This window comes from Geotrypetes seraphini, chromosome 8 (genome assembly GCF_902459505.1).
Source record: "Geotrypetes seraphini chromosome 8, aGeoSer1.1, whole genome shotgun sequence".
NCBI lineage: Eukaryota > Metazoa > Chordata > Amphibia > Gymnophiona > Dermophiidae > Geotrypetes > Geotrypetes seraphini.
Genome location: NC_047091.1, coordinates 131585299 through 131729477, shown reverse-complemented (window position 1 = coordinate 131729477; position 144179 = coordinate 131585299). Strand labels below are relative to the sequence as shown.

Here is a 144179-nt window from a genome sequence, read left to right as displayed (position 1 = left end):
TTTCTTTCTCTCTCCATGCCCCCTTTCTTTCTGTATGTCTGTCTTTCTCTCTCTCTCTCTTCGTGCCCCATTTCTTTCTTTGTTTCACCCTACCCCCTTCTTTCTTTCTCTATGTCTGTCTTTCTCTCTCACTCCGTGCCCCATTTCTTTCTTTCACCCTGCCCCCTTCTTTCTTTCTCTATCCATGCCCCCTTTCTTTCTCTATGTCTGTCTCTCTCTCTGTGCCCCATTTCTTTCTTTCTTTCACCCTGCCCCCTTCTTTCTTTCTCTCTCCATGCCCCCTTTCTTTCTCTATGTCTTTCTCTCTCTCTGTGCCCCATTTCTTTCTTTCACCCTGCCCCCTTCTTTCTCTCTCCATGTCCCCTTTCTTTCTCTCTGTCTGTCTTTCTCTCTCTCTCTCTCTGTCTTTCTCTCTCTCTCTCTCTCTCCGTGCCCCATTTTTTTTCCTTTTCTTTGTTTCACCCTGCCCCCTTTCTTTCCCGCCGCTGGGGATTAGGCTGCCACTGCCGCCATCAGGAACAGGCTGGCACCGAGTTCGCCCTGCTCCTCTTCCCTGCGGGGCCGACCAACTCTTGCCGCCCGACATCAATTCTAACGTCGGAGAGGATGTTCCGGGCCAGCCAGGCAGCGATTGGCTGGCCCAGAACGTCCTCTCCGACATCAGAATTGACGTCGGGCGGCGAGAGTTGGTCGGCCCCATAGGGAAGAAAAGAAGGGAGAACTCGGCCAGCTTGTTCCCAATGGCGGCAGTGGAAGCCTTTCCCCGGCGGCAGCCTATTCCCTTGTGGGTGGCCAGCTGTGCACCCCCTTGGGGCGTGCATCTGGGGTGGACCACCCCCCCCGTTCCCCCCCTCTTAGTACACCACTGACAAGAGGAGACTGAGAGGTTATTCATCCTCTCCAAGGTAGGGAGAATGAGAGGGCACTCTCTAAAGTTAAGCGTTTGTTCTGAACCTATCTCCCTTCAGTTTCTCCGAATGCCCCCTCGTACCTGTTGTCCCCTTCAGTCTGAAGAATCTGTCCCTATCCACCCTCTCTATGCCCCTCATGATCTTGAAGGTCTCTATCATATCTCCCCTGAGCCTCCTCTTTTCCAGAGAGAAGAGCCCCAGCCTATCCAACCTCTCGGCGTATGGGCAGTGTTCCAGCCCTTTTTACCATTTTCGTTGCTCTCCTTTGGACTCTCTCAAGTACCGCCATGTCCTTCTTGAGGTGCGGCGACCAATACTGAACGCAGTATTCCAGATGCGGACGCACCATCGCCCGATACAATGGCATGATGACTTCCCTTGTTCTGGTTGTTATGCCCTTCTTTATGATGCCAAGCATCCTGTTGGCTTTTTTCGAGGCTGCTGCGCACTGTGCAGATGGCTTCAGTGATGCATCCACCAGCACACCCAAGTCTCTCTCAAGTCTGCTGTCTCCCAACAATACCCCCCCCAATTTGTAGTTGAACAACGGGTTCTTTTTCCCTATATGCATGACCTTGCATTTGTCCACGTTAAAGCGCATTTGCCATTTGTTTGCCCAGTCTTCCAGCTTGTCCAGGTCTCTTTGTAAGTCCTCACACTCCTCCCTGGTCCTAACTCTGCCGCACAGTTTGGTATCGTCTGCAAATTTTATAACCTCGCACTTTGCCTCCTTTTCCAGGTCATTGATAAATATGTTAAAGAGTAATGGCCCCAGCACCGACCCCTGTGGTACACCACTCGTGACTCCCCGCCAGTCAGAATATTGACCTTTTACTCCGACCCTCTGCAGTCTGCCCGACAACCAGTGCTTGATCCATCTGTGCACATCCCCTCCCACCCCGTGGTTCCACAGCTTCTTAAGCAGCCTTTCATGTGGCACCTTGTCGAAAGCCTTTTGAAAATCGAGGTAAATGATGTCTATGGGTTCCCCATTGTCCACCCGACTGCTTATTCCCTCAAAGAAGTACAGAAGGTTCGTAAGGCACGACCTTCCCTTACAGAATCCGTGCTGGCTTGTTCTCAATAGGTCATTTTTCTCGATGTGCTCGCAAATGCCGTCCTTGATCATAGCTTCCACCATCTTCCCTATAATTGAAGTCAGGCTCACCGGCCTGTAGTTCCCGGGGTCACCCCTCGATCCCTTCTTGAAGATAGGTGTGACATTCGCCAATTTCCAGTCCTCTGGTACCTCACCAGTTTTCAAGGATAGGTTGCAAACATGCTGGATTGTGCCTGCTATTTCTTGTCTTAGTTCCTTCAGAACCCTTGGGTGGATCCCGTCCGGGCCCGGCGATTTGCCGCATTTTAGCCTGTCTATCTGTTTGAGGACATCCTCCTTACTTACCTCTATGTGATCCAATTTTTCAGCCTGTTCCCCACTCATGAGCTCCTCTGAGTCCGGTATATTAGATGTGTCTTCACTCGTGAAAACCGACGAGAAGAACGTGTTCAACCTCTCAGCTACCTCTTTATCCTCCTTAATCACTCCCTTCCTATCCCCATCGTCCAACGGCCCCACCTCCTCTCTCGCTGGTCGCTTTCCCTTAACGTAACTGAAGAATGCCTTGAAGTTTTTCGCCTCTCTGGCCAGCCCCTCTTCGTATTCCCCCTTTGCTTTTCTAACCTCCCGGTGGCATTCCTTTTGGCATTTCCTGTGCGTCTGGTGATTTTCCTCCGTTGGGTCCTTTTTCCATCTCCGGAAGGATACCTTTTTGTCCTTTATCGCCCTCTTTACTTCTGTTGACATCCAAACTGGGTCCTTTGATCGCTTGTTCTTGCAGCCTTTCCTGAAACTGGGGACGTACATTCTCTGTGCTTCCTGCAGGGTGTCCCTGAATAGGGTCCAGGCGCTTCCCACAGTCTCCATCCTAAAGATGTTTCTGAGCTTCCTCCCCACCATTTCCCTCATAGCAACATAGTTCCCTTTCTTGAAATTCAGTGCAGTTGTTGCGGTCCTCCTTACTATGGGTGTCTCTCTTTCTAATGTGAATCTGATCGTGTTGTGATCACTATTGCCTAGTGGTCCTCCCACTTCTATCCCTCTAGCAGGCCCCCCTAATCCGTTTAGGATGAGGTCAAGAGTAGTACCCCCTCGCGTCGGTTCTTTGACTAGTTGCTCCATGAAGCAGTCCTTCACAGTTTCTACAAATCCTGTCTCCCTAGTGCAGTTGGAGTGACCAGTACTCCAGTCTATTCCCGGGTAGTTGAAGTCCCCCATCACTGTTACACTTCCAGTCCTGCATTCCTGTCTCAATTCTGCTTCCAAGTCGTGTCCGACTCCCTCTGGCGCACCAGGTGGTCGATAGTACAACCCCAGTTTTATGCCTGCACCCTTATTTCCGGGTAATTTGATCCATAGTGATTCCAGCCCCTCTGCCTTTGTTGCCATATCTATCCCGACCGAGTGGATAGAGTCCTTTATATATAGTGCTATGCCTCCTCCCTTCTTGTGGGTCCTGTCCCTCCTGTAAAGCTTGTACCCCGGCAGCACCACGTCCCATTGATTTTCCTCTGTCCACCAGGTTTCTGCAATTCCAATTATATCCAGGTCCTCCCCCTTGGCCACGACTTCTAGTTCACCCATCTTGGCCTTGAGGCTTCTTGCGTTTGCATATAAGCACCTCAGGTTCCGTCGTTTTTCTTCCACCTTTGCATTTACCTGGGCCACTTGCTCTTGGATTTCGGGCATTTTTTCTGTTCTCTGTGCTTCTGCTTTGCCCTCAGCCTTTACCCTCTTAGCTTTCAGCTTCTCCACATCCCCGCCACCCCACTTCCCCGCTTTTCCTCTGGGTTTTCTAGCCCTACCGGCCCACTCCTGGGCTATCATCCCTTGAGCCTCTGTTTGATCCCCCTCGCCTTGTGGCACCTCTATATTGCCCTCAGCTTTTGCCCTCGTGCCACCCAGTCCCCTTGTGACTCCATGCCCCTTAGTCTCCTCCCAGCAAGCTCCCCTTACCTGGTGTTTCCCTCGCTGTCTGATCATAAGATCCACCGGTCTCTCTACTTCCTCCTTGCAGTCAGCCCGTTCAGCATCTGTTCTGGATACTGTTGTCCGAAGCGTCAACATCAGATCGGCTGTCGGCTTTCCCCCTCTCCTCAGTTTAAAGCCCTCTCGATCTCCTTCCTCACATTGGCTGCCAGTAGTCTAGTTCCCGCTGTGCTCAGGTGCAGGCCGTCCCGCCGGTAGAGCTTACTCTTTCCCCAGAAGGACGTCCAGTTCCTCACAAAGTGGAAGCCCTCCTCCTGGCACCATCTCCTCAACCATGCATTCACAGCCTGGAGGTCTGCCTGTCTCTTTGCATCTGCTCTCGGTACAGGCAGGATCTCTGAGAATGCTATCCTCCGGGTACTCCGCTTCAGCTTTCGTCCCAAGACCCTGAACTGGTCAGTCAGTGTGGCCATGCTGAAGTTCCTCCGGCTCACATCATTCGTTCCGACGTGGATTATCACCGCAGTCTCCTCTGTCTCTGCTCCGTCCAGGATCCTCTCGATCCTATCAGTGATGTCTCGTGTCTTGGCTCCTGGGAGACAAGTCACTAGCCGATCCTCCCTTCCTCCAGCTACGTGACTATCCACCTCTCTCAAGATCGAGTCTCCCACCACAATAGCAGACTTCCCTCTCCTCAGCAACCTCTTCTGTCTCAGGTCCGTGTCCTCGGTGTAGTGCAGTGTCTCTCCCTCGGGGTCCCGGTGAGTCACGGTCTCCTCCTCTTGTGTGGTTCCTCCGCTAGGTCCTTCCCCGGTGTCACCTTGTGGGTCCTGGGTCTCATCTGCCGACATCCGTCCGTGCAGCTGCTGTTCCTGTTTCTCCACCTTCCTTCTATAGGCCTCCTCAATGAATCTCTCGAGGTCCCTCACCTGATCCACAATGGGGCCTGCTCCGTCCGTGTCCTCGGCTGACCAGCTCGTCTCCTCTGTGTTGCGCAGTTCCTCCAGTCCCTCCAGTTCCTGGACCCTGACCCTCAATCTGCCGACCTCCATCCTCAGGCTTTCCAGTTCCTGACACCGACTGCATATGTACTCCCGCCTTCCCAAGGGGAGGTAGTCGTACATATTACACTCTGTGCAGTACACTGGAAAGTACCTCTGGGATCCTGGGTCCTCCATCGCTCTCTCGAAGTGCTGGTGCGCTCCTGCTGTGGGTAAGAGAAGAGAAGAGAGTAAAGAAAGTTAATTACTTGGCGTTCCTGGATCCCTCGCAAGGCTCCTACGCAAAGGCGATCTCGCTAAGGCGAGCGCCTTTGCCGCTCGCCTTCGCCGTGCGCCGAACGGCTGGGCGCCGTTGGCTCCTTTCTAATTAAAGGGAGAGCCCGGGCCCGATGCAACCTGTGACGCGGGTGGGGGGGGGCGGAGCTAACTCTCGCCGCGACCCCCGGTCCAATCAGCCTGCTCCGGCTGCTTCCTCCTGCCTTCCCTCGCTCCTGCCTGAAAGAAAAAAGAAGAAAAAAAGCACAAAAAAACGCTGCCAAGGCTTGCCTCAAGGGGATAGATTCCATACAAACGTAAGGAAGTTCTTCATCCAGAGAGTGGGGGAGAACTGGAACACTCTTCCAGAGATTGTTATAGGGGAAAACACCCTCCAGGGATTCAAGACAAAGTTAGACAAGTTCCTGCTAAACTGGAACGTACGCAGGTAGGGATGGTCTCAGTTAGGGCTCTGGTCTTTGACCTAGGGGCTGCCACGGGAGTGGACTGCTGGGCACAATGGACCACTGGTCTGACCCAGCAGCAGCAATTCATATGTTCTTAAATTCTATACAATGTAAACCGCTTTTGTATTTAAAAGCGGTATATCAAGCCTAAATAAACTTGAAACTTGATAGCATACAGTTCAAGATTCTCATCCTCCCATTGTCACTGGGCGTCATCTTGGCATGCCTGGAACATCCTACCTGTTTCTGGTGGTGTTCAAATCCAGACTTAAAATGCACTTTTTTTGAAATTGTGTTTATATCTGACCCTACCCACTTGTAAAAGCACCCATATTTGTCGTCATTTCCCCTTTACTCCCCTACTTCTAAGTCCTTTGTGCTTTCCCACCTGAGTGGCATGTATAAATCACATTTGTCCTGTATATCTGTCTTATTTAGGTTGTAAGCTCTTTGAGCAGGGACTGTCTCCTGCATGTTGGTTGTACAGCATTGTGTGCATCTAGTAGCATTTTATAAATAATAATTAGTAGTACATGTAGTAGAAGGTCTGCAGCTCTAGTGCATCCGTTCTTTCTGTGCTTGGCTTTTCTCTTGGTCTCACCCGTGTTTCTAATTTTGATCATTTTTTCAAATTATCATCCTGGACTTCTTTCTGATTTCCTTTCTCTCGTTTACCCTTTCCAAATCTTCTGTCTACCTCACCAGGAAATCTCAGTTTCCTTTTGGCCAGGTCTTGAACTAGGGATAGGTTTTTCCACCATCCAACATCTCAGTTACTTTATCCTTTGAGATTACATGTCCTTCTGAGCATATGCATAGAATCAAATACCTCTGATGTTAACAACATATTGGAATCAATGCCACTGACGTATAAGGCGGTAATATGTGGAACATTATTACATGTTAAGCCCCCTATGGATCGATATAAATGCTGTCTTTTTGTAATCATGACCCGGGATAGACTTGCAGATGATAACCTGTAATTCAAAGAATTACAATCACCTAAATTTTCCTTTCTGGTGGGCAAATCCGTGCTCCATCTATAGGTATGAAAAAATGAATGCCAATAGTTTGGGGCACAGTAATATATTTAAACTGGTTTGGGGCCCGTTGACATCTTATATTACTTCACTATAGTAGGTCTTTGTTTATGAGTCAATTTTCTTTTATTTTAGTACACATCCAGGGAAGGGTGGGGGGGGGGGCTATTACTGTCCTAATTTTGACCTTTGAGTATTTGGGTGGGTGGGAGGATACTATTGATCTGGATAGGGTAAGATTATTGGAAAAGTCTATGTTTCTGTATTTTATTGATTAAGCATTAGGTGGGTGGGGGAGGGGCATAAAATGATTGGTTCTGTACATTTATAAGTTGTGATTTTATTGACTTATTATATGTTATATATTTGTGTCTCGCATTATTGATGTTTGGAAAATCAATAAAGAATTTAAAAAAAAAAATTCCCTCTGATGTTCTTACTATATGTATCTTTACTATAAATGCATGCATCTGTTGCATATTCCATTACTGAGAAGATGGCTGCACTCAAGAACCTTTAACCAATACTAAACTCTAATGTTACTCTTTGTCATTTAGTCTAATTTTCTCCAATATGACCCTGGATTCACATGCAGGTTAACTTGAGAGGAGTCTTTAGAGCACGGTCAGTAGAAGTCTTTTTTCACCTTTAGCCAGGAGACAGGCCTCACACAGCCTCCGAGTGTTGCTCTTCCTCCTTTTGCCTATTCACTCCTTTTCTCAAAACCTAGAGGAATATGTAGCCTCTTGCTCTATTTGTTGAATTAGCCACAAGTCACAGTACCATTCTGATCTTATTCAGCAGACTTGAGCTGAATGCAGAAAACCTTAGGTACAGCATTCGAATCTTAGGAATTCTGCATTATCTGAAGTGATCTGGACACGCTGCCTTCCTCGGGATCAAGTAACATAGTAAAGGAGATCTGAAAGGTGATTCAAAGAGGGTGTCAGAAATATTAATAGGAAGTTTTATGTTTGTCAGGAAAATTAAGCTGTGCATTGGAAGAAGTTACATGAGCTTCTGGTGACTCCTTAATAAACTTGGCACATTGCTTGGAGCGGGAAATGGAGGCGACTACCTCCCACAACACACTAAGAACATTTGCTACTAAAATGTATGGTTTGTTAGATAAATTGAACACATCCCCTCCTCTGGCCTTTCTTCTACTTCCTGCCTTTGTCATTAATTTAATACAACTATCTTGTTAGCCTGTAGGACAAAGCCACAGAAAAAGATCAGCTCTCTGGCAGCTTACCCTGTAGAGAATTAGAGCCTAAGAAGTCTGGCATAAGGTTAAAGGTCACTTTTATTCCAAGAGGCATATGTAAACAAATATGGTTTTAATAGACAGAATAGCCTGGTCTCCACTTACAATGTTCACTCTTTCAGAAAAAGGTGAAGGGCTGGGAGAGCTGTGATGGAGTGGGTGTCAATTCCGAAATACAGAGGAGTACTTCAGGGTAGGACTGGGATGCATTGGCAGAGCTGTGTGTGGGGTTCTCAGTCTTGGAAAAGCATGTGGTGGTGCAGGGCAGGAGTAAGGTGTGCTAGCAAAGTTCTGCGAGGGTGGGGGCTTTGACAGTTTGAATCCTGTCAGTCTATAAAAAGAGGATTCCTTGTTTCCCAGAGGTAGGAGCTCTGGCTCCCTGATAATAAGAGTAAAAGCAATGAAATTGTAGTTTATCTTTAAATAAGCAGGAAACTACAACTCCCAAGAACCCTTGCTAAGACAAAGAGATATCAGCTTCCAGGAAAGGGAAGGACCAATGAGAAAGTTCTGGCTCCTGCCAAAAGAGAGCTGAAGTGAGGAATCTGGATTCTTATCCACCTTACCTGTACCTCTATTTTGTCTCTGAAGTGACCCTATCCAAGATTCCTCTAAAACTATGCAATATCTAGAGAATAACCTATGTATTGTTATATTGTAACACTATGAATTTAACTATACATTGTAAAACTATGATTGTAAACTGTAACCTATTCTGAGCTCTTTGGGGAGGAATAAAGTGTGAATGGAAGAAGCCTGATTTGCACATACCCTGAACTCTAGCCAAGTTCATTTGTTTCAAGTAAAGGAGCCAGGAGACTCTAGAATTTACCCACCTAATATAGGAACAATGGCTGGAATGTTACTCAAAGAATGTGCCATAAGAAAAGAGTGATCTTGGAAATTCACCCCAAGTATAAAAGTTACCATGAATTAGAATTACTGCTTGTAGACTTATTTCTGAGCTGTTTTTCTTAGAAGCCAGGACTGATATGGGCTAATCTAAGTGCAAAGTATGCAGTAGGGAGACCAAATTCCTGGATGCTGTAGGCAATTGCTTCCTAGAACAACCTGTCGAGGAAAATATGAGAGGAAATGAAATTCTGGACTTAATTCTAAATGGACTACGAGGACCAGCGCAGAAGTAATAATAATAATAATAACTTTATTTTTGTATACCGCAGTACCAGAATAGTTCAGAGCGGTTTACATGACAAAAGACTGTACATCTACAGCAAAATTTACAAATAATCAATCAATATAATTTAGTGAGTCGGTAGAGGGGATGCTGAGAACCAGTGATCCCAATATGATCCGCTTCGACCTGGATGCAGGGGCAAAACATCGATCCAGAACGATGGCCACAACACTGAACTTCCGAAAAGGGAATTACAAAGGGATGAGACTCATGGTGGGGAAGAAGATTAAGAAGAAGATAAGCAATGTTAAAACGATAGAGCAAGCATGGCCCCATTTTAAGGACATAGTCACTGAGGCGCAAAATCTATATATACCGCGTATCAACAAGGGACCCAAGAGGAAAAAGAACAAAGAACCAACGTGGCTCACTAACGGTGAAGGAAGCGATCAGAGACATCAGAATTGACGTCGGGAAGAAGGCTTTTGGGTGGCAAGAAGCAGCGGCTGCGGTGGACTCAGGGGGGTTTTGAATCGGCGCTGGAGGGAGGCAGGCTTTAGTGCGGCAGGGAGGGAGGCAGGCAGGCTTTGGCACAGCAGGAAGGGAAAGAGATAAGCAGGCAGGTAGGCTTAGGGGGAGGGGTGGGACAAAGGCTGGAAGGCAGTGAGGGGGACATAGGAAGAAGGCACTGAGGGCACTAAGGACATGGGAAGGGGCACTAAGGACATAGGAAAGAGGCACTGGGGACACTAAGGACATAGGAAGGAAGGAGGGAGGGAATAGAAAGAGACAATTGTTGGGCCTGAGTGCACAAAGAAAGAAATGAAAGAAAGGATACACAGTCAGAAGGAAATGCAACCAGAGACTCATGAAATCACCAGACAGCAAAGGTAGGAAAAATGATTTTATTTTCAATTTAGTGATCAAAATGTGTCAGTTTTGAGAATTTATGGGTTCCTTGTACAAAGCTGCGCTAGGGCCTTAACGTGTGGAATAGTGCACGCTAAATTGCCATGTGAGCTAGCCGCTACCGCCTCCTTTTGAGCAGGCGGTAGATTTTCAGCTAGCACGCACTATAGCGCATTCTAATCCGGTGAGTGCGCTAAAACTGCTAGCGCGGCTTCATAAAAGGAGCCCTTTATCTTCTGTCTATATTTTGCACTATATTTGTCTATTTTTCTATAGCTACTGAGGTGACATTGCATATTTTAAAGTCATCTGCCTTGACATCTTTGAAACCCTCCCAAATATAAATGATAATTAACATTTTCTCTGTGTATAGTGTGCTTTGTGGATTTTTTTTAATTTTATGGTTACCATTATGAATTAATAAGATATTATGTGTACATGAAAAATGAATGGAAGAAACTTGGGGCGGGGCTAAGGCGGGATTAGGGTGGAGCTAGGGTGGGATTGGGGCAGGGCTAGAGTGGGATTGAAGGCGGGACTGACAATTAATAGAGGTCCTGTTTTTGATGAAAAAAATAAATGGTCACATTAGGTATAGTATTAGTAAGGCCTATTTTTAATAGTAACTCTCAAGCAACCAGAAACTACATTTATCCGGCATCTAGTAATGTCCATGGGTGCCAGTTAACTGAGAGTCCACTGAACTTCAAGTGCTGTCCCATGTAGGAACCTAACCCTATTTTCCCAATAGGATCCACTGTTTACTTTCCATGGTTTTGAGGCACAACGTGCACTGCTGGAACCTAACCTCTATTTTCCCATAGACTCAACATTTTGTGATTCATGATTTTGCAGTTCACAAACATTTTTGGGAACCGTACTACCGTGAATAATGAGAATGGACTATCCCCCTCTTCTAGTAAACTGTGCTAGCAGTTTTTAGCGCAGAGAGCCGCGCTGAATGGCCCGTGCTGCTCCCGACACTCATAGGAACTCTATGAGCGTCGGGAGCAGGGTGGGCCATTCAGCGCGGCTCCCCGCGCTAGAAACTGCTAGCACAGTTTAATAGAAGAGGCCCTATATGTAAAATTCTCAATAAAATTGCAAACATTATGGTCCATATTAATCTTTCTGTTAATGTAAAATATACAAAAACCATCTGTACAACTCTCTTTTTGATGAAGAGATCCCATCCCCTTCGTTACAGATTGCAAGGGATTTATTAGTCTGGCCAAGTGGCCAAGTACATTATCTTTGGCAACATTTTTAAAGCAGAAGATATAGTCACAGTTAGATTTCTCTAAAGCATCTTGGCTGTAGACTGCAGCTGGAATTTCTAGCATGCAAAGCTAGAGGACATATCAGTGTATGATATGGCCCTCGATATCTTCCGGTTTGGCTCTGCTCTTGTTAACTCTCTCCAGGCACAGCATAAAAACACCACTGTGTTTTCACCACCAACATAGGAGAAAAAATACCAAAGAACAACCCCAAAAATTAAGAAAGTAAGAGGAAAAGGCAAACAGTACTAAAATCTGCACCAGCTCAAATGAATAGACTTCCACCTGGACTTCATGATTGGAGGAATATGCACTTAAAAATTTTAAAAAGGCATTTAGAGAAACAGAGTAATATTTTATCATACGAAGAGTGGCTTATATAATTGCCCTAGCATATACACCCATAAAAGACCCAATACTGCTGCATAAATATATATAGTATACGAGGTGGTACCGAAAGGTTCAGGGAATTCAATTGTAAAAAAAATATAAATTGCGTACCGAAACTCCTAGTTTCCACCGTCTCCTTCGAAGTAGTCCCCTTGAGAATGTATACAGTGATCCCAGCATTTTTCCCATGAGTCCATGCATCTATGGAAGTCATCTTGGGTGAGCGCCTTGAGGACCTCCTGCGATTCTGCCTGGATCTCTTCAATTGTAATTTCATTTTGGGAAATAGGAAAAAAATCACAGGGAGCTGCAAGGTCAGGCGAATAGAGAGAGTGCATAATCACTGTAATGTTACTGGACAGACAGAATCGCGAAGGGCTTTCTGTTCACCGGTTAGCAGTCTTGGCACAAATTTCGCAGAAATACGTCTCATGTTCAATTCGTCCAACAAAATTAATTGAACTGTCCTATCTGACTGTCCTACTATCTCACAAACATCGTGGATATTTTGCCTACAATCTGCAAGGATAGTCTCACAAACTTTTGCTATGGTTTCTGGTGTTGTGCTTGGCCGTCATATCAAAATCTGCTGAGTCAATAAAACTCAGCCTTACAAAATCGCACAGAACAAAACAACGCAACCACTCAGCTGATTCACAAAGCATACTGCTAGACACCTCTAGCGGCGGAAGGGCATACTATATCCAGTTTGCGTGCGCTGTTCACATTCCCCAAACTTTTGGGTAGCACCTCGTAAGTATATATATATATATATATATATATATATATATATATATATATATATATATATATATATATATATATATATAAAGGTGTTTCTAGGTGTTCCAAGTTTGTATGGTCTGCTATTCTATAAATGGGTGCATAAGTGTGTTTTTGTGTGTGGTGAAAGCTGATGCACAATGTTACACCTGCTAGAGAGAGACAAGCCCAAAGACTTTGAGTGAGAAATGTAATGGGAAGGCAGGATAAAAAGATGCAGGTGGTCCATACTGGCTATAAAAGCCAAATCCCTGATCTCTACATCCTGGATGCCCTCTCTAACGTATTCAATCTAAATAGAGCAGGAACAAGCCTGGCATCATTTTGAAATATGGCCTCAATGTGGCAGCAGCAATTGGGTATCTCTCTTGCCCATTTGAATGAGATAAGCTGGAGATGGGGTAGCCAAGCCAAAGGGCAGGGCATTTTTGAATTCTATTTCATTTCATCATTTGATGGAAGAACCAGACTGAGAAAAATAAAAAGAGATAAATAGACACTACCAATTAGTGCTGCCCAATTCACAATTTGAATCGGTTCACCGATTCAAATCAGGTGAATTGATTCGAATTGATTTGGAAAAAACCGGACTCACCGATTCAGCCCCGATTAAAGTTCATTCATTTTTCACCGCCAGCCCCCGGACTCGTTCCCATCTAATGTAACTTCCGGTTTTGCGAAACCGGAAGTTACATCAGAAGAAACGAAAGGACGTGGGAGTGTCGAGGGGGGAGCGAGCAGACCTCATGCAGCAGACCTCGGAAGCAAAGGGTATTTTTTGACTCTGTCTCCGCATTTCTCCTCTCTTCCCCGCGATTCCACATCCAGTCGAGTAAGTAACTGAATCGGCAGGGGGGGGCTGAGAATCGGCAGGGGGGCTGGTGAGTCTTGGGGGTTGGGGATGGAAGCTGGGAATCAGCAGGGAGGCTGGTGAGTCTTGGGGGCTGGGGATGGAAGCTGAGAATCAGGCGGGGGGTCTGGGGAAGCTGAGAATCAAGCAGGGGGGCTGGGGAAGCTGAGAATCGGACAGGGGGGCTGGGGAAGCTGAGAATCGGGCTGCCTGATTCACGATTCGAATCGATTTACCACGACAAAAAATCGGCCTCCCGATTCGTTGACTGACCCTCCCCCCTCGCCCCTAAAGCAGGAGCGGCAGTGCTGCCTCTTGCTGGCTTGCCACTCCTGCTTTAGAGGGCGAGTGGGGAGGGTCAGTTGGGAAGTGGCTTCCCCACTGGTGTCCAGCTTCCCCGCATCAATTTACCTAATTTGAGCAGCCTGCCCTGCAGAAGATCGCTGGCTCTAGCGATCTTTGCAAGCTGCCATACGTCGTCCGAGTTGTCTCCTGTCTGCCGCGGTCCCGCCCCTTCTCTGACATCAGAGACATCGCCTGAGCTACTGGGAGTAGCAGCTAGACAAGGAGATAGCATTTACTTCCGTACCATGTCAGCATACCAATATGCACAGCTAAGAAGAATCATAAAGAACGGATTGAGTATGACAAGTACAGTACTGACACATTTCAGGAAAATGAAACAAAAAGGCCCCCTGCCCTTTCCTTTTGCAAAACTATAGTGGTGTGCAAAATCTGGAACCACTTGTGAATTTTGCATTCTTTCAACTTTCTAATCTTGTATCTTAATTTCTTTGTTGACTCAATAGATTTGTCTGTGTACCACATTATAAGGAATACATTTGGCTATTAGAATTGAATTTTTAAGATCATTTGTTTCTAATTTTACAATTTTGTTGATCCTGAAACATAGCGGACGGCTTGGAATCACTATGGGTTAAGCTACCAGGAGGATCTGGAGCAGACATCAAATTGGGTCTATACTATCGTCCGCCTGGTCAATCGGAAGAAATTGACCGGGACCTGGAGACTGAACTGCGGCAGGTATGCAAAAATGGAAGTGTGGTGATGATGGGGGACTTCAACTACCCTGGGATAGACTGGAGTATCGGGCACTCAAGTTGCGAGAGAGAGACCAAATTCCTGGAAGCCACGAGGGACTGTTTCCTGGAGCAGCTGGTCACAAAACCTACACGAGGAGAAGCTACTCTTGATCTAATCTTCAGTGGACTGGGGGGACCTGCAAAGGAAGTAATAGTATTAGACCCACTGGGGAACAGCGATCACAACATGATCCAGTGCCGACTAGAACTGGGATCATCCAGGGTGAAAAGAACCACAACAACAGCGCTCAACTTCAGAAAAGGGAATTATGATGCAATGAGGAAAATGGTGGGGAAGAAACTCAACGGCAGCACAAGAAAGATAGAGTCCGTAGAAAGCGCCTGGACCCTGCTCAAGCGTACGGTGCAAGAAGCACAGAACCTGTACGTCCCCAGGTTCAGAAAAGAGTGCAAGAAAAATCGAATAAAGAACCCAGCATGGATAACGGCTGCTGTAAAAAAGGCGATCAGTGACAAGAAAGCATCGTTCAAAAAATGGAAACAGGATCAAACACAGGCCAGCCTGAAGGACCACAAGGAAAAACAGAAGGAGTGCCACCGAGTGGTTAGGAGAGCAAAGAGGGAATATGAAGAGAGACTAGCGAGAGAGGCAAAAAATTTCAAATCATTCTTCAGGTACGTAAAGGGAAAGCAACCAGCGAGGGAGGAAGTGGGGCCCTTGGATGATGGGGATAGAAAGGGAGTAGTGAGGGAGGAAAAAGAAATAGCTGACAAGTTAAACGACTTCTTTACATCAGTCTTCACGAGGGAGGACACATCCAACATTCCGGAACCAGAGGAAATAGAAAATGGAGATCAAGATAGCAAGCTGATCCAACTAGAGGTGAGCCAGGAGGATGTCCTCAGGCAGATAGACAAGCTAAAGAGCGGCAAGTCGCCAGGTCCAGACAGCATCCACCCAAGGGTGCTCAAGGAATTGAGGAATGAAATAGCAGAGACACTTCAGCAAATATGCAACCTATCCCTAAAAACTGGAGAGATCCCGGAGGACTGGAAAATAGCTAATGTCACGCCCATCTTCAAGAAGGGTTCAAGGGGCGACCCGGGAAACTACAGGCCAGTGAGCCTCACATCGGTCCCGGGAAAGATGATGGAGGCACTGATTAAGGACGGCATCTGTGATCATATCGAAAAAAATGGACAGCTAAGGTCGAGCCAGCATGGGTTCTGCAAGGGTAGGTCGTGCCTCACAAACTTGTTATACTTCTTTGAGAGGGTAAATAGCCAGGTGGACAAAGGTGAACCCATAGACATAATCTACCTAGACTTCCAGAAAGCCTTCGATAAGGTACCACATGAGCGATTGCTCAGGAAACTATGGAATCATGGGGTGCGAGGGGAGGTCCACCGATGGATCAAAAACTGGCTGTCAGACAGGAAGCAGAGGGTTGGTGTAAAGGGCCACTACTCGGACTGGCAAGGAGTCACGAGCGGGGTTCCTCAAGGGTCAGTGCTGGGACCGCTCCTGTTTAACATATTCATCGACGACCTGGAGGCGGGAACAAAATGTGAGGTCATCAAATTCGCAGATGATACCAAACTATTCAGCAGGGTTGAAACCACGGTAGATTGCGAGGATCTCCAAAGGGATCTTACGACACTGGAAGAATGGGCGAAAAAGTGGCAAATGAGCTTCAACGTGGGGAAATGCAAGGTCATGCATATAGGGAGAAGGAACCCGATGTTCACTTACAAAATGGGGGGAACAATGCTAGGGGTCAGTAAGCTGGAAAGAGACCTGGGAGTGATGGTAGACACGACATTGAAGGCGTCAGCACAGTGCTCCACAGCCTCGAGGAAAGCAAACCAAATGCTAGGTATCATTAAGAAGGGTATCTCGACCAGAATGAAGGAAGTCATCCTGCCACTGTACCGGGCTATGGTGCGCCCCCATCTGGAATACTGTGTACAGTACTGGTCACCGTACCTCAAAAAGGACATGGCAATGCTTGAGGGAGTCCAGAGAAGAGCAACTAAACTGATTAAGGGTATGGAAAACCTTACATACACTGACAGACTGAAAAGGCTGGGGCTGTTCTCCCTGGAGAAGCGGAGACTCAGAGGAGATATGATAGAGACCTTCAAGATCCTGAAGGGCATCGAAAAGGTTGACAAGGACAGATTTTTCAATTTGAAAGAAACCACAAGAACTAGGGGACACTCGATGAAATTGAAGGGGGACAGGTTTAGAACAAACGCACGGAAATTTTTTTTCACACAGAGGGTGGTGGACACATGGAACACCCTTCCGGAAGCCGTGATAGGAAATAACACAATACAGAGTTTCAAGGAAGACCTGGATAGGTTCCTGGAGGACAAAGGGATTGAGGGGTACAGATAAGAGCAGTGGAAGGTTTAGAGATAAGTGTAGAGGTAGGTATAAAATTAGTCAGGGACTGCTGCTCAGGCAATATGCCTGATGGGCCGCCGCGTGAGCGGACCGCTGGGCAGGATGGACCTCTGGTCTGCCCCGGCGGAGGCGACTACTTATGTTCTTATGTTCTAACTTTTACAGATCATGCTTCAAAACTGGATTGAGACTGGTCAGAAATAACGCGTGCTGATTGGACAATCAGGAAGCTGCTTTCGTCAATCAATCACGGTCCAGACATCTAGATAACATGAGAGCTATAAAAGGAAGAGGCTTTTTGGGTTTCATACACTTTCTGCATTAGTCATAAACAAGACTCGAAACCTGATGTTGGAGGAGCATGTTCGTATGTCAGTGATGAGCAAGGAAGGATTTTCATGCTGCCAGATCGTCAGCAAAGTTGGCTGTAGTCACAGCACTGTAGTAAAGATTGTACAAAAGAAGAAAGCGATGGGTTCAGTGGTAGACAAGTCTCAGACTGGTCGTTCACATGCGTCAACATCGTGCCAAGACTGTGCACTTTGATGCATTTCATTGACTAATCGCAAGTTGACCTCACCTCAGCTACTACGTGAGTGGTCAGATGAGTGTCATGTCAGTGTCAGCTCATCAACAGTTCATCACTGGTGCCTGCAGTTTGGTCTGCGGGCCTGTAAAGCACGCAATAAGCCACTGATGACTGACGTCCAAAGGCGCAACCGGATGAGTGGGCACAGAAGCACTCAAGCTGGATATGTGAAATGTGAGAAAAGCTGCTTTTCAGTGATGAAAACACTGCTTGTTTGGTAACCAGGTCCAAACCTAAGTAATGAGGTTTCCTAGAGAGGAATTCAAGTCTCAACCTCACCGTGAAGCATTCTTTGAAGGTCATGGCCTGGAGCTGCATGGCTGCCATAGGCGTCGGACATCTGCACATCATCGATGGAATGATCAACATGACCAAATACAACACAATACTGCAAAAGTACGTGGTGCCATCAGCTGTATCCAGGCCAGTTCCTGTTCCAAGATGACAATGCACCCTGCCATCGCTCCAAACAGGTAATTGACTGGAAGCATCAGAACAAGATCAAGTCAATTGACTGGCCTGCCCAACCTCTGGATCTGAATCCGATCAAGAACTTGTGGCACAAGGTGGCCTGGGAAATATCCAAAATACATCCAACATAAAAACATGAGTTGATTGGGCCACTCATTGCAGCCTGGAACCGAGTTGTCACCCATGATCACCTCATCAAACTGGTTCACTCAATGCCGACACAGTGCAGACAGGTGATCAAGAACCACGAGATCCCTGAGGAGAGGCGCTGGCTCTGGCTGACTGCTTACAGGATGTGCCTCTCACGGCAAGAGGCATGTCCTATAGGAAGTTAGTCAGTGCTGGTGCCTCTTCCCCTCTCCGCACCTCTCCCTCTCCAACACCAACACCCCCAGGCAGTAATAGGAGGCTTAGGGCCCTGGCTAGAGGACATCCATGCATGCATGGACGTTGATGAGATGACATCACATATGCGCATGATGTCATCGCATCAACAACCACACACTTCTGAATGCCCTCCAGCCGCAGCCCAGCATTTAGTGAGCTGTGGCTTAAAAATGTTTGCGGCACACTGCCTTATAATGTGCTATACAGACAAATCTATTGGGTCAATAAATTAATATAAAAGCTGAAAGAATGCAAAATTCACAAGTGGTTCCAGAATTTTGCCTATCACTAACTTAACAATGAGAATTGTTTGTCTTCTTTGAGTAGTCTTAGCTGTGTGAGGAAATGCTATCACTTTCAAGTCCAAAAATTGAGCCTCCCAGTGCTTAAAAAAAACAGCTGGACAAGTCATTCATGTCTGATTCCAAAACAAAGCTAACAGTCATGGTAGATGGAGTGTATCTCCCTTCTTATTTTACAAAAGCTGAGCTAAATGAAACAATACTCTCTTTTTCTTAAGAAAGAGAGAACAATAAGATCTGGAGGCAAGAGGGAAAAAGTACTCTGGGATTTAAAGTATGTCAAAATGTATATCTCTGCAACATGCCTAAGGGTGTAACAGAGGCTAATCTGATGGTTAGAGCAGTGGGTGAAGAGCCAGGGAAGCTTGGTTCAAATCCTACTCTAGTTCCTTGTGATCTAGGGCTATCCCAGAGATTCAAAGGTTACCCAGTTCCAGGCTAAAGATTTTGAGACAGTCCTGGTTTGAACTTACAGCCCAAAGTACTATGGGAGTTGTAGTGCCTGAATCTGCCCATTGAAATCAGTGCTGCTTGTCCCATAATGCACCAGAATCCAGTGGTCAGAAACCCAGGATTCTCCCCAAATCTCCAGCCTGGAATTGGGGAACTTAGCTTTTCTGCAAGTCACTAAGAGGCCCGTTTTATTAAAGACTTTTTTTTTTTTTTTTTTTTTAATTTATTTATTATTTTCAACTTAAATTTCAAGTATTACACTTGTACAGAAAGCAAGAATAGGATAGATATCAAATACAAAGCAATATAAATCTTAAATTAAACAAATATACTATTTATGCTCAAGTCCACAATTAGGATCCAAGAATTATTGAAAATTGGCGAAATTATCTAAAAAGAAAATTGTAAAAGAAGCTGAGAACTATAGCACTGAGATGAGGTCACAATATCCTAAATATAGGGCTCAAAGATTGTTAACATTCAGGCGAGACATAGCCACAAAGTTTGTCAATTGTGATGGTTCAAAAAACACATATTTAAGAGTACGGTGATATACAATACATTTACACTGATGTCTCAAATAAAAGGTTGCTCCCAAAGATAAAACCCCAGGTTTCAAAAGAAGAAATTTACGGCGACGCCTTTGCGTCTCCCGTGCCAAATCTGGGAACATTTGTATTTTATAACCAAGAAAGCTTTTTTGTCTATTTTTAAAGAAAAGTTTTAACAACCATGTTTTATCAATTGGCAAAGCTAAATGTAATGTAATGTAATTTATTTCTTATATACCGCTACATCCGTTAGGTTCTAAGCGGTTTACAGAAAATATACATTAAGATTAGAAATAAGAAAGGTACTTGAAAAATTCCCTTACTGTCCCGAAGGCTCACAATTTAACTAAAGTACCTGGAGGGTAATAGAGAAGTGAAAAGTAGAGTTAGAGGAAAAATAAAAATAAAATAAACATTTTAACAAGACAGCATTGATCTAAATACTTTGGAAGGTAGAAGAGATGAGAGAAAGGAATAGAAGCAGAAGGGGGAGCCGTTGAACAGTAGAATTCTGGAGAAATTTAAATGATAGAAATAGAACAAAACAAAGACAAAAGGCAAAACAATAGATAAGATTAAAGATAAATCATAAGCTGGAAAGAAAAATAAAATAAAACTTTGTCTTCAATCCACGGTTTCAGCGTCAGTGATGAAGTGGAGCAAGTAAGTTTAGGAGGAGCGATTGACGTTTCCAGAAAGGGCTTCTTCAGGGAAGAGACTTGGCAGACAGTCCCAGGATGCCTATGTCTCCTCCCCTGCGATGTTCTCCCATCCATGCATTCCCTCCCAGACACACTGCCCGTGCCCCAGCCGCTCCAAGGAGGCTGCCCCAGATGAGGCCTACGGTGAATGCAGGATTCTCTCCTCTGCGGGAAAGCCGCCCGGAGCCGACAGTCGATCTTCTTAGCGGATTGCATGGGGGGAAGAGTTCACACTCTTGGTAGGATCGGGTCTGTGTGCTCTCGGTGGTTGTGGCTGGTCTCGTTGCTGCTTAGGTGTAAAAGCAGTTGATCTCCACTGCTGCTGATATTTAAAAGCAGGCAGATTGATCTCTCCAATGGACTGCAGGGGGAGGAGTTCACACTCCTGGCAGGATCGGGTCTGTGGGCTCTTGGTGGTTGCGGTAGGTCTCGCTGCTGCTTGTATGTAAAAGCAGTTGTTTTTCTACTGCTGCTGATATTTAAAGCAGGTAGATTGATCTCTTAAACGGGATATAGGGGGAGGAGCTCACATGCCTGGTTGGATCGGGGCAAGGGCTCCTATTATAGGCTGCTTAGGTGTAAAAGCAGTTGATCTCCTACTTCTGATAATATTTAAAAGCAAGCATATTGATTTTTTCCAACAGAATGCTGGGGGAAGAGCTTACTTGTTTGGCTGGATCAGGGCAAAGGGCTCTCGGTAGTGGTGGCTGGTCCTGTTGCTGCTTAGGTGTAAAAAACAGTTGATCTTCCTAGTGGACTGCAGGGGGAGGTGGAGCTCACACTCTTGGTTGGATCGGGTCTGTGTGCTCTTGGTAGTTGCGGATAGTTCCGCTGCTGCTGATGTGTAAAAGCAGTTGATTTCCCACTGTTGCTGATATTTAAAAGCAGGTAGATTGATCTCTCCAATGGACTGCAGAGGGAGGAGCTCACATGCCTGGCTGGATTGGGGCAAAGGGCTCTTGGTAGTGGTGGCTGGTCCTGCTGCTGCTTAGGTGTAAAAGCAGTTGATTTTCCTAGCGAACTGCAGGGAGGGTGGAGCTCATATTTTTGCAGGACCGGGACTGTGGGTTTTTGGTGGGTTGGTCCCGTTGCTGCTTAGGTGTAAAAGCAATTGATCTCCCACTGCTGCTGATATTTAAAAGCAGGCAGATTGTCCAGGGAGAGGAGCTCTGCACTCAAACTGCCATCCTCCTCGCCTCCAAGTTCCGGAATAGAGAGGGCATGTATGTCTGGGGACAGATAATGGGCATTCCAGCATGCCATGCACTTAAATGATTAACACAGGATTACCACATGAACTCTATAAACGGCCCCTGACCACGGTTGTCAATCAAAAGTAATAATCATGGTGGCTGGTGATGCTAGATCCTTCTCAGATGTTTCTAAGATCTGTGATATATTTGGAAGTTCTTGATCTGAAGGTTTTTCTTTTAGTTGTTGATTTTGTTCTTTATCAGGCAAATAATAAACCCGTGAAAATGGTGGTAATGAATCTTCAGGTATCTCTAAGTTCTCTACTAGATATCTCTTAAGCATTTCTCTAGGTGTTACTAACTCAAGTCTTGGAAAGTTAATTAACCTTAAGTTATTACTGCGTGAATTGTTCTCAAGCATTTCAGTCTTCTTCCTTAGGTTAATATTATCTTTAACTAAGGCCTCTTGAACTTGTTTCAATGATACAATTTCTTTTTCCATTTTTTAGAACAGATAAATTAGAAATATTCGTTTCTTTTCTTAAATCCTTCAATTCTTTATCAGGTTTTGTCTAAGTGTTAATCAGGATATGCCTAAAAGCATGTACCTTTGTCTCAACCAATCATTAGAGATGTACCTAGATGAGTTACTATGATGTCATTAGCCTAGAAGCATAATAAAAGGGTCTAGGAGCTAGCTACTGGCAACGCCTCCTTCCCGACTCGTATCCTGTGTGTGTGTGTTTGCATCCCTACAGAGAATGACATGGGGAAGGGTACCCACGGTTAATTTTCCCTTCAATTTGTTGAAGTGTAGGTGTAATTTTTTTAACAAAACCAGCCAATAAGTCCCAGATAGAGTCTAAAGTCACTTCTGCAGGTTTAATCAATTCAATTGAGGTTTGTGTAGGTGTAGAGTGCTCACCGTTCTGAAGTCCTTCGGGGGGTGTCTTCAGCCCTTCCCCCTCATGTTGAGATGATATTCCCCCAGGTAGCTCCATAGGGGCCCTAGAAAAGTGGGCCCCAGTCTCCAAACTCTCCAGTAAATCTTCCCTTGCCTCTGGAGAGGAGAAAACCAGTGAATCCGGGGTTTCCCCGCCCCTGGGAGAGCTGGTCGTCTGGGGTTGCGGGGGCGGTGCCCTAACGTCGGGGCTCAGTGTAGTGTCGGGCCCAGGGACATCCACGTTGGTTTCGCCTACCTGTGTTGTCAGCGGGCCGCCATCCGACGTCACTGCAACCTCCTGCATGCGCCGCAGTAAATCCTGAATATTCCCGAGACCCGGGGCTCCAGGACGCCGCGAGGCAGAAGCGGCACTCCGGCCCCGTCTCTTCGGCATCGCGGTAAGTAATTACCGTTAAGGAAATTAAGAGAAGCACAGTCCTGGGACACGCAGCTCAGCGCGTCCTGTCTCAGATCGCCATCTTGGATCCTGTAAACCCGTTTTACTAAAGACTAGTATGCACTTAGTACCATGTGGCCCATAGGCATTAAATAGGATGTGCAGCATTCAGCATGTGCTAAGTTTTAGGCAAAGGGCTCTTTAACCCTCGATTGCCTCAGGTGTAGAGAATGACATAGCGACAGTCTGTCCCTGACCCCGCCCTGTCCACAAGAGCTCTGTCCCTGTCCACAAGAGCTCTGTCCCTGTCCCTACCCCATCCTAGCAGGCTCTGACCCCATCTGCACAAACCTTGATCAATTACGTAGTATACCAGAGATAAAGAAAGAGATGCATTTACTCCTGTACTGTGCAAAATATAAAGATTCAGTCAAAAATAAAGAAAAGGGCAAATAACTCAACCCAAGTACTAATGTTGAGTGACTAAAAGAGGATATGGCAACTGTTATGAATAGTCACTCTATGTACCTTTACAGAAAAATTCCAACAGAACTTAATCAACTATTATTGAAACTTATGCTCAAAGACATGAAGGCGAATGTACTGCCTCACCACCCAATCATCGCATTGTTCAATACAGTGTCAGAATGATAGCAATAGTCACTATTGAATTTATAGAAGCCAAACAGGCTATAAGCTTAACATCTTATATTGATGACTTTAAGATGGAAAAACTTAGCTGGCAAGGTACATGCTCTGATGCTCATGGAATTCCTATGAGCGATGAAGCATTTACCTCACCAGCCCGAGGTAGAAAACTCTACTGCGGCTTTGTAGAAGAAACCCATTGTCTTTTGTAGACCACCTTCTTCAGTTCCCCTTATTTCAAATGTTTCTCCTAAAATATCGAGATGTTCGGTAGGCCCTTCCACAGCCTCTTCTGAGTAAGTAAATATATACTGTTAAACATTGTAGTAGAGTAGATACTGTATATTTTGCATTTGAAAATCTAAGGTCTTTTATAGCCTAGCAACGATGCCTCACAAGGAGTTCTTTCACTAAGGCACTACCATAGGGTATGCTTAGGCGTCCCACAGTGGTTTTGTGTTCAGCACATGCTACCCATGTGCTAAAAAACAGAAAATATTTTTTAGCATTGGGGCTGGGTCTTGGGGGCAGAGAGAAGGTGTGCCCAGTGCTAATTGGTTAGTGTAGCTACATCACCTCACGCTAACTGATTAGTGCATGGTTAGTGCGGGTGCCCTTACTGGCCAGAAAATGATGTTGGTAAGGACCCAAGCGCTAATAGCTGCCATCATTAGCACATGAGCTTTAAATAAAATTACTGCAGGAGCACATACCATCACCTATTTGTAGGCAGTAAGGGCCTGATTCTATAAATGACATCTAGGTTATGGGCCTCTAGGTGCCCTAATCATAGACACCTAGCGAAGCCTAACTTACCCCCCCCCCTTTTTATAAAAGCGCGGAACAGGTTTTTAGCACTGGCCGGTGCACTGAATGCTCTGTGCTGCTCTGACGATCATAGAGTTCCTATGAGCGTTGGAGCAGCGCAGAGCATTCAGTGCGCCAGCCGGTGCTAAAAACCTCTTTCATACTTATGTAAAAGGGGGGTAATACCACACCATTAAAAAAACTAATTAAAAATCCCCATTATTTTAATTATCAATTAAGGTTGCACATGGATATCCATGTGGCCCTAGCAATGCTTGTCGAGGTGCTCTCCAATGCCTAACGATGCCTACCTGAAAGTAGGCATAGTTGGTGCAGAGAATAGGCAAGGTTGATGTTAGGCGTCGCCAGGCATTGTAGTTAGGCGCTGGTAAATTAGGCCAGGAAAACCCTGGCCTAATATACTGGCACCAATCACAAGGATGCCTAGTAACGCTTAAGCATGCCTAGGTGCTGCTAGGCATGATTCTATAAAGAACACCTTGTAGTTGATTGACAACCGTGGTCAGGGGCCGTTTATAGAGTTCATGTGGTAATCCTGTGTTAATCATTTAAGTGCATGGCATGCTGGAATGCCCATTATCTGTCCCCAGACATACATGCCCTCTCTATTCAGTGCATAGTAAGGGGAGGCAGGGAGGCAGACCACCCCAGGCTCCATCATGATGGAGGCGCCGGCATCTCTTCACCCCCCATGCCATGCTCACACCCCCACTTCTCTTTCCCCGTACCTCTTTAAATCTTCGCCAGTATGAGCAACTTCTCTGGCCTGGCTCCCCTCTAAAATCACTTCCAGGTCGTGGGGCCAGGAAGTGATGTCAGAGGGAAAGCCAACACCGGTGTGAGCAGCAGGCCAGAGAAACTGCTCATGCTGGCGAATGTTTAAAGAGGTACAGGGGGGAAGGGAGGGTGCAAGTGTAGCATGAGGGCGAGGAAGGAGAGGGGGCAGAAGGAGTGGAGTGGAGGGCCCCGGGTGCCTCCTGCCCTCACTATTCCATTGTCTCTATGCAAAAATTAAAATTATTCTTTAGCACATAGGCAGCACATGCTAACTAGGAACATACCACAGGACTCCTGAGCAATTTGTGGTGAGGAGTGGCCTAGTGGTAGAATTGCTGCCTCAACACCCTGAGATTGTGAGATTGAATCCCAGCACTGCTCCTTGTGACCCTGGGCATGTCACTTAAGCCTCCATTGCCCTAGGTACAACAATAGTACTGTACCTGTATATGTGTAAATTGCTTTGAATGCATAACCACAAAAAAGCAATATAGAAGGCCCATTCCCCCTACCCTTTAATCCATAGTACTGATGTGTTAATGCTTACCACAGAGTTAATTTATGAGGACGGTGGGAATAGAGAATGACACAGGGACAAAATTTGTTTCCATCTCCGCAGGCTTCATCCCTACCCTGTTTTTAGATCATCTGGGAAGGTTATTGGATTGTATTTCAGATGTGGGTGCAGAAGAGAACCTAAACTGTGTAGTAGGTGAACAGGAAGTAGTAGTAGGTGAACAGGAAAATAAGTGTCTATTAAATGCTGGAAGTGTTTCTTGATGCTAGCAATGATGGGTGAATCTGTTGCAGTAACAGTAAGATGCTTGAGCAGCTGGACACATGATGGAAGGACGTTGCAGGTGGTAGGAGTCTGATCAGCAGACAGGACTCTTGTTGCCACATCAAAGGCAGACAAGACACAAATGATGTCATTTACAGCACGTAGTCCATTTAAATCCAAAAGCAGCCTCTGCAGTTAAAAAAAAAAATCATTGAATTCAGTTGCCGATGTAAGTTTCTACATATTGATACTACAGTAGTCTCAAGTCTTTAGAGCAGGGGTGCCCAAATGGTCGATCGCGATCGACCAGTAGATCACAAAGGCAACGTGAGCGATCGCGTTGCTTTTGCGATCTTGTTCTTCCTGCCTCTCCGAGCCAGGCTAGATGCGTACAAGCGCCGGACCCACAAGCTTTCACCTCCAACGTCAATTCTGACATCGGAGAGGAAGTTCTGGGCCAGCCAATCACTGCCTGGCAGGCCTGGAACTTCCTCTCCGATGTCAGAATTGATGTCAAGAGGGAAGGCTTGTGGGCCCGGCACTTGTACATGCACTTGTACATGTGGGCTCGGGGAAGCAGGGAGAAATCGGCTTGGTAGCTGGGAGGGGGGCAGGGAGAGAGAAAGAATTGGGGTAGTGGAGAAATTGGCATGATGGCTTGGGGGGGGGCAGGGGGAGAGAGAAAGAAAGACAGGCAGGCAGGGGGAGAGAGAAAGAAAGACAGAAAAAAAGAGGGGTGCAGGGGGGAGAGATAAATAAAGAGAGAAAGAAAAGGGGAGGGGCAGAAATAAATAAATAATGGATTTACAGAAGGATGTGCAACCAGAGACTCATGAAATCACCAGACAAAAAGGTAGGAAAAATGATTTTATTTTCAATTTAGTGATCAAAATGTGTCCGTTTTGAGAATTTATATCTGCTGTCTACATTTTGCACTATGGCCCCCTTTTACTAAACCACAATAGTGGTTTTTAGCGCAGCTCTCTGCACTAAAAACCACTATTGTGGTTTAGTAAATGGGGAGGGGGTATATTTGTCTATTTTTGTATAGTTGTTACTGAGGTGACATTGCATATTTTAAAGTCATCTGCCTTGACCTCTGAAACCCCCCCCAAATACAAATGATAATTAACATTTTCTCTGCGTACAGTGTGCTTTGTGTTTTTAAAATTTTATTATTGTTAGATCATTGTGACTTGGTCATTTTAAAAGTAGCTCACAAGCTCAAAAAGTGTGGGCACCCCCGCTTTAGAGAATGATATAGGGACAAAGTTTGTTCCTGTTTCTGTGAGCTCTGTCTCTGTCCCCATCCCCATGGGCTCTGTCTCCATCCCCACCCCGCGGTTAACCGTGGGTACCCTTCCCCATGTCATTCTCTGTAGGGATGCAAACACACACACACAGGATACGAGTCGGGAAGGAGGCGTTGCCAGTAGCTAGCTCCTAGGCCCTTTTATTATGCTTCTAGGCTAATGACATCATAGTAACTCATCTAGGTACATCTCTAATGATTGGTTGAGACAAAGGTACATGCTTTTAGGCATATCCTGATTAACACTTAGACAAAACCTGATTCACTGCACCTATGCAATGCCTGTCTGATGTCCTTTCCAACTAAGGACTAATCAAATTAAGATAAGGGTTAATTTGTGCCAGGTAAGGGGGAGAGAGGGAAGGAGTCTGCATTCTTTCACAGGGCCTCAGGAAATCAGTGTGCCGATCTTGCCCTGTTTTAGAATGGCATCCCTTCAATTCTCTAGGTGGGAATTCATTTGTTAATTGCAAAAAAACACACACTAAATCAAAAGAAAAGTGTGGTTTTATTGGAAGCATCTGAATCTTAGTTATGTTTTAGATAGGATGCTGTTTTCATGCTGTTGGGTTAGTTAATGTTTATGTCTGTCTGTGTATTTTATGGGTTTTTTAACAGCCTTCTTGCTACAAAAACCTTTGGCTTGGATGATGTGGATCGTAAATGTATTTGAATAAATAAATAAAAATCAAAAGAACGAGATTTCATTTGTTGTTTTGTGTTGTTTCATTTCTGATATCACTATTTCTCACGTTGTTTGAAAGATGCCATTTTGAGAATTGTGAACCATTATGAATACCGCATTTCCACAAGAAGAACGATGATATGGAGGCAGTTTAAAAAAAGGTCACTAAAATAGTGCCCAGAGCTGAGCCCTTGTGTATGTCTGAAGCTTTACTTCATCTTATACATGACATTTCTTTACAAACTGTTGATATGACTCTCAGAATAACATATGCCTTGGCTTACAAGCAAGCAGCTTCTTGGACTTGGAAGACACTGTAGTGTAAACTCTAATATGGCCACAGTTCAACAGTAATGTCGATCCTGGCAACTTACTCCGGGTTTCAGTAAAATAGTCTCTTCGTTGTTCCATCTCCACCGTGTCAAATAGAGCAAAAGAACTTGAGCAAAAACTATGCCATGAAACAAATCCAGGATCACTTCAAACTGCGAGCTCATTTTTAAACTATACTTATTGAAGTTAGCAGTAAACCTAAAGTTATGTCAAAGGTACCTGCTGTCAAGAAATCCAATCTGGGTTCACCTTCTAGATCCTGACCCGACTGTAGAAAATCTGCAACGCAAGAGATGGTGAGCCACAAACACAGGCAGCTCTGGATTTGTTCAAGATCCGGTGAGTCATGATCGTCTAAATTTCCCGTTCTGGTGGGCTAATCTGTGCTCCAGCTATAGATATGAAAAAAATGAATGCAGATAGTTTGGGGCACAGTAATTTTTTTAAATTGATTTGGGGTCCATTGGCATCTTCACTATAGCAGGTCTTTGATTATAACTCAGTTTTGTTTAGTTTCATACACATCCAAGGAAGGGTGGGGAGGATATTTCTATTAGAGAATGACACGGTGACAAAATTCATCATCGTTCCCGTCCCCGCGGATAACCGCGGGAAACCATCTTCATGTCATTCTTTAAGGAGAGAGGAAAGAATCAGAATATAATTGGGCACAACCACTGACCCACAAGCTTTGCTGTGAAGAATGCTGGTGTAGAAGGACTGAGGTTGAAACAAACACTACAGAATGACAGTCTCTGGTATCCAGAGCAGATATTGTGATGTCATAATGCCTCATTCCACTAAAACCTAAGAACCAATCACATCAGTGATGTCACAATGGCTTCATTATCCTTGGCTCACATAAGCACAGCCACTGACCCGCAAGCTTTGCTTTGAAGAATGCTGGTGTAGAAGGATTGAAGTTGAGATAGACACTACAGAATGACAGTCTCTGGTATCCAGAGCAGATATTGTGATGTCATAATGCCTCATTCCACTAGTGCCTAAGAGCCAATCACATCAGTGATGTCACAATGGCTTCATTATCCTTGGCTCACATAAGAATGAGAGTATGAATGGCCACAACCACTGACCCACAAGCTTTGCTTTGAAGAATGCTGGTGTAGAAGGACTGAGGTTGAAATAGATACTAGAAAATGACATGGGATTATTTCCCGCAGTTATCCGCGGGGACAGGAACGGTGATGAATTTTGTCACCGTGTCATTCTCTAATTTCTATCCTAATTTGCCCTTAGAGTATTTACACTTGGTGGGGGGGGGGAGAAAATGATTGGTTATATATAATTATAAGTTGAATGTGCTTATATTGGTGTATTACTGTATATGTTATATATTCATGTACTGCACTATTGAAGTATGGAAAATCAATAAAGAATTACAAAAAAAAAAAGATCCAGTGAGTCAATAATCTTAATTTTTTTCTTACACATTGACTGTGGTCATGGTTAAACTTATTTCAGTCATGTTGTGGCCAGAGAGCCTTGAGGAATGGCATTGGGTATGGAACAAATTGTCAACACACATCCACCCAGGTCTTGAGGCTTTGCACACCTCATCTGACTCCGTTATTGATTGGCTTAGTCCAGTGACAAGCACATGCTAAGGAGATGGAGCCCTTATGATGATGCTATGAAAATTTTATGCGGGTTTGGTTTCATAGCTTTTCTATGTGTGTGTGTGTGGGGGGGCATTCTTTGCTCTCGATACCCCCCTTTTATGGGTCCCTTTTGCTCAATATTGAGGACTGTGTAAGACATGATTAGATTCTTATTTTGTATTCTTATTTTCTGTTTTTGTTTATCACGTTCACTTATTTCAAGTGTATCTTGATATTGATGCTAAGAAAATTTCTTGAATAAAGAGAGTTATACAAACATTTTATGTATCATGCTAGACACATGAGTGGATAACATTAAAGGGCTGATGGGTTTCATGCATGATTTAACTGCTAGCTTTTTTTTTTTTTTTTCTCAGGCAGCCACTTCCATAAAAATACTCACTGCAGTTCACCAAGAAAGTGAAGACCATCACTCACAAATAGAATAAAATAAATACTACTACTGTTTAGCATTTCTATAGCGCTGCCAGATGCATGCTGCACTGTACATTAAACATGCAAGAGATGGTCCCTGCTCGAAAGAGCTTACAATCTAAGTTATGACAAACACAAAGGACATAGGGTGGATCAATATAATGTAGCAATTATAGTCTGTCTGTTCCATGAAGAGAAAGGAACAGTTCCTACAAAAATTATGTATTGCATTTATTGGTAAACATTTATAAATCACCCATCCTATATGGGTCTTGGCAGTATACAACATACTATAAGTCATAGTGTCATGAATATATTAGATACATGTATAGAGACCTCTGTAAATAACCAAATCTTTGCATCAGTTTTTGCTAAAAAAAAAAAAAAATCAACTCAGCTTACCAATCTAGCATCATATTTCACACAGCAGCACCAGCTAGTTCCAAATGCCTGTGCAAAAAATAATGCTTTCAACTGTGTAGTCTCTGCTAATTGCAAAGCTAGTGGACGTGAGTTCCATTGCATCACTCTAGCCCACAACCCAATCAAGCAGCATTCTCGAAAAAGCATCCATTGAGAATCCCAATGGGAGAGTCTATATCAGATCCTTTTCAAACATTCTAAGGCCACGACCCCATTATTCTTGCCATAGAAAGTCCTGAAGTGTGGGCTTATGATGTCTCTGCAGAGCACCTGCCTAGGTTGGAACCCCAAACACAGGTTTTATGTACCCATTTGGGATCATGACTCACAATTTGGGATGCTCTGGTGTAGGATCTGAATACAAATGTTGTGGTGTAGTATCTCAAATCTAAGGCTAATTTATAGATGGGCCATTTGGCCTTAACATATAGATCTGGAATAGCCAAGTTGTCGTCCCCTCACACCCCTTCTAACCCATCACCCTCCCCATGATTACAAAAAAAAACCCTCGCTATACTCACACAATTATATCCTCAGCAATGCTGTTATCGATAAATAAAACACACTTTATTGATGGTAATAATCAGGCCGCAGCTTTGTTTATTGGGACTACCAATAAGCAATGAACAATTGCTTCACCCCGAGCTACAAGACATTGCAATTTTACAGAATTCACAATTGTATTCCCCTGACCCTGCCATTTTCAGCAAGAGCCTAGGGGGTGGCATGGATCTCCATGCCCCTCTTCTGTGCCACGGGCCTCAAGACATATTCGCTCACTTGAGCTCCCTTCCCCTTAACCGCTCATCCCTAGATGAGCCTAGGAGTGTAGGCATGGACCGCCATGCCCCTCCCCTTACAGGGTCACCTGACCCACGGCCTCACCACTCATCTGAGCTGACTGCCAAATACCCACTCATCTTCTGATGAGCGAAGACCTTGTAGCTTGGGTTACCGCCGCTGCGACAACCCTAAACCCCCCAAATCACCTGAGCGAACCCTATAGCCTAAGGGGAAGGTGAGCAGGAAAGTTGCCTCCAAGGGACAGGGATGCACGCTGCTCCCCGGAGGAATGCTAACCCCTAACCCCCCTCCCATCATAGAAACATAGAAACATAGAAAGATGACGGCAGAAAAGGGCTACAGCCCATCAAGTCTGCCCACTCTTCTGACCCACCCCATCAAGTCTGAGTGCTAATGACCCAGATCCTTAGCTCGACCCCCATAGGGATCCCACGTGGATGTCCCATTTATTCTTAAAGTCTAGCACGCTGGTGGCCTTGACCACCTGCACCGGAAGTTTGTTCCAGTGATCTACAACCCTTTCTGTGAAGAAATACTTCCTGGTGTCCAGTGTTCCCTCTAAGGATTGATGAGGTGTGTGCAAAAAAAAATATGCATGAGCGACAAATTACATACTCCACAAATTTATGAGCAGGCGCAGAGGACGCATTTTTAAACAAATGTAGTTTATCCTTGTACTCCTTATGTAATTTTAATCATCTATGGATATGTTTGTATGTTTATTGTTCAAATGGTTTTATTTATTTCCCAAAATTTATTTTTGTTATACACATTGAAAATATTTGATATTGCTTTTAAATCAAAATCTCAATAAACTTGAAACTTGAAACGAGTGCCCATGAGATTGTGGGAGGGTTAAATACTCAAAACTTAGAAGAATAACAATTTACTTAAAGTTTTTGCTTCGCCAGCTTTCTGGTATCTTTACATAATGCAGTGGTGTACCTAGCATATGTAACACCCGGGGCCCATCATTTTTTGGCACCCCCCCCCCCCATCTGTACGAAAAACGTGATTTTTAGTAACAAGCCACACGTCACACATGAGTACCTAGGAAAAGGCAGCATCTTACATATTGCAGTGAACAGTACATCAATACACCCATTGTAAAACTAAACAAGCCAGACCAGCACAGATCAATCCTACACCGTCAATCCTAACAGAAAACCATGTCTTTCGAACACACAGAACACAGAAAACACCTTCGCCTAGTAAGGAATATGTAATCACAAACTAACCCCTCCCTCTTTTACAAAACTGTAGTGTGGATTTTAGCTACGGAGGTAACAGCTCTGATGCTCATAAAATTCTGAGCATCAGAGCTGCTACCACCAAGGCTGGTGCTAAAAACGCTTCACAGTTTTGTAAAAGGGGGGATAAAATAAAAATACATAGACAAAGGTTAAATTGAACCAGCAAGAAGCTGGACTCTGCATACAATGCTTCACAGAAACAGTGACACATGTCTCCTAAAGCAATAAATAAATAGAAATTTTTTTCTACCTTTGTCTTCTGTGGTTTCTCCTTTCCTCATCTTCTTGTAACTCTCTTCCTTCCATCCACTGTCTGCCGTCTCTCTTCCCCTATATGGCATCTTCTCTCCTTCTATGCCCCTTCCAGAAACTGTATGCCTCCCCCTTCCATCTCTCCTTTCACCCCATTGGTCTGGCATCTCTCTCCTCGCCTTCCCTCTCCCACACCTCTCCTCATAGTCTGGTATCTCCCCTTCCCTGATTCTCTGGCATCTCTCTCCTTTCCTTTTCTTCCATCTTTCGCTCCCCCTCCATGCTCTCACATCTCCCCCTTCCTTTTCCCTTAGACTGGCATACCTTCCTCCTACGCTCCAAGCCCTGGCATCTCCTTTAATTCCCTCCCTCATCTTCCTTCTCCCTCCAGCTGGGTACCGCAACACTCTTCCCTGCAGCTCTGCACTTCCCCACAATTGCCATGCTTCGGTTCCTCTTCTTCCTTCCTTCCTCCCCCCCCCCCCCCCGCGGGACCCTGCGGCACCATCAACTCTTACTCCCTCTAATGTCGGCCCTGCAGCTCCAGACTTCCTCGCACCTTCTCCCCTCCCCCTTTGGATCGCTATTATTTTAAATGTTATAGCCGCGGAGCTGTATCCATCAGTGGAGATGTCTAACCTCGGCCTGCCCCGGAACTCTTACTGCAGCAGCCGCCCGTCTAGGCAGGAACAGGAAGTCACTGTTGCAGTAAGAGTTCCGGGGCAGGCCGAGGTTAGACATCTCCACTGATGGATACAGCTCCGCGGCTATAACATTTAAAATAATAGCGATCCAAAGGGGGAGGGGAGAAGGTGCGAGGAAGTCTGGAGCTGCAGGGCCGACATTAGAGGGAGTAAGAGTTGATGGTGCCGCAGGGTCCCGCGGGGGGGGGGGGAGGAAGGAAGGAAGAAAGAAGAGGAACCGAAGCATGGCAATTGTGGGGAAGTGCAATCCCCCCAATGCGTCCCCTTACCTTACCTCCCCTTACCTTTGCGACGCGTGTGTGCGCTGTGAAGAGAAACTTGTGCGCTGCGATGTAATATTTTGTGCGCCAGCGCAGGCCAGCGCAGCTTAGCGGGAACAGTCACCATTAAATTTCCCTCCTCTGAGTTTGAGCGGGTGCCCCCTTGTGACCGAGGGTCCCCTGGGGAAGAATATATCGCTTTCCGCCTCGACACGACCTGTGATGTACTTAAATGTCTCAATCATGTCTCCCCTTTCTCTACGCTCCTCAAGAGTGTATAGCTGTAGTTTGCCCAGTCTTTCTTCGTATGAGAGACTCTTGAGTCCGGAGACCATTCTAGTGGCCATTCGCTGGACAGATTCAGCTCGAAGCACATCTTTTTGGTAGTGTGGTCTCCAAAATTGCACACAGTATTCCAGGTGAGGTCTCACCATGGCTCTGTAAAGCGGCATTATGACTTCAGGTTTGCGGCTGATGAAGCCTCTATTGATACATCCCAACATCTGCCTTGCCTTGGATGAGGCCTGCTCCACCTGTTTGGCAGCCTTCATATCTGCACTGACGATTACTCCCAAGTCCCGTTCTTCTGAAGTCCTAGCTAGTGTTTCCCCATTTAAGGTGTAAGTTTTGCATGGATTTCCGCAGCCGAGATGCATGACCTTACATTTCTTAGCGTTGAAGCCCAGCTGCCATGTCGAGGACCAGTTTTCCAACGTGATCAAATCCTGCGTCATATTATCCTTGAGATTGCTTTCACTTACTATATTACACAGTTTGGCGTCGTCGGCGAACAATGTTACTTTACTCTGAAGCCCTTGGGTCAAGTCCCTTATGAATATGTTGAAAAGGGATGGTCCCAGGACCGAGCCCTGCGGCACTCCGCTAGTCACTTCCGATGTCTCAGAGAGGGTGCCGTTGACCACCACCCTCTGAAGTCTTCCACTCAGCCAATCGTTGACCCATGCAGTTAGTTTCTCACCTAACCCCATCGACTTCATCTTGTGCAATAGTCTGCGGTGTGGGACACTGTCAAAAGCTTTACTGAAATCCAAGTACACTATGTCCAGAGACTCTCCCGAGTCTAACTTTCCCGTCACCCAATCAAAGAAGCTGATTAGATTGGATTGGCATGACCTACCCCTAGTGAATCCATGTTGACAGGGATCCCTTAGGTTCCCCTCGTCCAAAATCGTGTCTAGTTTACCTTTAAGTAAAGTTTCCATGAGTTTACATACTACTGATGTGAGACTTACTGGTCTGTAATTTGCAGCCTCTGCTCTGCAACCTTTTTTGTGCAGAGGAATGACGTTGGCTGTTTTCCAGTCCAGGGGGACTCTCCCCGTACTTAGGGAGAGATTGAAGAGTACTGCTAACGGTTTTGCCAAAACATCGCTTAGCTCTCTGAGCACTCTTGGGTGCAAATTGTCCGGTCCCATGGCTTTGTTCACCTTAAGTCTTGACAGTTCACTGTAGACATCAGCAGGTGTGAACTCAAAATTCTGAAATGGATCTTCCATGCTTTGCTTCATTTCCAGCCTTGGCCCGTGCCCTGGTGCCTCGCAGGTAAAGACCGAGCAGAAGTAATCATTCAGCAGTTTGGCTTTATCAGAATCTGTTTCCACATAATTCCCGTCTGGCGTTCTAAGGCGTACTATCCCATTTGTGTTCTTCTTCCTGTCACTAATGTACCTGAAGAAGGATTTGTCCCCTTTCTTAATGTTCTTCGCTAGAGTTTCTTCCATTCGAAGTTTGGCCTCCCTGACTGCTGTTTTGACCGCTGCAGACTTTGTCTTGTATTCAATGTTTGCTTCCTTCTCCCCGGTGCGTTTGTATAAGAGAAATGCTCTTTTCTTCTCCTTGACGCGGTTCGAGACCTCATCAGTGAACCATTTGGGTCTCTTGTTTCTTTGTTGTTTATTTACCGATTTAATGTAGCGGATAGATGCCTCATGAAGGGTCGACTTCAAGGTTGACCACATAGCTTCCACATTATTAGTTACTTCTTGAACCTGTAGTGTCTGATGAACGAAATCTCCCATGCGTGCGAAGTCAGTGCCCCGGAAATTGAGTACCCTTGTTCTTGTTTGAGATCTAGGGAAGCCTTTCCTAAGGTTAAACCATACCATGTTATGGTCACTGGTGGCTAGCGTTTCTCCCACCGAGACCTCCGAGACGCTTTCCCCGTTCGTAAGTACCAGGTCCAGGATGGCCTGGGCCCTAGTAGGCTCTAGCACCATTTGTTTGAGCTGTACTCCCTTCATGGACGCTAATATCCTCCTGCTATCACAAGTTGTCGCTGAGAGTGTGTTCCAGTCTACATCAGGCATATTGAAGTCTCCTGATAGAACAACATCCCCCCGCAAGGTGATATTCTCAATGTCTTCGATTAATTCTGCGTCTTTGTCCTCCGATTGTCTAGGAGGTCTGTATACCACACCAAGGTATAGGCATTTTTCTCCGCCTCTGGCCAGGTTTACCCAGATAGATTCCCCAGTATACTTGACATCCGTGATCCTGGTTGTCTTAATGTTCTCTTTGATGTAAAGTGCTACCCCTCCTCCTAACTTACACTCTCTGTCTTGGCGAAGCAAGTTGTATCCTGGTATAGTCATATCCCACCCATGAGAGTCCGTGAACCATGTTTCGGACACAGCCACCACGTCTAAGTCTGCATTAACCATTTCTGTTTCCAGTTCTAGAAGTTTATTCCCCAGGCTGTGTGCGTTAACATACATAGCTCTCCACTCTTGGTGTTTACTAAGCTCCTTATGAGTTAAGGTGTCTCCTAGCGAATCTGTTGCAGTAAGGGTATTTACCTCGGACTTAGAAGCGGAGTTTTTGTTCGCCACCTCAGGATTGTTACTTACTGCTCCGGTGTAAAAGTGGGTACCCACCCCCGACTTACCTAGTTTAAAGCCCTTCGAAGTAGGCGGGCTACTTCCCGTTGCTCCACCCATCCCTTCCAGGTGGGAAACCAAGTCCCTCCCTCCTACCTCCCCTCATGCCCTTGCAGTTGTCTCCACATGGGCGACTACTTGGGCCATCCAGCCCATTGTTATAGTTGCCCATCGAGACAAGCTCTTGGACTCTTTTTTATCTGCCATCATGTTTCTATGTCTGAATTCAAGAAGGTGTGGGATCTCTTAGGAAGAGATAATGGTTACTGCAGATGGGCAAACTAGATGGGCTATTTGGCCTTTATCTGCCATCATGTTTCTATATTTCTAATATAACACCCCCACCCCCACCTGTTCATAATTCACGAGACATAATATTCCACAAAAAGCCAAGCTTTCAATCGCCGACCAAAAATCAATCAGACAAACCTTTCAACTCTACAGGCAACTTAGGCCAAAAGACTGGTATGGCACCCAAAAAACACTTGATGACATGGAATGCTGCTACTATTTGGGTTTTTATCTTTATTAAAAAAAGGTGGTTTTCTTGGATAATAAAAAATATATACCGGTATATTGCTCTGAACATTTACTACAAACCAATGTGACTAATTCATACGCACATCATCACAAATGTAAATAACATCCTGCTGTGTGAACAGGTTGAGCAGGATGTTGTTTACATTTGTGATGATGTACGTATGAATCAGTCACATTGGTTTGCATTAAATCTTCAAAGCAATATATATATTTTTTAACCTAAGAACATAAGAATTGCCGCTGCTGGGTCAGACCAATGGTCCATTGTGCCCAGCAGTCCACTCACGGTGGCCCCCAGGTCAAAGACCAGTGCTCTAAATGAGTCCAGCCTCACCTGCGTACGTTCAAGTTTAGCAGGAACTTGTCCAACTTTGTCTTGAATCCCTAGAGGGTGTTTTCCCTTACAACAGACTCCGGAAGAGCGTTCCAGCTCTCCACCACTCTCTGGGTGAAGAAGAACCTCCTTACGTTTGTACGGAATCTATCCCTTTTCAACTTTATTGAGTGCCCTCTCATTCTCCCTACCTTGGAGAGTGTAAACAGTTTGTATTTATCTACTAAGTCTATTTCCTTCAGTATTTTCAATGTTTCGATCATATCTCCTCTTTTCAAGGGAGAAGAGGCCCAGTTTCTCCAATCTCTCACTGTACTATCCAAGAAAACTCCCTTTTTTCTATAAAGGTATCATAGTGTGCGTTGGATATAGTTAGAAGAGATCCGTTCTTGTTTTTTCTGGTCAACTATTTGGATTTTTGCCAGGTACTTTTGACTTGGATTGCCCTCCATGAAGATGGGATACTGAGCTAGATGGCCATTGGTTTGATCCAGTAAGGCAATTCTTACGTTCTTATGTAGACGATGGATTATTTTTCCATGTGGAAAGCGGTGTTCATGATTTTAATAAAGACACCTCATATGACTCACATCATTTTCTGACACCTCATATGACTAATAAATTATCGTTTCATGAGCAGAAGTACAGTCATTCCCTTTTCCAAAGCCTTTAGTCTGGTACAATGTTTTGGGTGATGCTGTCTCAGCGCAGCGCTGAAGAAGATGGATAGAACAGACACTTAGCAAGAGAGAAAAGCTGGAAGGCTTGGAAGATTTCTGTAACATATGTCTGCGAGTTACTCATACACTGCATAAGATTCCCCTGTACTGTTGCTACGGCTTTCTATTTTCAAAGGAAAATGTACAGTATCTCTCTGCATCAATCTGAAGTTTTTTTCAGTTAATATGATGAAGCTGTGGAGAAACTGAGGTGTGGGCGAGCTTCATGGTTTTATTATTTCACTTTCTATACTGTCTTTTGTGCAGTGCATGCATCCCGCTTTGTGCCCCAACAAGTCTCATTTCCTATAACAGTTCCAGCAGATCGCTTAGCTGTGTTGAGATGTTGCCAGTGGATTTGGGATCATGTCCAAGCAGTAAATTAATATTATTGTGCCTTATGTGATTTTAATGCATATTAAATCACAGACTCTGGAGTAACTTTAGAAAATACTTCATAGAAAGAATGGGCAATTTGTAGAATGCCTTCATAGTGGAGAAGAAGACTGAATCCAAGAACGCTTGGGACAACTACATAGGATCTCTAAGGGAGAGGAAGAGATAGTAGATGGCATGCATGGATAGGCAGTGCAAACAAAAGAATCGTAAGGCAACCAAAACAGTCTATTGATGACAGCAAATGTAGGTGCCAAAGCAATTGATAGCAGCCAACAGAAAACCCAACGGATCCATAGTTAAAGTGGCTAGACCAAGCACCAACAAAAAGGGGAGACTGCGGACGTAATGTACGTTAAACAGGCTTTTATTCAGTTTTTTTAACAAGATAAAGAACATAAGAATTGCTGCTGCTGGGTCAAACCAGTGGTCCATCGTGCCCAGCAGTCCGCTCACACGGCGGCCCTTAGATCAAAGACCAGTGCCCTAATTGAGACTAGCCTTACCTGCATACGTTCTGGTTCAGCAGGAACTTGTCTAACTTTGTCTTGAATCCCTGGAGGGTGTTTTCTCCTATAACAGCCTCCGGAAGAGCGTTCCAAATTTTTACCACTCTCAGGGTGAAGAAGAACTTCCTTATGTTTGTATGGAATCTGTCCCCTTTTAACTTTAGAGAGTGCCCTCTCGTTCTCTCTACATTGGAGAGGGTGAACAACCTGTCTTTATCTACTAAGTCTATTCCCTTCATTATCTTGAATGTTTCGATCATGTCACCTCTCAGTCTCCTTGTTTCAAGGGAGAAGAGGCCCAATTTCTCTAATCTCTCACCGTACGGCAACTCCTCCAACCCCTTAACCATTTTAGTCACTCTTCTCTGGACCCTTTCAAGTAGTACTGTGTCCTTCTTCATGTACAGCAACCCATGCTGGACACAGTATTCCAGGTGAGGGCTTACCATGGCCCGGTACAGCGGCATGATAACCTTCTCTGATCTATTCGTGATCCCCTTCTTAATCATTCCCAGTATTCTGTTTGCCCTTTTCACCGCCACCACACAGTATTCCCAAGTCTCTTTCCTGGGGGGTCTCTCCAAGTACTGCACCAGACATCCTGTAGTCGGGTATAGGATTTTTGTTACCGACATGCATCACCTTACACTTATCCATGTTAAAACTCATTTGCCATGTCATGGTCCATTTCTCGAGCGTGTTTATGTCACGTTGCAGGTCTTTTCAATCCTCCTGCATCTTCACTACAATGAATAACTTCGTATCATCTGCAAATTTAATCACCTCACTCGTTGTACCAATTTCAAGGTCATTTATAAATATGTTGAAGAGCATGGGTCCAAGCACCGAACCCTGCAGCACTCCACCTGTGACGTTTTTCCAGTCCGAGTATTGTCCATTTACCCCCACTCTCTGTTTCCTATCTGCCAGCCAGTTTTTAATCCATGTGAGTATTTCACCCTCAATTCCATGGCTCACAAGTTTTCGCAGTAGTCGTTCATGCGGAACCTTATTGAATGCCTTCTGAAAATCCAGATATACAATGTTGACTGGGTCATCCTTGTCCATCTGCCTGTTTACTCCCTCGAAGAAGTGCAGCAAGTTCGTCAAGCAAGATATAGAAGCTTCCAATAAGCATAAAGTGGCTTACACCAATAAATAATCCACACAACTCCTAATGGATGTGGACCCAACATGGTCCATAGGTAAATATTGATGTTTCGATGCACTAAATCCAAAAATCCACAAGTCAGCAACATTGAGGGTTAGCCCATTTCTCAATATGACCGTCCAATTACCCATCTAAATAAGGAGGGCGAACCAACACTTAGATATCTAACTTATATACCTAAGCAATATTATTCAGCCACCAAACATACAAATTAGACATCCAGGTGGCTTGAATAGATATCAGATATTGCTTGAAATATTGAAATTACAGTGTCTAATATGGATATTCAGCTATACTACCTAAGTGGGCAGCATTGCTGAATATATAAACCAGTTGTAAAAATGGCTTTTTGGTATTTCTTGTATCAATGATTCATGCGCTAAGATTGCTGTTAGCGTTCGGCCATTGTGAAAAATGACTTTATGTGCATTTTCCATTACACATTTTGCAGGTGGTAAGACTCACATGCTATCCACACACTAACCAGTTAGTGTGTGGTAACATAGCTGTGCCCACTCTCCGCCCCCGCAGTTAGTGCATACACATTTGGCAGTTACTGCAGGATGCCTGAGTACATGGAGCTCATGCAAACTGCTCTGAATTGATTCGTCAGTCATTAGTAGCGGTATAGAAGCTTCCAATAAACATAAACATTTGTTACCACCTAACCCATCTTAATTAAAAGGTCCCTCTATTAGACAGTTTAAATTATACATTGACCATGTCATTGAATATCTAATTTTTCCCCATTTAAAATTCCTTCATTTATTTAGCAGCTATAAAATATTAAGTGAATCGTGTGGTCAAAACAAACCCTATATAGTTATAGTTCCATAGGGGAGAGTGTGGCGCAGTGGTTAATGCTACAGCCTCAGCACCCTGAGGTTGTGGGTTCAAACCCATGATGCGCCTTGTGACCCTGGGCAAGTCACTTAATCCCCCCCATTGCCCCAGGTACATTAGATAGATTGTGAGCCCACCGGGACAGACAGGGAAAAAATGCTTGAGTACCCGAATAAATTCACGTAAACTGTTCTGAGCTCCCTTGGGAGAACAGTATAGAAAATTGAATAAATAAATATGACTTCCTTTCAATGTACTATTATCAGCTAGAGAAAAGCCTGTGCTTCATGTCCCCTCTAGCACTCATCAGATGTTCTGAACCCCCATTCTACGATACTATGGGCATAAAGTTTTGTTTTAGTTGTATGGAACATTTTTGTGACTTTTCCTGCAATAAAATACAAATATGTTGTACTTTGCCACTATTTGCTTTAGAATTTTATTATGGACTGTAGGTTATTAGGCAGGTCATATGGCCATGCTTTAGCTAGGAGTGTTGTCCAACATATGGGAATGGTGAAACTCAACTCAACAATCCGCATATAAATTCAGCCAGAGGAAACTACCAGAGGTTAAAATAGTGTCTACATTTCTCCCTCCGTATTCACTGTGATAGGGGATTAACAGACCTGTGAATACAGAAAAACTGCGAATAACTTTTTCATATGGTATTCGCTGTTTTCTATTAAAAACCATCGTGAATATGGTGAAACTGCGAATAACATGGTGGGAGACCTGGCCTGTTCCTGAAGGAGTGGCAAAACATGGTGAAGAAAGTGTTGGGAATTGGCAATTTTCTCTGTAAACACTTGGAATTAGCGATTTCTCTATGCAAGCTGATGTAATTGGAGGGGGGGAGGAGCCAGCAAGCTAAAAACTGTGAATAATTGAAACCGCGATTGCTGAAACCGCAAATATGGAGGGAGAAGTGTAAAATGTTCTTTGTTATAAGTGAAACATTGCCCCATGGGACACAGCCAATAGTGACTAACTATTTATTTAGTAACAGTTAGGTGATAGATAGATACACCAAATCTCTTCTGCTAATATAATGAAAAGAATGTCTTTGAAACAACACCCGCCTTCATGCTTCCTTTCTCATCTCAACCCACAGATCCCAACCCCTTCTCTAACACCCTCCCCAGTGAGTCTACCACCCTCTCTCATTTCCTCCCCAGTCATCTCACCACTCTTTCTCATACCCTTCTCAATGATCCCACCACCCTCTCTGGTCAACCCAATTCCCACTATTTTCTCCAGGGTCAATTCAGTGGTTCAAGATAGAAAATGGGGAGGGGACCCCCAAATCTAGTCTTCAGCCTATGCCTTCTTCAGGCTGAGGCAGGCTTCAGGGACACCTTGTAATATGGAGACCCAGGGCAATTGCCCTGTTTGCCACCTCCTAACGCCAACCCTGATCTTCTCTTATACCTCAGTGATCCCACCACCTTTCACATCCCCAGTGATCCCATGTTCTCGCATATCCCTCTCCAGTCATCTTATCATTCTCTTTGACAACCTCTCCAGAGATCCCACACACCCTTTCTCATACCCTCTATCCCTCTTTATCCATCCTCTTTAATATCCTTCTCAGTCATCTCATCAATCTCTCACACCCTCCCCAGTAATCCCACTATTCTTTTCACACCCTTCCCAGTGATCCCACCACCCTTCTCATATCCCTCTTTAGTCATCCCACCATCTTCTCTAACAACCCCAGTGATCCTACTGCCCTCTCTCATATCCTTCTCAATAGCTCCACCACTCTTTCTCATACAGTTCTATGTGGGACTATTTGTTAGGGAGAATCTGTTTTCTAATCTTTCTATGAAACGTGAAAATAATGAAGGCAGATAAAGATCTTATGCACTGTTTCCTCTAAGCTGAGTCCTGCCAGTAGGGGGTGCTATTTCACTATCACATTTTCAATAGTGAGGAACAGGCACATTCTGCAGGACTCCAAGTAATCTACCTGTCCCTACTGAAGCACTGCCCCCTCCCCCACTGGCAACAATGTTCTTGGAGGACTCTCGCTCAGCTTAGAGCAGTGTCTCTCAAACTTTTTTTGCTCTGGCACGCTATAAAGAGCAAATGTTTTTCATGGCACATTATAATTGAAATGATAAAATTGCAAAACCAACAAAAAATTTAATTTGAGAATTATTTATTTAAAGTTCTTTAAGCTATTGTAATAATGATGAAACTAAAGTAGATAGAATAGAATTGCTAATCAATGCGATGGATGAGCTTGTTTTTAAATGCACATTTACTCAAAAGGTAACTCGATAGATGACAAGCAAACACACTTTTCATCATCCACCATCTGCAATCATGCTCTTTTTTTTTTCCAATTTAATTTCTGTCAGAACTCAAAATCCAAGTTTGCAAAGATTAAAAAGATCCAAATGGTAACAAAGCCTTGATTGCTTTGTTGTTCAAGTTAGAATAACTTCTGCATAAAAACTAAAATTGCTTGCCGTTAGTTTTCAAGGGCCAATCACATCAAAGAATGATGCTTACCTGGACTGTTGTTATCCTTATGCACACAAATGCTCATAACATTGACAGAGTCTTGCATACGCGACGTACATGTCATCTATTCTAGTGTATACTTAGTAAAAATAAAGAAAAATTCTGGAATCTCTCGTGGCACACCCGGAATCTTTTCGGGGCACATCACTATGCCACAGCACAGAGTTTGAGTGACACTGGCTTAGAGGGAAGAGTGATCAAATGGCCTATTTGGTCTGCCTATCCATGCCATCTACTATCACTTTCTTCAGTGGCATAGTAAGGGTGAGCGGCGCCCGGGACGGTGTGGCACCCCTCACTCACCCTTTTCCCCACCCCCCCTGCTGCTAGCGCACCTACTTCTCTTTTACTTTCCCTTTTAAACTTCTCTGGCGTGAGCTGCATGCTGCCCTTTAATGTCACTTCCTAGACGCGGGTCCTGGAAGTGATGTCAGAGAGAGCGCCAAAAGGGTAGGCAAGGGTAGGGTGGGCAATCCAGCAGAGGGGGGGGCAGAAAGGAAGAGGGGTGCTGCTGTGCCATTAGGAAGACCGCACCCCCCCTTGCTACGGCCACTGCTTCTCTCTCCCTTACAGATCCAACGGACTTGTCCGAAGCTTTCTTGAATTCAGATACACTTTTTGCCTCCACCACCCTTCCCGGGAAGCAATCGGCACCCTTTCTATGAAAAAGTATTTTCTGAGGTTGCTGCTGAGTCTATGCCTGAAGTGCTATTTTTTTTTAATTGCACATGCTGGATAAGTCATTTTCCCCTAAACTGCTGTCTTTGTTCACTCTGCTGACATCCCAATTAAAACCTTAAGGAATATTAGAGCATGTGGGAGAAAAAAACAAAGTTCACACATTTCTTATGAGAAGTTTTGCAACAGTTGATTTGTTCCAGCTTCACTGTGAGAACCTTTGCCAAGGCCGCATCGAGGGGGAGTGGTGCAGAATAAGGCAAGAACATACATGTCCTTCCTTCTCTCAATAGCAGTGAGCGTGAAGTGTTTTCCATCTCGTGTCTTTGTCTGCAGCCTGTGGGCTACGCACAGGATGACCAACTGGCAACAAATTTACTGTCAGTAAAAAAGCAAAACAAGACTGACTCGACAAACTAATTTCACACTTTAGCTTGTCCTTAAATTTGGTGACTCACTTAGGTAAAGAACAATGAACAATAACATAAGAAGCAAAGCAAACATTAAACCATCTGAAAGTGAAAATCTCAGTGAACTCAGCTCTGCACGAGATAGCAAAGGCACAATGGGCTAGATTCACTAAGCTCATTGATCGTGTCCCGACCCGTTTGCAAGCCTTCTCCGACCCCCAACCTGATTCACTAACCTTCTCCCCGATCCGATCCACACATGCAAATGAGAGGAAATGGCATTCAAAGTAGGAAGGTAGCGATTCACTAAACAGAAGATGGACCACCAATTGGGCTGGCCGATCCAAAAAGAAGCGATTGCTGAGGACCAGTCACTCACGTCCTTGCCGACTGTCCTGCTCTCTGCTGCCATGAAATCCCAGTAAAATAAAACCATCAAAATAATAATAACTTTATTTTGTATACCGCAATACCAAAAGCAGTTCAGAGCGTTTACAGAGGAAGAGACTGCAATGTTACAAAAAATACTTTCAATTACATTAGTAGGCCAAGAGTATTTAGGTAAGTCCAGAAGAATTTCAGAGATAAAAACAGGCAGGAAGGAGTCAGAGAAATTTGTCAAAGAGATAGGTTGTAATTGATTTCCTGAAGGATTGGTAGGAGGGAGAATTAATGGAAAATATGTATAGAGCTAGGAATCTCCGCTTGGTCAATTTCCCAGTAATTCATTTACTATCATCAGAAATTCTATTAAGGAAATATTTCAAAAAAATACTGGGATTGCCCAATGCGGAGAATTTCCCAATCAATTATTTTTATTATGTTTCTCAAAAAAGAATAGAATCTGCCCAGGAGGTGGACCATTTGGTCACAACTGAAATTAATTTGACTGAATTCTTAGAAGATAGTCAGGATGTGATTCAGAGTAGGTCAACTCTGGTGATAACATGCATGAGTGAGATAGACAAGATGTTAATAATGAAACTTTATTTCAAAAATAGATCAACAAAATTTTGTGGAGATTTGGTTAGGATTTTTCCTGATGTCTCTAGAGCTACTCAATTAAGGAGGAAAGAGTTTTTGAGATTAAAAGTTAGAGTTTTGGCTCTTGAGGCATTTTTTTACCTAAAATTTCCCTGTAAATGTCTTGTTAAACTACAAGACATTGAATATGTTTTTTGGGACCCAATTCAATTACAACAATTTATGATTACTCGAGAACAGAAGTGAATTAGATTTTCCTTAAAAGTTTCAGACCTGAGTTTATGAGGAAAAATAGAAAATCCCCCTAAAGTAAGGAAGGTTTCAGACTCACGTGGTGTGAGTCGAGAAGTACTTTCCTAAAATTTGTTTGGTGAAAATGTATCATGTCTCCCCATTTATGTGGGCTTAAAAAGGAATTGTCTATGATTGATTATGTATTGCTTATGAGATTACCCCTTTTTTTCTTTGTATTACTGGATATTGTAAATATTCAAATTTATAAAACTAAAAAACAAACAAACAACAAACTGTGGGTAAGAGCGAACAAGAAAAGGACCTGGATGTACTGATAGATAGGACTCTGAAACCGTCAGCACAATGTGCGGTAGCGGCAAAGAAAGCAAATAGAATGTTGGGCATGATAAAGAAAGGAATCACGAGTAGATTGGAGAGGGTCATAATGCCGCTTTATAGAGCAATGGTCAGATCCCACTTGGAATACTGCGTCCAACATTGGTCTCCCAACCTAAAGAAGGATATAAAACTCCTGGAGAGGGTGCAGAGACGAGCAACGAAGCTAGTAAAAGGTATGGAGAAACTGGAACACGAGGATCGACTTAAGAGACTGGGATTATTCTCCCTTGAGAAAAGGAGACTGCGAGGGGATATGATTGAGACCTTCAAAATTCTGAAAAGTATCGACAAAATAGAGCAGAAAAAATTATTAACATTGTCCAATTTGACACGGACAAAAGGACACGGAATGAAGTTGAGGGGGGACAAGTTCAGGACAAATATCAGGAAGTTCTGCTTCACGCAGAGAGTGGTTGACACCTGGAATGCTCTCCCAGAGGAGGTTATTGCAAACTAGATGCACATCTCCTTACGAGAGGCATAGAAGGATATGGGTGACTAAATATTACGCCAGGTGTACACCTGGCAGGGCCTCCGCATGTGCGGATCGCCGGACTTGATGGACCGAGGGTCTGATCCGGAGATGGCGCTTCTTATATTGTTATATTCTTATGTTCAATCAGTGCTGTATAGTGAGTAGGTAAATGTACTGTACTTAAGTAAAAGTTTTGATACTTTTCCTTTTAAAGAAGCACAGGATAACATTTGTTACTTTTACTGAAGTACTAATTTTGTCAAATTTTACTGCTTTTACCTAGTTAAATTTGTTTTTCTTTTTTTTATATATTCTTTATTCATTTTTGATATCAAATACAAAGTGCAAACACATAAACAAACAAGTAATATAGCATATTGCACTCTATTCCAACAAATAATATAAAACTGTTTAAACCCCTCCATCCCACCCTAACCCACCTCCTGGATATGTATGACAATCGATCATGAATCAAAGGGAAATAATAATAGTAATAATAATGATGATAGTTCATATTAATATCTATAATAATAAAACCCTAAGCACGTATGCGCACTCCTACTTGCGTGTTCCGTTTTCCATGATCAGTAGGTCCCTGGCAGGTAGGAGTGTGCATGCGCGCTTAGGATTCTGTTTCCGTGTAAGCACACTCGCGGACCTCAAGGTGATGTTGTTCGGTCTGGCCTGCTCCCTGCTCCCATAGTGCCTTGCCGTAGTGTATTTTTAAGTTCAAAGACGCGGCGGCGGCTCCTCTCATGATCCCCACCTGCGGTGGAAGTCCAACACAGGCGAGGTTTGTGAGAGGAGCTGCCGTGGCAACTTTAAACTTACAAATAATTCTGCCAGAGTCGGCCAGACAGCGGGAAGGAAGGGAAGGTGGGGGGGGAAAGATGTGTTTAAGGCAGCTATGGCTCTCATTGAACTGCCAGTTCTCCCAGTGGGTGGGTGGGGGTTACAAATGTTATTGAAGATCAGGTTTTGATTAAAGAACTACATGCCATCAAAGCGCCAGCAAGTTTCGTGTAACACTTCCTGTCGGGGTAATAGCATGTATGTTCGACGGTCGCCATAGCATGCCCCAAACCTTTTTCTTCTAGATCAGGTCACCAACTTCTGCTTTATTCTACCCACCTAAAAAGTGCCTAGTTTAAAACAAAACCAAAAAAACCCCATACGCAGACAAACCGGCAAAGAGATTTAAAAAAAACAACAACAAAAACCAACCCAACCCAGAGAGCAATTCACAATCAAGTTATATCCAACTGTCCATCAATAAAGAAAGTGGCGATTTGTTTTTTTTATTCCTGTTTTGCTCTCTTTCCAGTTTGTTCTCGCCCAGTGGAGATCAGCTTGTCCATCCTTCCATAATCCTGGACAGGGGGAGCAGGGAAGAGGTGCTGCTGGAAAGGGGGGAGGTAACAGGAAAGGAGGCCTACTGCTGGACAGGGGGAACAGGGAAGAGGTCTGTTAGACAGGGGGGGAGATAAAAGGAAAGGAGAAGGCCTACTGCTGGATAGGGGGAGCAGGGAAGAGGTACTGCTGGACAGGGGGGGAGGTAAAACGAAGGGAGAAGGGCTTCTGCTGCACAGGGGGAGCAGGCAAGGGGAGACAGAAGATAGACACACACATCTATTCTAGCACCTGTTAATGTAACAGGCTTAAAGACTAGTTTTACAATATTTTGTTAACGGGCCCCAAATTTCCTTGAATTTGCTATGGTGTCCTAACTGTAAAGAATTAATACTTTCAAACTTATAAATCTGAAACTATAATTTAAGTTATCCCAACTTTTCCAGTTTTTCATTATCAATTGCATGGCTACTCCTGTCATGATGAGGAGCAATTTGTTATGATTTGCGTTAATTGGATTTTTGTGTAATAAAATCGCTCCAAACAATATTATGTCATATGATAATGTTAGTGGAATTTCCAATGGTAAAACCAGAGGACATAATTTGAGGTTGAGGTAGATTCAAAGGCAATGTTAGGAAGTTCTACTTTACGGAGAGGGTGGTGGATGCCTGGAATGCGCTCCCGTGAGAGGTGGTGGAGAGTAAATCTGTGACTGAGTTCAAAGAAGCGTGGGATGAACAAAGAAGATCTAGAATCAGAAAATAATATTAAATATTGAACTAAGGCCAGTACTGGGCAGACTTGCACGGTCTGTGTTTGTATATGGCCATATGGTGGAGGATGGGCTGGGGAGGACTTCAATGGCTGGGAGGGTGTAGATGGGCTGGAGTAGGTTTTAACAGAGATTTCGGCAGTTGGAACCCAAGCACAATACCGGGTAGAGCTTTGGATTCTTGTTCAAAAATAGCTAAGAAGAAAAAATTTAAATTAAATCAGTTTGGGCAGACTGGATGGACCTTTCGGGTCTTTATCTGCCGTCATCTACTATGTTACAATATCGTATAATAGTAGCTGGTGATTTCAATGCTATCATGGATCCATTGCTAGACAAACAACCTAGTAAACAGATGAAGTCACTTGATTTAGAAAATATGGTACAATCGTGTGGTATGAGGGATATATGGAGTATTCTTCATTTCAATGCTCGGGATTTTTCCTTCTGTTCGCATGTTCATAAATCATTTTCAAGAATAGATTATATTTTTGTTTCAGAAAATTTAGTTCAACAAGTTAAAAAAGCCAGCATAGATACGATTCTATTGACGGATCATGCTGGAATTTGGATAGAGTTTCAGACCTCAGAAAGCGTTATTGGTAGACCTGTATGAAGATTCAATAATTCATTGCTTACTGATTCAAATTTTGTTGAGGAAATTCAAAAGAAAATGGAGGAGTATTTTCAATTCAACTCCTCAGAGGAAATCTCTTTGGAAACTATATGAGACGCTTTTAAAGCTACAGTTAGAGGTCAAATAATTTCGTACTAAGCATTTAATAGGAAAAAGTTGAAATTTTCTGAATTGGAACAAGTTATATCAAACCTTGAATTACAACTGGCCTCAAATTGGGTTTACAGTACTCAGCAGGATCTACTGAAAGCTAAGTATAGATACAATGAGATTTCCTCACATTTCGCTAGGAGAGATTTGGGTGACGGGACAAAAGCACACGATACAAACGCACGCTGACATTTGAGAGCGGACAATTGAGCTCTAGACTTCAGTGTACCGCTCTAAAAGCTTATTTTAAAGGGCTCCGACGGGGGCTGTGAGGGGGAACCCCCCATTTTACTTAATACTGTTTACACTGCCGTGTTGGGGGGTGTAACCCCCACATTATACAGAAAACTTAACTTTTTTACCTATTATTTCGGGGAAAAGTTAAGTTTCTGTAAAATGGGGGAATTACAACCCTCCAAAACCACCCCCAATGGCAGCGCCAAAACTATTAAGTAAAGTAGGGGTATCCCCCCCCCCACACTCCCCGTCGGAGAGCTTTAAAATAAGCTTTTAGAGCGGCGCGCTGAAGTCTTGTGCTCAATTGTCCGATCTCATAAGTTTGTTTCGCGCGCTTCTGACTGAACCGTTAATTAAGGGACCTAACATTCCTGTGCATGTAAAGGAGAATTTGGAAATGCCTATAGCACTCAAGGAGCTTCAGACAGCATTGAAATCTGTCAGAGTTGGATCCGTGCGCTAAAAACGCTAACGCAGCTTGGTAAAAGGAGCCCTGTATTCAGCATCTTCAATCTTTAAGTAAACAGTGCTCTGTTTATTACTACCAGAAAAAATTAAAATGTTTGCCTCCCTCTGAGGTGCAACTATGTGCGACCTAATTCTTCTTCCGGTTCCTATTATATACTTGTTTCTTGTGCAGAAATAAAGAAAAACAATATTCAAAAAAATCTATCTAATTTCAGGACCTGTTTCAGTCCCTGGCCTAACAAAACAATAGTGCAACACAAGTCAGACTAATGCAGTGAAGGTTCTATGGCAGCCGTAAATTCCTGCTGTTCACCTTTAATTTATTAGTAGTTTTAAACACTAAGGGCTAGATTCACTAAAGTCAGTGATCGTCGCTAAACCTGTTTTCACAGGTTTAGCAACAATTGCTGCTAACCGACCCGATTCACTAAATGGCCCACTGTGTGTTTTTCCCCTCGATCGCCCATTTTCCGATCCGGCCATGCAAATTAGTAATACCCCATACAAAATAGCCAAGCAAATTGATTCCCTTACATTGCTTTTTTTCCCATGGCACAGATATTTTGCGTGTATTACACACGCAAAATATATTTTCCATTAAAAAAAATGAAAAAAATCCTAAGAAAAAGGCAAGAGGGATGCCCACTCCTTCATGCTCCCAAAGGCGCTTGCCTGCTCCCCCCCAAAAAAAAACAAACCAGCAGGAGAGATGTCAACTCCCTCCTGCCCGCAATCAGGGACTTCCTTTGGCTTCCTAAGGAAGTCCCTGATTGGCTCAGACACCTCAGGCCCCTCCTCATGCATCACTGAGCAACTGAGTCGGTGGGTTTGCATGCAAATAATTTGCATCTCCATGCAAATCATTTGCATGCAAACTTAATAGTGAATCAATTGCTGTTGGAAAATCAGCCAGAGAATCAGCCAACAGCAATTGAGTTGCTATTGTTAGTGAATCGAGGCCTAATTTTCATAAATGTAGGCTTACTAAACACCGTCTTTCCACGAAAATAAGACCTACCCCCAAAATAAGCCCTAGCATGATTTTTGGGATAGGTCTTAATATAAGCCCTACCACAAAAATAAGTCCTAGTCCCCGGCAATAGCACTTCCCCCTCCCCCCAGCACGCCCCTTCCATCTCTCCCTCCCATGTGAACCCCAACGGCAAGCCGAAATACCTGGAAACAAACGGCAGTGTTGGCAGCACAGGCTGGATCACGCCTGCCCTTCTCACGCCCGGCCATTCCGTGCTGCTTTGCTGATGACATCATCATTGATGCAGCAGAGGAATGCCCGGATGTGAGAAGGACAGGTCGTGATCCAGCCTGTCTTGCTGACACTGCTGTTTGTTTCCAGGTATTTTGGCTCGCGGTCGGGGTTCGCATGGGAGGGAGAGACGGAAGGGTCAGCAGGGGGAGGTGCAGGGTACGTGTCGGCAGCGGGGGGGGGAGGAGATAGAAAGATGCTGCACAGGGGGATGGGAGGAAGAGAGGGATAGAAGCTTCAAGGGTTCTGCTGCACAAAGGATGGGAGGGATAGAAGCTCCAAGGGTTCTGTTGCATAGGGGGATGGGAGGGATAGAAAGATACTGCACAAGGGGATGGGTGAGAGGGGAGGAAAGATGCTGCACATATGGGGGAGAGAAAGGAAGAATTGGGGTGGAGGAGAGGAAGGGAGAGATGATCATTGTACATGAAAAAAATAAGACCTACCCGAAAATAAGACCTAGTGCATTTTTTGGGTCCAAAATTAATATGACAGTATCTTATTTTTGGGGAAACACGATATATTTTTCTTTTTACTTCCTCCTTCCCTCCGTTTAATAATAAGAGCTATCAGTTCAAACACTTTGGGCTCCTTTTACTAAGCCACGTTAGGGCTTTAACGCGTGGAATAGCGCACACTAGACCTTAACGCCAGCATTGAGCTGGCGTTAGTTCTAGAAGTGTAGCACGCAGTGTAGTGTGTGGTAATTTCCTGAGTGTGCTAAAAACGCTAGTGCACCTTAGTAAAAGGAGCCCCTTATCTCTGATACTCTGATTTCTTTGGCAAACAGAAATAAATAATAAAAAAAAACTTTACCCTTGCTCAAGCCTTCAGTGAAATTTACTTAACAAAGCTTTCCCAAATTAATTCAACTCTTTTACCCTTCTTCATGTTCTTATTAAAAATTTCTTTTTCACAAAATGTTTCTTTAATATTAGAATAATTGCTTTATAGTTCCTTAAAATTCTCCTCATTGGTTACTTGCTCACCTTAAACAATTTAATTTGGTGTCAGCAAATTTTAACACATATATCCAACAAAACAATTCCCCTTGTGCTTCACCCAAGTAATGCAGGTCCTGTTACACTCTAGTCCTGTCTCCAACTGCCTCTGGAAAACTTTTGAGGATGCTCACATGCACACTATCTCTCATGCATTCTAACACTTAGAGAACATTCAGGCATCTTATCTGTCCCTACTCTAATAGAATTTCTCATCAACTTTAAATATTTTAGTTGCATTGCCTTCTAGATAGGTAAAAATTTAACCTGTTTTCAATAGGCCCAAAGAGAATGCCTGCAGGTGGGCAAGAGGAAAAGGCAACTCCTGTTCATAGGGAAGGGGGAGGGAGAGAGAAATGTTCAGCTTACACAGAAAACAAGCAGTCAGTTTCAGCCAAAACAGAAACCATGGCCATAGCCTTTAAGCTGGGCAGAAAAAGGATTTGGGTACCATAACTAAATCAAAATTCAGTTGGCCTCTACTTTGGCCTGCCGCTGGAACGTTCTCAGTCCAACCAAGAAGAGAATGCTTGGCTGAGAACGTTTCAGCGGCTCCTCGTAAATGATCTGGAGCAGGGATGCCCAAGTACGGTCCGCAAGATCTACTGGCAGGCCAGGTTTTCAGGATATCCACAATAAATATGCATGAGAGAGATTTGAATACCAAGAAGACAGTGCAGGCAAATCTCTCTCATGCATATTCATTGTGGATATCCTGAAAACCTGCTCTGCCAGTAGTGAGGACCAGACAGATATCCACAATGAATATGCATGAGAGAGAGATTTGAATACCAAGAAGGCAGTGCAGGCAAATCTTTCTCATGTATATTCATTGTGGATATCCTGAAAACCTGGCCTGCCAGTAGATCTCGCAGACCGGACTTGGGCAGCCCTGATTGTGGACTATTCTAGGCCAGTGGTTCCCAACCCTGTCCTGGAGGACCACCAGGCCAGTCGGGTTTTCAGGATAGCCCTAATGAATATGCATGAGAGAGATCTGCATCTAATAGAGGTGCCATGCATATTCATTAGGGCTATCCTGAAAACCCCAACTGGCCTGGTGGTCCTCCAGGACAGGGTTGGGAACCACTGTTCTAGGCTACAACAAGCAGTATAAGGCAGGGGTGTCAAAGTCCCTCCTCGAGGGCCGCAATCCAGTCGGGTTTTCAGGATTTCCCCAATGAATATACATGAGATCTATTTGCATGCACTGCTTTCATTGTATGGTAATAGATCTCATGCATATCCATTGGGGAAATCCTGAAAACCCGACTGGATTGCGGCCCTCGAGGAGGGACTTTGACACCCCTGCTATAAGGATAGGGAAGGGGTGCAATGAGCTGGGTGTGGTTTGATCAGTGAGAGGCCAAGAGAAAAGGCACCTCAGTTATAAACAGAAAGATGTCCTGCATCGGCACCCAGCACAATTTGTTCCAAAGCAACCAACTAAAGAAACTGATTGGAGAAAAAGACTTCAGAACCATCACCTTCAAGTACAGCAAACGCTGTGGGGAGATGTTTCCTTTTTATATATAACAAATTCAGTTCCTCTCAACGAACATTTGGAATTAGCCCTCTAGACCAGTGGTCTCAAACTCAAACCCTTTGCAGGGCCACATTTTGGCTTTGTAGGTACTTGGAGGGCCTCAGAAAAAAATAGTTCATGTCTTATTAAAGAAATAACTCTTTATAGTTTGTAAAACTTTCCTTTTGGCTAAGTCTTAATAATAATATTATAATTTATAGGTAAAGAGACATGTGATCAAGAAACTGTTTTATTTTACTTTTGTGATTACCATACACATACCGAGGGCCTCAAAATAGTACCTGGCGGGCCGCATGTTTGAGACCACTGATCTAGACTGTAAGAGCCCGAGGGGGGGGGGGGGGGCCCTCTCTTTCCTCATTCACAGAGTAACCAAGCGGCCGTTAAAGAGTTAAGCGCTCTCTTGGAAAACTGTCCTGCAAAAAAAAAAAAAAAAAAAAAAAAGCTCTTGTAGCTGTCCTCGCGCAGCGCAGAGTGAAAGCTCAGAGTCTCTCTGGGAAGAGAACCGAGAGAGCTTCTGGGGGAAGCCCGGGAGGGAGAGCGGGGAAAAAGCGCGGCATGGCCGTGTCCCGGGGCTGGGCGTGCTGCCTCGTGCTGCTGGTGGTGACGGTGTTGGCCGGGGCGGTGACCCTGGTCGCCCTGTTGACTCGCGGGAGCGCAGCGCCGGCCTGTGCCGGGGGCTTCCCGCACGCTGCTGTGGCCGCGGACTCGGGAGTCTGCTCGGACGTCGCGAGGTAAGCGCTTGCTGAGGGGGGAGGGGGGGGATTTGGTTATACGGCGTGTTATTCTGGAGTTTCATTCACTTCTGGTAGCCTGACAGTTATTGGAATAAAAGCTGCCCACTTTTATGCTAAGCTCACTTTCTTATCTTAGAAGGTTTCAGGTTTTACATGATCTCCTGCACGGGCTCTGATGATTTGCTTTTCAGCTGTCTGTGCTGTGTTCATGATTTTACATAGACGCATGATGCCCGCATGGGACTCTGCTAAAGATCTGCTCTTCAGCTTGTGGAGCTCCTTTGAAGACTCACTTTCAGCTTCTCTAACATGGTTTGCCTACCAGAGGTGCTGGTAATTTATTGTTATTTCTTTAACTCGTTTTCTATCCCGTTGTCCCCAAATTGCTCAGAACGGGTCACAGGTTAAACATACATAATTTCAGTACAAGTTTGCAATACAGGTTTCTATCCTAACTTGACACATACTAGTATACAATTTGCCATAGTTATCCTTACAGTGCAAGGATTTCAATACAAATTTTATCCTAATTTGACACCCACCCACAGTTTACAGGTTAGATTTGCCATAGTTACAGTACAAGATTTTACAAAACAAGTTTGCACTTCTTCCTATCACTAATATACAGTATCTAAAAAAATGTATTGGCCCCATTTTAGCACTAGTAAGAAACCCTCACTGGATCGTAGCCAATAAAATCCAAAAAGTAATAAAGGTAAAAAGAAATTGGCTAACTCACCTGATCCTTGGGGAGAAAAAGTCTAAAGAGATGGGGCAATTCTACAGATTGGTAAATGGACATCAGTATGAGCCCTTCGTACATAAATGAACATAAACCTCTGGCTCAGGCGATATCTCAAGAGGTGACCAGCACCAGCCCACAGTCTAATTGAGAATAGCCTCATACATCATGTAGTCCATATGTGTCTAAAAATGCAAACTGCATTATACAACCTCCCCAAAACTGAATAGACTTGTTTTCACCAAGGAAAAGGGGTTTAAATGGGCAACACATACATACTGTCCCTAAGTACACACCTTGTGAAAAAAAACAATGCACACAACAATAAATGTAATAAATATATATATGTAAATAAATATATATATGTAAATAAATATATATATTTTTTTTTCACAAGGTGTGTACTTAGGGACAGTATGTATGTGTTGCCCATTTAAACCCCTTTTCCTTGGTGAAAACAAGTCTATTCAGTTTTGGGGAGGTTGTATAATGCAGTTTGCATTTTTAGACACATATGGACTACATGATGTATGAGGCTATTCTCAATTAGACTGTGGGCTGGTGCTGGTCACCTCTTGAGATATCGCCTGAGCCAGAGGTTTATGTTCGTTTATGTACGAAGGGCTCATACTGATGTCCATTATTCATTATTCATTTACCAATCTGTAGAATTGCCCCATCTCTTTAGACTTTTTCTCCCCAAGGATCAGGTGAGTTAGCCAATTTCTTTTTACCTTTATTACTTTTTGGCCCCATTTTACCATGTTGGCTATTTTTTCTTCCATTGGTATTAGTAGTGCAAATAGCTTACAATGCATATACATTCAGGCTCAGTCATTTATAACAGCCCTATAGCTAGTGTAAATTCCTGTCACAAGAAGTTTACATATATACATATATACATAAAAGATAGGATGCTATAATTTGTGCATATGCTATTTGAGCCACCCCATGGTCTGCCCAAACACCAACCATGTAGACAGGCACCCCTCCCTCGCCCTCTTCGCACCCCCAGCTCCTTTCCCACCCCTGCCACGCGCACACGCCCTTTAACACGCTCTTTAACTTTTCTGGCGTGAGCAGCATCACCAACTTGCTGTCGGCGTCCGCTCTCCCTCTGACATCACTTCCAGGACCCGGAAGTGTCCTGAGGGTGTCAGAGGGTGGGCCGACACTGGCGCGAGCAGCAGGTTGGAGTTGCTGCTTGCGTCCGTGAAGAGCTAGAGATACGGTGAGGGGAGAGGGGGAGTGAAGGCGTGTGTGTGGCGGGGGATTGAGAGGAAGAAGCGTGCCCACACCCTCACCAAGACGGTGCCTAGGGTGGACCTCCCCTCCCCCCTGTTACTAAGCCACTGGATGTAAAAGCCCACCAGCAGAGTACACACCATCAAATCATGGCACATGCTTTTCAGTCCCGTATGCAGTAAGGTCCGGATTCTGTGAACAGCCCCTAAATTGGCTGGTCCCTGCAAAAACGGTGCCGGCCACCTGTCAATCATTCTTGGGCCATCTGATTTTTAAGACACTCTTTATTAGAACATCATCATTGGCATACTGACGATGTATTCCACAGATTATTCGGCATACATGCATCACATTTTTTACAGTTTTGATGTACCCATAATTGGTTTTCCCCAAAAAATTTTAAGACCAAATTTTTTTAAGATCATTCTTTAAAAAGTCTTTTTATTGGCGGTAAAGTGGCATCTTCACTAATTGGAATCTCTTCATCTTTTATCAATCACATGTCCCAATTTCTGTTGTCGTATTCTTTCCACATCCTTTTTATCTTCCTTTTAGTTATTATTATTCCAGTGCATTTAGTAATTTATGTATGCAAATGCACATGTTTTTTGTAATATTAATGTGTCAAAATTTTTATATATTGAAATATTATTTGGTAATATCAATTTTTAACATTTTTTAGTACTCTATTGTCCCCTGAGGAAGGCGGCAGAGTCGCCGAAACTTGGATCCTTGTCGGGACTTTGGTAGTTGTAGTATTCATTGGACTCATTATTGAACTTTGATACGTATTGTCAATAAAGCATTTGTCACCATAGGTTGAATTTAACATTTCCAGTGCCTCTTTTTTGTTCACGATCATTCTTAGGCACCAATTCCGGCACCTAAATTTTATGGAGAATTGCATATGAGTTTCAAGTTTTTATTTGTATTTGATGAATCGCTTATTCAAGTTACTAAGCGATTTACAACTTCATAAAACAAGTTTATATAAGTAAGCAAAATAACTTAAAACTAACAGTTTTGAGACATACACGAAACGTGAAGGATAGAGGGGTAAAGTTACATCTTCATAGCTTAAGAAAATAGACCAAAAAACAAGGAAAAAACAATGGGTAGGGTAAATAAAACTGAACCGTAATATCTTCATCTAGAAGAAAGTTAAAGATTGAACGCGTCTTTAAAGAGGTAACTTTTTAGAAGTTTTTTGAATTGGCTAAGGTCTTTTTCTTCTTTAATATGCTGGGGAAGAGCGTTCCACAATTGGGGGGGGGGCCATTACTGTGAACATATCATGTCTTCTAGTGCGTATGATTTTCAATGATGGGACCATTAAGAGTTTTTGGGCCGTCGATCAAAGAGACGGGGGAGTATTGTGGGGGATGAGCATTCTATTGATAAATAGCGGCTCTTAAGGTCATCTGCCTCCTTTGACCTTAGGCGCTGCTAGACTCCATGCGATTTCGGCACCTACTTTTTTAACGAGTTTTTAACCAGTTTTAAATGGTACGGTCAATTACCATGCTGATTAGAGCCAATTAAAGCAATTAAGTTAGACGCTGGTAGGGTGCACTTACAGCTTCATTAAGTTTAAGTTTATTAGGATTTTATATACCGCCTATCAAGGTTTTCTAAGCGGTTTTACAATCATTTACAGTGAAATGGTGTGGCGGCCATGTTAGTTCACTTTACAAGGTAAAAATAAAGAAATAAACCAAAGGAAATAAGATAATACCATTTTAATGGACTAACGCAATGCATTTTATGATGGGCTTTCGAAGGTAACCCTTCTTCAGATCAGAAAAAAGCAAATGTTGACAAATATCAGTATATATAAGGAAAACATGAAAGCATTTCAGGGACAGGGAGGAGTGGGTGGGTGGGCAGGAGACAGAAAGGTGGCAGACAGAGCATTTAAAAATGTCTATATAGCGGGAAAGGAAGCTTAGATCTCTGCTAAGCCCTGTCTGGTAGGTGTCAAAATATTTTATCATTTTGATTCCAAGGGTTTTATGTTTAATTTTTTTAATTTAATTCTTATATACCACTAATAACCGTGAGGTTTTTAAGCGGTTTACAAAAATGATGCATTAAAGATACAATAGATAAAAACTAAATAAATAAGATAGGTACTTGGAAATTCCCTAACTGTCCCAAAGGCTCACAATCTAACTAAAGTACCTGAAGAAACTATGAAAAATAAAATAAAAAGACAGAGATAGAGAAAGAAATGAAATATTCCAACAAGTAATGAATAAATAATTTAAAGATAGAATTAAAATAATAATTAAAGTAAACAAAATAGAGATAAAAATAAGCATAGAGAGAAACAGAAACACACTCCAAAAAAGCATCAAGATCTTTAACTTGTAATTATTATGATCATTTAACACCAGATCTTAAATGCATTTCCGGAATACATCATATCCCTATCCCTCTCCATACCCACTTCCATCTCCACCCCAATTCTCTTCAACCACCATTCCCATTCTATCCTTTAACTTTAACTTTAGCCGTCAACCCCAGTTCCGATGGCTATCATCTGGGTCCCGAGTTTCCTCCAAGAACAAGCGACATCTCTGGCAAGGTAATCTCCACCGCTGCCGCACATGATGCGAGATGTTCTTGGATTGTCTTAAAGTTCCCTTTTAGTATTCTTATCATAAAATCATTGGTGCAATGGTCAGTTTTTCCAAAGTGTTGTCCGGCAAAATCCAGACCTAAGTGGCCACTTATATGTATAAGTGACTCAACGCTCCTTTCTGCTACCTAAAACTAGGCAGCTACTCATAGAATTATCCCATATGTATCTTTGTGACACCTAATAAAAACCAAGAAATGACACTGAGCCACTGTGAACTGTTTATTTTCCTTCTCTAAGCTTCCTGAGATGTCTTCTCTTTACCAATAACCTGAGGTAAATTAAAATCCAGAACTAGACCCCAGAATCAACCTTCCCCATTTTTCACTTTGTCAGAAATCATTTAAGTGAATCCATTTCTGAGAAATCCTCACGGAGGGAGACTAGCGAGTAAGTTGTTAGTTTTTATTCAACATGCAGCAGCTCTTGGCTTTCTAACACTTGTTTCCAGACATTTGAAAGTGAAAGACTCCTTGAATATTGTGTAAGAAGAAGCAAAAGCCAAGACCTTCTCCTTCTGAATAATAAAGTCAGCTGACTTTGGGTCTTTAAGCATTCTGGAATCTTTTCTCTCGCAGCTCATCCCAGGATGAAGAAAGTGACTGAGAAAAACAGACGTTGATATGCTGAATGGGTTTAGGGGATTTATGTGAACTGCTGCAGTAAGATCTCTGGAAGTTTGTCTCAGCAGCATTGGTTTAAATTCTACTCAAGCAGCCCCCCACCCCCACCCCACACACATGCACAGTGCAGGGGGGGGGGGGCTCTTGCAGTCCCTCCTCTGTCTTCTGAGGTGGGTTCATCCTACTCTGGGGCTCTTCATTTGAACTTCTGCCACTGCTTGCAGGAGTTGTTTTTCCACAAATGGCCCCTGATAGAAGCTAGATGAAATATCTCTCCACTTTGTATCACTGTGGCTGTGCTATATAGATCCCTGAGATACAAAATAGAGGTCTGCACGGGAACGGGGATTGCGGGAATCCTGCGGTTCCCGTGGGAACCCTGCAGGGATCCCCCCCAGGTCTACAGGACTCCCACGGGGATCCCCCCCCAGGTCTACGGGACTCCCACGGGGATGGAATCGGGGTTCCCGAGGTCTGGAAAGATAGACAAAAGCAAAAACTGGGACCAAGGTGAAGGAAAACAAAATGTCCCACCAGCTACAGCAAGGGAGCTGTTCATTTTGAGGGAGGCAAAGCTCAAAGTGGGAGACCCGGCCCCCTCTCATGGTTATGCCATCAATTGTGTTTAGTACAAAATGAAGTACTTGCTGAGTTTGTTTTGTGGTTTCCAGTTCAGTTTTGGCACATTTTTCTTATGCAATCATTGTCCTGAAAAGTGCCTCTCTCAATTCAGCTTTAAATGATTTTGATACTGTACAGTATTGTTTGATTCTTTACTCATTGCTGCATTAAAAATCATTTGTAGATCTTGGAAGGACTTCTCACAAGTTACTTATGCCAGATGGTGGAACCAGATTTGTTTGCTCTACAGATATGAGCTTTATATTGCCAAAAAATCCAACTCTTATTTCTTTTAACAAGAAATGGTCAACCCTACAGTCATATGACCTAATGTCTATTCTAATTCTTCCTGGTGATGTATGCATCTCTTATTTCTGTTCACTGTTATTTGTTTATATTGTATTTTATTGTTGGTTTAAATAAACTAAGACTTAAAAAAAAATTAAAACTGTCAGAAGTAATTGCTGCTTTTTATGGGGCAGGTAACTTTTATGGGGAGGGGGGGGCAGGGACAGAGGAGATTCCTCACGGGGACGGCCGGGGATGGAGGAGATTCCTTGCAGTGACAGGCAGGGGACAGAAGAGATTCTGATGGGGACAGGCGGGATTTCTGTTCCCGCACAACTCTCTAGCACAAAATTGATTTGGGGTGGCCCATGGGGGATGCCGAAGAATGTCCCTAATCCCTATCTGTCCCATTTGTTCTGTCTGTCTATCCTAATTAGATTGTAAGCTCTTCTGAGAAGGGACCATCTATTACATGTTGAATGTACAGATCTGCATACACCTTTCAACACTATAGAATTGATAAATAGTAGTAGCAGTAATGTAAAGAAACATATTGCGGGGGTCTCATTTGTATAAGTCAGAAAACAGGGAAGAAAAGTGGGGCCATGTGCCAAAAATAGCTGGCCAATGGTCAGGCCAGCTCTGAACTGGTTCATAGCTGTGCTGCACGGGGTCTACATGTGTGTCTCTATGATACAAAACTGGTCCATGGCTCTGTTGTATGAGGCCTGTGTGTGCGTCTGTGACACAGAATGGATCACAGAGAGGCTCTTCAGATCTGCACAAGCAGTGATACAAAAAAACCAATGACCCAATGTGGTCCACATTTCACCCACTCTTGGGCTTCTTCAGGGGCAAACAATATAAATAAGAGACACAATATAACGTTTTACAGTTTATAACCCAAACAGTAAAAGTGTGTGGGATCCTGGCATGACATCATGTGCACTAACAATAAAGATATTTATTTATGTATATACTGCCTATCAAGGTTATCTAAGCAGTTTACAAGTAGGTACTCAAGCATTTTCCCTGTTTGTCCCAGTGGGCTCACAATCAGTCTAATGTACCTTGGGCAATGGAGGATTGAGTGACTTGCCCAGGGTCACAAGGAGCCATTGGAGTAATAAAGGGGTGGGGGAGGGGGGAGTCTGCCCTGGGCACGGTCTTTGTAAAGGGCGCAGGCATCCATCCTCCTCTCTGCCCCTCTCTGCCTGCTCGCGTGTGCCCCTCCCCTCTAATTTTTCCTGCGCGAGCAGCATTACAAACTTTCTGCGATCCAGTTCTATAAGGAGGTCTGTGCGAATGGTGCAGCCACAGAGGGTACACATATGGAGGGGCGCAAAAATTGCTCCCAAACCACTGTCTACTCTTATTCAATTTGCTGAAGTTGACAAGATAAGGGACACTGCACAGGATTAAGCTATAGCTTGATACAATCCAGCTTAGTTCTTAGAGCAGGGGTAGGGAACTCCGGTCCTCGAGAGCCATATTCCAGTCGGGTTTTCAGGATTTCCCCAATGAATATGCATTGGGGAAATCCTGAAAACCCGACTGGAATATGGCTCTCGAGGACCGGAGTTCCCTACCCCTGTCTTAGAGCTTTACCCAATGAGAAGTTGTTCCTTCCTTAATTAATCACAACTCTAACCCCTTCTTTAGATCGTCCGCATCAGGACCTTGCCATCTTAACTCCAACTCTCATATTTGTTTCTTTTTTTATGTCTTTTCCCCATCTTGATTAGATGGTAAACTCCAAGGAGTGGGGTCTGTCTCGTATGTGTTTCTGTAAAGCTCTGTATATGAGGGGGCACTGAAAAGTTCTCAGCCCAACCAAGAAAAGAATGACTTGGATATGGTTCAATCAATGATCTGAAGCAATGTCAAAACATAGAATTTCCTTTCTGCAAACTGGCACTTAACCAAATAGCACTCTTTTTAGCTATGGTGGCAAAAAAAACAAAAAAAAACACTCGGAATTTAGGAAGTTTGTTGGTTGGACTGAAAACTTTTCAGCACCCCCTCATATACCTTGTAGTAGTAGAACTCTACAAATAATAATGTAAACATTACACACTGACGTAACAAAACATACATCTTATAATACTCTAGAAATAATATCGTATTAACATTACACACTGAGACAGCACTGAATACACCTCTCAGCAAATAACTGTACTAAAAATGTTACCTAAAACCCTTGAGCAAATTTAGTTTGAGGAAGAACCACTTCCTTTCCTTTCTCTTTCAGGAGACAAAAGAGACCTGTTTGTTCTTCTAATAGATCAATTTCTCCTTCTCCATGCCCAGGCTGCCAGCTGTACTGCTGAGAGCAGTTACCTCATGCAGAGCTGAAATAATTTAATTTAATGTGGTGTCTTATATACTGCTAAATCTCCCAAAGGATTTGAAGTGGTTTACAAAACAATTCAATTGACTTAAGTAATGGCCAAAAATCTCTGTCCCAGTGGGCTCACAATCTAACTACAGTACCTATGAAAGAAATATTTACTTACATTTACCTATACAAAGAGAAGGAAGAGGGAAAAGATAATACAATAAATTCAATGCTATTGGGCAGGGGTGTCAAAGTCCCTCCTCGAGGGCCGCAATCCAGTCGGGTTTTCAGGATTTCCCCAATGAACATGCATGATATCTATTAGCATACAATGAAAGCAGTGCATGCAAATAGATCTCATGCATATTCATTGGGGAAATCCTGAAAACCCGACTGGATTGCGGCCCTCGAGGAGGGACTTTGACACCCCTGCTATAGGGGCATAAAAAGCAGAACAGAAGAGAAAACGTCAATATCAAAGAACATCAAAGAAAAATCCTAAAACTAAAAGCAGGAAAAAAAATAGCAAAATCAAACAAGCCCAACAAAAATAAAGCAAAAGTAAAAATAACCCCCCTATCATTTTCACTACCCTCCGTCTCAGTCAGTAGTTCCAAACATACATTAATATAGCACATGTTCCCTTAAGATTTCCCTAACCAAAACAGCAATCCAGATTTACATCCTTACCACAGTTCAAAAGATGTATCCCAACCTTTGAAACCTCCTAGGTCCTTATTGGACATTCCCCAACCACTAAGAACATGTTGTTAGAAATCTGGCTATCTACTGATGGCTGATTCCCCCACACCAAAAAAAAAAAAAGAACCAAAGTAAAAAAACAAAAACAAAACTTGCATGGATTTGCAACCCCTTCATCCTAAAAACACACCCATAGACTTCCTACACTCATACAGACAAGTGAGATAACTGTCATCTAAGGGCAGGATAACACAGGATCTTCCCCAGTATCTCCCTTTCCAAAGAACAAAGGAACTGAACGGAGCCAAGTGTCTGACTTGCACAGATCACGGATGTCCATCAAAGAGCCAGAAGATACTCCTGGCTGTTGCTTGTTCCAAATTTATACTGAACTTTTACATTTCGTTTTGAGAAAATTCAGTAACCTGTCTCCCTGTGCCTGGTACTCCCTGTACCTGATACTGGCATAATATCAGGTGATAGGTCCAGGAAGAACAGTGACCAATCTGGATCACTAGAATGCAGCTGACAGATCCCAAAGAGAGGATCTATTTCCTGGTTATTCACTGCCAGAGATAAACAGTGGTTTCCCAAGTCTATCTGGTTATTAATGACTTATGGACTTTTTCTTCACGAACCTATCTAAACCCCCTTAACCAGTGGTCTCAAACTCAAACCCATTGTAGGGCCACATTTTGGATTTGTAGGTACTTGGAGGCCCTCAGGAAAAAAAAATAGTTAATGTCTTATTAAAGAAATGACAATTTTGTATGAGGTAAAACTCTTTATAAATCTTTCCTTTTGGCTAAGTCTTAATAATAATATTGTCATTCATAGCTAAAGAGACATATGATCAAGAAACTGATTTATTTTAATTTTGTAATTAGGATAAACATACCGAGGGCCTCAAAATAGTACCTGGAGGGCCGCATGTGGCCCCCGGGCCACGAGTTTGAGACCACTGCCCTTAACCATGTGGAATTCTGGAGACAGAGGTGGCCATAGGAGGAGAGACCAGGGCAGTATGTATGCGACTGGCATTTTTGGAAGGGGTCACAGTTAATTTTATCTGTTAAGGGGTAAATTCTATGTAATGTATGTCGCCGAAAAAAATTGGCATTTAGCACTATTCTATAGACCACCTCCAGAATTAGGCGCAGTTTATAGAATCATACATAGCACCCATCTGTGTGACTAACATTTAGACCACATGTGTCAAACACAAGGCCCTTGGGGCGAATCCAGCCCGCCTGGCCTTTTTGTGTCCCGTGGCAATGCTCCCGATCTTCCCCTTTGAGCCCAGCGTGTCCTCCCCTACATGCCGGTCCACTGCTGCCAAGCTGCGGCAGTAACTCGGCAGTACTGTTCGTGTCTCCCCCTCCTGCCCTCAATCTGCCACGGTCCACCCGGGCTGAAACAGGAAGTTTCGTGTCATTGGAGACAGACTGCGGCAGGCAAAAAGCAGGAGGAGGAGCCATGCACAGCACTCCCGAATCACAGAGGCCGGCAGATTCCCCGGCCCAGCAGCGACATCAGACCGGCGCCGGAGAGAAAGGCACGACGGGCTGTGAAAAGAGCGAGATGAAGGGAGAGAGGTTGGACCTAGGGTAGCGTGGAGAAAGAGGGAAAAAGTTACTTGAAGAGAGAACCGTTGGGAAGAGAAAAGGAGAAATGGTAGACCTGGGAGGAGGGAGGCAGGCAGACAGGGGGAGAGATGGTATGGGGGGGGCAGTTGGGAAAAGAAAGGGAGAGGTTGAATCTGGAGATGGAAGGTAATGGAGAAATGTTAGGCCTGGGGAAGGAAGGGAGAGAGAGATGCAGCATCTCTTTTTTTTTTTTTTGTTTTTACTTCCATCTCATTGTTCAGCATCAAGGAGGGAGGGAAGAAGAACAACATAAAAGAGACAGAGCAAAATGTTGGACCAAGAGGAGAGAGGAGGAGAGATAGAAGGAAATAGGAGGCTGGGAAAGGAGTGAGATGGGAAATGAGCTACAGAATAAGAGAAGATAGAAAGTTGATAGGTAGCTGAAAATTTAAAAAGGAGAAGGATAAAAAAGAGGGCAAGATTTGAGTGAACAGAGGCAGAAAAGAAAAAAGGAGAAAAATTGAAGGAAAAATCAATATGTTGGAGACAGGGACAGGAGCAAGAGAGAATAGGAGAAAAAAAAAATGGACAACAGTCACTGGAAAGAGAATTAGAAGATAGGCAAAATTAGAAAGAGAAACTGGGACTAAAAGCAAAATGACCAGACAACAAAAGATAGAAAAAATATTTTATTTTCTATTTTGTGATTACAATATTTAAAATATGTATCCTGCCAGAGCTGGTGTTAGACAGCAAGCGTGAACTGGGACCTAAAAGAGAGGAAAAGTATTTTTTATTTATTTAATAGCCGGCGTGGGGTTGGAGAGGTTGCATCCCTATACTTCTACTAAGACTAACCCCCTCCTTTGATGGTGCACAGCGTGGGCTTTGGCGCCAGCAATTGATCTGATGCTCACAGAAGTCCTGTGAGCATCAGAGCCGCCACCGGCGCAGGGGCCCACACTGTACGTCAGCAAAAGAGGGGGCAAGTATCTTAATAAAAAATCCGGTCCATGACTTAGCCTGAGTTTTAGATTTCAGCCCCTTATGTGATTTGAGTTTGACACCCCTGATTTAGACACAGGTATTTTTATGCCAATGAAAGCCAGGCAAATGCCTTCGCCTAAGTTGTACACAGATTGGGTATATTCTATAATCTTTATGGAGGCTTCTATACCGCTACTAATGACTGGGGAGTCAATTCAGAACGGTTTTCAAAGACATCTGTAATGGTTTTTACATAAAGATTCAGATGGATTCCACTGTGATTGTTGGCCTCCTAGCTGCTTGGCTAGGCTATTATGTTTGCATTTGCATTATTACACTATTATATATGTATGCTATGTTTACACAAGATTACATTTAACCATTTTAAGTACCGTATGCTATATTTATGCCCTCCTCAATAGGCTAACCGTTACGACTATGTAATCTATATTTACACTTCTCCCTCCAAATTCATGATTTCGGCACTCACTTGAATAGTGCATTTAATGTCTGATAAAAGGATTGTTGTAGGCCAGGCGTGGACAAAGGTTGGCATGGGGCATGTGTAGGACCTACTAAGCCTGTGCTATATGTACTCATTGCCATATTATAGGTCAAAGGTCAGGATGACTGGGTGACGAGAAAGCTGGATGTTGGGGAGTCCCTGGACATCGTATACCTGGACTTCAGCAAAGCATTCGATAGCGTACCACACCGCAGGTTGCTGAGCAAGATGAGTTCTATAGGATTGGGCGACACGTTGACGAAATGGATTGGGAACTGGCTTGAGGGTAGGCTTCAGAGGGTAGTGGTGAATGGCACCCCCTCCGAAACGACGGAGGTGATCAGTGGAGTGCCACAGGGCTCCGTCCTGGGCCCGATCCTGTTCAACATCTACATAAGATACTTGGCAGAAGGGCTCCGAGGTAAAATAACATTATTCGCTGATGACGCCAAACTAAGCAATGTAGTGGCCAAGAGTACAACAGACAAAAATTCAATGCCCGACAACATGATGCACGACCTACTACTACTGGAGCGCTGGTCTAGGTCCTGGCAACTCAGCTTCAATGCCAAAAAATGCAAAGTTATGCACCTGGGCAGCCAAAATCCATGCAGGACTTACACCCTGAATGGCGAGATCCTAACAAGAACTGAAGCAGAACGTGACCTAGGGGTGATCGTCAGTGAGGACATGAAGGCTGCCAATCAAGTGGAGCAAGCTCCCTCCAAAGCGAGGCAGATCATAGGTTGCATACGCAGGAGTTTCGTCAGCCGTAAGCCTGAAGTCATTATGCCATTGTATAGATCCATGGTGAGACCACACCTGGAGTACTGTGTGCAATATTGGAGGCCGCATTACTGAAAAGATGTGCTGAGACTAGAGTCGGTCCAGAGAATGGCCACCCGGATGATCGCGGGTCTCAAGGATCTCCTGTACGAGGAAAGGCTGGATAAGTTACAGCTCTACTCACTCGAGGAATGCAGAGAGAGGGGAGACATGATCGAGACGTTCAAGTATCTCACGGGTCGCATCGAAGTGGAAGAAGATATCTTCCTTCTCAAGGGTCCTACCGCAACCAGAGGGCACCCGTGGAAAATCAGGGGAGGGAAACTGCACAGTGACACCAGGAAACTCTTTTTCACTGAAAGAGTGGTTGACCGCTGGAATAATCTTCCACTTCAGGTCACTGAGGCCAGCAGCGTGCCTGATTTTAAGGCCAAATGGGATAGACACGTGGGATCTATTCACTGACTTAGGTGGGGAAGGGTCATTGCGGTGGGCAGACTGGATGGGCCGTGGCCCTTATCTGCCGTCTATTTCTATGTTTCTATATACTGAAGTGATATGACAAAGCTAGAGAAACCATGAAGCACTTGCATTCAGAGTATTGTGGAAACAACACCAAAGTTTTGCTAAAACACAAAAGAGTGCATGATGAAAACAGAATTTGCAATTATGTATTTAACTAGAATAGACTTAAATGTGTTAGCTTGAAATCTTTCTCACCTTCACATTATGGTCCTTTACATCAGTGTTTCTCAACTTCTTCAAGCCAAGTACCCCCTAAGCCTAACAAATACCAACCGAGTACCCCCGCCCAAGCTTCACCCTTGACCCCACCCCCATAATAATAGTACTAATTGTAACACAATTTCTTCCATCCATTTTTCATATACACAAAATATAATCTTATTAATACATAATGGTAACCACAAAATTAAAAAAACCCACAAATCACACTATGCACAGAAAATGTTAATTATCATTTATATTTGGGATTTTTTTCAAAGAAGTCAAGGCAGGTGACTTTAAAATATGCAATCAGTAACAACTATAGAAAAATAGACAAATATAAAGCAAACTATAGACAGCAGAAATAAATTCACAAAACTGACACATTTTGATCACTTTGTCATCTGGAGATTTCATGAGTCTCTGGTTGCATTTCCAATATTTCTTTCTTTTTGGCTCCTGCACTCTTCCTTTCCTCCAGACCCCATTCCCCTCCCCAACCAACATCTCTCTCTCTCTCTCTGTCCTCCCTGAGTCCAACTTTTCTTCCTCTCTCCTCTATCCCTATTGGCAATATGTTTCCCTCTCTCTCTCACTGTCCATCTGTCTTGAGAGATCCAGGCATCTCTCCCACCCCCTCTACTGACACATCCATTTCTTCCTCTCTCATCCCCTGGATGATGTGCAGCATTTTTCACTACTGCCCACCAGATCCATGCCCATTTCTCCTTCTATCACCTCTCTCCAGCAAAATGCCACATTTCTCCCTCCATGTCCAATATTCCTCCCCCTTGCATCTCCTTCAATCTGCCCTCTCCACCACCACCTCTCACCCATATCCATCATTTCTCCCTCTCATCCTTCTATTCCCCATGCATCTCTACTCACTCCTCTCTCTCTATGCCCAATTTTCCTTTCCCCATGTGCATCATCTTTCATTCACACACTCATGCCCATCAATTCTCCCTTTCTGTTTCCTCCCTCCTATGTCCCAAGTTAGTGCCCCCATGTTCATGCCACTCCCCCAAAGCCAACCCATCCACAGAAGCCGCAGGCGCCAACGGGGATCCCTGCCTACCTCCCACTGAAGCTGCCAGGGCCAAGAATCCCTCCCTGCCTGCCTGCTCGCTGCCCCACCCCATACCCCTGAAGCCGACCCTGCCACATTGTGGGCCGGCCATGTGCAGCGTGTGAGTTGCTGCACGCTAGAGAGCTGCACGGGAATGGGGACGACGGGAATCCCACGGGTTCCCCCCTTGGGTCATGGGGATCCCGTGGGGACGCCCCCTAGGGTCGCGGGGATCCCGTGGGGACGCCTCCGAGGGTCGCGGGATTCCTGCGGGGTTGGATCGCAGTGCACTCGAGCCGCGAGGCTAGTCTTCTCCTTACCTGCCCTGCAGCAGCACACAGCCGACCGGAAGTCTTCCCGATGTCAGCGCTGACGTCGGAGGGAGGGCTTAAGCAAAACCCTCCCTTCCTCCGACGTCAGCGCTGATATCGAGAAGACTTCCGGTCGGCTGTGTGCAGCAGGGCAGGTAGGAAGAAGGAAATGGCGTACGAAAGAGGAGGGGGGGAGGTCCGCCCCGGGGAGTGTGCACAGCCGGTCAGGTCCCCTGATCGACCGACAACAGGACCGGCCGACAAACCTCCCTGCCCTGCAGCCGCGAATTTTAATTACCTCTTACAGCAGCTTCAATACTCCAGCTGCTGTAAGAAGGTAATTTAGATTCGCGGCTACAGGACAGGGAGATTTGTCCGACTGGGCCTGTTCTGTTGTCAGTCGGGTAGGGAAGCACCACAAAGGTAAGGGGCAGGGAGGGAGGAAAGGTGGAGTGGAGAAGAAAAGACGCTTAAGGGAAATGGGTAAAACTGAGGGGGGAGAAGGCCGCTGAAAGCACTGGGGAAGACAAAGGGGTGGAGAAGGACGCTGAAAGGACATGGGGAAAACGGGAGGAGGGGGGAAGGATGCTGAAAGCACATGGGGAAGACAGAGGGGGGAGAAGGACCCTGAAAGCACTGGGGAAGACAAAGGGGTGGAGAAGGCCGCTGAAAGGACATGGGGAAAACAGGGATGGAGAAGGCCGCTGAAAGGACATGGGGAAGACAGAGGGGGGAGAAGGCCGCTGAAAGGACATGGGGAAGACCGAGGAGGGGAGAAGGATGCTGCCTGATAGGACATGGGGAAGATGGGGGGGGCGGGAGAAGGACACTGAAAGGAAATGGGGAAGAGGGAGTGGGGAGAAGACGCTGGCAGGGAAGAAGACAGAGGTGCCAGACTATGGGGGAGCGGAGGGAAAAAGATGGGTGCCAGACCAATTTGGAAGGGGGGAGAAAGGGAGAGGCACAGTAACAGAGCAGAGAGAAGATGCAGAGAGAAGCGAGATAGTGGATGGAAGGAATTGAATGCAAACATGAGGAAAGCAGAAACCAGGCAACAAAGATAGGAAAAAAATTCTATTTCTTTTTTTTTTTTTTGCTTCAGGATAAAGTAGTATATTAGTTGTGTTGATAAAAATTTATAAACGTTAGAGGTTCTGGTAGAAACCCGTTTACAAAGTATGTATTCTTTCCAATTAATATTTCCAAATTAATAAAGTCTTTTTGCTTATTTTTAAATGGGTTTCTACCAGAGCCTTTAATTCAGTAGCATAATTAAATGAAATATCTATTTCTGAAGTTTATAGGGACGGGCGGGGACGGAGGGGATTCCTCGCGGGGACGGGTGGGGACAGAGGGATTCCTCACGGGGACGGGTGGGAGTCCTCACGGGGACGGGTGGGGACGGGTGGGACTTTGGCGGGGACGGGTGGGATTTCTTTGCCTGCACAACTCTCTACTGCACACATCATGGCCCATCACTGCATGGAGTTGGAGTTGGGGGATGGAGCATGTCAGCTCTGGAGAGGTGGCAAGATCAGCTTCGGGGGTGAGGAGTGGTGCAGAGAGTGGACAAACAGGGAGGGATCCCCGGTGGCAATGACGTCAGTGTGGGTGAAGGGGCAGGCAAGGATCCCCGGTGGGAGGCAGGGAGGGATCCCTGGTGGCGGCTAGGCCATGTACTCCCAACTGCTTTACATGAAAAAGATTGGCGACCACTGCACTAGGTGGTGAACAGAAAAAAGGGAACACACACATGAGTTACTGAGCACAGGGGTGTAGCCAGAACTCAATTTTTTATTTTTTATTTTTTTTTGGGGGGGGGTAGGCACAGGGGTGGGAGGAAGTATTTCTTATCAGTTCTCTTCCTTTCTTCCCCTGCTGGTGAGGATGCTCAAACCCCACTTCAAAAGAGATTCTCTTCCAGAGCCGCATCTGTACTGCTGAAGCAGGGAGGAAATTGACAGAATGCTCCAGCTTCCGACACTGGCACTTACACACATGTTCAGTTCTTTGCCAGCAGCTGGAGTATTCTGTTGGTTCCCTCCCTGCTTCAGCAGTACAAGAGTGACTCCAGTAGGGAATTTATTTGGCTGGTGGGGCTTTGGCATCTCCGCAACCATGCATCTGGTGCCACAATTTTGAAGAGGGCCTGAGCCATCAGTTGTATGGCTCAGGCTCCTCATGGCTATGCCACTGCTGTGCACTTAAAGTCAACTTTTCAATATATGTGCAGCAATGTACTGAATAGAAGGCAATAACAATAGAAGTTACCACACCCTAATACTATTATCTTATACTGTACCTTGTAAAATAGAAGACTCAAAAATTTGAATAAAACATTTGTTCAGCCAACATTTAGCAAAAACTTACGTAACCTTTCTTGATTAGTAACAAACACAAAGATACTCCTGCAATGAGGAAAGACTAAAGAGGTTAGGTTCTTCAGCTTGGAAAAGAGACAGTTGAAGGGGGGATATGATTGGGGTCTACAAAATCCTGAGTGGTGTAGAATGGGTTAGAATGAATCAATTTTTCACCCTTTCAAAAAGTACAAAAAACAAGAGACATTCAGTGAAATTACATGGAACTACTGTACTTTTAAAACAAATAGAAAATATATATATATATTTTTACTCAATAGTTAATCTCTGGAGCTCATGTGGTTACAGCAGTTAGCTTAGCTGGGTTTAAGAAAGGTTTGCAAAAGTTCCCGGAGGAAAAGTCCATAGTCTGCTATTGAGACAGACATGGGGGAAGCCACTGCTTGCCCTGGATCGGTAACATGAAATGTTGCTACTCTTTGGGTTTTGCCAGGTACTGTGATCTGGATTGGCCACTGTTGGAAACAGGAGACTGGACTAGAAAGACCATTGGTCTGGTCCAGTATGGCTGTCCTTGTGTTCTTAAGGTGAATTTCAGTCAAAAGTCCTTCCTGAGCAGACAGACAAATGCAAAGATGTGTATGCAGTAGAGTAATGAGGGTAGGAAGCGCCTGGGGTGTTGGTGCCCCCCACGCCCTCCTCTCTGCCCCTCCCCCCACTCCTTTCCCCCCATGCCATACTCACACCTTTCACCCAGTACCTCTTTAAATCTTCACCAGCGCAAACAGCTTCTCTGGCCTGTTGCTCACGTCGGCGTTGGCTTTCCCTCTGTCACTTCCTGATCCCGAGACCCGGAAGTGATTTCAGAAGGGAGCCAGGCTGGCGCGAGCAGTGGGCTAGAGAAGTTACTCTTGCTGGTGAAGATTTAAAGAGGTACAAGGGGCTGAGGAAGGGAGGGCGTGAGGGGGCAGAGACAACGCCCGGAGTGGTCCACCCCCCACCTCCTTACTGCGCCACCGCGTGTATGTCTACTACTGTCATACTGCAGTGCCAATTATGTGTTAAGTTCTTCCCATGCAGTCACTGCCCTTCTGATGTTCTGTTGTACCAGGTCATCAGTCTTTTTCCAAAGTTTACTTAAGCCTCCTAATGTCCAGCTCTTTGTTGGAAATTCAGCAATAACTCAATTTGCACTAAATGTGTAGTTTGTGGCAAAAATTCTGTCTTTTTCAGTAAACACCATTCTCTTGACCGTCATCTACAATAAACCCCTTTTCTACGTGGTTATAGTATCCTGACTATTCTTATTTCCACCGCTATTGCTTTCTAGTACATACCATGACATCAAGCTGACACCGTTTATGCATGGCAGAGAAAAAAAAAAAAGTAAGCAGTGCATTCTGGTGTTTAATTACACAAAGTGTTTCTTGATGTTTATTTTGGTACAAATTACCCAAATTTGCTTAAATTATGTTGTTACACAACAAAGGTAGATGACAAAATCTAGATGATTCCATTTTTTTCCCAGTCACCATAATATACAGACCAGGAGAGGTCATCCTCTCTCTCTGAAACTAGTTCAGACCAGAAAGATTCATCATGACCCTCGGGTACTAGCATAGGCCAGAAGCAGTGGCATAGTAAGGGTGGAGGGGGCAGTGGGGCCCCCCTTCCCACGTATCTCTAGTTGATCACTGCCGCAAGCAACAACTTCAGTGTGTTCTTTGCAAACGCATCATCTCTCCTTCTGATGTCACTTCCAGGTACCACACATAGGAAGTGACATCCGAGGGAAAGGCGCCAGGGTCAGGAAGAGCATGTTGAAGTTGTTACGGCAGTGAACAACTAGAGGTATGGGAAAGGGAAAGCGTGCAGAGGGGAGCAAGGGGTGGGGGAGGGGTGGAGACGAGGTGGAGGAGGGTTGCCTCTCACCCTCGCTACGCCACTGAGTAGAAGGATTCATCATCCCTCCTTGACACTAGTTCAGACCAAAAGAGTTCATTGTCCCTCTTTGACACTAGTACAGACCAAAAGGGTTCCTCATCTCTCTCTGACAATAACATAAACCAGGAAAGCCCAGGGACCCTCTCTGACACCAGCACAGACTGGAACGACTCATTGTCGTTGTCTAAAACGACGGTAGCACAAACTGAGGGACTCATTCTCTCAGCATGCGTAAATTAAAAGAGCCCTATTCTGGGATCTCAAGCATAAATCTTTAGCAGTGACTAATTTTCTATTTAATTTCTAACCAATCACCTCCTAAAATGTTGTATAAATATTTCTGTGTATAAACAGTAAGTTTGGGAGAGAAACCGTACTGCAGTTTAAGTATGCTTTGTAATCACATTTCTAATCGTTAAACCTTTCCCTTCATGTCCCAGCTTGCTTTAGGCTTCAGTAGCCAGATTGTAAGTATTTGGGATACTGAAGCTTTTAAGAATGCTGAGACATAATCCTGAAGCTGCAATGTGAGATTAAACAGGCATTTTGTGTTTCTTGGGATACATCTGTAGGTCAAGCTAGGTTCATTTGCTAAGTCATGTCAGTCATGGAATCCTGACCTTTGACCTATCATATGGCCATGTGTACTGTACATATGACATAGGCTTAGTAGGTCCTACACATGCCCTACGCTGACCTTTGTTCCCGCCTGGCCTACAACAATTCTTTTTTCAGACATTAAACATCCTATATAATAAAAGCTTACCGGCGCATGTGCTTTCAAAACAGCGTGATCCCTGCCGCTGTGGTGTGTGATCTGTGGCCCTGTTCCATTTTAGAATCCGGCGGCAGGGAACATTCTGGCTACTCCCCTCCTCCCGCACTCACTCACCAACTGCTGCTGCAAGGAAGCACAGGCAAGCTCTCTCCCTGCCCGCATCCTCGGCAGGGAACACACCTCCCGCCCTCGCTCACCGCTGCCGCCGCCGCCGCCGCTGATCCTCCTCTTCAGAGCAGCCTGCGATTGTGGCCGGCTTTAAAGGACCTCACAGGCTGCTCTCCAACCTCAGTAGCACGTTCCCTCTAACGCATGGGATTGCGTCAAAGGGAACGTGCTACCGAGTTGGAGAGCGGCCTGCGAGATTCGCTAAAGCCGGCCACCACGATCGCAGGCTGTTTTGAAGAGGGAGGGGAGGAAGACAGAAGGGGCCATGGAGAGACAGGGAGAGGGAAAGGGGGCTGCTTTGAGGGGAGGGGTGTGCTTGGGGCAAACAGCTTTGCTCTGGGGGGAAAGACAGAAGAGGGCCAAGGAGAGATAGTTAGGGAGAGGGAAAGGGGGTTGCTTTGGGGGGAGGGGTGTGCTTGGGGGCAGACAGCTTTGCTCGGGGGGGAAGACAGAAGGACACAGACACCGGCCAAGGAGAGAGAGATAAAGAAACACAGACAGACAGACACATTTATTCTAGCACCCGTTAATGTAACGGGCTTAAAGACTAGTACTACATAAGAATTGCCGCTGCTGGGTCAGACCAATGGTCCATCATATCCAGCAGTCCATTGAGGCAGCGGCCCTTAGGTCAAAGACCAGTGCCCTATTTGAGTCTAGCCTTTTCTGTGTATGTTCTGGTCCAGCAGGAACTTATCTAACCTTTTCTTGAATCCCTGAAGGGTGCTTTCCCCTATAACAGCCTCCGGAAGAACGTTCCAGATTTCTACCTCTCTCTGGGTGAAGAAGAACTTACTTATGTTTGTAAGGAATCTATCCCCTTTTAACTTCAGCAAGCACCCTCTCGTTCTCTTCACCTTGAAGAGGGTGAACAATCTCTCTTTCTCTACTAAGTCAATTCCCTTCAATATCTTGAATGTTTCGATTATGTCCCCTCTCAGTCTCTTCTTTTCAAGGGAGAAGAGGACCAGTTTTTCTAGCCTCTCATTGTACAGTCTTCCAGTCTATTCAAGCGAGCGCCGAAGTCATGAATATGGAGGGAGAAGTGTAAATATAGATTACTTAGTTGTAATGGTTAACCTTATTTATTTATTTAGCCTGTCCTCTCAAAGGAGCCCAGAACAGGTGTCAAGAGTACATTCACAGTATAAGCAGGACAAACTTTAGTGGGAAATACAGACTTGGTGGACATAGGGGGTTTAATTTCAGCTTTTACCATATAGTCATAACATACAGAGCTGAAGATTCAGACTTAGTGGACATAGGATGTTTTAAATTGCAGTATTTTCTGTATAGACATGGCTGAACATAGGGGGTTAAATAACTTTTGCTTTGTAGGTGTGTGCATCATTGAGGTGTGGTGGATTTTTGATCTGGTGGGTGAAGCAAACGGAGTCCGTTTCTTGGTCCCAAAACCGCCCTGCCCACACCCTGTCGCCTGGGTACAGATATCCGGAGGCATTCCCCTTAGACAGAAAGGATACGCAGACAGTGTTCTAAAGATATTGCCTAATCTTTTATTAGTTTACATCCAGCTTTATACCTTTTTTTTGTACAAGGGTTAGTGGTAACCAACACAGGAAAAGGGGGTTGGACAAGAGAGGGGAGTGGGTGGACGAGCAGGATATGTGCTTCATTGTTTAAATCTAAAGGTGTTAAAGCTTCCCTTATCTCTCTCAACCGGTACATGGCAGTGGGGGGTCGAACCTCCATTGTCTCAAACAGTTAACTTTATTAACAAGACTAAATGGCCTTTTCCTAGGACATCAAGAGAACAAACACACACACTGTCTGTGTTTGAGCACCTCCAGCACAGACAGAGACAAAAAACTTATAAGATATATGTGTCCTTTCAAATGTGTCCTTTCAATCCCCTCTTACATCATGAAAATGACGTCATAAATGCACAGCATGAACGTGGAGGGAGAGATATTCTAGATATGTCTCTTGAGGAGGGGTTTTAGGAGCTGTACAGAGACTGCTTCTGTGTTCTTGTGAATGAGAGAGAAAAACAGGGGGGGTGGGGAGGGCGATGTCCCACGCTTCAGGTACAGCGTGAGGGGGCTTTTATAGTTTTGAGATTTATTCTAAAATACAGAATAAACATAGTAATAGGCTTGCAGTCAAATGTAATTTCCAGTATGCCTCTGACAATAGTTTCTGATTAATCTTAGTTATCTGTGCACCTGGACCCATTGTCCTAAGCATCCTCTTAATGAGACATTAACACCTTTTAGCTAATCATGATTTAATCAGGACTACTTGAAACCGTCTTCCTGGATGCTTTCTGTGAATAAGCATTCAGGATCTATTTGCATCTACATTCCAGAGTGAGATCGACATAATTTCCCCTACTTTGTTTATTTTTATTTTTATTCTTTGAAATGAAGACAAGCTTGTGGTACCCTTCTATAAACAGCCAGTCTGCATTTCGCAAGATGCCTCGCTTACCTCCAGCGTTATAGCAGCACATCCCCCGTCCTGCAGAATCTCCAAGCTATGAAGATAAACAGTTCCCATTATGAGTTCAAACCTCTGTCTTAGGTTGTATAGGCCGTATGCTATATCTTACCCGTCATTGAGCGAATGAACGGTGCATAACGGATGCAGGAAGCTTTTCTCAGGAGGCTCAGGCATAAAAGTACAAAGATGTCATGAGAGAGTATGCAAGTATGAGGAAATTATGTCTGACCCTGGTATGCAATGCAATATGCCAGATTAAAACCAAATTAGCAAGTGTCAGAGAAGATACTGGAAATTCAGGTATAACTGCCTTAAAAGCTAGAAGGAAGCTTGTGAGATAAAGAAAAGTACACGTGTTTCACTTTACAGCAAAGGAGAATCATAACAATACATAACAAAATTTGTAGAATAATTAAGATAATGATAGGGTGAATTAAAACATTAAATACGTGGTTTGCAGTGGGCGAATACTCAAAGAAAAGTTCCCAAACTGAGACATGAGCGTCTCGTAGCAAATTTTCTACAGTTTGTGCAATCTGTCCATTTTCAAAAGGGATATCATGATTCACTTCTTTGGAGGTTTTCTTAAGTTGTTCAATGTAAGTATGGAGTTCAGTAAAGTTCAGCAGCTTTTGAAATGTCTCGTTCCCCCATACCAAGAGGTAGTGGATGCACAGCATATGAAATAAAGTCTGGAATGTCCATAGAATCATTAGTTACCAGAGGTGTGGAATAGGTTGTCCCATTAATGGTGATGGAGGACAAAGGCGAATGACTACACCAGGTATTGTTCAGTAAATAAGTTGAACTGTACAGCAAAGCGTTCTTAGGAAGGTGGCTGTCATGAATCCATAGATCCAAGGAATAGGAAACAATGAACAGGAAACATTGTGTAAGAAGGTAGAAAAGTTTTTGCAGTCAGGGTGCAGGAAGCTGAATTAGTCCAGCAGGAACCAACAGTCTCTTTAAACTGGTGAGATGCACACTTGGGATGAAATGATGTCTGTGCATACAGGGAGGGATACACCGGCTTGAAAAGAGTCCAGATATCATTCAGCAGCTGTACTCCAGTGTGATCCAAATAAGAGATAGAAAACGAGAAAGAAACCATGTTGCCTGTACTGAATGTGTATATATGTATATGTGTGTGTATATATATATATATATATATATATATATATAAAGAGAGAGAGAGAGAGAGATAGATATCAGGTTGCAAAATAAACATATTGTTATAGAGAACCAAAATAAAGATGAACACATGAGTAATACAAATAATGCATATCATAACCATCTCATATTCGGAAAAGGCATAAATCTAATATCTTCTTTGGAGCGTCTTTATCTCTGCAGTGATAAAGAGGATCCTTGGAAAACACTAGAAATATCTTTGTGCCAAAACTGGTCTGGGATGGCTATGTATATATCCGAACTGCTGCTAAGAAAAAGAAAAACATTTTAAGTTGGCAACATACTAATTTCAGCTAAAACAATAGGAAGGAAATTTTCCCAATTCACAAACGTGCCAGCTGTGGCTTTCCTGATTTTGTCTTTAATAGTCCTGTTCATGCATTCGACAATACCGGAACTCTGTGGGCGATATGGGAGATGAAATTTCCACTCAATGCGGAGTGCGATAGCTAAATCTTTGCATACTCTGGCAGTGAAAGCAGGACTATTATCTGAGTTGATGTGTGTGGGACATCCCCATCTAGGGATGATTTCGCGAAGTAAAATGTTCACCATAGTCTGAGCAGTTTCATTTGTAGTGTGAAAAAACTTCAGGCCATCGGGAGAAAATGTCAACAATAACAAGGGCGTAATCCTGGCGAGACCCAGTGGCATGAGAAATATGAGTAAAGTCAATCTGTAAGTGTGTAAAAGGAGAAGTGGGGTAAGTAAGGTGTCGAGGTGTGTAAAAGGAGAAGTGGGGTAAGTAAGGTGTCGAGCTATATATGTCTGTATCAGGGAGCAAAGGTCAAGAATGAAAAAAATCACTGGCAAGAAGTTGAAATGTCGAGCGAGCACTGCAGTGACCAATGCTATGATATTGGGCAATGAATAAGGGAGAGCTAGCAGCTGGTATACAGGGTTTCCCCTCTGCACCAAAGTCCGTCCGAAGGGCGGCTTTGGGCGCCGGCCAGATGGGCATTGATTAAGCCAGTGACCAGGGTCCCCACAATTAAAACATCCAGTACTTCTGGATGGATTATTACCACCTTGATCGGAGGCAGGGGCCTGCCTCCAAGCTGAGCAGGAGTCCTCCACCCACAGTCTCACCAATAGAGGGTGTTGTTTTACTGTCACATTTTCAATTGTGAGGGACAGGCAAGTTCTGCAGTACTTCAGGGAACATACCTGTTCTTAGCGACTGAAAATATTCCACCCCCTAGTGGTAGCAATGCAGCTGGAGGACACCTGCTCAGCTTAGAGGGAACAGTGCGCCGGCGGCCGCAACCCCCCTCTTCCGTGAGGAGCGGACAGACGCAGTCCCCAGGTGGGTAGCTGGACCTGATAATGCAGGATTTCCCGAGGCTTAGAGATCTCAAAGCAACCTGCGGCTTCTTTTTCCAATAATTTATTCTGAAATTCTGCACGAGAACTAGTGGGCCATTCTGAAATCATTTGTTTGACCAGAATTTGTAAGGGAGAACGGAGGTTAGAAAGGAAAGTCTGAATAAGTAGGGAATCCATATTTGCATGGGCACTAAGACCTGCCTCTTGGGTCCAGGTTTCATTAAACCTCTTCAACACCTATCAAGCTCTGTCTGCAATCCTGATCGAATTACATTGAGTTTTTAAAACACTGTCTTCGAACGAATCCCAATTCATTAATAAACTACTTATTCCCCATAGTATATCACGTTCTTTAGGGTCCATTAATCAAAAACTCTTAACAATTCCATCACTGAAAGTTATCGGAACTCGTCGTCATGATATCTTCTCTGTAATGGCCCCACAATTATGGAACACCTTACCTCAGCATTTAAGAGAAGAAAATGACCTAAACCATTTTAAAGGCAATCTGAAGAGCTTCCTTTTTAAAGACGCCTAGTTTGTATGTCAATATGTCAAACTCATGTAATTTACTATAAATAAGCTTATGTGTACACCTTTTGTTTTTATTTGTAAATCGCTTAGCAAATTAAATTAGGCGATTCAATAAGTTAAAAATAAACTTGAAACTTGAATCTCACAAATTTCCATATTTTTCTGATCTTCAGTAGGAGGCGCTCTATCTTTAAAACTGATTTTGGCCCCTCTATTAATCAAATTTAATTTATTCTGACCCTCTATGGTAGTATTAACATTGGGGCAGTCGGAAGTGTCCAATACCAAAGGTACCACATACCTCAAGCTGAATTCTGAGTCTGACTTCCTTCCCTTATCCTGCGTCTCCAAAAGTGAGTGCACAGGTAAGTGAAAGGAGTCCGGCTGGGCTGTAAAGGCCTGAGTCACCTTGGTATTTGGACACAGAGAGTCAGGACACCCCTATGCACTAACACTGTTTTTCCTGGCTGTCAAATCACTTTTTACTTTTTCCAATTCTATCTGCATTGTATCTCGATCATGTTGCAATCTCTTTTTCTAATGCTTCTGTCTGTGCTCTGAGCTCATGGAAAGGAATGTAAGTGGAGGCATTTCTGTAACTACCTCTGCCATGCTCTCTATTTCACAGAAACATAGAAAAATAGCTCTGAGCTCATGGAAAGGAATGTAAGTGGAGGCATTTCTGTAACTACCTCTGCCATGCTCTCTATTTCACAGAAACATAGAAAAATAGCTCTGAGCTCATGGAAAGGAATGTAAGTGGAGGCATTTCTGTAACTACCTCTGCCATGCTCTCTATTTCACAGAAACATAGAAAAATAGCTCTGAGCTCATGGAAAGGAATGTAAGTGGAGGCATTTCTGTAACTACCTCTGCCATGCTCTCTATTTCCTGTGTGTGGTTTTTTTTGTATTGGGGTGCTCCCTCAGCACGCCACCTCCTAGCTTCTGATACTGAAATAATTTGAGCTGGCTGGGTCTTCCCAGTGTCAAAAGGGGTAGTTTTAGGGTCCTCTGAAAACAACAGAAGGTGTTTAGTAATCTCGGGGGATAATAATTAAATACTCTTATTCATTCGCTAGTCATTTCATGTCTAGGCTATAGCAATGTATTATATAAAGGCATCACTAAGAAAGAAAAATAACACCTCCAAATTATTCAAAATACTGCCATTAAAATCATTTCAACTTAAAAGCTCGAAAATTTGATCATGCCACACCACTTTTGATTAACTCCCATTGGCTTCCCATAGATCATTGAATTACTTATAAAATAATGTTACTGATACATAAAACCATAGCTTCCGGTCTACCTGATTTCATCAACAGGTTATTAATCCCCCAAAACCCCCATCGCACATTACGTTCTTCTTATCAAAACCTGTTATCCATTCCCTCTTTAAGACACATTGGCACCATGTGTACTAATATCTTTTCTGTGATGGCCCCTACCATCTGTAACTCAGCACCAAATTATATAAGAGAAATTTCATCACTTGATAAATTTAAAAGTAGCTTGAAGGCCTTTCTTTTTAAAGACGCATTTGGAGTATAATAGTCCTTTTAAGAACTGTAATGGAACTTTGCTCCTTGCTTTTCTTATTCATTTTAATCTTTTCTACAAAGTGCTAGATTATTTATTTTTTGTTCCCTCCCTTTTGTTTTGATCCTTCTCCCTCTCTTTTTCATTACACAAATGTATTTCTACTCTTTTTCATTTTGTTTCGGTAAGTTAATGTTCGTCTATGTGTCTGACTGTCTGTTTTAATAATTATAATTTGTTTTTTTAATGTATGCCTTTCTACTCTTTGTTTTTATATATTATGTAAAACTGCTCTGAACCTTGACAAGGCGGTATATCAAATCCCCAAACATCTACTACTGAAACCTAAAACAGAATTTTTTCTTTCCGGAAACACAGCACAAGAAACGGCAGAAGTTTCCTTCTTCGGCAAAAGGGTAGCAGCCGAAGAAGGAACTCAAAACATGAGTCAGAGTCAAACTATTGTACGTTCGAGAGGGAGACAAGAAACAGTTCTTGTGTACAAGCTGCGAAGAAAAAATCTTAAACTGAATACAGCTATCAAAATTCAGGACTGGTGACACAGAGAGATGTTATCTGGAGGGAGAGTGTCACACACACGGGCAACATAAACCTTACAAGTCTCATCTGTCTAGGAGGGGGGGGGAATCCTAAGTGTCTTTATGACCCATAACAAGAACAATATAATAAGGAAGAAATTTTCGCTTACCTTACCTTATAAGCGAGGTACATTAATAATATACAATATAATCTTATACTCTATAAAATCTTATCTAAGCGATAGAAGAGAAAAGCGCATGCAAAGAGTGGTACAGATGACAGAGTGGGCAGGCGTTTCTATAAATAATTTCATTCTCCTGAAAGAATGGCAGCTGCTTATTTTCGTGGCGGGAGCTTCCCGAAAACTCCACATTAATCTTGTTCTTTTCGAAAGAACAGTAGCCGTGGCGGGAGTTTCCCAAAAACCCCACAATATAAATAAAGGGTTGGAATAGGACGCCAATACCAGTGAGTATTAAAGAACAGAATTCAAAATTCAGAAATACTCACAAGATGTAGTGATGTCCAGCCCATCCCGGACCAAGCCCCCAACTGAAGCGAACGGAGTCCTTGGTCCCAAAACCGCCCTGCCCACACCCTGTCACCTGGGTACAGATATCCGAAGGCATTCCCCTTAGAAAGAAAGGATACACAGACAGTGTTCTAAAAAGATTGCCTAATCTTTTATTAGTTTACATCCAGCTTTATACCTTTTTTTGTACAAGGGTTAGTGGTAACCAACACAGGAAAAGGGGTTTGGACAAGAGAGGGGAGTGGGTGGATGAGCTGGATATGTGCTTCATTGTTTAAATCTAAAGGTGTTAAAGCTTCCCTTATCTCTCTCAACCGGTACATGGCAGTGGGGGGGGTCGAACCTCCATTGTCTCAAACGGTTAACTTCATTAACAAGATTAAATGGCCTTTTCCCAAGACATCAAGAGAACAAACAAACACACTGTCTGTGTTTGAGCACCTCCAGCACAGACAGAGACAAAAAACTTATAAGATATATGTGTCCTTTCAAATGTGTCCTTTCAGTGGGTGTCACAGGTAAGTTTTCCTAGGAATGAGGTTGGTTTTTAGAATACAGTACTCCCTCGCGAATTTCGCAAAACCGCAAATGCGGTTTAGGAGTGGATCAAAGGCAAGAGAAGACAGCTGGGGCGCCGGTGGGTGCTAAAAATCAGGTGTGGGATCATTCTCAGTATTTTCTGACCGCCTCTTCTTGGTACTAAAGTCAGGCTACACCAATCAGGAGCTGGTTTGACACATCAGATAGCGTGTCAAAGCAGCCCCTGATTGGTGTAGTCTGATTTTAGTTCCAGGAAGAGGCGGTTGGAAAATACCGCGAAAGACTGAGCCTGCAATTCGCAAATTCGCGGGGGTTTACTGTATAGTACAATTTGATTTTTTTTGTAAGTTTGGTAGTAGATCGAGTGATGCGGTGGTGTACAGGTTTTGGTGAGAGTCCGTTTGGTGTATTAGGTGGTGCTTTTGAGATCCATCAGTCAGTGGTGCAGACACAAGTTGTTAAGGAGCTGGATTTGTATAGAGGAAGGTTTCACGGCCTTCGTGATGGATTGAGGGGATGATGGATTGTTCATTTTTTATTTATTAAATTTTCTGTACCGTTCTCCCAGGAGAGCTCAGAACGCTTTACATGAGTTTATTCAGGTCCTCAAGCATTTTTCCTTGTCTATTCCAGCAGGCTCACAATCTATCTAATGTACCTGGAGCAATGGGGGATTAAGTGACTTGCCCAGGGTCACAAGGAGCAGCGTGGGTTTGAACCCACAACCCCAGGGTGCTGAGGCTGTAGCTTTAACCACTGCGCCACACCACACACTTGGGGGATGATGTGCTGGGTACGACATGTGAATAAGAGCGTTTCCAGGCTGTTTCAGATGTGGTAGGACCAGCTGTTTTTCTGCTTGGGATCTCAGTGATCAGTTTGGGACATAAATTTGTAGTTTTGAAGTGATGTAGTTTGGTGTCATCTTGTGGAATGTCTTGAAGGCTAAAACCAAGGCTTTAAAGGCGCATCGTTTTTGGATAGGCAGCCAGTGCATGGATATTAGTGCAGGGGTGACATGGTCACGGAAGCCCAGGTTTTTCAGGAGTTCTGCACTCCTTGGAGACGGGAGATGTTTTTTGCGGGTAAGCCCACTAGTAGCGCATTGCAGTAATGTAAGCGGGATAATACAAACGCATATAGTAGTTGGGCAAAATCACTTTCTGAAAAGTAAGCACAGATGCACTTTAGCTGGCATGGGTAATAGAAACACAAAGACACTCATTTTGATACATGATCTGAGAGCGACAGGTTTGAGTCGAGAATCACTCCTAGGCTGCGGACGTTGTCTTTGGCTGTAAGGGTGTCATTTCCCCAGGAAAGGGATGGGCAGGAATGTGTGCAGGAATCCTTGTGCATCCAGAGTTTAGTTTTTGATGCGCTGAACTGTAGTTTATTTGCAGTCATCCAGTTCTTTATTTCGGTTAGGCAGCAATGACGTTTTTTTGATTTGTGCGTCTCGGAGTTGACCTAGTGGGAGGTAGAGCTGTATGCTGTCCGCGTATGAGTGGATTTTGATTTGATACTTTTCTGCGATATTGAGTACTTCTGAAATAGTCAAGCACACATAGGGGTTAAATTTTTAATGTTATAAGCGACTTGACTGTGTAGAACAGCGGATTCAATGTTTAGAGAACTGCTTAAGAGTTGAATGAAAGTTTTTTGTTTTTTTTAAATTATGTTTAACATGCAAATAATGTTTAACATCCAAAGTAACTATCAGCAATCTTTACAAGAAAGCAACAACATAAGAAGGGAAGGGAATGGGGACTTGTATACTGCCTTTTTGTAGCTTTTGCATTTCAAAGTGGTGGGCACTGGAGGATTAGGTGACTTGCCCAGGGTCATAAGGAACGAATTATGCTCGCAAACCAAGGTTTGACTGTATTCACATAACTTAGGTATGATTCCAACCCCTGCCGTCTCTCTCGCCTCACTGCCCCATATGCCTGGAATAGTCTGCCTGAGTCCATGTGTCACACCCCTTCCCTTGTTCAAAAAATAGAATGAAAGCCCACCTTTTTGAGAGTGTCTTAAACGCATATCCCTCTCCCTCTGCTCATCACCCTAGCCAGCAGTTTAACTATTGCCTGCTAACTATAACCCCTACCACGTCGAACGTGAACTCTCAAGGCCCAGAACAGGAAGCAGATCTTCAGGCACCGGCACCACGCACAGAATATGCTGGTGCCAGTGCCGGTGCCGCTGCGGAGGCTACAGAAAAGTAAGAAGAGGGTTCGGGTGGGTTGGGGGGACCTCAGGTCGCGGCGGGGGGGTGCCCGATGGTGGCGGGGGTGCCGGATCGCGGGGGGGGGGGGAGGGTGCCAGTTCGCGGGGGGGGGCCTTCGGGGGGAGCAATGCCGGTTCTCGTGGGGGGGGAGCAGCGCTGCTGGCCTCGGGGGGGGAAGGTGGGGGGTGGAAACATATCAAAGCAAGTTTCCCTTACTTCCTATGGGGAAACTTGCTTTGATATACGAGCATTTTGGATTACGAGCATGCTCCTGGAACGGATTATGCTCGTAATCCAAGGTACCACTGTAGTTTTCTTCGAGCTTAATTGTTCTGAAAAGTTTGGAAAATGGGTAAGGACTTACCTCTCCGAGTCCTCTCCACTTCTCCTTTCCAGTTTCCACCATTGAGAAGTTCATGGTCTGAACAGCGCGTCTCCTCGGAGCAGGTGTTGGCGAAGGGGTGGCCTTACCCGGGCTCAACGTCACCCTTAGCATTTCATTTGAATTTTACATAATTTTGTAACAGCTTTTCTGGAATCCTCATTAGATTATTTCCTCCTATTGCTTTTGAAACAGTAGGATGAGGTTCGTTTATTTTATATGTATTTCACCCCCATTGAGAGTTTTGGAAGACAACTCTCAAATTTTGTTGTCTGGCAGCCCCTGAAACCGTCCTGGGGGTGGGCTACAGTTCTACATGGCTATGTGCTGTAGATAAAGATAGATGCTCCACTTACTAATTGAGAGCACTATTTTAACGGAAGAAAAGCCTCAGGTATTATCTTGGCAGAGCATGAATGCTCAGACCTCCTCCACCCACGTCATTGGCAAAAAACTTCCGAGGAGAACAGCACATTCTCCTCAGAGATTTTTGCCAATGATGTGGGTGGAGGAGGTCTGAGCATTCATGCTCTGCCAAGATAATACCTGAGGCTTTTCTTCCGTTAAAATAGTGCTCTCAAATTAGCAAGTGGAGCATCTATATTTATTATTATTTATTACCCACTTCCACCATTTTAAATAGACTGTAGATAAAGATTACATCTGGAACAAGGTGTGATGCTTTCTTTCAGGTCTATTAGTATGTCCTCATTTCCCACTGAACAAAGTTAGGATTTCCTCTGATTGTTTTCTGTCCATCCTAGCTGCCTCCTTGCTAAATGGAAGGTCCCCAGCTTCCTTCTTTAAAGTCTGTTTGTTATAGTATTCTGTGCCCAGGAGTCTTCTCAATTGTGTTTCTTTAACTATGTATCCGGGAAGAACTGAGACATTTTCACCTCACTGTTGTCTCTGTGGCAGTCTCAGTATTTCCTAAGCACCCAATCTTACCTCACTTGTGCCTGTAGCAGCAGTTCCAGTGCTTCCTGAACACACCTCATTCGTGTGTCTGTGGCAGCCTGAAAACAAATCTCAGAACTTCCTCAATGCACAGTCTCATTTCACTCCTGTCTCTGTAAAAGACTCAGGCCCAGATTCTCAAAACTCTAATGCCATCACGGAACTGTTTTGCGATGGTTTAGCCTGCACGCATATCAGCGGTGGATTATCAAAACGGATTAGCTCTGTCTTTAGCGAACTTTCTAGCAGTCTCCAACAATGACATGTAAATGGGCTCTTCAACATTGAATTGAGCACTTTGGTGGATTATTGAAAATCGCCGAGCCATTTTCTAAGAGCAGCATTGGCTTATGGTGACAAAATTCAGCGACTGGTCTGGGGGTGCCGGTACAGTGCCAGTGTGGCGAGTGTTTTAAAGTGGCTAATGTAAAAAAAAAAAAAAAAAAGAAAGTTACATGATTCTCATAAACTGTAGTTTTTTTTTGGGGGGGGGTTCTTGGGAGAGGTAAAAGCATGTTTCTTGAGAACTTGTATGATACCCACATCTTATGTGTTTTGGGCTATGGTTCATAATAAAATTATAAAAAACAAATTACAAGATTTACCTGAATTATAGTAGTTTTGGGGAGAGAAAGGCATGTTTTATGTGCGTTTATTAAAAGCCGACGTTGCTTGTCTTCTCTCCCTTCCTTTCTTGCTTAATTTTCACACTGGGCTTTGTAACGCGAACGGCTCATGCTGTGCTTATTGCGTTGCGTTGTTTTCCCTTCACATGCGCACATAAGCGCCTCAGCAGCGACTCGACGCATGTAAATTTAGCAAATCTTTGCTACAGTCCGCCGACCTCATTTACATGTGCAATTTTTTGAGAATGACTCACACTTTTGAATTCGCTACTAGATCGCCTGTGGCTGTGACAGCAGCGCCCCATCGTTTTTTAACGCAGTATTTGGGGGACTCCTGGCCTCAGTATTTCTTGAATGCAGTGTCTTGTTTCAGTTGTGACTCTATGGCAGTTTTACTGCTTTCTGAATCTACAGTCTCAATTTTACTCGTGTCTGTGTGGCAGTTTCAGTGCTTCTTGAACACATAGAGGATAGGACATTTTAAGTCCGCCTATGGACGTTTCTGGCAAAATATCCAAGTACTGGGTGGAAGAAATGGCCATTTTCGAACCCACAAGAAGACTAACTTTTTTTTTTTCCCGAAAATGACTTGCTAGCAAGACGCCTATCTTTTTTTGGGCCATTTTTGAAAAATAGGATCTCCAAATGAAACACGTCCAAAACAAGCCAGTTGCATGGAGGAGAAGCTGGCATTTTTAATGGATTGGCCACACTGACATGCCAGCAGAGCAGTGGGGCACTTTAGAGGGCACTGCTGTGAACTTCACATAAAGGGTGCCAGGTATTTGTCACACCATAATTCCCTTATAGTATATGGTGAGCCCTCCAAAACTTCCCAAAACCTACTCTACCCACTTGTCTACCATCCCAATAGCCTTTATGGCTGCAGGTGTCACCTATATGGCAGTACAGTAAGATTTTGTTGGGATCACACTTTCCATCATAAATGTGGTGGTTAGTGTGGGATATGGGCCTGGGTCCCCCTTTCTATGGTACACTACTCGAGACACCTGCTTGCTGCTCTAATAGGATTTCCCATACCATGTGCTGCTGTTATAGAGAGACAGGTATGTACTGTTTCATTCAGATCTTTTGAGGGTGGAAGGGGGTCACTGACCACTGGAGGAGCCATATTTTCATCCCTCCAGTGGTCATTTGGTTGGTTTGGGTATCTTTTGGGCCCTTATTTGTTTTAAAAACGGGTCTCGCCCCAAACATCCAAATTGTGCCCTGGACGTTTTGTAAAATGTTTATCACTGTTAAAATGTCCAAGTGCTAAACCTACCCTAATCTCACACCAAATATATCTCTAACACGCCCCCTTAAGATTTAGATGCACTGGAGACAAAAAGACATCTAGAAAGTCGGTTTCAAAAAAAATGCCCAAAAAGACGTTCAAGTGCAGGATATGCCTTGTTTTGGGCGTCAATCTTTTTTTTTTTTAAAATGAGCCCCATAGTCTCACCTCACTCCTGTCTCAAAAGCAGTCTTGGCGCTTCCCAAGCACACTGTATGCAGAGAAGCCTTTAATTAACTATCATTTATAGTCTGCTTTTTTTAGCTATTGCATGTATAGTGCAACTTAGAGGGAACACAACTCCCCCTGTTGAAGCACCATTTTATAAAAAAAATAGGGAGGGAACAGCAGAGGCACTTTTGAACACAGCATGGAAGAACGCCACTGTCTTTCAGCTGCCTCCCCCAGAACCTCTGTTACTGATGGTATTATGCATACTGTAATACACTTCAGGGAATTATTTACCCAAAAAATCAAAACAGTGCAACGTATTAAAAAAGAAATATATTTGCAGTATTCTGGAAATATACGCAGTCACTTTGGGTTATGAAAAGCTTCTATCGAATCGCCGTCGGGCAAGAGGGCATCTGAGCAAGCGCGGATGCCCTCCTGCTAGATGAGAGCAGGTGGAGGGGGGGTAGGGCGGAATTGGGGGCGTGATGGGTGGAACTGGGGGGGGGGTCTAGGGGGCTGGAATTTCCAAACAGAAAATCTGGTAACCCTAGTTCAGCAGCACTGTAACAGTGCTGGCAACCATTAAATAATTTTACCTATCCATGTTTTTGGTAGGGTGCCAAATAGCCACCAGGCTCCACCTCAGCTAGACTTTAGTAAGCAGTTGAATTACCAAAGATTAGATAATATAGATAATATTTATTATCTGTATTAGCAGGTGATTAATAGAGCTGCAGGCTGAGAATCAGGGAAGCCACTGTTGAGGTAATTGGCTGGAGTTTGAGGTGATTGGCGGGAAAGTGTGTTGGTCACAAATTTGAAATTGACAGGAAAGTTCGTTGGTCACAGATTTGAATTTTGGTGGGAAAGTTTGTTGGTATACAAATTTAAATTGTGGCAGGAGCACTACCATTTTTTGTTCTGTCGCAGCGTTGTCCCATCACCATCTAACCATGAAATCAATAATGGCCAACGACCATTAGAGGACAACACTGCAACAGAGCAGAAACTAGTAGTGCTCCCCTATGTCCAAGGAGCAACAGATCGCATAGAGAAACTGATAAAGAAAAATGACATCCAAATAGCCTACAGTACAACATAGAAACTTGCATCCACACACACAACATGTGAAAGACCAGTAACCTCTGCTCCAAACCCCTAGAGTATATGAAATCCCGTGCAGTTGTGGCCAATCTTACATTGGTGAAACTGGACGCACCATAGAGGAAAGGTTGAAAGAGCACAAGAGAAACCACAAGCTATGCAACATAGAAAAATCAGCTGTAGCCCTCATCGCCAAGGAAACTGGTCATACAATTGGATGTGAGAACCCAGAAGTCCTGGAGAAAGAAGACCGCTGGGGGCCAAGAAGAGGCAATAGAGATAGCAAGACACCCAAATAACTTAAATGGAGAGAAAGGGCTCTCCATAAACTAAGCATGGAAATCACTCATCCAAAGTAAATTTAGTGCAAAAAGGACTAGGGCCGAGGACAAATGTCTTCTCCCTCCATCTCAAAGTTTCTAGTCTCTTTTCTGACAGAATTTAAAAATGTGATCAACAGACTTTTCCCCAAAATTCAAATTCATGACCAATGGACTTTCCTACCTCAAACCCCAGCCAATCAGGTTAGAGGACCCACTCTATATAAAGATAAACTGTAGACCTCACATCATACCCTAAAGAAAGCCACAGCTTGATGGCTGAAATGTCAATTCTACTTTCCCAGACATGGTGAGACCCGGACAACTGCAACAATCGTGATGCCCGCCATGGAAGCCTAAGAGAACATAATCTTCCTCAGCCTAACCATATCCCTCTCTCACCCTTGCCCTCCACTTCCCTGTTCTGTCACTGAATCAGTTTTTCTTTCTCTTCAGGGATATCCTGCACCGTGGAGGTTCAGCAGTGGATGGTGCTATCGCTGGCCTCCTCTGTACCTCAGCTGTGAACCCCCAAAGCATGGGAATTGGGGGTGGTGTCATTTTTACCATCTATAATGCACCCACAGGTAATATCCCTGCCCCCAACCTTTGGCCAGCAAACTCCAAATGTACTTAAGTATAAATGCACCTAATTGTAATAAGTTATGATACTAAAAAGCCTTATCTCTAGAGGGTTATTGGTATAGAAGGTTATTGGTGTAAATTAGATTAAAAAATGCAAAATGGTTTCTATGATGTAGTGATGAAATCTTGGATTAAGTATGAAATTTTCACTAAGTTGCTTACTGCAAGTACTTGTAGTGAATTTTCCAACAGGAGCTTCACCTATGTAGCTTTTCTTTCAAAATATGCTATGTAAATAAGAGCACGTGTCGCTCCAGGTACAGCTTAGAATGTGTGTACCTGAGTAGATGAGGATACGCCCTTTTCTGCCTCCAGTCCCACCCTATTCTGCCCTAGCCCTACCCAGTTCCGCCTCTAGCCCCACCCTGTTCTTCCCCTAAGCCCCGCCCCCCACAAAACCTCCTCTCTTCTTTCGGATGAGCTCCAGCCACTTCTGGAGGGCCTGGAGCATGCGCGGATGTGTGTGACATCATCTGCGCATGCTCAGAGGCCCTCCAGATGCGGCCGGAGCTCGCCGGGTTTTGGAAAGTCCATCTGGAAGCCCGGACAGCCCTCTAAAAAGAGGACATGTCCGGGTTTTCTCAGATGATTGGTAACCCTATCCATGTAGATTTAAGCATTTACACTGCTTCAGAGCAGTTTTTGCCTCTCCCCTCACCTCCTGCCAGCCCATTTTTCACTCCTAGACATGTCGACATGTCCATCATGTGGACGTAACTTTATAAAGCAGTTTCCACGTTATGCACGTTTTACACACAGACCAGGATTCTTAGAAAATTGCACAGCTGAAATAACCACAACAAAATGGTGCCTACTTATGTACACACTGTGTGAGGCATCTCAGGGGCAGAGTTTGGACACATACAAAGTGCACATACAGGTTTTGTTTTTTTTAATATGTAGCTACATGCAAAGGTCTACAAACATGGCTTTTCGAGAAGTCTCTATTAGGGGCTTGAGGGGAGTCGGACTGTTCAAGGAAAGTCTTACTCTATGTAACGACAATATTAGTGGTAGCTTTCCATTTAAATGTCTTATCTTACACTCTGTTGTTTATTGAAAGCTTCTGTACCATTACTAATGACTGGGGAGTCAATTGAGAGCAGTTTGCATGAGCTTCTGTAATGGTGTTACAACACATGGTAATGTAATAGATGGTACTCATTGATTGTTTAATATATAGTTTATACATACTGTCTTTCTCTATATATACACTAGGGTATACTGTATTCACACTGTCTTTCCTTATACAGTGGATACAGTGGAATGCCAGTTATCTGGGCTATCCTCAGCAGGAGGTAGTCCAGATAATCAAAAATCCGGATAATTGGCTGTTAAGTTTTTGTCTTTTGTCTTTAATTTAAAAAAATACCTTCAGTGTACCCTCCCCCCTGAAAAGGAAAGGCAGCATTCCCCCTCCTTCCCTGAACAGGCGCTGCCAACCCCCTCCCGGATCCACAGAAAAGAACCCAGGCCTACCTTGTTTCCTGGTGGTCTAGCGACAGCGCTGGGGCAGGAGCGATCCTACTCACTCCTGTCCATGCTCTGTCAGCAACGAAAATAGCTGCCAAGACTTCCAGGGGTCTAGGAGGGAGGGGGAATACTGCCTTTTTTGGTCGGGGGTGGGGAGGGTGCACTGAAGGTATTTTTAAATTAAAAACAGAAGAATAGTATTTTGGAATAGTACTTCTGGGGAAACTCAAATATAAACTGAATCCCTCCTGAAGAAATCCGGATAATTGGAGTTCAGATAATCGGCGTTCCACTGTATATGTTAGGGAATACTATATTCACATTATCTTTCCCTATGTAATATGTATATTTCTATGTAGCATGCACAATTTAATATTTAATTCTATGTAGCGATATGCTGCTTGTAACCCGCCTAGAACTCCGTTTTAAGAGGATTCAGTGGGATATAAGATTGCACATAACATACATATGAGAGGATTAGTGTTGTGCTGAGAGTCATTTGGGGAGCCCTTTAGGACTTTGCACATAGGTGTCATGTTATAAAATTAGCCTCTGGCTCACATATACCCTTGGGCAATTTTGTAAGAGCCTAGTTGAGCAAGTTAAACACTGTTCTAGATTTTAATCCCCTTGATCCAGACTTATTTGATCCCTTTTGTTTTTAGGTTACTAACTCCCTTGATCCTTCACAAACTACTTCCTTTTTCTAAACTTAGGAACTTCAGCCCTTTTTGAAGTAAAATAACATAAGTTCTACAATAGGTCTAAGCAGCCCTAAATTAACCATTAAACATAATAAGAACATAAGAAAAGTCTTACTGGGTCAGACCAATGGTCCATGTAATCCAGTATCCCGTCTTCACGGAGGCCAATCCAAGTCACAAGTATCTGGCAAAACCCCAAATGGTAGCCTAGTGGTAGAGCAGCTGTCTCAGCACCCTGAGGTCATGGGATCAAATCCCAGGGCTCCTTGCTCCTTGTGACCCTGGGCAAGTCACTTAATTCTCCATTACTCCAGGTACAAAATAAGTACCTGTATATATGTAAACCACTTTGAATGTACAGCATAACCACAATAAAGCAGTCCCATTTCCTTTCCCTTGAGGCACCACAGAGTTTTTTCACCTAGCTGTCATGCCCTGAACTCTTTCACTGCTGCCACACCTATTATCCAATATGAATTTCAGTGTTTTTCTAATCATTCTAAATATATATATTGTGTTTTGTTTTGTACAGAAATTATATTTCTCATCATTTTTTAGCAGTTAGAAACATAGAAACATAGAAAGATGATGGCAGATAAGGGCTACAGCCCATCAAGTCTGCCCACACTATTGATCCACCCTTTTAAGTCTACTGACCCCCTTAAGTATAATTATAATTATACTGCCTCTCTACTGACCCGCTCTTTCAAGTCTATACCCTAGTGACCCTATTCCTTGGCATGACCCTCGTAGGGATCCCACATAGGTATCCCATTTATTCTTGAAGTCTGGGATGCTGCTGGCCTCGATCACCATAGAAACATAAAAAGATGACGGCAGATAAGGGCTACAGCAATGGAAGGGCTGAGGAGCGCCGTTGTTGGACTTAATTCAGCATCAGTTGGTCTTAATTCAGCTCTGGGTCTAAAAAAAGATATGTGATCAAGAAAATGAACTCCACCCCCCCTTTTACAAAAGCACGGAAGAGGTTTTTAGTACCGGCTGGCGTGCTGAATGCTCTGTGCTGCTCCGACGCTCATAAAGTTCCTATGAGTGTCGGAGCAGCGCACAGACTAGCATTAAAAACCTCTTCTGTGCTTATGTAAAGGGGGAGAGTTAAATTGTTAATGAGGCTGTTGAGGGAAAGGACTAATGTGGTTTCTGGTTTCCTTCTCCTGTACCTTCTGCTAGGGACTGTTGAAGTGATTAATGCTCGAGAAAGAACACCAGAGAAAACACCCCCAGATTTGTTGAAAGGTTGTAGGGACTTCATGCCCCAGTCAGGTAAGTTAATAATGGGTTATGGGGAGCTTTGCAATCATGTATTATTTCATAATGTCGCATATACCTAGCAAATAAGACACAAAATTGCAGCCACCGGCAAGCTGAAGGTTTCATCGTGCTTTTCAATAACTGACATGGAGAAGAGAGTATAAGAAATGTTCTTCTCATTAGAAAGTGACGTGAGCAGTGTCAGACAGAGTCTCAATAGCGTCTGAGGATTAGACCATTTTCTGATGCACAATTCTCTCCTAGGTATTTTGCCACACTGTGCCTTAAGAATGGAGAGTCAGGAAATGGCAAGATCTATCCACAAAACAGGCTGGGGAGGTTTTTGCTGCAAGACACAGTTCTCAAGGGTCCTTAAAAATTTAGCACTGACATTGCACGCTATTTAAAGCCCTGAATGGTGATGGCAGCTCCCCTTCCTGCTTTCTGTGTCTGCCAATGATGCAACTTCTTGTTTCCGCCCGGGTGGATTGCGGCAATGTCTAGGCTGGGAATATGCTGGGCCACGGGGTCTACCCAGAGCCTTGGGACCGGGCCGTGAGAAGGGAAGTTCCTGGACCATGACATATTTTTAGTAATGTTCCCCCAGGTGCAAGCCATGAGGCATGGCTTGCACCTGGGGAAACATTACTAAAAATATTTTTTTACATTGGTCGGGAGGGGGGGGGGGGGGGCGGGGGGATGTAAAAAATGATGGCAAGGGTGTAAAAAAACAATGGGCCCCGGGTGTCACATACCGTAGGTACGCCACTGGCGGGGAGCATTTGGAGGCTGTTGCTATGTTCAGACTGCTAGGTGTGTTTTGACAGGTGTCAAGTGGATTGGGGTCCCTGGAGAACTCAGGGGATATGAAGAAGCCCACAAGAAATATGGCAAGTTGCCTTGGAAGTCACTGTTTGAGCCTACTATCAAACTTGTAACAGAAGGCTTCCCAGTTCCAGAAATTCTGCACAAGTTTCTTCATCATCCCTTATTCAAGAACAGATTGATGAATTCTTCTTTATGGTAAGATATTAGCAGTGAGATTTAATATATCTATTATACCACAGAAGCAAATACTGCTTCTGCTAATATAGTGCTCCTTCAGTGTGACATGTGTGATTTTACCCTATGCTTGCATAATAAAAATATATTATCCTCTCCCAGTGAAGGATAGAGAGAGGAGTTCTTGGATGGAGATTAGTGCTCTGTGAGGGGGTGGTCAGAAGAGGATCCCTGGGGATAGGACCAGTAGAGTCAGCCTTATTCTAGGGTGGAACAGAAAGGGATAACACTTTGGGGGTAAACAGTTACAGTTATTTTATTTGATATACTGCCATTTGTAACAAAAAGTCAAATCAAAGCGGTGTACAATTCATAAAAATAGTGGTCAATATTTAAAATAAAAACATAAGGGGGAAAGTACCGTACACAAACAAATTAACCAAACTAGACACAAAAAGGACAGGATAGGTTTACAATATCTTAAGGAAGAAAACCCAAGCAGGATAGGAACAAGAGGGTAGGATACAGAAAGAATAAGGAAAAGAAAAGATAAGCCTAAGATAGTGACTACCTGGGGAGAGACAAGATGGCGCCGTAGTGAAAGGACGCTCTGAGTTCTTCTCTTGCTAAGAACTTTGTCCTACTAAGCTGAAAGCTCCCTGAGTGGAAATTACTATGCAGGGTGGCTGCTTCAGCCCGACATTCTGCACCTACCTTAACGAGGCAAGGATTTCTCATGAGCTTCTATACATCCTCGCCCTGGGGCGATCCTGCTGAGCCAGACGTGAAGGAAGCGAGATTTTGCTTAGTCCCGCGGAACCTGCACCTCCCTTGCAGCCGCGAGAGAAGGGAGCTTCAGCAGCAATGTCAGCAGTGGACTCTCCGCTGCCCCTGGAGCTATTGGGCTTGCCGGCTTCACCAGAACTCATGGCTGAGAGATATTCAAGCAACGGAGTCCCAGCGGAGAGAGGGGAATTAACAATATTACAGCCCCTTGTTAGACCCACTGAGGTTACTTTGGACACTACAAGGTATGTTCGAGAATCTTCCCTCTTGTTCAAACTCAATCATTGAGGTTAGAGAAATTTGAAGTCCCAGGGAGAAAAAGTTAATTCTCTAGAACAGTCAGTGTAGGAAATAAAATCTATTACTGGAATTATTCTGCAGGATAAACTTTTGATGCTTAGAAAAATAGAAAATCTTGAAAATTATACTAAGAAATTGAATTTAAGACTATTAAACTTTCCTAAGACACTGACTGACACCGAAAGAAACTTTTTATAAGTTTCTGAAAGAAGTTTTTTAATATCCCGAAAATGGACTCCCTCCTCTACATAAAATTTACTTTTTGCCAGTTTCTCCGAATACCGAGGGAGAAGTGTAGAGGAAGACCAGAGTCCAGAATCTGAAAAGTGAGACGATTATATTTGAATGGTATCCTGAAAGAGATCAGAAGCGTGTGCTCAAGTCTGAGAAGCGGAGTAATATGGTTGAATTTTGAGCAATTATAAAGAAGCCTAAGTGCAGTATTCTGGAGTGTGGGGCAGAAAGGGAGCTCTGGGAGTAAGTGGGATGAGGATAACACTCCCAGTAAGGGAGAGGGTGTTCTGCCATGAAAATCTGAAGACAGCTGCCTCCCAATATGGGACATAGGTCATGCTAAGGGCTCCTTTTACTAAGGTGCGTTAGGGCCTTAACGTGCGCTAAATTGCCCCGTGCGCTAGACCTTAACGCCAGCATTGAGCTGGCGTTATTCTAGAAGCGTACTGTGCGGTATAGCACGCGGTAATTTCGTGCGTGCGCTAAAAACACTAGCGCACCTGTGTAAAAGGTGCCCTAAACACTGAGAGCAGTTTACACAGTGCTGTTGTTGAAATCTGTCTAAGTAACAGCTTTGTATTTTGCTTTCACAGTCAGCTGTTCTGTAAAGATGGGGATCTCGTGAAGAAAGGTGATCACCTCCAGTTATCAAAGCTGGGAGAAACCCTAAAGGTTGTGGCAGAGAAGGGAGCTGGCAGTTTCTATGAAGGCGATTTAGCAGAGCTGATGGTGGAAGATTTAAGGACTCAGGGTAGGTATAAGGTCTTATGTCTCTCCTCTATAACCGCTCACCATTTCTGCAGATTCTTGTGTACAAGTGGCAACTTGTGGAGGGTAATTCTACAAAATATCTGTCAATTATGCATGTAAATCATTAGAATAATCCACTCAAACAGGCTCTTCAGAAAGCTTAGAAGTAGTCTGTTAAATACAATATAATCACAGTACTTCAATATAAATTTCTGTACTTCAATATAAATTTCTGTACTTCAATATAAAATACTGTACTTCAATATAAATTTCAAAACAAATCTTCAGAGATCTCAGTGATAACCATCCATGTCGGCTCAAAACTTCATTGCTGACTAGAATTAAAGTATCAAATCGTCACCGGTCTCTCTAAACTTAGCTTACTGTATATTTCACTATATCAATTTTCATTAATAAATACTCTCAGATTTCAGAAATAATTATATCACACTTATCCTTGAAGAGTAGAACTAGCATTTCATAAGATGTAGTGAATCATATTCAGATCAGGGATATAATAACCGACATGACTCATGTTTTGCAATAACTGCTGTATCCAAATAAGAAATCCTTCTTCAAAATGTCTGAAGGAAGAAACCTGAGTTATTGAGACCTTTTTATAGATGGACAGTTATAGGATCAGCTCCGTGGAGGAAGAGGCTGAATTTGCTTCATTTTTATTTATGTTTACAATTCTTATTTGGGGAAAGGGATTGGGACTTGTATAACCATCTTTTTGAAGTTTTACAACCACATTCAAAGCGGTTTACATACAGGTACTTCAAGCATTTCCCTATCTGTCCCAGTGGGCTCAAAATCTATCTAATATACCTGGGGCAGTGGAGGATTAACCCCTTCCTTTACTAACGCATAGCGCGGGTTTTAGCGCCGCCAGCGGCGGTAAGTAAAACCCGCGCTACGCTTTAGTAAAAGAGGGGGTAAGTGACTTGCCCAGGGTCACAAGGAGCAGCCCGGAGTTTGAACCCACACCCTCAGGGTGGTGAGGCTGTAGCGCTAACTGCTGCACCGTCCGTCCGTCTACAAATCTAGGCAGCAAGCAATAATAGCATGCACACTTATTCCACCACATACATAAAACAAGGCAAAAATAATATCATCTTAAAATAAAATAAATCACTGCCAAATGTCATGTATGCAGACACTGTTCTGCAACTTATGCATAACCTTTTGAAAGAAATACTTTAACATTCACAGGCAGATTCAGTAAAGGTTAACTCCCCTGTGTGCTTTCTACGCTCTCTTTCCTAATCAATTTAAGGTCTCCCCCCAGCCCTGAAGTGGTCCTGGCTAGAGCCTCCCAGTGTTAATAAATGAGTGGCAGTAATGAGGAAAGATCTCAGAAAAAGCTCTGCTGACAGCGCAGGTTTATGTCTACCAAAGGTCAGAATAAGCAGGGCCAGCATTAGGGAGGGGCTCACAGGGCAATTGCTTTGGGCTCCCATACAACAAGGCAAACCAAGTCACATCAGGGTTCATATGGAGGACGCTCAGGGAGTTAAGCTTTAAACTTTACTCACAGCTCACAAACAAATTCATGTGATTATGACAATGTAAAGGGTGCTCTCAGTGTGAACCATCAGCGATAGGAGTCCAGCTCCGACACTTCACTTCTGGGTCAAGGCGGTAAGCCCCCACCCCCACACCATCATCGAGCACCCTGAGTGTGTTGAAAATTAAAGCAACCTTCACCAATAATCCAATAAATCAATAAACCAGTGAGTAAATCAATATAACTCAAACAATAATACCTGAGCGACCCCCAAATGAACCCTGCCAGCCAGACCCCCCAGAACACGCAAAAAAGTCAAAATCAAAATCAACAACCATACAAAAAATGCAAAAGAAACTTATCTGAAAAACATCTCACAAACTGCCAAATGAAAACCGCGCCAGGAGAAAAGGTTCAACCACGCTGGTTTCGGGGAGGAGCCCTTCTTCAGGAACCTGTCCCCCGATGAAAACAAAAACGCAGAGGTCGGCTGGAGGGCGGGGTGCCCGGGCGGAGCGACACTCGCGCCTAAAACGGATCGAAAAGCGACGTCATGCACAAGCCAACCAATCACACAAACACACACCATCCAATCACACGCGGGGGCAAAAAAATGCCCACATTCATACACCTCAAAATCAAAGAAAGGGAGGAAGGAGAAGCCAAAACCCGTGCTGGAATCAAGCCATAGCCCAGACTGCAAGAACCCAAAACCTGAAACCGGGAAACCAGTTAGATAATGGTGTTCCATTCCACACTTTCGTTGAGGCCGTTAGGCGTGGTTGAACCTTTTCTCCTGGCGCGGTTTTCATTTGGCAGTTTGTGAGATGTTTTTCAGATAAGTTTCTTTTGCATTTTTTGTATGTTGATTTTGATTTTGACTTTGTTGCGTGTTCTGGGGGGTCTGGCTGGCAGGGTTCATTTGGGGGTCGCTCAGGTATTATTGTTTGAGTTATATTGATTTACTCACTGGTTTATTGATTTATTGGATTATTGGTGAAGGTTGCTTTAATTTTCAGCACACTCAGGGTGCTCGATGTGGGGGTGGGGGCTTACCGCCTTGACCCAGAAGTGAAGTGTCGGAGCTGGACTCCTACCGCTGATGGTTCACACTGAGAGCACCCTTTACATTGTCATAATCACATGAATTTGTTTGTGAGCTGTGAGTAAAGTTTAAAGCTTAACTCCCTGAGCGTCCTCCGTATGAACCCTGATGTGACTTGGTTTGCCTTGTTGTGTTATTGCTATAGTAGGATTTTTGGCAAAATTGGAGTGTAATTGTTGGGCTCCCATACTGCAGAGGGCCTCCAAGCCAGCCTCAAGCCTAAGAAGGTATAGGCTGATGGTCAGCTTTGGTGCCCCCTCCCCAGTTTCTATCCTGGGCCCCTGAATGTCTAACAACAGTTCTGAGAATAAGGTTTTGGTATGATGTGCTAACAGTGTGCTTCTTATCTCTTCATCTCCTGAAGAAGGTTTCCTGACATTGAACGACTTCAGAAATTACCGTGTAGAAAGGATGGAGGCCTTGAATGTGTCATTAAATGACTATACAGTGTACTCCCCTCCCCCACCTGCAGCAGGCGCTGTTCTCAGCTTCATCCTTAATGTACTGAAAGGTAAAGGAGAGAGGGGTGAGAGCAAAGCACAGTCTGTTTTAACTTTTATTTTTAACCTTTTTTGAAAACAACACTTCAGATAAATGTCAGACAATCAAAGTGTCCATCAACTAATATATACCATTCTTCCACTATTCTAACCCTAGTGTCTATAAAATCTCAAAATACCTTCTCTGATTTCTTATAATATTCTTATTAACTTGAATTTCAATACATTGGTCATGCTACCGAGCATGTTATCCAAATTTTCACTCTTCAAACTGCAAGTTTTGGTCTTTTCCACTGCAATTAAATCAAAAACCTTCCATTACTCTCACCTCTCACTACCCTGACGTCCTGTACTGGATTTTGTTACTTCCACCTCACACTTCATATTCTTACCCAAATGTCCTGTTCTAAGTTCTGTTACTGCTGCCTCTCTCCAGTCTCTGACCATGATGTCCTGTTTGGGGTTCTGTTTACACTCTTCTCCATTTGATATCCCATTCTAGGGTCTGTTACTCCCACTTCTTTCCATACTCTGACACTAATATTCCATTCTAAGTCTGTTACTCCAATCTCTCATTTCATATCCTGCCCCCTATGGCTTGTTCTAAGTTCTGTTTCTCCTGACGCTGTCAAAACTCTGACCCTGATGTCCTGTTCTAGGTTCTATCACTCAGATTTCTCACTCCATATTCTAACCCCAATGTTTCATTCTAGATTCTATCTCTCCAACCTCTCTTCAAATTCTAACTCCTGCTTCTCTCTGTGTTCCGACCTTGATGTCCCATTCAGAACATACTCCAACTCTGATGCCCCATTCTAGTTTATGTTACATAGAAACATGATGGCAGATAAAGGCCAAATGACCCATCCAGTTGGCCCATACACAACATCCACTATCTCCTCCTCTCCCTAAGAGATCCCACATGCCTGCCCCATACTATCTTGAATTCAGATACAGCCTTCCACCACCTCCTCTGGGAGACTATTCCATGCATCTTACACCCTTTATGTATAAAAGTATTTTCATACATTACTCTTGAGCCTATCACCTCATAACTTCATCCTATTCCCTTTCCTTCCGGAGTTTTCCTTCATTTAAAAAGACTCATCCCCTGTACATTAATGCCAAGGAGATATTTAAACATCTCTAACATATCCCCTCTCTTCCGTCTTTTCCCTAGAGCAGTGGTTCCCAAACCTGTCCTGGAGGATCCCCAGGCCAGTCGGGTTTTCAGGATAGTCCTAATGAATATGCATGAGAGAGATGTGCATATAATGGAGGTACCAAGCATGCAAATCTGCTCCATGCATATTCATTAGGGCTAACCTGAAAACCGGACTGGCCTGGGGGTCCTCCAGGACTGGTTTGGGAACCACTATCTAGAGTATACATATTAAGGTCTCTGAGTTTGTCCCATATTTTTCCATCAAGTAGGTTCCAGATTCTCTTTTTCTGCTTTTCTCCTGTCTCCTGCTATCCATTGGTTCCTCCTATCTTGGTCCAGCATTTCTCCCTCTCTCTTCCCTCACTCCCATTGTACAGTATCCTCACTCTCTTCTGTCCTGAATCCATCTCCCTCTTTTTCCTCTCCCCACCCCTACACAGCATTTCTTCCTCTCTTTCTCTTCTACCCCCATGTGCAACATTTCTCCCTCTCTCTCACTGTCCACATCTTTCTCTCTTTTCCTTCCTTGCTGCAAAGGGAGTGGGGAAAGAGAGAGGGATCCAGGGTGCGTTATTTAATTATTTAGCCCATCCTCCCAAAGGAGCCCAGAACGGGTTACAAAGTACATCCACAATATAATCAAGACAGGACAGAGATGACATAATTTACAATATAGACATGACAATAAAACATATACACTAAGTAGCATCTGGTGAGATTAGGTGGTGTAGGTGTGTTGACTCTGAATGGCATTTCTGGGTGCATGTCCTTAAGGCGCTGGGTTTGTAAAGAGGAAGGTTTTCACGACCTTCCTGAAGCTCCAAAGTCCATCTAGTGTTTTAACAGATGGGGGGATGGTATACCATAGTCTGGGTATGAAATGTGAATAGGAGCATTTGCGGGCTGTTTCAGTTTTGAGGGAGCGGCCAGGAGGTATGGTTAGTTGTTTTTCTCCTTAGGACCTCAGTGATTGCTTTGGGAAGTAGATTTGTAGTTTAGTTTTCATGTAGTGTGGAATCATTTCATGGAAGGTTTTGAAAGCGAGGACCAGGGCCTTGAAGACGCAGCACTTTTGAATGGGCAGCTAGTGCATGGAAGCTAATGTGGGGATAACTTGGTCATGGATGCCTAGGTTTTTCAGGAGGCAGATTGTAGCATTTTGCACCCTTTGGAGGCAGGAGAGAGTTTTGGTAGGCAGGCCCACTAGTAGTGTGTTGCAATAGTCTATGTGGGATAGTACGAAAGCGTTGTGGGATAGTATGAAAGCGTACAGTAGTTGGGCAAAATTCGGGGTCTGAGAAGTATGGACGTATGGTTTTTAGCTGGTAAAGGTAGTAGGAGGATGATACTAGTTTGGATACGGGATCTGTCATTGATAAGTTTTAGTTGAGAGTTACTTATAGGCTGCGGATGTTATCCTTGGGTGTAAGGGTGTTTGTGCCCCAGGAAAAGGACAGACATGAATATACGCAATGATCTATGTGGATCCAGAGAAATTCTGTCTTGGATTCATTTAACTGTAACTTGTTCCCGGTCATCGAGGTCTTTATTTAAGTTAAACAAGACTGGAGGTTATAGATTTGTGTTTCTCGGTGTCGGCCTAGGGGGAGGTAGAGTTGTAGGTCGTCTGCAAAAGAGTGGATTCTGATTCAGTGTTTTTCCGCTATGTCCAGTACTGGTTTGACATAGAGGTTGAAGAGGAGAGGTGATAGTAAGACTTCCTGAGGCACTCCATAGTGGAGTGGTTTGGGTTCAGATAAGGATTTTCCTAGTAGAACTCTCTGCGATCTGTCATTCAGGAATGAAGAAAACCATCGAAGTGCGTTGTCATGGATTCCAATGGACTTTAGCCTGGACAAGAGGAGAGAGTGGTCGATGGTGTCGAAGGTGGCACTGAGGTCTTCCACCTCCTCATCTGCTACATCCAACATTTCTCCCTTTCTCATCTTCCGGATCCTGTGCAGCATTTTTCACCACTGCCCATCAGCCCCATGCCCAATATTTCTCCTTCTTTCACCCCTCTCCATCACATGCCACATCTCTCCATCCATTTCTCCACCACCATGTCCAACATTCTGCATCAGAGGGAAGCCGTCTAAGTCAGCCCTGGCAGCATATAGAAGGAACTGCTGCCAGCGGCCTGTTGAAAGCTGGAGAGGAGAGCTCAGGAGGAGGAGACAGGCAGGTTGACAGGCTCCTGCAGGAGCCCAGATGGAACTTCTTCCATCTCCGCAGGATTCCCATAAGTCTGGAGGGGATTCCCGTGGGATCCCTGTGCACTTCATGGGATTTCCAACAGCCCCATTCCAGTGCAGCACTTTACTTCATACTCTGACCCTGATGTCTCATTTTAGATTCTGTTACTCTCACTTTTCACTCCATACTCTGATATCCAGTTCTAGGCTATATTACTTCCACTTCTTTTTATACTCCGATCCTGATTTCCCTTTCTAGGTTCCGTTATCCTCATCTCTTACTGTATAATCTGGATCTGATGTCCTATTCTAAGTCTGTTAGTCCCACCTCTCACTCTATATTCTGACCCCGATATCCCATTCTAAGTTCTGTTATTTTTACCCATTCTAGAATCTGTCAATCCTGCCTCTCTGCAAATTCCAACCCTAATGTCCCATTTGGGGTTCGGTTACTCACACTTCTCTCCATATGCTGACCCCAATGTCTAGTTTTAGGTTCTATTTCTCACACCTTTCTTTCCATACATCCCAATGTCCCATTTTAAGTTCTTTTACTCCCACCTTTCTCCAAACTCTGACCCTGATGTCCTGTTTGGAATTCTGTTATATCCTTCATTCCATACTGTGAATCTGATATCCCTTCCTAGGTTCTTTTACACATAGTCTGACTTTGATGACCCATTCTAGGTTCTGTTACTCTCATCTCTCTCTTCATAATCTGACGCCGATATTCTCTGACCCCAGTATCCCATTCTAGGTTCTATTAAACAGAAGCAGAGAAAATGATGGCAGATAAAGGCCATCCAATCTACCCATCCATACCAACTAGCATCTCTTCCTCTCCCTAAGAGATCCCACGTGCTTGTTCCATGCTTTATTGAATTCAGATACAGCCCTCGTCTCCACTGCTTCCACTGGGAGATTGTTCCACACATCCACCACTCTTTCCATAAAGAAGTATATCCATACTCTGACCCTGATATCTCAGTCTAGGTTCTGTTACTTCCACCTCTCACTCCATACTCTGACTCCATTGTCCTCTTTTGATATTCACACCTTTCACTGGCCTTGAGCTAATATCACAAATTTCTCTTGATGCTTCTTATCTGATGCTGTTTATTTTTACTGGTGTCTAGATTTCTAGCAATTTCAAATATAACCTGTACTGTAGTCATTGGCATTGAGCACATTTTGGAAGGAGCTCTTGAGCTGTGTGACTTTTGATATACAGCTTCTGGTATTGTAACACAATTACAAACTCATGTATGGTAACACCATTAATGAAGCTCACGTATTGTAACACCATTACAGAAGCTCATGTAAACCAAAGCTCATATAAACCGCTCTGTATATACTCCCTATCATTAGTTGCAGTATAGAAGCTTTCAATAAACAATTGTCACACTATCTTTGCCCATTGAGATATTTGGGACCCAAGGTTTTGCTGAACATCAAAACCTGCTTTGCATTGTTTCTTTTAAGGTGAATAATTGCATAGTTAATGGTGGAAGATGAGGCAGGAGAGTGCCATTCTGTAGCTCAGGTCTTCAGTCTCAGCAGAGAGCTCCTTCCCCAGGTTCATTTCATTAAACATCAGTGTTTATCATATTATTAAGGATATAACTTCAGCTCAGACTCCCTGAAGAGGGACAGCGACAAGATTGAGACCTTCCATCGCATTGCAGAGGCTTTCAAGTTTGCCAATGGACAAAAGTCTAAAATTGGGCATCTGCTGGGGAACAGCTGGAGAGTGGTGAGTGGTGTGCAACATTGTAATAGCCATTTGCCAAATATTTCCAGCGGGACCAAAGGTTTCTTTCCTTTTGTGAATTTTTTTTTTTTACTATTATTTAAATCCCCTTTGTTCTGTTACCTGGCTGCAGAGGTTTCTAGAGTGGAAAGCACGACTGAGTCTTTAGCACATGTTGCAAAACTTTTCTAACTCCTGACATCAAGTAATCCTGCACACAGGGGAGCGTACCTGATCATCATAACTCATCTGACTTTCAGAAAGACATCAAATAATCTATGCAAGCACTCCTCTTGCTCCGATGGTTTGGGTGATGAAGCCTGAAGGGAGTGTTAAAGGATATAGCCATTTTTCATCTTAACTCCTTCTGCCGTAATCTCTCACTGTCATCCCGTGCTTCCTGATATGATAAAGCAGTGGTTCCTGTTTCTATTTTGAATGTCACTAACTATTGTCAGCTGTCTATTCATCCCTCATCTCTGTGATTTCTTTTTTCTTTTGAAGATGCTGACTGACAGTTTTGCGGACTTAGTCAGGAGGCGGATTGATGGGTCTGGAAACCACTCTCTGAGCTACTACAATCTTTCTCGGCTGGCGGGGGCAGGTTTTGGCACCAGCCACATCTCGGTCGTGGCTCAGGATGGTAGCATGGTATCTGCCACCAGCACAATCAACTTCGTGTAAGCAGTAAGGAGTTGTGAAAAAAAAAATGCAAAAACGATTGCACTTCATTTATTACACAGACAATAAGGGGTCCTTTTACTAAGCTGCAGTTAAAAGTGGTTTTAGGGTGCCCTTAAGTGGGGGGGTTTTCCACAGCTGGAAAATGGCCAATTTTCCAAATTAATGGCCATGCGCTAATGTTGTATTTAGCACACTATAGGAACAATGGCAATGTGGCAATTGATCAGTTATATTCCAAAATAGATTCGCTGTCATGCCACTTATATCTCTGAATGCAAGAACTGTGTAATGATATGAAAACACTGGGGATGACTCAGAACGCTACTCTGAAATTTATCAGCGTAGCAGCGCTCCTCACTGAATTCCCCCTGTGTATGTGATTAAGTTTTTTTTCTTTTTTTCTTTATGTTTGTCTTTTAATTTAACCCTCCTGCGAGCTAGTTTAAATTGTCTTTCTTCATTTATGTTAACAAGTTTCATGTCCTCCTTATCAAGCCTTCTTCTAAACCTTCTAAACTTGCTCATATAGGCATTCCATTCTTTAACAATCATGAATGAGTAATGCACTTAACTTAATGATAAAGCTGCATGGCCGCACTGTTCACCAACGCGTTTCGCCTTCTTTGTCAGGACGGGGTTAGTGCTGCACTGTTGGTTTGCACCATACTCATTCATGATTGTTAAAGAATGGAATGCCTATATGAGCAAATTTAGAAGGTTTAGAAGAAGGCTAGATAAGGACATGAAACTTGTTAACATAAATGAAGAAAGAAAATTTAAACTAGCTCTCAGGAAAAGCCGAGGGTTAAATTAAAAGACAAACATAAAGAAAAAATGAAAAAAACGTAATCACATACACGGGGAATTCAGTGAAGAGTGCTGCTACACTGATAAATTTCAGAGGAGCGTTCTGAGTCATCCCCAGTGTTTTCATATCATTACACAGTTTTTGTATTTAGCACACAGCATTACTAAAAATTAGCACATGAGCTATTAGTGCCACCTATTTTGTTTGCTGTAAGGGCCTGATTCTATAAGTGACGCCTAGATTGAGGATGTCTAGCCAAGGTCTGCCCGGAACTCAAAATCGATGAATTGGCTTTTTTAAAAATAAATTCTTTATTCATTTTTCAAACTTACAATAAGTGCATCAACAAGTACAATCATTGAAACCTAGATAAAACAATTAATATTCAGCAACAAATCAAATTATAAAGTTTATCTCCCTCCCTCCCACCCCTTTCATATTATGTATTAAACATTTATATCATTTAATAAATACTTTCATATCTTTCTTACCATTAATAAAAGCACATAGATTATCCCCCTCCCCCTATCTTGAACTTATACTATTAAGGGAAAATTGAAATCTATTCATTGCTGTAATTTGTTAATGACCCCCACATATCTTGAAATTTTTTAAAATTCCCTTTCTGTATAGCTATTGCTTTTTCCATTTTATATATATGACACAACGAATTCCACCAAAAACTGTAGTTAAGTCCCTTCCAATTTTTCCAATTACTCGTTATTTGTTGTACGGCAATTCCTGTCATAATTAGTAGAAGTTTATTGTTATTAGATGATATTTGGCTCTTAGCTCTCATTGAAATGCCAAATAATACAGTATCATACAATAATGCAACCGGGTTTTCCAATAAACAATTTATTTGGCCCCATATTGATTTCCAAAAGGCCAAGATAAATGGACAATAGAATAATAAATAATAATTGGCTTAACTGGTGTGGTAATTGACTTTACCATTTAAATCTCAATAATCCCCCCTTTTATGAAGCCTCGTTAGGCTTTTTTAACGCCGGCCGTCACAGTATTAGCTCCAACGCTCATAGGAATTCTATGAGCATTGGAGCTAATACCGCAGCGACCAGTGTTAAAAAGCCTAACATGGCTTCATAAAAGGAAGGGGGGTACATTAAAAAAAAAAAGATTACTTAAGAATTCCATATGGACCTTGGAGCGACACCTATAGACCCCCCACATTGAGGCGCCTAACAACATGTACCTGAAAAGTAGGTGTGGTTAGGGGCAAAGAATAGGCATAAGAACATAAGCAGTGCCTCTGCTGGGTCAGACCAGAGGTCCATCGTGCCCAGCAGTCCACTCACATGGCGGCCCATCAGGTCCAGGACCTGTATAGTAGCCATCTATCTATACCCTTCTATCACCTTTTCCTTCAGAAAATTATCTAATCCCTTCTTGAACCCCAATACCGTACCCTGTCCTATCACACCCTCTGGAAGCACATTCCAGGTGTCCACCACCCTTTGGGTGAAGAAGAACTTCCTAGCATTGGTTCTGAATCTGTCCCCTCTTAACTTTTCCGAATGCCCTCTCGTTCTTGTAGTTTTTGAACGTTTGAAGAATCTGTCCCTCTCCACTTTCTCTATGCCCTTCATGATCTTGTAAATCTCTATCATGTCCCCTCTAAGTCTCCGCTTTTCCAGGGAAAAGAGCCCCAGTTTCTCTAATCTTTCTGCATATGAAAGGTTTTCCATACCTCTTATCAATCATGTTGCTCTTTTCTGGACCCTCTCGAGTATCGCCATATCCTTCAAGGTATGACTTAGGCGCCAGTCGGTGCCTGTATTAAGTGCCAGGAAAACTCACGCATAATATACCGACGCATAATACTAGACACCTACTAGCGCCTAAGTCAAGTTAGGCACTGGTAGGTGCAATTTCAGTAAATGGCACCTAGTGGCAGTGGTTTTGCGAGGGCAAGTGAGGCCTGGGGGGGTGTCTCCCTTCCCCACCCTATTTTCTGCTCCCCGCTCCTTTCCGACCCCCCTGCTGCGTGCAAGCCCCCTTCCCTTTCCCCATACCTATTTAATTTCCTGGCGCGGTTAGCATCACGAACTTGCTGCCTGCGTCGTGTTGATTCTCCCTCTGATGTCGCTTCCTAGGTGCGGGACCCATAAGAGACGTCGGAGAGAGCCAACAGCAAGTTCGTGATGTTGATCATGCCGGGAAAATTAAAGAGGTGCAATGGGAGGGGCGCATGCACTTGGCGGGTGGGGGGGTCAGGTAGGGGGAAATTCTGTAAATGGTGTCTAGAAAGATAAGCACCTATAATATAGGCACCTATTATAGAACCGTGCTTCACTAAAACTTAGACGCCTTTAATGTGGTCGCTAAACTGGTTCCAGCCGGTTTAGCATGCATGTATTTTAGTGGAGGATTATCATAGTAACATAGTAGATGATGGCAGATAAAGACCCGAATGGTCCATCCAGTCTGCCCAAACTGATTCCATTTGAAATAAATTTTTTTTTTTTCTTCTTCTTAGTTAATTTCTGGGCAAGAATCCAAAGCTCTGCCCGGTACTGTGCTTACTGTGGCTTACCGTGTTTTTTTCTGAGCTTCCTAGCAGTCTCCAATCCTGCCTTGCAAATGGGCTCTTCAGTATTTAAATGAGCATGCCAGTGGATTTTTTACTATTATCGAGTGATTCTCCAAGCGCGGAGTTGGCTTTTGGCAAGCAAAAAACAGCGACTGGTCTGGCACCCCCGGGGATGCCGGTACCATGCCAGCACTGTGAAAAGCACATTTCTAGTGTGTGTTTTGACTGTGGCTAACGAAACAAAATAAAATTACATGATTCACATGAATTATAGTCTTTTTTTTTTGAGCGGGTGGACAAAAGCATGCATCTGATGAGGACCAGCCAGCACGGCTTCAGCAAGAGAAGATCTTGCTTGATGAACTTACTGCACTTCTTCGAGGGAGTAAACAGGCAGATAGTGTGTAAACTCATGGAGACACTAATTAAACATGAAATAGATATGATTCTGAGCAAAGAGAATCTACGGGATCCCCACCAACACGGATTTACCAAGGGTAGGTCCTGCCAATCCAATCTAATTAGTTTCTTTGATTGGGTCACCAGAAAACTGGATTTGGGAGAGTCCTTAGACATCGTGTACTTGGACTTCAGTAAAGCTTTTGATAGTGTTCCACACCATAGGTTATTAAGCAAGATGGAATCACTGGGATTAGGAGAAACACTAACTGCATGGGTCAATGACTGGCTAAGTGGTAGACTTCAGAGGGTGGTGGTAAATGGCACCCTCTCCAAAACATCGGTAGTAGCCAGTGGAGTGCCGCAGGGCTCGGTGTTGGGCCCGATCCTTTTCAACATGTTTGTAGGAGACCTGGCTCAGGGGCTTCAAGGTAAAATAACATTATTTGCAGATGACGCCAAACTGTGTAACATAGTAGGTAATAGCACTTTGCCCGACGGTATGGCACAAGACTTACTCTTGTTGGAACGCTGGTCCGCGACTTGGCAACTTAACTTTAACGCTAAGAAATGTAAGGTCATGCACCTTGGCAGCAGAAATCCGTGCAGAAATTACACCCTAAATGGTGAGACCTTAGCAAGGACCACAGCAGAGCGTGATTTAGGAGTAATTATTAGTGAAGACCTGAAAGCTGCCAATCAAGTGGAGAAGGCTTCATCCAAGGCTAGACAAATGTTGGGCTGTATCCGTAGAAGTTTCATCAGCCGGAAGCCCGAGGTCATTATGCCATTGTACAGAACCATGGTAAGACCTCATCTGGAATACTGTGTGCAGTTCTGGAGGCCACACTACCGTAAAGATGTACTGAGAGTCGAGTCGGTTCAGCGTATGGCCACCAGGATGGTCTCAGGGCTCAAGGATCTCTCATACGATGAGAGGCTGAATAAATTGCGGCTGTACTTTCTCAAGGAACGCAGGGAGAGGGGAGACATGATTGAGACATTTAAGTATATCACCGGTCGTATCGAGGAGGAAGATGATATTTTCTTTCTTAAAGGACCCTTGGCCACAAGGGGGCATCCGCTAAAAATCAGGGGCGGGAAATTTCATGGCGACTTCAGGAAGTATTTCTTCACCGAAAGAGTGGTTGATCATTGGAATAGACTTCCTGTGCAGGTTGTCAAGGCCAGCAGCGTGCCAGATTTTAAGAATAAATGGGATGCGCATGTGGGATCTCTAAGAGGGTAATAGTGGGGGGGAGAGTCATCGGAATAGGCAGACTCGATGACATATAGGATATTTGGGAGAATAAATTTAGGGAAGGGGATCTTTAGTGTGGGCAGACTAGATGGGCTATGGCCCTTTTCTACCGTCATTTTTCTATGTTTCTATGTTTCTATAGACAAGGGCAACCCGGTCGACATTGTATATCTGGATTTTCAGAAAGCGTTTGACAAGGTCTCGCATGAACAACTACTTTGAAAAATTGTGAGCCATGGAATCGAGGGTGAAATACTCACATGCATTAAAAACTGGTTGGTGGGTAGGAAACAGAGAGTGGGAGTAAAAGGATAATACTTGGAATGGAAAAGCATCACCAGTGGAGTGCTGCAGGGTTCAGTGCTCGGACCTGTGCTCTTCAACATATTTATAAATGACCTGGAAATTGGTACAATGAGCGAGGTGATTAAATTTACAGACAATACGAAGTTATTCAGAGTAGTGAAGACGCAGGATTGTGAAGACCTACAACGGGACATAAACATGCTCGAGAAATGGGCCGCAACATGGCAAATGATGTTAACGTGGATAAGTGTAAGGTGATGCATGTCGGTAGCAAAAATCTTATACACGAATACAGGATGTCCGGTGCAGTACTTGGAGAGACCCCCAGGAAAGAGACAAGTCGATGAAGCCATCCATGCAATGTGCAGAGGTGGCGAAAAGGGCAAACAGAATGCTAGGAATGATTAAGAAGGGTATCACGAACAGATCGGAGAAGGTTATCATGCCATTGTACCAGGCCATGGTACGCCCCCACCTGGAATACTGCGTCCAGCATTGGTCGCCATACTTGAAGAAGGACACACAGTACTACTCAAAAAGGGTTCAGGGTTAAATGGCGAAGAGCAACTAAAATGGTTAAAGGGCTGAAGGAGTGAGAGATTAGAGAAACTGGGCCTTTTCTCCCTTGAAAAGAGGAGACTGAGAGGGGACATGATCAAAACATTCAAGATAATGAAGGGAATAGACTTAGTAGATAAAGACAGGTTGTTCACCCTCTCCAAGATAGAGAGAACGAGAGGGCATTCTCTAAAGTTAAAAGGGGATAGATTCCGTACAAGTGTAAGGAAGTTCTTCTTCACCCAGAGAGTGGTAGAAAATTAGAATGCTCTTCCGGAGGGGAAAACACCCTCCAGGGATTCAAGACAAAGTTAGACAAGTTCCTGCTAAACCGGAACGTACACCGGTAAGGCTAGACTCAAATAGGGCACTGGTCTTTGATCAAAGGGCTGCCACGGGAGCAGACTGCTAGGCACGATGGACTGCTGGTCTGACCCAGCAGCAGCAATTGTTATGTTCTTATGTATTATAGCCATTTCTTATGTGTTTCTGGCTGTGGTTCATGCTAAAATTTGACATTAAAAAATGAATTATAGTAGTTTTGATCTGTTTTTGCGACACGAGCACCCAATGGCTACAACCGCATGTGTCGCGCGCCTATGATGTGAACATATATTATGCTAAAATAAGGCATGCATGCGATATGTGTGCTTATGGTGTTGCTTTTCCTACCACATGCGCACATTTATGCCTCTTTCGTGGTGTATTCTGCGCATGTGCTGATCACTATCACCAGCGACTTGATTCATGGAAACTTAGTGAACCTTCGCTACTCTCTGTCAGTCTTATTTGTATGTGCGTTTTTTTGTTTTTTTTTTAGAATGACTGATCTTTTTGAAATCGCTACAGTAACAGCTGCGACAACGACCCATCAGTTTTTACCGCAAAGTTTGGCGAATCTAGCCCTAAGTCCTTTATACGATCCCGTCTAGCAGCACCTAAGTCCCTCCCCATCCTTAAACATGCCTACTTTGTAGTTAGATGCCACTAAGCACCATGCAATAGGCATCTATCTTTTGTAGAATCGTGCTTAAGAAGCTCATAATTGAAGCCCATTTACTATTAAGTTAGGCGTCTATTTATAGAATTTCCGCCTTAATGTGCAGCAATGTGACTGCGCTAACTGAGTTGCGTTGTCACATCCACGCTCTGCCACTCAGACTCGCTTCTCATAGAGCAGGGGTGTCAAAGTCCCTCCTTGAGGGCCGCAATCCAGTTGGGTTTTCAGGATTTTCACAGTGAATATGCATGAGATCTATTTGCATGCACTGCTTTCATTGTATGCTAATAGATCTTATGCTTATTCATTGGGGAAATCCTGAAAACCTGACAGGATTGTGGCCCTCAAGGAGGGACTTTGACACCCATGTCTTAGAGGAAAATAAAGAAACATTTGTTTTAGCAAAGGATGTCTCAGCACGTCCCTGGGTAAGCCCTTTTATGTTCCAGTAATCACATGCTAGTACAGGGGTGGGCAACTCCGGTCCTTGAGGGCCGGAATCCAGTCAGGTTTTCAGGATTTCCCCAATGAATATGCATTGAAAGCAGTGAATACAAATAGATCTCATGCATATTCATTGGGGAAAATCCTGAAAACCCGACTGCATTCTGGCCCTTGAGGACCGGAGTTGCCCACCCCTGTGCTAGTGCATGCCACAGCTTAGTAAAAGGAATCCTAAAGGAGGTGGATGATGAAATGTTATTTATGTTTATCAAAAAGAAGAAAATTTGTTGTTTTCAATTTCTTGGAACTTTTTAAACTAAGGAGACACTTTTCACCGAGTCCTGTTTCACATAAAAGTCAGCAAATATTTAAAAAGCCCATCCATACCAACTTAGCTGGAGGTTGAATTTTCTGATCAGATCTATGATGCCTGTTTAAGATATTTACTCCCCCCCCACACACCTTTTACAAAAGCGCACTAGCATTTGTAGCACCAGTAACAGCGCCGATGCTCATAGAATTCCTATGAGCATTGAAGCCGTTACCTCACCAAAAGGAGTCCTTAGTGAATCTGTTGTTATCCCAGGACAAGCAGGCAGCATATTCTCAACAGTGGGCGACGTCACCGACGGAGCCCCACAGCGGACAGCCTCGAAAGAAGACTTGCTTGAAGATCTTTGTAAGAGCTTCCGAGTACTTCACTGCGCATGCGCGAGTGCCTTCCTGCCCGAGTTAGGGCACGTGTCTCCTGTGAGGTACCTCAGTTCAAAGTTTTCCGCAGAGCCGAGAAGTCCTCTTCACCTCAGCTCTGCAGCCTTCGTTGCCTTCTCTCACTGCCGCTTTCTTATTTTTGTTAGTCGCTGTGCTCGCGTTTCTTCTTGTCTCTTTTTTGTAAACCCCCCCCCCCAAAAAAACCCTTTTATTTTTTCATTTTCTTCCAGCCAGCGGCCTTTTGGCCTAGGACTGGCCGCTTACCTCGTTCGTTAAGTCGGCCTTTATTTTTTCTATGTCCCAGCCTCTTACCGGGTTCAAAAAGCGTAACCAGTGAGGCAAGGCCATTTCGATCACCAATCCTCATAGTCGGTGTATTTCTTGTCTCGGTCCTGAACATTGCCCCGACGCCTGTTCGCGCTGTGCTACTCTTCAACCTCGAGCCCTTCGCAGACGACGTGCCAAGCTTCTTCAACTATTTGGCACTATGGAACCATCTGCTGAGAGGGTCTCGACCTCAGCTTCGGGGACGGCCTCGACTTCCAAGACCTCGACCTCGATGCCCACATTTGCCTCCACCAAGGCCTCGACCTCGATACCTCTGGTCTCGAAGGCCTCACCGGCAGTTCCTCAGAAGTTTTCCTCGGTGGGTAAGTCTCCTGTCTCTCCTTCAAGTACCATTCCTAAGAAGCCTCCAGAGTCTCAGGCATCCCAGGCCGTGTCCACGGTCCTGCCAGTCTCTTCGAGACCTCCAGCTAAGCGTGCCTCCAAGCATCGAGAATACTCATTCTCAAGGTCACCCTCCTTGGAGCGCACTGCTGCACGTTTGAGACCTGATCCTTTTGTCTCGGTGCCTATGTTCGAGGACATGTTGAAAGCCATTCTGACCACCCAGATTTCCTCGGTCATGGATCAGCTCCTCCCGGCCTCGACCCTGCTTCCTACGAGCTAGCCTGAGCGGCAATCTGAGACTCCTGTGGAAGCACCTCGAGGCAAGCCTCGGAAGTCTCGCCGTTTCTCATCCAGTGACTCTTCACCTATTCCTCGGACACAGTCTCCTCAACCTCGATCGAGGCATTCGAGGCATCTCACTTCCAAGCTCAGTCAGGAGACTTTTCTACAGCAGAAACCCTCTCTTCATCCGGATACTGAGTCTTCTATGCCTCGTTTATCAAAGGCTACCGAGACTTCTACTAAATCTAAACATAAGTCTCGCAAGGCTATTACACCAGCTGCTTCTCCTCACAGTCCATCGAGGTTGAAAACTTCTCCATCGAGACCGACTCCGAGGGAGCCTTCACCCACTCTGTTCCTCGAACTTCACCATCGAGGTATTTGAAGCGCAAGCACTCTCTAACTCCTGTTGCGGGTAGTGGAGCTTCTTCAATCACTGTGCGCCTGGATTCTGAGCTGCCTCCTCAGTATTCCAGAGAGGCTACTCCTTCCTATTCGGTGGTTCCTAAGTCTCGCCCTCCTTCTCCTGAAAGTGCCTCAACCTCGAAGTCTGCCTTTTTTGCCAGATTTGTCTTTGACATGGGGAAAGCTCTTCAGCTGGATCTCCACTCTGATTCCAAGTACACTCCTGAATACTTGTCCGACATGGAGCTGCCTCATCCACCTAAGGAGACCTTAAGGCTTCCTATGACTCTAGTATTAAAGCAAACTTTCTTCAGGAATATGGAAACTCCTTATTCCATTACCACCATTCCATCCAAGCTGGAATCCAGGTATCGCACAGTACCTTGCAAAGGATTTGAAAAATCTCAATTGTCCCACCAGTCCTTGGTTGTGGAATCTTCTTTAAAGAAAGCTCAATCATCTAAGCTTTACGCTGCGGTCCCTCCAGGCAGAGAGGGCCGTACCATGGACAAGTTTGGCCGTAGGCTATATCAGAATTCCATGATGGCTAACAGAATTCTAAATTACAACTACACTTTCACTGCTTATTTTAACTATTTCCTCAAATTGATGCCTGAGTTCTACCTGGCTCTTGAGGAGCAGTGTCTTCCAGAATTCAAACAGATTATCAAAACTCTGTCTGAACTTCGACTCTTCATGCTGCAAGCCACATACGATGCCTTGAACTTTCTTTCAGGGTCTCTGCTTTTGCAGTAGCCATGCGTCGCCTAGCTTGGCTTCGCATTGTTGATATGGATCCCAATTTGCAAGACCGTCTAGCCAACTTGCCTTGCCAGGGAAATGAACATTTTGATGATTCTATTGAAGCTGCTACTAAGTGTCTCTCTGAACATGAGCGCTCTTTTGCTTCCTTGATTCGGCCGAAGCCTAAGACTCCTCCTGCTCGGCCATACAAACAACCACCACGTCGTTATCCTCAAAAAATGACGCCAGCTTTCTCCAGGCCTCCACCTAGAAGGCATCCACAGCAGCAACGACAGCAGAAAGCTCAGACTCCTGCTGCGGCTAAACCAGCTCAGTCTTTTTGACATTCCCAGTCTGAGCATACCAACCTCCCTTCATCAGACTTCTCTTCTGCCAATAGGAGGTCGTCTTCACCATTTTTATCACCAGTGGGAGATGATCACCTCAGATCTCTGGGTTCTCACCATCCTTCGGGAGGGATACTCACTTCACTTTCTTCAGGTGCCTCCAGATCACCCTCCAAGAGAGTGTCCTTCAAATTTGTCGCAACTTCCCTTTCTTCTTCAGGAAGCTCAGGCTCTTCTTCGCCTTCGAGCTGTCGAGGAAGTTCCATTAAACCAACGGGACATGGGCTTTTATTCCCGTTATTTTCTAGTCCCGAAGAAGACGGGGGATTTGTGACCCATTTTGGACCTCAGAGCCCTCAACAAATTTCTAGTCAAAGAGAAGTTTTGGATGCTTTCTTTACCAACCTTATATTCCCTGATGGATCATGGAGATTGGCTATGCTCTCTGGATCTCAAAGAGGCTTACACTCATATCCCGATTCATCCAGCCTCTCGCAAATATCTTCGATTCCGGGTGGGGAATCTTCATCTACAATACAGAGTTCTTCCTTTCGGACTTGCCTCATCCCCCAGATCATCATGAAGTGTCTGGTGGTGGTGGTGGTGGCTGCAGCCCTCCGTGCCCAGGGTCTTCAAGTTTTTCCATACCTGGATGACTGGCTCATCAAGGCCCCCTCTCAACAAGGGGTTATTGCAGCGACCCGACAGCCTATTATGTTCCTCCAATGTCTGGGGTTCGAAAGTCAACTTTCCAAAATCCCAGTTGACCCCATCTCAGTCTCTTCAGTTCATTGGGACCACTCTGGACACTATCCAACTCAGAGCGTTTCTACCTCCACCACGTTGGGATACCCTCATTCGCTTTTACCATCAAGTGTCTCATCTCACATCAATTTCAGCAAAACAAATGATGGTTCTGCTCGGTCACATGGCTTTCTACAGTTCACGTGACACATTTTGCCAGACTTTACCTTCGCATACCTCAGTGGGCCCTGGCATCTCACTGGCAACAAGCTACCGATCCACTTTCTCAACAAATTACAGTAACTCCTTTGTTGAAACAGTCTCTCCACTGGTGGATGCTCTCTTCCAATCTTTCCAGAGGTTTGCTGTTCCACACTCTCCCTCATCAGAAGGTTCTCACAACAGACTCGTCAACCTACGCATGGGGAGCCCATCTAGACAGTGAGTATGGGCATTGGACGCCAGCGCACTCATAAAGCTGCAGTTGCCAATTAAGCTGCTAGCTTTCACTCAAGGTGTGCAAAATAACAAAAATATGGAAAAATGAACGCATAACGCAAGTTTCACCAAAATATAATTTTATTGTTTGTATTTTTTCATTATGGATCTCAAAAGCTAGTTGCGTTAGCAGGAGGTCGTTAACGAACTCAACTCGATACTTCTGATAACGAACTCAACTCGATACTTTGAAGCTCCCCATTATATACCTTTAGTTCAGTGTGACATCATTGGCTGTAGGCCAATCCAAACTAACAGGGGTGGTCTTCAAAGTTAGACAAAGAAAATTCCTCTACATGTTTAAAAGTTTCAGAAATCATATTTGTTTTGTTTACATTCATTTCTGAATATACATTATTATTACATATCCAATATTCTTTTTTGTCCTTTTCAAAAAGATATATTAAAAGAACCTGCATTTAAGTGCTGAGATATTCTCAGCCTTCCCTGTCAGCCTTAGAGAAAAAGGAGAAGGAGAGGCTGTTTCCCCCTCTCCCTGAGCTGATAGCTTCAAATTTCACTGATCCTCACACAGAAGCTTTCCTATGTTGGAGACTGCTGCAGTGTCTCTGATTCTAACTTAACCATTTCCAGATGCTGTGTTCAGGATTTTTCATTAGTGTTCTTTTTATAAACCATTTCATTTTAAATACAAATTCTTTTACAAATCCATTCATACCACACATTCAGTGGCCCCATATCCATACATTAAGACCATGTATTTCATTCATATTTAATGCATGTTATATCTCAGGTTGGGATACGTAATCTAATATGCTCTTCCTAACCAGCCTAAGGCACATCTGGTATCAATTAGAACCACGATGCTAGAAGCGGGAAAACTAAACAAAAGGGACACAGGCTGAATACAAAATGGAGTAAAAACCAAGCAGAAGATACAGAAAGACAGAGAACAAAATGGAGTCCATGTATATCCTGTTTTCCTCCATGATCTAGCTTAATAGCAAAGTACATAGAAAGAATATTATTATGCTTTTCCTTAATATTAATCTGTAGTGAGTTTTTCTGGTCTTGGCTACATCCATATTCAGATTTTTATTCACCAATTTTTCGTACGCTTCTATTGGGTGTGGCCTTAACTAACACATATGCTTGTATCTAACTAGAGTTACCCAGAATCATATGAAAAACTGGCTCTTTTGTAGAAAAACTCTACAAAATACTGCACTATCATGTCCTGACATCCATTCCCGTCCCATAGACATCACCCCCTACTGGCCACGAGCCACTACTCCTCAACGGTCTCCGTACTCAAGGTCATTGGTCTCCTGCGGACCGTCTTTGTCACATCAATCTGATGGAACTCAGAGCAATTTTTAATGCTTTCAAAGGTTTCAACACCTTCTTCACAATCAGGTAGTCCTTGTCCAGACGGACAACCAAGTCGCCATGTACTATGTCAACAAACAAGGAGGTACGGGATCTCATTCCCTTTGTCAAGAAGCTCTGAAGCTGTGGGATTGGGCAATCCATCACAACATCTTTCTCAGAGCTGTCTACATTTAAGGTCAGCACAACTGTCTAATGGACAAATTGAGTCGTCTTCTGCAACCACACGAATGGACACTCAATTCCTCGTCTCTACGTCAGGTGTTTGCTCGCTGGGGGACTCCTCAAATAGATCTCTTTGCCTCTCTGCTCAACAACAAGCTGCTTCAGTTCTGCTCTCGAATATACTCTCCCCAGCGTCTCGAGGCAGATGCTTTCCTCCTGGATTGGACGGGTCAGTTTCTCTATGCCTTCCCTCCATTCCCTCTGATTCTCAAGACTCTTGTCAAACTCAAGACAGAACATGCCACCATGATTCTGATAGCTCCTCTGTGGCCCAGACAATCGTGGTACTCCCTTCTACTTCAACTCAGCACCAGAGAGCCTCTGCTTCTACCAGTTTTTCCCTCTCTGCTTACTCAGAGTCAAGGTCCTTACTACATCCCAACCTGCAGTCTCTAAACTTAACAGCTTGGTATCTTTCAACTTAACAGACTCTCTACAGTTCTCTCAGTCTGTACAGGATATTTTGGTAGCTTCCAGAAAGCCGTCCACTAGGCAGTGTTATGGCCAGAAATAGACTAGATTTTCTGCTTGGTGTTCCACTCGTCATGTGGAGCCAATGTCTACCTCCTTGTCTTCTGTTTTGGATTATTTACTTCACTTATCACAATCTGGACTCCAGTCTACATCTATCCGAGTCCATCTCAGTGCGATTACTGCTTTTCATCAGCCTCTTGATGGGAAACCTCTGTCTGCACACCCTGTGGTTTCCCGCTTTATGAAAGGACTTTTTAATGTTCATCCACCACTCAAACCACCTCCAGTGGTCTGGGATCTCAATGTTGTCTTAGCTCAATTGATGAAGCCTCCATTTGAACCAATTGATAAGGCTCATCTCAAGTACCTTACTTGGAAAGTAGTTTTCCTGATTGCCCTCACGTCTGCTCGAAGAGTCAGTGAGTTACAAGCTTTGGTTGCGGATCCACCTTTCACAGTTTTCCACCATGACAAAGTGGTCCTCCGTACTCATCCAAAATTCTTGCTTAAAGTTATGTCAGAATTTCACATCAATCAATCTATTGTTCTTCCAGTATTTTTTCCAAAGCCTCATTCTCACCCTGGAGAAGTGGCTCTCCATACTCTGGACTGCAAGCATGCCTTGACTTTCTACTTGCAACGCACTCAACCTCACAGAACAGCCCCACAACTTTTCATCTCCTTTGATCCAGATAAGTTGGGGCATCCTGTCTCGAAGCGAACCATCTCCTACTGGATGGCTGCTTGCATTTCTTTCTGCTTTGCTCAGGCTGGTCTCCCTCTGCAGGGTCGAGTCACGGGCCACAGAGTTAGAGCTATTGAGGAAATCTGCAAGGCTACTACTTGGTCCTCGGTTCATACATTCACTTCTCATTACTGTCTGGATACTTTCTCCAGAAGGGATGGTCATTTTGGCCAATCTGTTTTGCAAAATCTCTTTTCTTAACTTGCCAACTCTCCCTCCATCCCATTATGCTTAGTTTGGAGGTCACCCACTGTTGAGAATATGCCACCTGCTTGTCCTGGGATAAAGCACAGTTACTTACCATAACAGTTGTTATCCAGGGACAGCAGGCAGATATTCTCACAACCCACTCTTCTCCCCTGGTTGGCTTCATAGCTAGGTATCTGAACTGAGGTACCTCACAGGAGACGCACGCCCTAACTCAAGCGGGAAGGCACTCGCACATGCACAGTGCAGCACTCGGAATCTCTTACAAAGATCTTCAAGCAAGTCTGCTTTCGAGGCTGTCCGCTGCGGGGCTCCGTCGGTGATGTCACCCACTGTTGAGAATATCTGCCTGCTGTCCCTGGATAACAATTGTTACGGTAAGTAACTGTGCTTTTTCTGGTGCGTTAATCTGCAGATCTGCATCATCAGAAGTTAGAAAGACCGTGGTACTGAGAAAAACTGTGCCACTTTGATACAACGTAGCCTGGCAGAGTGATTGGTTGTGTTTGTCAGGGAAGGATGGTTACTGCTTTTCTCTGCAGGTCACAGCTTCCTCTTTCTCATTTGTTTCCTTCCAATTAGATTTGGTTCCATGGTTTACTCACCACGTACTGGTATCATTTTTAACGATGAACTTACTGATTTCTGTAAGACACATGTGCCTGGCAGTCGTATCCAAAAGGGTAAGATCTCTCACCTGTGCATCCTGACCCTCAGATTGTCAAGGTCATATAAATTGTGCATGCTGGGTCAGACCCAAGGTCCTTTGAGTACCACATCCTGTCCTAAGACCACAAGTACCTATGAGGATCAAAGTGTTGACCCATTCCATGATGCTTATCCCCATGTTCTCCTGGCTAATTGTTTATGGAAGAGGATAAAGCAGTGCAGAATGCATTAAGATTAGTTCTTAATGCATTCTGCACTGTACACCCTGTTGGACATTTTTTCCCTGAGATTATGATTAATGTCCAAGGGAGAAAATCTTCACTGACGGATGCGAATCACATCAAAATAATATCCAACAGTGTTGACCCTTCAAATTAAAAAAAAATATATCTGGTACAATAATCACATTCAAAATCTCATCACAATATCCATATAAATATAAATATCCATATAATTATAAATATATTTATTGCATTCACAAATATTGAGAATTTGTCTCAGCACATGTGCAACTTAGACAAATCAGCTTATTTTAATCAAAACACATTTATATAAATTTTTTTGCGCAGTAATTTTTTATTTTTTTTAAACAGTATTTCCTGCAAGCTAGTTTTAAGTGCTGGTATATATTAATTGAATTTATCATTTGTTTTTACAGATATTTCATATGCCTCTCAGAGCCACTGTGCACAGGTCCTGACATGGACCATATCTCACATATGTCTCATCAGTGAGCCTTCATATATGTCAGTGTTCCTCAGAAATCCTTGATATTATCATAGAATAATGGTTAACCCCCATACTGGAACAGACTGAAGGTCTAATCAAACCCAACATCTTGTTTCAATAGTGGCTGATCCAGGTCACAAGTACCTGGCACAAGAGTAAAATAGATTTTATGCTGCTTATCCTAGGAATAAGCAGTGGTTTTTCCCAAGTCCATCTTAATAATGGCTTATAGAATTTTCTTTTAGGAAATTATCCAAACCTTTTTTAAACCCTGCTAAGCTAACTGCTTTCACCACGTTCTCTGGCAACGAATTCCAGAGTTTAATTACACATTGAGTGAAGAAATATTTTCTCCAGTTTCTTTTACATTTACTTTTTAGTAGCTTCATTTCATGCCCTCTAGTTCTAGTATTTTTGGAAAGAGAAGCAATTCAGGGCTGGTTTTGTGGGCACCTAGAAAATGGGCACCTGCCGCATATCAGTCACAAACAGGCACCTCTTATAGAATCGTGGCTACCAAGGACCCTAGGCACTGGAAATGTAGGCCAGAGTTTTACGGGTCTACATTTCTGGCACCTAGGGTCCTTGCAGAATTGCAGCCAGCAAGTTCGGCGTCACCCCTAAACACACCCACTTCTGGGTTTCAATGTCAGTAAGGTGCCATGGACACAGGCGCAGGTCCCAGAGGGTGTCTTGCGTCACCTAAGTAGTTTAATGAGTTTTTAATTGGTTTTTAATGGCACAACCAATTATTGCGCCACTTAAAACCAATTAAAACACTTAAGTTAGGCCCTAGTAGGAGTGATATTTGTGCCTGCTGGTGCCTAACTTTTGGCGACTCTTTTCAGAATCCGGCCCTTCATGTCTTCTCATTCAACTCCACTCAGTATTTTATAGACCTCTATCATATCACTGATTTCTGTTTTTGTATTACAACAGGTATTATTTTAGCTGTTACTCTTATGTTGGAACTTATGTAAAGATAGGATTTGGGAGCAACATCTTCTAACACAGATGGCCCAGTACCTCATTACAATATATATGGGGGGGGGGGGGAACTTCTGTACTGATCGAGAGGGAAACCTCAACAGCACATTATTGTTTCCCAATAGAAAGTCCAGCAAGCTTAATGCTTGAAAGCTTTTGAAATCTCACACATGGTGGATGAGTACTCTCATAACCACACACATGAATTTACAGCAAGGGGATGAACTCAGACATAAGATCAGGAAATATAGCTCCATGGAAAGGGTGATGGATGTGTGAAATTTATTTATTTATTCAATTTTCTAGACCATTCTCTCAGGGGAGCTCAGAACAGTTTACATGAATTTATTCAAGTACTCAAGCATTTTTCCCTGTCTGTCCCGACGGGCTCACAATCTGTCTAATGTACCTAGGACAATGGGGGGATTAAGTGACTGGCCCAAGGTTAGTGGCGTAGTGAGGGTGAGAAAGGCGCCCGGGACAGTGGCACCCCTCCTCCACTCCCCCCACCTCCACCTGTTCCTTCTCCGCCCACTTCTGCCACGTGCTGCTTCCCTTCCCCGTACCTCTAACGTTTGTGGCGCGAGCTTCAACCACCAACCTCCTGTCGCGCCAGCATCGGCTCTTCCTCTGACGTCACTTCCTAGGTGCAGGTCCAGGAAGTGACATTAGAGGAAGAGCCGACGCTGGCGCGACAACAGGTTGGGGGTTTGCTACTCGCACCAGGAATGTTATGGTGGTACGGGGGAAAGGGACGTGGCATGCATGCACAGCAGTGGGAGGAGGGTGGGAGGCAGGGAAAGAGTGAAGGGGGGCAGGGTGGAGAGGAGAATGGGTGTCTGCACCCTCACCAAAACAGCACCTGGGGTGAACCGCCTCCCCCGTCCCCTGCCTCCCCTTACTACGCCACTGCCCAGGGTCACAAGGAGCAGTGTGGGTTTGAGCCCACAACCTCAGGGTGCCGAGGCTCTAGCTTTAATCATTGCACCACACTCAAAATGAGCTCCCAGAGAAGGTGCTGAAGACAAAAACAATAAATGAATTCAAGAAATACGCAGTATACCTGAGCTACTATTAAAATGTCTGAGCTAAATCCAAATAATAAAGAAAGACAGAGAGCCTAGAGGATCCTTAGCTGCAGAGTGGGATTAAGACATAGACAAACTAGGGATATGCCTAAATCCAAACCTTTAAGGGTTCCCCTGCCACATGTGCTAATTTACTGGCTTTTAAAGTAGTTTTTATCCTCGTCAGATAAACACTAATATGTTTCTTTTCAAGATGTCTCTTGGCCTGTCATACTACTTTTTTTTTATATCTAACTGGCTAGTGCTGGTGTTCATCCAGGGCAGAATTAACCAATAGGCCAAGTAGGCACATGCCTAGGGCCTGAAATGGTCAGGGGGGGCCCGATGAAGGAAGGCATCAACATTGTTTTTTTCAAACGGCGATGGGCCCCTCCAGCATCGATCAGCAATGCGGTCTCTCCTCCCCTCCCCCCCCACGATTGGCAATGTGGGACCCACCCCGATCGGCAACACGCCTCCTCCCCCCATCGACGGAAAGTAAAACAAGCAAGCAACGCGGGTAAGAAAGGCAACGGGAACTGTAATTGTGCAAGCGGTGCTGCTTGCCCAAAGCTTCCCTCTGACGCAGCTTCCTGTTTCTGCCTGGGCGCATGGTGGGGTGGGGCGGGGCCCGGGGCCCAGTGTGTGCCTAGGGGCCCTCGACAAATTAATCCTGCCCTGTGTTCATCCCTATTTTTGTCATTAGGGTCTGCTACTCTGCTTACCATTTTTATTATTCATTAACGGTGTGATGGAGGTTGGTGTGTTTTTATAGCCTTTAAGCAGCAGTCAGCAGGTGAAGCTCAGCATCCAGTCTTTTGAACTTACACACAGGAAGACACACACCACCCCATCCTATTAATTTGCAATTTCTAATGTGTCCTGTTTGCTGTATCTTTTCTTCTGTTGTAGGAGAAATGCCCCCATCATCTATGACTCCTGCCATCTTAATCTCCAAAGATAAGAAATCTGGGTTGGTGATTGGAGGGTCAGGTGGTAATCAGATCATTAGTGCCACTGCACTGGTAAGTAAGAGAAGGTAAACTTTTCCAGTATTGGCTATCAGTGCTACAAACAGTGGCCATATTGTGTCTGTGATCATAGGCTGTAAAATCCAGTCTACCTGTTACAACTCTGTATTATGTCTCCTTATTGGCAGACTGACCCTGTATCGTATGTCCCACAGGTGCTGCCATTTTCCAAGATGGCAGTACAGAGAGGCAGGAGTGAGTGGGCATTGCTCCTACCTGTTCTTGAAGGTATACCAGGATGGGTATGCCAGGATGGGAATCTATGGGATCTGGTAGTTTGGGGGAGGGATTGTAGGTGCCACCAGACATTAGAAAGATTTTGGGAGAGGCTTGAGGGTCATGTCAGGGTGAAGAGGGATTGGGATGCCACTAGACACCAGAGAAATGTTTTATGGATTTGGAGGGTCAGGAGGGTTGATGGTTGGAGGATGGGAGGAGTCACCTTGAAAGGGGTGGGGAATCGAGATGACATTACACATCATGGAAATTTAGTGAGGGTCAGAGGTCATCTTGAGGTGAAGGATCAAAAGTCTGGGGATCCCAGCAGGGAGCTGTGCCTTTGTGCTCACCGCAAATATGCTGTAGATATACTTCTCTACATCAGAGTGGAATAGCTAATGCCCAAGTTACCAATCATTTTAATATGCTGTGCACTGATGTCTACCACTTGCTGAACCTACTGTATTTCATCATCGTTCACCTACTAAAGTGCATTTTAAGTTCTCTTTAACTGCATGCTTCTGCCCATAATAGTTATCTGCATCAGTCTGTCAGTGAAGAGTAACTCTTGTATGTGTGTTTTGTGGGCCCCCAAGGCAAACCTTAACCTTATAATCCTCCTCAGTTAATTTTCAGGGCTCTAGCCTGCAGCCGCCCTCCAAGCGTTTGATAATTAAACTCAACAGTCATGTTTGATCATATGAACATTCTCTAAAAATGCAAGTTCAAGCATGTGCTGATGGTTCTTTGAGTTTCTCTGGCTGTCAGGTATTGCTTTGAATGCAGCTGTTCATTTCTATTTCTCATAATTGATTAGCGCTCGTCTGTCAAACGATAGCATTCTTTTTCTTCATGTTTAGATTTATATTGTATGCTTTGTACTAAATAAGATAAGTGGTATATCAAACTTAATAACATAAGCATACACCCAAGAAGCTGCTGCCCTGCGCTACTGCCGAGTCTTGCCTAAGGTTTAGGCCAGCTCTGACCTCTGCTCTACCGATTTGCCAAACCGCAGGAACATCTGCACCTGTATTCCTCACGCTAAATCCTCCTCTGTTGCCATCCACTTTTTATATTCCTATATTTAGGAATGTAGTGAAATTTTGGGGCCAGTATTAAGACCGCAGGAGGCAGCCTGGCTAACTCCTGCAGTCAGCCGCCAACCTGGAAATTCAATGCCGGAGCTTTATCGCTCCGTAGTGCGACCTTACCTTGAGTATTGTGTTCAATTCTGGATGCCTTATCTCAAAAAAGATATAGCAGAATTAGAAAAGGTTCAATGAAGAACGACTAAGATGACAAATGGGCTGGAACTCCTCTCATCTGAGAGAAGACAGGTTAGGGCTCTTTAGCAAGGAAAAGAGACAGCTGAGGGGAGATATGATGAAGTCTACAGAATCCTGAGTGGTGTGGAATCGGTACAAGTGGATTGATTTTTATTTTTACTCCATTAAAAATTAGGGGACACTCAGTTAATCTCCAAAAATCATCCAAGAAAAGGAATGTGGGCACCTAGACTGCCCTACATATAAGCCACTGTAGTAATCCAGACTTGAAACACAAATGCTTGTATTAGTTAGGTCACTAGATGATTCTTTAGTCACCAATCCTTACTTCATAATATTAAATATTTAACATTTAATGTTTAGTTCTCACACCGAAGTTCCTCAGTATGCCACACTGAAGCTAAAGTTTGAAAAAGCTAGTGTGGTAGCCGTCCTCATCAGGAACTTTAAAACTGGTGCTATTTCATTTCATATAAATCTTTGTAGATAGATTTTTACTTTTATCTGTAGTTTCGTTAGTAATTTTTCATTATTTAAAGTGCCAGTGCTTATTCATAAACTTTAATCCTTTGATATTTTAGTAAAAATAAAGTGAGACTTAGCTTAAAACATTACTGCCTCATTTCTCTCCGACGCGTTTCATTCTTCTTCAGGGTCGGGGATGATACACATGCTGTGAAAAAACAATTACTATTAGTTCCACGTGAACATCTAAGCCTCTTATAGCTAAATATTTCTATACTGGCTACCAGAAATGTTCAAACTTTTAGCATTTAGCCTATTCCATAAATAATTATTGTGTGTGCTGGTATATGTTTTTGTACTAGTTAGGTGCCATCGACTTGTGTTCAAGTCCTAGCAATGTGATAAACTCATCAAGTTTTCGTGGCAGAATACAGAAGTAGATTGCCATAATTTGATATTGTCGCATCAAATGTGATCCTTCACCTCCAACACTGCCCATCTTGTACTACGAAGCAAAATGTTTCCTGCTCCAACACAGGGCCTAGCCTCCATCTAATCTGGATCTGGGTGTCATTGTAGACAATACGATGAAACCTTCTACCCAATGTGCAATGGCAGCCAAAAAAGCAAACAAGATGCTAGGAATTATTTAAAAAAGGGATGGTAAACAAGGCTAAGAATGTTATGATACCTCTGTATCACTCCATGGTGTGACCTCACCTGAAGTATTGCGTTCAGTTCTGGTCTCCTTATCTCAAGAAAAATATAGCGGCACTAGAAAAGGTTCAAAGAAGAGCGACCAAGATGGTAAAGGGGATATAACTCCTCTTCTTAGAGGAAAGGCTAAAGAGGTTATTGCTCTTCAACTTGGGAAAAATTGCAGCTGAGGGGAGGTATGATTGAAGTCTACAAAATCCTGAGTTGAGTAAAACGGGTACAAGTGGATCAATTTTTCACTCCGTCAAAAATTACAAAGACTAAGGGACACTCAATGAAGTTACAGGGAAATACTTTTAAAACCAAAAGGAGGAAATATTTTTTCACTCAGAGAATAGTTAAGCTCTGGAATGCCATTGCCAGAGGTTGTGGTAAGAGTGGATAGCATAGCTGGTTTGAAGAAAGGTTTGGACAATTTCCTGGAGGAAAAGTCCATGACTTGTTATTGAGAAAGACATGGGGCTAGCCTCTGCTTGCCCTGGATTGATAGCATGGAATGTTGCTACTCTTTGGGTTTTAGCCAGGTACTAGGGACCTGAATTGGCTACCATGAGAATGGGCTACTGGGCTTGATGAACCATTAGTCTGACTCAGTAAGGCTATTCTTATGATATATTCATAAAACAAATGCGACATGTGCATTCTGGGCTTTTCTGCCTAAATACCCTATTACAAAGCTACTCCCACATATACAAACACCTCCAACCATGGGTGGGACTGGGAAGGGCTGAGCCCAACCAAAATTCTGGCACCTATGTTATGGCTGAAGAGGTCCTCCACTAGCTAGAACAGGCCCTTTCTCTTTGCAGCTGGCGGTACTATCCCTGCACTGCCACTGCACCAACCTCTCCCCTTATGCACATGAGCATGCACAGAGGGAAGAAGTCAGCATGGACAGCCCGGCTGCAGAAAGAAATGGAGTGACCTGTTTTGGCTGCCAGAGGACCTTGGGCTAGATTCACTAAGCAAACCAATCATGTACCAATTAATTTGCAACCCCAAGTTCCCTCCAATCCGATTCACTAACCTGTGTATTGATCAATCTCCGACCCGATCCGCACATGCAAATGAGGGGAAACGGCATGCAAAGTAGGAAGGCAGCGATTCACCAAACAGAAGAAGGGCTTGCCGATCTGAAGTGAAACGACTGCTGAAGACCAGTCGCTTCACTTCTTTTTTTTTTTAATTGAAACTTTAATATAACAAACAAGCAAAATAAACTTGCAAGACGATTGGACATTAAAACCCTAAGTCACAATGACTAGTCCAGGCTGATACATGTTTAAAGGAAATATAGAAAATTAAATTATTTAGTCCACAAATAAGATCCAAGAACAAGGTATATAAAAAGTAATAAGGTAAATTATACATATCATTTAGACAGATTAGAAGGCATGATCTCTCCCCCAGAAAGCCGGTTCGTTATACTGCGGACATAGCCATTGAACCAATAGTCACTACTCCCCCTTCTCTAGCTACAATAAATTCTAGCAATTGCTTTGGTTCATAGAATAAGAAATTTTTCCCTTGAAATGAAACACAGCATTTAACAGGAAACTTTAAAATAAATGATACCCCAAGGCAATAGCCCTTGGGCAGTAAAGGAGGAAATCTTTTCTTTTCTTCTGTGTCTCTTTAGATATATCAGGAAAAATTCTTACTGTTGAGCCAAGGAAAGAGTCCTTCATGTGCCAAAAGTAAGAACGAAAAACTAAATCCCTATCAAACTCCAGGGCATATGTCACTATAAGGGTCATTCTCTCTATTATTACATCCAAGAAAATTTGTCAGGTCTAATTTATTCTCTTGTATCACCGGTTATCCTGTTGGAGTGGAAGCTGTTTGTCTTTGAGTACCTGTAGAAATACTCTGGACTCTTGTTATTGGTGACAATCCTTCTTCCAGGATTAACAAACGGCCTTTTTTACAAAGCTGTGCGGAAACAACCCCGAAGCCCTTTAATTCGCTATGGGCTTCAGGGCCATTAGTGCAGAGCAGCCGCTAGTGCAGCTTTGTAAAAGAGGCCAAAAATTTCCATCAGCTATTTCCTCACCATTTCCAAAGGAGAAATCACCGGAGAGTTAGGAAAATTTAATAATCTCAGATTATTTCTTCTCTGTTTATTCTTCATATATTCTAACTTTTCATGGATAACAACCCTTTCTTTAATAATTTAAGTCTCCAAAGATTTTATTTGAGAAATTTGTTCCTTATGTTTTTTAATAATTACAGATTGTTCCTTCAGAATTACTCCTTGTGCATTAACCTGGGAGCTAGTAGTAGCACTGTCAGAATGCACAATATTAACAGCTTTTCTAAGGTTGGAGTCCATAGTAGCTATGGCCTTCCATAGGTCATCCATACTGACTTTATCAGGCTTAATAATCTCCCCAAACTGTTCAAGTGAAGCAGGCAATATCTCACCCATTCTTACATCAGGCGTTGTTAATCCTGACACGGTAGGAGCTTGTCTTCCCTTCATCTCTGCTCCCTCTTTCCCTCTGGGGCTTAGCAGCTGCACACTCTCATGGGACAGCTGGTCCGCCTCCTCCGCTGTTGGATTCCTGCTCCCAGGCTGGAAAGGAGCCTGTTTCTGGATCTGGCTCAAGGAAGCCCAATCTACACTAAGGTCTGATGATTCGCTCAGCTTTCCTCCAGAAATCTGGGGAGCCTTCTTGGTAGACGCATCAATCCAGCATCCAGCGTCGTCTGAATCATCAGCTTGGAGTTTGCAGCCACTGGAGGTACTGGTCGCGTTGCTCCTTTCCTTTTGCCCATCGTTATGGAAATTAAGGTGGTGGAGCAAAAACAGCACACCTCTGAAGAAACCAGCAAGCAGTTTGAAGAGAAATAGCAGTGGAAAACTGCCACGTGGGTAAGATTCAGATGGCGGTAGCGCAGAGCTCAGCACTAAGCGTCCGTCTTAGTCACCATCTTGGATCTAGTCACATCACTTCTTACCGACTCTCCTGCCCTTTAAAACCACAGGCTGGCAATGCACTTTTGCAGAATACATAAAAAAGGAATTCAAAGTGGGTGGGCACATAATTCCCCCCCTCCCTGCTCTTTTATCTGTCCCCCAGTGACCCCAACAAATAATGCCTGTGCTGACAAGGAATTCTTCCTTTTTTATATATTCTGCAAAACGCATTGCCAGCCCATGGTTTTAACCCTCCCCCCCCTTGCTGATGCCCGCCTCTATATGGCAGGAGGGTTCCCACTCCCTCCTGCCATCTGTAAAACACCCCCCCAAAACAAGCAGCAGGAGGGATGCCAACTCCCCGTTCCGGTCCCTCTCCACCTCTCTCCCTGTACCTGTAACAGAGCAGGAGGGGTGCATGGGGAGGGGCCTAAGGCCCTAATTGGCTCAGGTGCCTCGGACTCCTCCCTTGGGAGGGGCCTGAGGCGCCTGAGCCAATCAGGGACTTCCTTAGGGCTGAGCCTAAGGAAGTCCCTGATTGGCTCAGGCCCCTCAGGCCCCTCCCAAGAGAGGCGCCTGAGCCATTCAGGGCCTTAGGCCCCTCCCCGTGCATCACATGATGTACCGGGGTGGGGCCTGAGGCCGGCATTGTGTTGCAGCCTGCAGAGCAGCAGGAGCAGGATGACTTTGCGCTTCCTCCTGTTCCCAAAGATCACTGGAGGCCTACAGAGCAGGAGGGACTGGGCAACCCTCCTGCTTCCAACATGTAAAGGTACGGGGAGGGGAGGAGGGGGGTGCGGGTCGATGGTGGTGGTGGGGTTTCCACGGCAGGAGGGAGTTGGCATACCTCCTGCCATATTCGCGCAAACGAGTAGGGGAGGCAGTGTCGGTAAGTTCGGGAGGGGAGTCCTGATGGCAGGAGTGAGTTGGCATCCGTCCTACCATATTTGCACAGGTGGGGAGGGCAGCCTCAGGTGTAGCAGCTGTTTTTTTTGGGTTGGGGCACTGTTGGGGGGGCTTTTTTTAAAAAAAAAAAATTTATTGGCAAGATATTTTGCAAAATATCTCTGCCATTAAAAAAAAAAAAGGAAAAAAAAAAAACCCCGGCAGAAGCCCTGACAGCGGTGACAGAAGGCTACTTCTCCTGTCACTACCGAATGAGTCGGGGAGTTTACATGCAAATCATTTGCATGCAGCAAAGATAGTGAAACAATCACTGTTTCAAAATCAGCCAGAAATCGGCCAACAGCGATTGAATCACTATCTTTAGTGAATCTGGCCTCTTGTCAGCACAGGTATTATTTGTTGGGGGTCACTGGGGGATAGATAAAAGAGCAGGGAGGGGGGAGAAATTGTGTGGCCACCCACTTTGAGTTCAGACTCACCTAAAATGACATGTCAGGCTACACCACTGGTACACCCTACTCTATTTTCTTGCTTATCAAGTAACTTTTCTCCTCTTGTAGGCGATTATGAATAAAATCTGGTTTGGTTATAGCCTGGAGAAAGCCATTTCGGCTCAGGTTCTGTATGTGGATATGAAGAATCGAATCAATCTGGAGCCTCCTGCAGATAAGGTGAGGAGATCCCAGATACTTTCCATGCTTATGCCTCTTTGGGTAGGATAACCTAGTATTGTTACGAACTACTTGTTCCATGTAAATCTAATGGAACCAACTTTCCAAAAGGTGTGCATACATTTCCTTTTTGTTTCCTTTGTATCAGAGAGCTGGGGCAAGGATGATTCTGGGCTTGAAGAATAAAGACAGTTATACATGGGGGGAAGGGAGGAATAAAATTTCACATCACTGAGGGTAATTGTCTAAGCCAGTTACTTGGGAAAAATGGTGAATCGTTGAATGGAAAGTAGAAGCTGGCAGGAGCTGAAGCACAGGGGAACAGAGGATGAGAGAGTTAACACTGGACAACAGACTCAATGCAACTAAAGTATGTGTGGTGTGTCTACAGTTTTTGTCACACCCTAGCCAATATTCAGCGCTATTTAACAGGCTATGAACAGTTCATGGCCGGTTAAATAGCACGTAAATAGGCAGTAATTTTCGGAGGCACATAGGTGCATACCTTGAGTTTATTATAGAAAGGCTACAGATGCCTGGTCTGTCCAGAGTTATGGCTGCTTCGAGGCAGGTGGAAGTTTGTGCATGTGAGTGTCTGTAAGAATTAGTGAATGTATGCTTATTCTGGAAAATACACTGATATGAGTGTTATTGCTCACTTAGAAGTAGGAAGGTGGGCCCAATATTCTAAAGGGTTTAACCTGCCCATTTACACTCTGCTGAGCAGACCGGTTGCTGATATTCAGCAGCGCTTAACCAAGCAAAACAGTCATATCGAAATTGGGTAGCAGAGAGGCAGACCAGAGGCTGGAAGGGAAGGGACCTGATATACCGCCTTTCTGTAGGGTTACCAGATGTCCTCTTTTTAGAGGACTGTCTGGGTGCCTGGAGGGATTTCCAAAACCTGACATTTTGTCTGGATTTTGGAAGGCCCTGAGCTCAGGGATCTGTCTGGATGACCTCTGTGCATGTGCAGACATCAGTGTGATGATATCACATGCATGCATCCACATATGCGCAGGGGACATCTCCTTTGCTGTTGCTAAGTCATCCCCACTCTACTGTGGAGTGTGCTTTAAGATGGCTCTGTGACTTGAGGGTGTGCCATTAAAGGGGAGTGGTAACTCCTAGAGACTCCTTCATAGCGTGGGTGTCAGGAGGGGAGCAGGCTCTTGTAGTGGGATGGGAAAGGGCCAATGCTCTTGATGGGGGTTAGGAGGGAGGTATGCTCATATTCAGGGGGGAGCAGTGAGAACAGGAATATACAGGCTGCTTCGCAGATGTTAGGTAGGTGTCGGCTGATACGTGCCAGCGTCTACAAAGCTAAACAGCCAAAGTTAGGTTTATGCAAGATTTGTGTAGTCCTATCTGGGTGCCGGCAATGATTTATCATCGATATTCATTTAACTCCTGCCCACTAGTCAGAAAATTATCTTATATGATATGTAAATTGCTTTGATTGTACTACAGAAAGGTTAGGATTACTAGATTTCCTCTTTAAAAAATAGAGGGCACCTGGCCCCACCCCATTCTGCCCCCAGCCCCACCCCCACTCCACCGCAGCCACGCCCCACCCTGCCCTCAGCCCCGCCCCACACAAACTGCATGTCTCCTTCCCCGAGCTTGAATCCATACACACAGTGAAGAGAAGAATCATTAAGAAAAGTGCAAAAAGCATCTGCTAAGGCATCGGACCAATCATCACAGTGTATATTCAGGTCTTCCAAAAACAAGTAAAGGATTAGTTGAAGTAAGATGAAAGCTGCAATTTGTGGACTAGGGCAGTGTTGATTCCCATGTAGGCAGAGTTATAGTAGTCCAATTGATGTAGAATGATCATCTGTACATGCTGATGAAAATATGGTCTGATGAGTCTTAATTGCTTCATGGTCAAGAGGGATTTCTTCCAGAGATTGGAAATTTGAAGTTCCATAGTAAGTGTGGAGTCTAGAATGCAGCCTAGGATTTTGGAAGTTTTATCTACTGTGAGAATGTTGCCTGATTAAAGAGTGATGCTAGTCGGTGGTGTCTGCTGGGCGGTGTGGAAGTATAGAACATTGTTTTTTGTGGCATTTAGCTTTAACTTGTTAATTGTAGCCCAATTATGGATTCTTTCAATGTTGACTGAGATTTTGTTGGTGATGTCTGATTGGTTGTTGGTCGTGGGTACGAGGAGAATGTCATCTGCATAGGACATTATGCTTTCATCTTCAAATTTGATGTTTCCAAGAGAGCTCATAAAGAGGTTGAATAGGATGGGAGGGAACGGAGAGCCTTGTGGAACTCCACAGAAGGCCCTCCAGGGGTTGGAGATCTGCCCATCCATTTTAACAGTGTATTCTCTATTCTGTAGGAAGTCAGTGAACCATTCTAGCACTGTACCTGTTATTCCAATCTCTGACAGTTTTTTTTTTAGGACTAAGTGGTGGTCTGCCGAATCGAGGGCTGCAGAAATATTGAATTGGAGAAGTATTTATTGCCTGACGGCCTGTAGTGAGTAATTGTTTGTTTTTTGGTGATTAAGATGAGGATGAGTACTTCTGTGTTATGTTGTTGCCTGAATCCAAACTGGGACGGATGCAGGCATGAATGTTGCTCAATGTAAGTGGTAAGTTGTTTGCTTACGTGGATTTCAAGGAAATAGAGGGTGGGGATAAATGGACAGTACTCGGACTGGAAGAGCGTCACCAGTGGGGTGCCACAGGGCTCGGTGCTTGGACCCTTGCTCTTCAACATCTTTATAAACGATCTGGACATAGGTACAACGAGCAAGGTGATTAAATTTGCGGACGATATGAAGTTTTTCAGAATAGTGAAGACGCAGGGGGACTGCGAAGATCTGCAACGTGACATAATCAGGCTCGAGGAATGGGCATCGACATGGCAGATGAGGTTCAACGTGGATAAGTGTAAAGTAATGCATGTCGGTAACAAAAATCTCAGGCATGAATACAGGATGTCCAGGGCAGTACTTGGAGAGACCTCCCAGTAAAGGGACTTGGGAGTTCTGATCGACAAGTCGATGAAGCCGTCTGCACAATGTGTGGCGGCGACAAAAAGAGCAAACAGAATGTTAGGAATGATAAAGAAGGGGATCACGAACAGATTGGAGAAGGTTATCATACCGCTGTACCGGGCCATGGTGCGCCCTCATCTGGAGTACTGCGTACAGCACTGGTCGTCGTACATGAAGAAGGACATGGTTCTACTCGAGAGAGGGTCCAGAGAAGAGCAACCAAGATGGTTAAGGGGTTGGAGGAGCTGCCGTACAGTGAAAGATTGGAGAAACTGGGCCTCTTCTCCCTCGAACAGAGGAGATTGAGAGGGGACATGATCGAAACATTCAAGGTACTGAAGGGAATAGACTTAGTAGATAAGGACAGGTTTTTCACCCTCTCCAAGGTAGGGAGAACGAGAGGGCACTCTCTAAAGTTGAAAGGGGATAGATTCCGGACGAACGTAAGGAAGTTCTTCTTCACCCAGAGAGTGGTGGAAAACTGGAATGCTCTTCCCGAGTCTGTCGTAGGAGAGAGCACCCTCCAGGGATTCAAGACAAGGTTGGACAGGTTCCTACTGAACAAGAAGTGTGCTGGTAGGGCTAGTCTCAGTTAGGGTACTGGTCTTTGACCTGGGGGCTGCCGCGTGAGCGGACTGCTGGGCATGATAGACCCAGCAGCGGCAATTCTTATGTTCTTAATGGGATTGCCGGCAATGGGCCTATAGCTCGAGGCTACAGAAAGATCTGTCTTTGACGTTTTTTGTACTGGGGCAAGAGCTATCTTTCCCATTACTTCCAGTAAGTGGGTGTGGGGGAAGGGAAGGGGTTGTGCACATGGCAGGGAGGGTCAGGAAGGAGCAAGGGGTTGGAGGGGGAGAGGGGCACCACTCACACTCGCTATGTCATTGCCCAGAATAGAGAAGAAAAGCCTTCTAACACAGGGATCTCAAAGTCCCTCCTTGAGGGCCGCAATCCAGTCGGGTTTTCAGGATTTCCCCAATGAATATGCATTGAAAGCAGTGCATGCACATAGATTTCATGCATATTCATTTATCTCCACAGTATACATGTAAGGTAAAGAAGCTCCACTAAGGTAGGCCAAGTTTATTATGGAACCCTGTTGAAACTGTAATTTTGGAAACAAGGGCCTAGCATGGCCCTGTTGTGCTGAACCACTGAAAAACAGAACTATAACTCTGGGACCCCATTCCCAAGGCAAGCGTCCTAAAATTCAGACCTCTCACGGTCGGCGGGGATCTCAGATATTCAGTGCTGGGGTTATATCCAGCATCTGACATTGAATTTCTGGGTTAAAGTTAGCTGCTGTAGAGTTAGCCAATATTCATGGCCTGGCCAGCTAAGGCCTAGTAGCCAAAGGCGAGCCTATTTGGCCATGCATCTTAGCTGGTGAGCCGATAAATATTGGCGGTGAGTGGCTTTGTTGTACAACATAGTCAGTTACCAACAAATCTGCTGAATTTTGGAGGTTAGCTGGCTTAGTGTCTAAGTACCTCTGAATATTGGGCAAAAGGTGTCAGTGCTGGCTTTAGAAGAACAGTCTATTGCATGCCATGATCCTGTAGAAGCAGGCCACAGGTGAGAACTCTTGAGACTAAGAATTGGTTTTGTGTTTTATTTCTCCCTGTGAAAGAAACAGTTTACTTTTTTCTCTGCAAAATCAATACATTTTTTTGTTTTACCTTTAAAAGTTGTTGCTGTCTGGCCCTGGTTTGTCAAGCTAGGGTTACCAGACATCCAGATTTACCTGAACATGTCCAGATGGATTTTAAAAACATGACAGTTTCTTTGGGTTTTGGAAGGTCCCAGCTCTGACAAGAGTTTGGGGCCACATGTGTGTGACATCATTGCGTCAAATCTGCCCATGCTCAGAGGCCCTTTAGATGTGGTCCCGAGCTCAGGGAAGAAGAAGAGATGAGATCTGAGTGGGGGCAGGGCTGGGGTGAGCAGAGCCACTTGCCCTCCTTTTTGCTTCAACAAATCTGGTAACCCTAGTCAACGCTCTGGGCCACCCTCACCCATCCTGCTACACCTCTCCAAAGAGCAGCTCCCTCAAGGACTTTTGTCTCCAAAAGAGCTTTTCCTCCTGATTAGTATTGCCACATTCCTGAAGGACAACCCACCTCTCTCCTTATAGGCCCCCTTGGATCTACCTCAGTAGTCCCTGGTTTTCTAGCGTAGGAAGGGCAGGAGTGAATCCCACTCACTCCTATCCATGGCAGCTACAGTTTCAAAATGGCTGCTGCAACCTCTAATGAACGTCTAGACTACTGCTAGAGGTTGTGGTAGCCCTTTTGAACCTGGAGCCACATATCACTCTTGTCTTTACTACACTAAACCACCAGGTGTGTGTGTGGAAGCTTTTGTGCAGAAGGAGGGCTGTGAGGGGGAGGTCGGAGGGATGGAATAGGTTCTAATATGTGTGTGGAGGGGGTGGGGAAGAGGGCAATGCTCTTTGGGGGAAAGATGACATGATAGATTGGCAGGGAGGAGTGATCAGAATTGGGGGTGGGGGTTGGCAACCTAATATATCCTCTTATGCAGATCCCGGCCAATATTCAGCCAGGACTCACAAAAGTGTCTTATGCAGGTCAACATGTGTCCAGTCATGTAGAGGCAGTCTGGAAGATAATTGAATTTATTTCCAAAGGTGGATTGGAAGGGTCATATTTGGGGTAGGAAGGAAGAGACTGACTAAGAGGAGTCAGCAAAAGACAAATAAAGAAAAGGGAACTACTCTCACCAGCTATATGCCTGCCCACCTCATACTATGGCTCTGAATGACCGATAGGCAGTACTCAGCATATTACTTCCATTTCTACTTGGGTTCAGTATCTGGTACTGTCCACTGCAAGATGTTTAAATGAAGACTCTCTTTGTATAAAAGAGCATGTTCTATTCAAAATAAGGGCACGCGGCATTTTGGCCAGTCTTGTTATCTGATCAGCTGAACGCTATTCATACATACAAGGAGATCTTTCATATCTAATGTGACCATTTATTTTTTTCATCAAAACAGGACATCTATTAATATTCAGTCCCGCCCCCAATCCTGCCATAGCCTTACCTCCAGCCCCGCCCTAGCCCCGCCCACAATTTCTTCCATTCATTATCATGTACACACAATATCTTATTAATTCATAATGGTAAACATAAAATATATTAAAAAAAACACAAAGCACACTGTATGCAGAGAAAATGTTAATCATCATTTACAAGTTTCCGAGGTTTTTCAAAGATGTCAAACCAGATTACTTTAAAATATACTTTTAATTATAGAAAAATAGACAAATATAGTGCAAAATATAGACAGCAGATATAAATTCTCAAAACAGACACATTTTGATCACTAAATTGAAAATAAAATAATTTTTCCTACCTTTGTTGTCTGGTGATTTCATGAGTCTCTTGGTTGCACTTCCTTCTGACTGTGCATCCAATCTTTCTTTCTTTTGCATTCAACATTTCTTTCACAATCCAGCCCCATCCCCTTTGGGTATAGGTCTCTCTCTCTTTTCCCTCTATTACCCTCCCCAGATCCAGTGTCAGTTTTCCTTTGTACCTTTGTTCCAGGTCTCTCTCTCTCTCCCTCTTTGTCTGAACCTCCCATAGTCCTGCATCTGCCTCCTGTCTTTCCCCTTTCCTTCAGGCCTTTCTCTCTGTAATCTTTCTAATCTACTTACAACCCTCCCCCCTTTCTCTGCCTCTTTCTCTCCTTCTTTCCTTCCTCCCTCCCAGCAGATTTTAGCATATCTCTCTCCTCCTTTTTTCCCCTCAGATCTAGTATCTGTCTCCTTCCTCTTTTCCTCCTCCCAGGTCTGGTATCTATCTCCTCCCCTAACCCTCTGCTCTGGCATCTCTCTCTCCGCTCCCTTCCTTCTGTTCTTCCCTGGTCTTCCTTCTCAATTTATTTTCTGCCTCTGTCTAAATTCTTTTTTTACTATTCAGTCCTCAGTTTCCCTCTTTCACTGTGTCTACCTATAGCTTGCCACCTCTTTCCCTCACCCCTTCCAGTATCTAACTCTATCCTCTTCTGTCAATCCAGCATGTGCCCTTTTTCTTTCTCCTCCCCATTTCCTTCCAGTGTCTGCTCCCCCTCTCCCTCACACTTCCATTCAGCGGCTGTCCCTCCTCTCCCCCACACTTCCATTCAGTGTCTGTCTCCCTCTCTCTACCCCTTCCATCTACTGTTCACCCTCAGTCTCGCCCCTTCCATTCACTGCCCTCTCTGCCCTTTCCATCCAGTTTCCGCCCAATCTCTCTCTCTCTTCCATATGGCATCTTTCCATAAACTATCTATCCTGTGCCCCTTCTTTCCTATGTACATGATTGATTTCAGCTCTGCCACCTCTCCATTTTAATCTTTCTGTCACCACCCCGTCCCCTATGCTCTGGCATCTCTCTTTTCTCTCTTCTTTCTTTCCCACCCCACGGTCTGACATCATCCCTTCCCTGATTCCCTGGCATCTCTCTCCTTTCCTTTTCTTCCATCTTTCCCTCCCCCTTCATGCTCTGACATCCCCTCCTTCCTTTTCCTTTGGTCTGGCATACCTTCCTCCTTCCCTCCATGCCCTGGCATCTCCTTTCATTCCCTCCCTCATATTCCTTCTCCCTCCCTCCCTCCCTCTCCCATTCAGCTCCGGACTTCCCAACACCTGCTCCCCCAAAATTGCCGATGCTTCAGTTCTTCTTCTTCCTTCCTCCCTCCCCCCAGGGGGGACCCTGCGGCACCATCAGCTCTCACTCCCTCTAACGCCAGCCCTGCAGCTTCGGACTTCCCCACACCTGCTCCCACCCCCCCGGAATGCTATTATTTTAAATGTTATGGCAGCCGCGGCGCTGAATCCATCAGAAGAGACTTTTAACCTCGGCCTGCCCCAGAACTCTTCCTGCAACAGCGACTTCCTGTTCCCGCCTAGGCGGGCGGCTGCTGCAGGAAGAGTTCCGGGGCAGGCCGAGGTTAGAAGCCTCCTCTGATGGATACAGCGCCACAGCTGCCATAACATTTAAAATAATAGTGATCCGGGGGGGGGGGGGGGGAAGCAGGTGTGGGGAAGTCCGGAGCTGCAGGGCTGGCTTTAGAGGGAGTGAGAACAGGGCAGCAAAGTGTGCCGGTCCAACATTGCCTTCAAAACCGTGGAGGGGGAGGGTTTTGAAGCTGCGGTAGGCAGCAGCAGCGGGGGCTGGTCCAGGGGGGGCAGGCTTCGGCGCTAGAGGGAGGGGAAGAGATCACCTGTCCCGTTGTCCCCACAGACAGCTTCGGGACGCTATTCCTGAAAACGGGACATTTCGGCATCCCGAAGCTGTGCGTGGGGACAACATGACAGGGGATCTAAAAATGGGACAGTCCCGTTCAAAACGGGACATATGGTCACCTTATTCATATCATCAACATGAAATGTTTTTTCTTTTCTTCCCCAGGTTATTGAGAGTGGTCTAAGGGACAGAGGGCACCAGATTGGCAATTCTACCTTTTTTCTGAATGTGGTACAAGCAGTTCTGAAGCAGGACTCCTGCATCTACGCTGAATCAGACAAAAGAAAGCAAGGCAGAGCAGCTGGGTACTAGCAGAAGGTGCCTCTATGCAGTTGCAAATGTGGGCTGCTTGTAATTAGTCCAAATGCAGCAAAGTGTTTCATGGTGCGACTGCAGTCATCCTGAAGTTTGAGGTGCCAGCCTTAAAAAGACATTTCCACTGATGATATCTGCCGTTTGCAGCAGAAAACCAGAATTAGACTTTATATTTTTATACATTTAAAGAATATATTATTTAGTTTTGTATGCAAGAAGCAGCTGAAAAGAAATACAAGGACCAAATGAGGAGATGCTGTGAATATTTGGAATGGATGAGGAATGCTTCCTGCAGTGACAGGAGCAATGATTCATTCCTCCACCCCATCTCACCCCTTGAATTAGGGGTTCTAAGGTTGGGTTTGGATAGGTGAGTAGAGAGAGGTGGTAGTGGTTCCTTTCTCCGTTACCTCTCCCTTTGGCTAAACAACCTTTGTGAAATGTGACATACGAAACTGTGAAAAAAACACATTTTGACTTTTCTTCAAATTTATTAAAGCCATCCACCCCAAGCAATGGCCACTTCAACTACAGAACTTAACACGGTAGGCCTTCTGCGGTTGACCTGTAGAAGACTGTCCACATATGCTAGAACATAAGAACATAAGCAATGCCTCTGACCCACACTCCTGTTGGGTCATATGATGTTCTGTGGCTGCATTCACTGACTTCTGAGTGAAGCAGTGCAGGGAAGCCCTGATTGTTTAATTAATGTGAAGTGAAGCAGGGCTACATAACGCACAATCCTCTCTGAAGCACTAGAGAATCAGGATGAAATGCAGAATCAGCTCGAATCTGAGTCTAGGACAGTGGTTCCTAAGCCTGTCCTGGGGGCTCCCCAGCCAGTCAGGTTTTCAAGATATCCACAATGAATATTCATGACAGAGATTTGCATTCATTGCCTCACTGCATGCAAATTCCTCCCCCGGGACAGGCTTAGGAACCACTGTTCTTTAGGGCAGTGTTTCTCAACTCGGTCCTGGAGTACCCCCTTGCCAGTCAGGTTTTCAGGATATCCACAATGAATATGCATGAAATAAATTTGCATTTAATGAAGGCAGTGTATGCAAATCAAGTTTATGCATATTCATTGAGAAGCACTGCATCAGAGCAGCACAATTGTCTCCTGTCAGGCACTGGCGCAGCACAAGGCTATTTAGAATTCGAGCAGCAATTATGTAATACTCAACATTCCTACAAGAATCTCATCAGTTTTCTGCTTTACACAAATTCTGATATATATGTTGTATTTTACAAGTGTCAATAGAGAAAGTCATCTTTTTAAGAACATGTATTTCTTTGCATATTTATGAGCATAGATAGGGTTGCCAGACGTCCACTAAAACCTGGGCACGTTTGTCCGGGTTTTGGAAAGCCCCAATGAGCTCCGTCCATATCTGGAGGGCCTCTGAGCATGTGCGGATGATGTCACATCCATCCGCGCACGCTCGAAGCCCTCCAGATGCGGCCAAAGCTCGTCTGGGAAGAAGAGAGGGCTTTGTGGGGGCAGGGCTAGAGGAGGAACAAGGCAGGGATAGGGTGAGGCTATGTGTCCAAGTTTTTTGCTCTTAAAATATGGCAACCTTAAGTATAGATGTTTTCCCTGACTCTTGCATTATTTTAGCTATCTGCCCCTCAGGTTACAGAATGGTGCCAGTTATGGGTATAAGTTAGTGGCCTAAATTAGGTTCAATTTGACACTAACAGCCAATAATTGGAAATTATGTGGAGTTAATTTGCCCTAATTTACTATTACCCATTTAATTACTCTTAGGCGCTATTCTAAGCACCTAATTTCTATAGCACATAACTGTGAAGGGTGTGAACATGGAAG

The 144179-nt window shown here is 44.2% G+C and overlaps 1 protein-coding gene across 2 annotated transcripts; it reads left to right on the top strand.

Annotated features, from left to right (window-relative positions):
* Positions 1 to 54871: 54871 nt before the first annotated feature.
* Positions 54872 to 143637, top strand: GGT5 (gamma-glutamyltransferase 5). Of its 2 annotated transcripts, none has more exons than XM_033954076.1 (12): positions 54872 to 55138; positions 91736 to 91866; positions 95293 to 95385; positions 96201 to 96396; positions 98289 to 98446; positions 101428 to 101571; positions 106537 to 106673; positions 107175 to 107350; positions 122671 to 122771; positions 126453 to 126565; positions 133648 to 133758; positions 142196 to 143637. In XM_033954076.1, the coding sequence occupies exons 1-12, from the start codon at positions 54963 to 54965 to the stop codon at positions 142340 to 142342; spliced, it is 1683 nt and encodes a 560-aa protein (XP_033809967.1). In that variant the 5' UTR covers positions 54872 to 54962; the 3' UTR covers positions 142343 to 143637. The 2 variants fall into 2 exon arrangements, with proteins under 2 accessions (XP_033809967.1, XP_033809964.1); XM_033954073.1 differs by having other exon boundaries at positions 54874 to 55138; positions 101425 to 101571.
* Positions 143638 to 144179: the final 542 nt, after the last annotated feature.

Excerpts from the sequence above, each read along its gene's own strand:
- GGT5 (XM_033954073.1), top strand. The coding sequence starts at position 54,963 with ATGGCCGTGTCCCGGGGCTGGGCGTGCTGCCTCGTGCTGCTGGTGGTG. Across the intron at positions 98,447-101,424 it reads GGAAGATTTAAGGACTCAGG|AAGGTTTCCTGACATTGAAC; the intron begins GTAGGTATAAGG and ends CATCTCCTGAAG. Across the intron at positions 126,566-133,647 it reads TCATTAGTGCCACTGCACTG|GCGATTATGAATAAAATCTG; the intron begins GTAAGTAAGAGA and ends CTCCTCTTGTAG.